Source organism: Rousettus aegyptiacus, unplaced genomic scaffold (genome assembly GCF_014176215.1).
Source record: "Rousettus aegyptiacus isolate mRouAeg1 unplaced genomic scaffold, mRouAeg1.p scaffold_m13_p_3, whole genome shotgun sequence".
Taxonomy (NCBI): domain Eukaryota; kingdom Metazoa; phylum Chordata; class Mammalia; order Chiroptera; family Pteropodidae; genus Rousettus; species Rousettus aegyptiacus.
Genome location: NW_023416306.1, coordinates 127,211,506 through 127,312,603, shown reverse-complemented (window position 1 = coordinate 127,312,603; position 101,098 = coordinate 127,211,506). Strand labels below are relative to the sequence as shown.

Sequence of the window (101,098 nt, the reverse complement as noted above, 5' to 3'; positions counted from 1 at the left end):
TCTATAAACCCAGGCAATAGTATGGAAAGTAGAAAACAAAAGCTGGCAGGACCCAAACTTTCTTAGGGAGACAGCGTGAGCTGGGGTGCTGTTTCAAAGTCTAGGTGCCCATTCTGTCTTCTCTTGGTCTCCTGAAGGGGCAAGATAAGTTCTGTGCCTGGGCAGGTCTCACAGCAACCAGTGTTTTTCCTCTGGACTTGGTTGACAAGCCACCTCCCCTCCTGACCTTGTGTATACCCCATGTCAAAAGAGGACTGGAGGCTTCAGAAAGTATGCATAGGACCCAGTGAGGAAAGCATCAACTCATTTGTTTGTCCATCCATCCATCCATCCATCCATCCATCCATCCATCCATCCATCCATCCAGCTAGCCAACCAGCCAGCCAGCCAGCCAGAAAAGACTCTGGATGCAAAGAAGCATGTGTGCCTGGCAATGCACCAGGCCTGGGAAGATTCACAGACTATTGGATCCTGGGCCTTCCCATCTGCAGCCATGGAAAGGGGTCAACCTCCACGAGATTCAGCTTCCTTCTTGACTACTACCCTTCTCTTCCCTTCCGCATCAATCAGGCTTGAGCCCTGGTCATTTTAATTTGAAGATGATCTTTATACCCATGGGCCTCTTCCACTTGGGGGTGCTAGTTGAAACCCGAGGGGTGGATGAGGCTGTCAAAGGACTGTATATCCAGAGAAGAGAATTTATCTCAGAGTGAAATCTTTGGAAATATATACATTTGAGGATGAAGGGCATAGGGGAAAATGGCCATGGAGGGCCAGGCACTGGTAGATGGGAGAGGGGTGTGAGGTAAAATGTGGGGGCCCAGCTGAGGCTGCTGGGAGCATGAGTTGCCTGGTGAGCACAGAAGTCAGTAGCTTTGTGATTCTAAGAAAGGAGGTGGGCCCAGAAGGCAGCCAGCCTCAGGCTACAAATAGGGCAGTGGGCAGCGGCCAGTGCCCAGCAAGTCTCAGGCCCAGGTAAGTCTCAGAAGCTCAGGCTCCTGGAGTCCTGGCAAGGAGATGGGGATCTGCTAAAAACAAGGCAGTTTTAGGCCTAAAAGTTTGGAACAGAATAAGAATTCAATTTCTCACATTAGGCAATCAGTCAGACCCAGCCTGACGAGAAGGAGCCAGGCCCACAGGTGGGGGTTGGGAAGCCACAGTTTGGCAGAGACTGGGAACTGGGCTCTGCTGACGTTTCCAGAGAAAGGTAAAAATGAGGAAGTGGGTCTGAGGTGAAACTGATTAACTGGCTTCCTGGTCTGGATTCATGGGAAGATTATGACCTCTGTCTCTGAGATCGTTTAAGGCCAACGCAGGATGGATCTTCCTTCATTCAGAGACCTGTGCACAGAGACTACAGCCCCATTAACCAATATTTTACAGTTGACAGTTGTCTGTATCTGTGATTCACCTGGTCCTCGCCACAACAAGTGCACTAGAAAAGGAAGGTCACATTTTCTTCATTTTGCAGGTGAGGAAACGCAGTCTCAGTTGACAAAGGGGACTTGCCCTAGGAAACAATTGTTGGCAAGGGGCCAAGAGAGGCATCAGGTCCAGCTCAGGCTGCAGTTCCCTGATCCGCTCTTGCCTTAATTTATTTATTTTTTATTATTTTTATTTTTCGTGGGCAAAGAATAGTGGCTGAGGGTAGAGTTCAGGTCTAAATCCTGTCCCCGCCCCTTTCTGACCTGTATTATCTTGGGCAAGCTGCTTAATCTCGCAGAGCCTCCTCTTCCTCAGTTATGAAGTGGGATGGTAGTGCCGACCTTTTCTGTTCTTGGCCACAACGCAACAGGAGTCCCTCAGGGCTCAGTTCTATTCTCTCTCCTCTTCTCAAAACCATTACCGCCCCCACCCCAACTCCTTATTCACACCTATCACTTTAAAAGTCCATACTTTTACAGTCCATGTAATATTTTCTTCCAGCTCGAAAGACTCTTATTAGCTCTAGATCTACATTTTCAACTTCCAATTCGACTTTTACACTTGGATCTCAGAGGCATCTCAAACTCAGCGTGTCTAAAATGGGATTTCATCCTCTTCCCCAATCCCCTTAGCCCAGCCCTTGGCAACTATCCTTCCACTCTCCCTGTGGTGCCATTTGTGTTTGATCCAGTAGCTCCTGGTCCATCTTGTGCCCACACGTGTAGGCCACAGTGGTCTTCATGCTTCCTACCTGGTGGTCTTGGCACCTTGGTGCCTGGAGAACTTAGTGTCATTTGCAGAGGTGGATGTTTCACTGTGTGATCTGTCCTTCAGAATTTGTATAAATGGCAGAGGTTATTAATCTTGGTACTTTTCTGTAGCCAACCTAATATATCACCATATAGAGGTGGTGACGTTTTTATTTTCCATGTGCTGAGTTCATGATACCACAGCATCCTCATCTGAAGGCGATTCGGTTTTAGTAAAAGTCTGTCATAATACCCTGTTTCTTTTTTCTTTATTCTCTGGCTCCTAGGCCAGAGCTCACATGGTGGCCCCAACTAGAACATGCCACCCTGAGTTACTAGATATAGAAATATTGACAAAGAAGGCAAAGGAAATGATTTTGACTAGAGAGATGTATGGTAAATGCAAGTTAACACCCTCTCCTCAATTAAAAGCCAGCTAGGAATAACAATCACAAAGGTGGAAAAGAAGGAGTTAATAGCCTTGGTCTTTAAAGAGTTCCTACTTAGATGAGAAAAAACACTACACACCAAAACAGGAAAGTGGGGAGGCAGCATGAACAGACAGTTCACAGATGAGGAAATAAAAGCTGCTTACAAATAAATGGGGAAACGTTCAGCTACCAGTAATCACAGAAATGCAAATCACAACAATAAAATACTATTTTCCCCCTGCTGGATCATGCAAGGGTAAGACTCTGACACTACCCAAGGCTGGTGAGAGTGTGGGAAAAAGCACTGTTGCACACTGTTCAAGAAAGCAATTTGGCAATAGATAGTAAAAAGCCTTAAAATATTCATGCTCTTTACCCAGTAATTTCTTTTCCAGGAATATTCTAGAGAAATAATCAGAAAGGCAGACAAAGATGTATGGGCACATATGTTAATCACGGTGTTATTTATTATTGCCAAAGCAACCTAAATGCCCAGTGCTGTGAAAATGTTGTATGAATTTTAATACACCCAAACAATGCAATACCAGACAGTTACTTAAAGATGATTCTAAGGCTTTTTAATGATATGGGGAAATGTTTCTTTATATAAATTTAAAACATTTAACATTGTATGTTTAGTATGTTCTCAAGTGTATAAACTGTAAGAAAAAAAGGCCATAAGATAATAAAAAAATATTAACAGATTATCTTTGGGTGATGTTTATTGTCTTCTTTATGTAATTTTAAGGTAAAATTTGCATACACTAAAATGCACCAGTCTTAACTGTACAATTTCGGCAATGAGTATATCACACGTCTCACACCCCATCACAATATAGAACATCTCTCTCTGGAAAGCTGCCTTGTGACATTTCCAGTCATCACCCGTCCTGCAAGAGGCAACCTCTATTTTCATTGTTTTCTCCTTAGATGTGTTTTTGCCTTTTCTAGAGCTTCATGTAAATGGACTCATAAAATTAATCTCTTCCGTGTCTGCCCTCTTATGTGTGGCTGTAAGAGGGGCGCCCTGGAGACCGTGCGCATAGCCACGTAGGCCACGCAGCTGAGGCTTGAACCACAGTTGACCTGAGTCTTGTCTCATGATCCTCCCGGAACCGGGAAACATGGGACACTTGTGAGGAGCTGCTACAAGGGCGCTTCTGAAGGGATAAGTGAGGGATAATATTGCTCTTTCCCCTGATGTTACAGATGAGGAAACAGAGGCCAAGAGACCGAGCTGGTCACTCCTGGTGATAGAGTGACAAAACCGGAACAAGAATCTAGGTGTCCTGACTTTCTGTGGAGTGCTTTTTTCCCCCACAAAGCTTTTCACTCAGCATTTCATCTTCTCTCGAACTCACAGTTCTTAGTGTAAGGTAGCAAATGCCTTTGTGCCCCTGTCATGTAGGGGGCTGCCTTAAAGCCATGGATGCCCACAGTCCCTGGGGGAAGGGCAGTCTTAGGGAGCTGGTCAAAGAGGAATGTTCCAAACACCTTCAGTTGATTCTCCTAATACTGTTGATGCTCAAACACAGTTACTCGTGGTCCTTGCATATCTAGTGCCAGATTTCAACCCGGTGGCTGGGATGGACTACTTCCACACTCAGCACTGCCCCTTATGCTTCGTTCAAGAACTTAAAAAATAAAACCAATGTACATGCCTGTAAAAAGAGTGCAAGCTCCTTTGAGGGCCTTGTCCTTCACGTTTGTATTCTGATTCCTCACCTGGGTTACATAGATGCTCAGTAAATAGATAACTATACCAACTGAGTTTATGGGAGAAGCTCCAACCTGCAGTGATGGCTGAATGGGAATGAGAAGAGTCAGAATTGATGAATCCTTTTCTTTCCCCTCTGCCAAATCTGCTCTTGGGTTTACTTTCAGAAGGACTTTCTCACTTCCCCTGCCCTGCCCCTCCTTCAGCTTCTGGACAGTGAGCCTTGCAGGGCCTTTCTTTATGGAAGAGTGTTAGTGACTTCACTTATACTCCCCAAAGGTTGTCCGATATTTTTCCCCAAGGCCTCTATTTAGGAATTTTAGCAGTTTTCTTTTCAATTTTATTTTAAGTCGTCATTCCAAGCCAGCACATAAAAAGCAGCAGTGGGAGAGGAGGTGAAGAAGTGAAATCCAACCAGATCTTTAATGCAAAAGACTAAGCACAATTTTCCTTACTGGGGCGCTAAGACAAACATGATCAAAACGGTGTCATTTGAAAGAGTTCATTAGTGCATCTGGAAATCCCCAAGGGAAGTTTCAGGGAATCTGAGGCTGCTGGGAAATGCATGATTCACAGTAAAGAGATCCACTGTTTTCTCACTGAAGGCCAATTCTTTAAAGCCATGACACAATCTCCAAGCTATACCCTAGTCTGACACTTTTCATGATATTAACAGGCCACTCTCTTGGGCCTCAGTGATGCATAATGAGTTTCCAACCTATGGGTTGAGTCTTTAAGGACTCTTCATGCTTGATCCGTGACTGCTCTTAGTATGTGACTGTACTGAACTCTCTCTTCTTTTATAGACTCAGAAGGCAGAGTTGGAATAAACAGTAGGGATCATCTGGACCCATCCATCTATAATATCATTTCAGATACTGCTTCCCCATGAGGTCTTTCCAAACTCAGCAGCCAAACTAATTAGCCTGAGCTCTGAGCTCCCATGCACCTTGTACGTGGCATTGGTTACGGCTTTTCCCAGAGTGTGTTATAATTATTTGTTTGCATGTCTCCTGGGTTATGAGGGCCAATAGCGTGTCTTACTCAGCCTTGCATTCTACCCTAGTTCCCAGCAGAGTTCCTGGCAAATAGTAATGGCTCAACCAATATTTGTTAAATGAGTAAAGAAGGCCCCACTTTCTTTAGGCAATGAAGCTGAGGATGCACAGAGAGATGAGATGCCTTAGGTAGGATAAAGATCTTTATCGCTACTTAAATCTTTCTGAAGTTAATATGAAAATAATTGAACTAATAGTAAAGTGTCTTGTTTTCATTTTCTGTATTTACTGTCTCTGACCAGATATACAGAGGTCAGATGCTTCCAGCTTGTCCTTGCATGTTGCCTGATTGTCTCATTTACTGTGATTTACTCTGGCTAATGATGGAAAGCTGCCTCCCCCTGCTCTTTGCTCCCAAAGGGACAGGAATTTCTTGCTCAAACCTCAGACTTGTTTGGCCTGCTCTTTGTATCATTGGAAAATGTAGTTGGCTGGGAAGTGTGAGATCATTTCTTGAGTTTTCTTTCTTTTTTTTTTTTTTTTCTATTACTTGTTTTAGTATCTGTTGTTCTCTGAACAACTCAAGGAGTCCACCTATAGACTTTGTAGATTTGGGGACCTTGAGTCCTGAGTTGTCTTTTCAAAAGTGGAGCAAAGGTCTCAATTTGCTGTTGCATTTCCAGTTAGTGTCAGCACTGTGGGCCACTATGCACTAGGGGGTTTCAGCCTTATGTAACTTATTCCCAGAAAGCTATCTGCCCCAAATTTTCTTTCTGACTTTGCCCACATGTACTAAGGTATTATGAAAAGGGGGATGAGCATTGATTGAAACTTCCAGGGATGATCTTCATGATATTTAACATTTCTAGCACAGGCAGGGCCAGTCAGAAACTTTTAACTCTGGGGGTCAGGGGGACCAGGAAGCCAGGGGAAGGAAGGAGAGCTATGGAGGAGGACAGGAGCTTGAGTTACCAGATACCAACTGATATAAAACAGTTCAAAATTTATACAACTGGGATGACTACATGTTGTGTCCTAGCAGAATGTCTGCCATAAGAGTAAGAAAGGACAGAGGCAATTAACATCTCCACCATTTACTCTCTGACAGTGGTTCCCAAACTGTCTGCATAATGGAATCCTTGAGGATCTTTTAAAAATGCCAAAGTTCAGGGTATAATCTCTGTGATGGGATCCCGTGTCTCTGAATCTCTCCAGGTGACTCCAAAGTGCATGCAAGTTGAGAACCCTGCTCTATGACATTAAATAAGCTATTTTGCCCTTTGGGCATCGGCTTCCTTCTTGGTAAAAAGTGGACAATATCCAGTTCATTGGCCTGTTGGGAAAGTCAAATGAATACACACAGTATACTCATGACAGGTAGGAGATGCTCACTAATTATTTTCCTTCTCCTTTCCTTCCAGAATTCCTTATATTCCTTTGTCACTTGTTCTGAAATGTCACCATTAGAATAAATGCTCAGCCACTATTTGAAATGAAAATAACCTTAGGTGGGGTTGGGGCCGTTAGTCATGTGAACCTTAATGTGGGTTATTTAAGATGATGCCTCTTAATGACCAGCTGAAGTGAGGTCAGCAAAGGAGGTGGGGTTTTTAATTGCAGGAATTAGATGAGCCTGAGAAGTCACGACGAGTGCTCTGCGTTTGTGATGTCACTGCGGAGTAGCAGCTGCTTCAGCTTGTTACTGAGAACATAACATGGAAATCAAGGCTGCCCCCATTCTTCTTCAAAGGCCAGTGGAAAGAAAGCATCTTTATAGGGTGGACTAAAGGACGTGCCTTCCGTCCATGTTCCATTTGGGCTTCAAAAAACCCTGACAAGTCTGTGACTGGGGCCTGGTGTCCTGGAACTGAAATCTCAGGCAGCATCTTGTGTGTTTGTGCCAAGTGTCCGTTTCCTCCCTGGAAGACATTCCATAACTTCCTCATGTTCTCAGATTTAAGAATTATGACTTTCACATCATCCTCGGTGGCGCTGAACCCCTGGGCATGCCCTTGCCAAATGGTTCTCTGGGAATCGTTCTGCCGAGTAGCTCTTCGGTACGATCCATAAACTTATCTTGAAGAGCAACTGAAGAAATAATCCTTGAAACTCTTCGCTTATAATAAGGCTGGTGTTGATTGTGGATAACATTTTACTGTGTGCATTCTAGAAAGAATTGTGAGAAAAACATCTTCCAAACCGCTAGATAGTTGTTTTAATGTTATGAACACTCTCTTCTGGTCTTTGGCTTCCAGAAAGCTTGGTACACCTACTTTGGATTTTAGCAAATATATCTCAGGTGCAGAGGATTTTTTGAACTTTAAACCTAATTATTAATCACAAATCATATATTTTACAAATTATTCTCTTTTTTTGGTCAATTCCATATTAACTCATAAGGAGTCTTTGATTTTAATTATATTATAGTCTATAAAACTTTAGCATGCATTATTGCATTTCTTCTGGTATCATTTGATTCTCATCAAAGCCATGGATGTTAATTAATATTATTTCTATTTTAAAGCTAAAGAAAGTAAAAGGACTTGGTTAGGATCACTCAATTAGTACAGCCACGCGTTTCAGATAACTGATTCCGGCTCACTGTTCTTTTAAGCACACCATGTAATCATTTATGGGTAAAAAAGAAAGACATTAAAAAACCCAAACGATTAATTTTTTAAAACTTTAAACAGCCTTGACATTTATTTTTTAAATGAAGATTTATTTTGCCTTGGTACACCATTATATTTCTACCATGTGTGAATAAATGAACTTCGGCATTAATGAATTCTGTTAGAACTTTGTGATAATTTTGATGCACTGCCAATTAGCCTACAAAGTGAAAGGCCCAAATAATGTCCAGACAGTTTCAATTTGCTTTATTTTTCTTTTTGGGGGATTTAAGATTGTTTGAACTAAACTCTCTTTTTTCTTTTTTCTTTCTTTCTTTATTTTTTGAAAATAGAAGTCGTGACTAATACAATATGACCACTGACCACTGGGACTTTTCACATGTCACTGCAATATTTGAGATAATTAATCTTTCGAGGAGATGAGAAGATGTCCATCTTCAGTTTCTGGAAGGAAGGCAAACTAAGAGCAAGACAGTTCCTCCCGAAAGTAATAGTATCATAGGATTTTAAAATTTCAAGATCTCAGTAAATTAGTAGAAAATGTTGCAAGCTGGAAGGGACCTTTCTCGTTACCTACTCCTACCTGCTGATCTCACAGAGCATGCAACTGAGGTTGTGAGCTGAAAGATGGTTTCTCTGAAGCTGCACAGCTGGTTAGCTGGCCTCAGAGCCATGCTTAGCACAAAAGGCTCCTAACTCCTCAGCATCGTCCCACTAGACCATTGGGCCTCCAGCTTCCTTCAAGTGTAAGGAGGATTTTTGAAAGTCAGAACCATTTCACAGACACTCATGTAACTCTTGTTTGGTAACAATTGGTTGAGAAAAGATATGATGAGAAAAACAACTGTGAATTCGTTAATAATTTAAAATTCTTTCATATGGTGCCATCTCCTTCCATAACTGGGAGAAAAGAGCCAGGAATGTGGAGGCGGAGGGGGGGCTGCTGATGAATTCTTACCACCTGATGATGCATTTTTACCACCGATGATGCATTCTTACCACTGGGGCTGGACTCTGTTGGTCTGGAAGTTTCCCTACCCAGTGGGGAGATATTTCCATTGAGGGACATGATAAAAAACCCTCTGAAACTAAGACTGTGATTTGAAAAATCCTGGGCTACAGGTCTTTGGTAAAGGAGCTTAATGTTGATTATCTAGGAAAGGCGCAGGGAACTATTGGGGGCAGGGAACTATAAAAGTTAACAGAAAACTGTGGCTATATTATAAAAGCAGGTACACCTACTACCCAGCCATTTCCTTACCTCTTTCTTGCTCATCTTGTCTGGAGGAAAGTAATCTTCCAAGCACCACGTTTGGTTTAAGCCAGTTATGACATTCCTCTCTCTTTTTGCTAGATATTTGATTTCACAGCCTCCAGTGTAGCTTGGAGTTGTTGTTTGATGACATTCTGGCCAAGAAGATGGAAGGAAGAAGAAGCCTTCTGGAAGCTCCCAGGCAAGCTTTGGTTTTGCTGATCAAAAGCCCAGATACAGCTGGTGTCCATCCCTCTCTTGTCTTCCTGCCAGAAGCCCACAGTGGCATCTTGTGATCACAAGACAAAGGATGAGAGCGAAATGGAGATATGACCCAGAGACTTGACATTGTAGCTAAACCAACACCAGAAATTGCTTTCTACTTCTTGCCATGTGAGAAAAAAGAATCTCTATTTATTTAAGCCACTGTTAGCTGGATTTTCTATTATTTGCAGCTGAAAGTTTTCTTGATAGCTAAAGTTAGAGTCACCCTGTTGGGCAAGAAACAAAGGGAACCTGGAGGAGGGGAAGAAGGAAGCTATAAATGTTAGGTACAGCCTTAGGGCCAATTGCAGGATTAAGGGCATAGTACCAACCTCTTTTTCAGGTTTATTTTTTTCTTTCTGCTAAAGTGTCTGAAAATTGCATAATTTTACCCAATTCTGCCCCCTTCATTTTTGTTTTCAAACAAGATAGCTGTGATTATTTTAGTTATTGCCAGCTTAAGAATGTCCTGTTTTCTTTCCGTCATATGTATCAGGTGTATTGTTCCGTTCACTGTTTGCCCCTTGTTTGCAAAATGATGAGAAATAACCCCTAAAAAGGGTTGCAGAAGAAACACAGAAGAGTGACTGTCATCAAGAGATCATAGGCTTGAAGCTGGAAAACAACTTTATGAGTGGCCATGTAATGTACCTGCAAGACACAAGTCTTTGGTTGTCTCCACACAGTATCTGCAAGACACAAGTCTTTGGTTGTCTCCTTGCTGGGAGCAGGTGTGTTGTGTGCAGCTGTATGCACTCCCATTCTGGATGGCTAGGGTGCATTGGGTTGGAGCTGTGGAGATATAAGGGTGGGTTGCAGGTGTGCAGTCATGGGCTTGCTGTGTTCCACATTCTCTTCTAATTGAAACTCCTTGGCCCACAGCCACCTGCTCTGAGATGAAGCCCTTAGCTTGTCTTTGCATAGGAGCAACCACTGACTGGACCATGGGGAGATCACCAGACTCTGGTACGATTAATCCCCACATTGGCCTTAATATGACTAATATGAAAAAAACAAAAAACAAAAAACAATGGCCCAAATGAATAGATTTTCTCTCTTGACAATCTGAACTGAATGTACAAAAAGAATGTGCCAGTTGGAATAGAAGATACTGTGAGGATGTAGCTGAGTCGCATTTATGTCTGGGTAGTAGTAGGTCCAGAACAGTCTTTTGTTCCTGGCTCCATGAGGCCATGATGGCTCTTGTTCCTGGATACGCATGTGTGATAGTTTTATTTGAACTTGGCTAGGCTATAGCACCCATATTTAATCAACCATGAATCTAGGTTTTGCTGTAAGGCATGTTGTAGATGTGTAGCTTGACATCTACAATCAGTTGACTTTAAGGGGTTTCCCATTGATAATGTGGGTGGTGGGCCTTGTCCAATCAGTTGAAGACCTTAAAAGCAAAAGCTGAGGTTTCCCAGAGAAGAAATTCTTCCTTAAGACTACAAAATCAACTCCTGCCTGATGTTCCAGCCTGTGGGCCTCTCCTCCAGATTTCAGACTCATGACTGCAGCATTGACTCCTGCCTCTACTTATTCTATTTCTCTGGAGAACCCTAACTGATATACCACAAGAGTATACCTCTTTCATCACTCTATGTCATTGCTACCAAAGAACCTTTCCCGTTGACTTTGTTTCTTAAAATCAAAAGACCCTAGGACAATAAACTCAATACTGCCTGGTACCTTTGTGACATGGTGGTTCATAATAGTGGGAGACATACTCATTCAGTCTACAGTAAATGCTCGATGCATGTATGGATTCTCAGAGTCTCGAAATACCTGCTGTCTCCAGGAGTTGAGAAACACAGGTTGACCTACTCTGCATTAGGTATAGGATTTCACTAGCTGCCTTTGCTGCACACACCAGAAGAGTAGGAAATGGGTACAATGTCCAGGGAAGCAGTCTTGTTCAGTAAAACTTGCTTGACCTTGTACTTATTAAGAAAATAGGCAGCCCAACTCATGATGGAGCAGGCAGAAGACTCTATGGTTCAATATGTAGGGTCCCTGTTCTGAATTCTCCTGTATACTCCTGCTGCCCGTGGGAGATGCTCCCACCATTAGAAACATACCTACCGCCCCTCCTGTCTAAACCTCAAACTCCACCCTTTACTGTACTCTGCCCTAGTTGGTGCTTGTCTGTGCTGCCTACATCAGTCCTTTATTGCATGTGGCTTATTCTCTAATTTTTATTGATGTCAGGCTGAGGGAACAGGGACAGGAAAGGGCATGGGATGCTATCTTGGGAAGAAATCAAGCACCAGGCACCAAGCCTTCTGATAGTGAGGTAGAGGTAGATGTCGGGATGGTGGGAGCAAGAGCCATCAGAAAAGGAGGGCCCGGGAAGTTGGATCTCTATTTTATTTCCCTCTTTGAGCTTTCAAGAGGCCAGAGCACAGTTTTATGTTCAATTACACTGACCATATTGATTATAATGTTTGGCATTTGGCCTCTTCCTCATAGCTCTTATTAATCTTCTTTTAAAATATTGTTTTATTAGTCATTTTAAGAAATGAATGCTTTGAGAAACTTACCATTTGTAGGGGAAGATAAGGCAGCCTGGAATTATGTAAAAGAGTCCAGGTTTTGGAGTTGGATACATTTATATTTGAATCCAGACTCTGCCACTGGCTGTGTGACATTGAACAAGTTACCTAACCTCTCTGAACATCTGTTTCTTCATTTATAATATTGTAATAATAGTTTTTAACCTGTAGGAACTGTATTAGGATTCATGAGACACATGGTATCTGAAAAATCTGCCATAGAACCTAGCACTCTATAATAATAGCCGACGTGTGGTGAGCTCCTAGGGTGCGCCAGGTAACACACTAGCACATTAGCTTACTTGATACAAACCCAGGTCCTCTCGGCCTTTACTCCCCTACCACTCTTCCCACAACCCCCCACCCAGAGGCCTTTCTAAGAAACCTGTTGATCTTCAAACTCACTGCTATGAAGCCAGCAGAACAAAACCCTAACCTTTCTCCAGAGAAACTGATGACCTGTCTGAGGCCTCACCTGAGCTTTACAGAGGCAGCCACAGGAAGCCCGGGGTGTCTGGGAGATAGAGCCGAGGGCTGGTGGGGGTGCCAAGTCACCTCTCAGGGCAGTCCCACCTGAAGTAAATGAGATCGAGTTATGAATCCCATAGCTGGTCAGGGGTCCTCAGAAAACTCATATTCTTCTGGCACATCTCTAACTGCACATCGAGTGACTTGTACCCCTGACTTCTGAGGGTTGGAGGTACTGTGAGCAGAGCCGTGAAGCCCTATGAAGTACATGGCAGAGAGCACCAAGGACGATATCTTGGCTCAGCCCTGTGGGGAAATATTTAACGTCTCCTGGAGAGGGACCCAGGGCAGTTAGGAGGGCTCAGGCCAGAAGCCTGCGAAGGACTGAATAGAAGGACTAAATCGATGATGCAAACCAGGGGCTAGAACCAGCCAGGGAGCGAAAATTGTTACCATGTGGGTCCAGAGAAGTCAGGTGCTTGGTTGCCAAGGAACATCTGTGTGGGAATTTTATATGCAGGCCCAACAAAGCCAAATTCCTTAAAAGCAGCTTCTTTCTGTCCAGATGGCTTCAGCAGCCTTGACAGAAGGGTATGTGTGTGTGTTTGCGTATGTGTGTGGAGGTGGGTGGCATTCTCAATCTGGTCCTCCCTTTCTTTTTTAGGACTTTGTCCCTTAGTGACTCTTCCCCAGTTAAACTGTACATCTTGCTTTTCTTAAGCACTTTACTAGTAAGGGGAGACCATGGGCTCTCATCAAGGGTCCTCCGTGCTGGAGACTATTTAGGATCACTTAGGTTGTAGCATCTTGTGGTGACTTTCACTCCCAAACATCCATGCATCTGGAGTGATGGATATATGAAATCCATAAATAATCCCCAAGCCTAAATTAAGCCAGAGTTGCCCTCTTCCCAGCCCTGGCCTGCTGATATGCAGTGCTGATCCAAAAGAGATTTGGCTTATTCAGTAACCACTCAGAAACCCAAGAGTCTTAAACATTAATACTAAAAGAGACTTTCATTTTATACAAGAAGAAACTGAGGCTCAGTTTTAGGAAGGTGAATTGCCAGAGGACATCCAGATGGTGACGAGTGAGATGGTAACACTTTTTTCTTGCCTGATGACTACTTTTCTGAGAAGTTGACACCTGGTAACGCATTCTGACACATGGACAACGGGAGAGAGGATGGCAGCCTGAGTAACCCATGGAGGGGTGGTTCTAATCAAGGGAGTTCACCAGAAATGCCTGGGGAGCTTTGACGAGCAGATAAAGATGTTAGGGTCCCACCCCAAACCAATAAAATTAGAATTTCTTCTTGGGAGTTGCCAGGTATTCTTTGAAAACCCTCCCTGGGTGCTTCTGATGGGCTGCTCAGGTATAAGAACCGTGGTATTAGAGGAATAATCTTCCCTAAACTACTGTATATGGAACATATGTCTCAGGCAGTTAGTTTTTCATCGATGGCTTATCTTCTAACAGAGATAGCCTAACAGTGAGGCTAAGAGCATATTGCTCTGGAGCCCAACCGCCTCCTCCCTTCTACCATGTTCTTTGGGCAAATTACTTGACTATTGTGCTCTTCAGTTTCCTCATCTGTAAAATAGGATAAATAATAATACCTATGTCAGAGGGTTATTGTGAAAATTGAGGCAATCCATATAATACGCTCAGTGTTTGGCAAATAATACTAAGTTTTACCCTGATGAACATAAGCTATCATTAGTAGTAATTTGACATAATAGTTTCAAACATGGGTGAGAATAGCCATCTGGGAGCCTCCTGGACAGGTAGAGAGGCATGCTATTTGTTTTTCTCAAACAGAAGTCCATTGGTTGTCCTCTTTGGAAATTCTTTTTTAGCTAGAAGAGGAAGGCATTCATGCAAATTGGTTCAGGTGCACAGGTGCAAAGTGATCTGTAAATTATCCTTGGCTAAAAATAAACCAGCTTGATCATTTCTGTTTCCAGCAGTAGCGTGGATTAGATAGCCAGAACAATTTACTCAACCAAAACAACTGAGATACCGGATAAAGTATATTTTAAAATCTTTAAAAATGCATCTCTGAGATAACATGGAAGTGAGAAATCTTCTCAGCTCCCAAACAAGCAGAAACTTAGTACTCTGAGAGGTAAACAAATACAAAAGCTTGCTTTTACCCTGGCTGTTTCTGCCAAATGCCAGAGCTTTGGCGAGCATATGAGGATGGGAGACAGCAATTTAAGTCCAGAGCTTGACCAAAGTGAGGTACTTCATAGAAGATTCTTGAATAAAGCTGGGATCCAAAATAACTACACATGTTTCATGATAAGAGAAAGAAAACTTGTCTGTAATCACTCTGGCCTGGCACACGCGAACTCTCACTTGCATTTGCACTTCAAGTTCATACCACATGTGTGGTCCTAAATATCTAAGTCTGAAAATTTTAAGTGTTCTCAGTTTAGTACTAGCTCACATGATGAGCTGACTAAACATGAATATATTCTAGAGGAGTCTTCCTGCAACCCAGTCCTCTCAGAGTTTCCACAGATAAATGTCCAAGGAAAATGAACAGCTTATAGTAAAAAAAAATCACAAAACACAGAAGGAAACAAAGCATAATTGAGAGAACCAGCAAACAAACAAACAAACAAATAAACAAAACACATAGTAGAAATAGATCAACAAGAGCTCCAGATACTGGATTTACTGAACGCCAAAAGTGCAATAAGTATACGAAATACATTTTAAGACATAAGAAAGCCTCAAAATTCGAGCAGAGAGGAAATAGACTTGAAAAGTACCAACCAACCATAACTTCTAAAAATGAACAATATAATAATTGAAATTAAAAAAACCTCAATGAATGGAGTAACCTGAATACAGTTAGAGAGAAATAATGAAGATGGATGCAACGGCATTATCGTGGACATAAATTTGAGAAGTAAGTTAAAAAAAAAAAAAAAATATATATATATATATATATAAAAGAGAGGACAAAATGAGACGTTTCAATCATATGGGGAGGTGATTTTATTCTAACAGATAATGGCTGAGAATTTTTCAGAACCCCAACTGACATTAATCTTCAATAAATCAGAAGGAGAATGAATAAACGGAAACACATTAGATTAGATTAGATTAGATTAGATTAGATTAGATTAGATTAATTGCAGAATAAAAAAAGGAGAGAGGATCTTAAAAGCAGCCAGAGAGGAAAGACGGACCTTCTACAAAAGAATGTCGATTAGTGTTACTGCTGACTTCTCGTCCATAAAACAGAAGCCAGAGGACAATGGAATAATGTCTTCAAGGTGCTGAGAAAAAATCATTGTTAACAAAAAATTTTATATCTAGCCACATGACTTTTCTAAAATGAAGGAAAAGTAAATATATTTCAAATAAAAGAAGTAAACAAACAAAATATGATTTGTCACCAGGCAATCTCCACTAAATAAAGTTCCACACAATGTACTTCAGGTAGGAGAAAAATGGTCCAACAGGGAAGATCTAAGATACAAAATGGAAAAGTGAGCAAATGTGTCATAAATATGTAGACAAATCTGACTAAACATTAACTTTAAATAAATTTTAATTCTATAATATAATAATAATATCATATTTTCAGAGAAAAAACATATTAGAAGTAAAATATCAGAAAACGTACACATTGTATTAGGTGGGGTGGCTAGTGGAATTGAATAAAAAAAATTGCCTTGAAATTTTCAGGAAGATATTAAAGATATTAATTTTAAAATTATTAAAAATATTTCTTAAAATTTTAGAGCAACCACAAAAAGAAAAGACATGGAGACTATAACTTCCAGATAAATAGAATTCAATGGAGGATATGAAATACAAAATACAAACAAACAAACAACTCACTTAATTTATAAGAAGTGAGGTGCGGAAGGACAGGAAAAGCAAGACAAATATAAAACACGTTATTAGGATGGAAAAAATAAATTGAAATATAGTAGTAATTACTATAAATATAATAGGACTAACTCCCCAGGTAAAAGACAAAAATCAATAGCCTGGATAAAGAAATATATTCTAGCATATATTGCTATTTACAAGAGACACAATTCAAACATATGATTGTAAAAATATTGAAAGTTAAAGGATGACAAGAGACACAACAAGCAAATACTAATCCAAAGAAAGCTGGAAAAATATATTAATATCAAGAAAAAAACAAACTTTAAGGCAAATAGCTTTATGAATGATAAAGAGATTTGCTACACAATGGTGCACTGTTTAATTTCCCCCAAATATATAATAATTCTAAACTTATAAGATTATATATATACATACATATCCATATACATACATATATACATATATATACTTATACACATACATATGTTTATATGTCTTCTCAAAATACAGAAAGCAAACAAATGACAGTACTATAAGGGAAGATAGACAAATCCATTGTGCTAATGAGAGATTTTAACACAATTCTCTCAGTAATTCAAAGGTTAAGCAGATAAAAATCAATAAGAAGATAAAAGATTTCAAAACATATAGATAAACTTGATAAAATGAGCATATAGAAAATATTGCACTGTGCAGTTGGAGATTACTATATATTTTTAAGCACAGGTGGTATTTTCTATGAATAATTTCAAATGTAATTAAGTTAGAAATCAATAATAAAAATATAATGAGAAAAAAACATGTTTGAAGATGAAAAACACACTTTAAACAACTCAGACCAAATGAAATATAATGAAAATTTAAAAATACATAGAAATTAATATGATGAAAATATTATGTTTTAAAGCTTCTGGAATGCAGCTAAAACAAACTAGGAATAAAAGAGATTTATTGATCTGAAAGTACCTCTTAAAAACCTACAACAAACATCATTATTAATAGTCAAACATTTAAGTTCAAGAGATAAGATAGAGATGTCTGCTTCTAATATTTATACTCAATGATGTAGTGAGTGTCACAGCTAGGATAGTAAAACTAGAAAAAGAAATGAAAAAGCATATGAATTGGGAAGGAAGAAACAAAACTTATTAATTGCAGATGTAGAAATTCCAAAACAATCTCTATATGAATTACTAGTTACTAAGAGTTAATAAGATGTCTGTGTATAAAACTAATATAAAAATATCAATTGTATTTCTATATACCAGAGGCAATTAGTTAAAAAATATAATTTTACAAGATACCATTTACATTAGTAACAAAAACTATGAAGTGCTTAGTAATAAAATTATAAAAGGTGTAAGTCTTTATAGATAAAGCTCTAAAACTTTACTGGAAGACTTTAAATTAGTCTTAAAACCATGCAGACATATACCATGTTTACCATATTTTTGAATGGGAAGATAATATTATAAAGATGTAAATTTCTCCCTTTCACTAAATTAGTGAAATTCCATCAGGGTTTTTTTTTTTTTTAATAGAACATGACAAGCAGATTTTTAAATTTATACATAAGATCAAAAGGCCAAATATTGTCAAAGCAATCTTGAGGAAGCAGCAGAAGATGGCTGTAGGACTCTCCCTACTTTAGATCAAAACTTCTTGTATATAAATCATTGCGACTATTTGCAATGATTTATCATTCAACTATGTTTGATTTAGGAACTTATTTTTATCAGAAAATACCTTTAAGAGAGTGATAACAAAATAGAGAGATTTGCAATATGTAACCACGAAGGACTTTCAGAATACATAACAATTTTAATGAAATAATAAGGACAAAACAAGTGAATCAGTAGAATAGTGGGCTGAAAACATGAACAGATATTTTACAGAAGAGAAATACACACATGACTTTTAATCATATGAAAAGATGCCCAATCTCATTATTAGCCAGGGAATTTAAAGTAAAACTACAAATTAGCAAAGACTAATTAGCAAAAATAATTGCAAAGTTGATCATTTATAGTGTTAATGAGGGTTCACGAGAAACTCTCTTATTAACTGCTAGTGAGACTGTAAGTTGGTACAACCATGTTGAAAAACAGGGTAGTAAATCTGAAAATGCATGCACTCTATGACCTGCAATTCCAGTCCTACCTGAAGAAGATCTTATACACATTTGTCAGGAGACACATTCAAGGGTATTCATAGCTATGGTGTTCTTACTGGCTCCAAACTGGAAACAACCCAAATGCCCATCAATGGTAGAATGAACACATAAATTGTGGTATATTCGTTTCAGTATATGAAGAAACATGACACAGCAGTGAAAATGAATGAACTATACACAGCTGCCCTCGGTGACCTGAAGGAATCTTAAAAACATAAAATTGAGCCAAGAAACAAGTCACAGATGAACTCATAACAGTATGATTGCACTGATATAAATGTCAGAAACAAAATTAATCCATATATTTTTTAGAGACACATTCACAGGTGCTAAGAAAAGGCAAGAGAGATCGATTCACACAAAAATCAGGCTAGTAAGTTTAGCTCTAGGGGGAAGAGGACAAAGTGGTCTGGACGAGGGACACAGGGATTTTAAGGCATGGTGAGATTCTATTTCCATTCCCGAATGGGGAATGCACCGGTGTTTATGTTGTTATAATTTCTAAACCATACATAAACTTTTCAGGCAAATAAAACTGAGACTGTCAGCTGAAAAAAAAAAATTGTGGGGAAAGCTAACAAAGAACCCCAGAATAAACAGCCTGCATTGTCTCGCACAAGGCAGTGCCACCTCGAGGGGTGTGTATTGTAGGTTAGTCCTCTCTGACACACTCTGGCTCCTGCCTGATCCTCGTCACCCTGGCAAGGAAAAGAAAGGTGACTTTTCTCTCCGTGTCTCTCTTTGTGTTAATGAGATTGCAAGTCTGGGTCAACTACTTTGTCCAAGGTCACAGAGCTACTGAAGGTTCCCAGTCTACCGTTCATTTCACCTATTACTATGCAGCATTTATTTTATCCTTCCCGGGAGGGCATCAGAGAAGAGAATATTAAAAGGCTACAGTAATTAGCCTCACATTGTAATACCCTTGACTCCAGGCTAACTCCCTCCGCAGAGAAGGGAAGCTTAATTCTGCCCTTCTCAAATGGGTCTGAGATTATGGCTGGAAATCAGGAGGGGATTTCCAGAAGATGTTCAAAAGTGTCTGGGGTTGATTTGGGTCACTGTTGTTCCCAGTGGTCTTTGAGTAGTTGGACCCCACAGAGGGCAAAGCATTCAGTCTCATCTGTGCAGAGGGTACGTTGTATGGCAACTGGATAGATTTCCAGGGTTGCGAAACTGCTTATTCTATCCTGAAAGTTTTACCTGTTCCTTGTCATCAGCCTCTGACCTACAGAGCAGAGATGCAGGGGAGCAGGTGAGGGTTGCAGGAGAGCAGCTGTGTTTCTGAAGGCTCCTTGGGTGGCCCTGACACTCTATTTTCCTATCTTTACAGCCATTTTTGGAAAACCAACTTGTTACCCTTTCTAAAAAGTATCCCTCTTCTGTTCAAACATGTATAAAGTGGTCAGAGATATAAAATGCAACCCCACCTGGGCCTCAGACCTTGCTGAGGGTCCCTGAGCTGCTTAATGACGAGGCTTCAGGACTGTAGATCCGTCGTCGCAGGGGGCATGGTGGTAGGGATTGCTTTTCCTTACTGCCATTCTGGCAATTTATATCCAAACGAAGAGTGTGCTCTTCTTCGGCCCGTTATCAAGATCCTAGTTGAGAACTCAATAGTAATTCAAAGACTGAGAAGGTAGGAAGAGAAAGTTGTACTGAACCTACATTGTATCTTGACAAAACTTTGTAGAAGTTTGCTCCAGCCCTGTTAGATTCTTGACCTCCGTCACCTGGCTAAGAGCTGTCGCCCTGGACATACTCTCAGTGTGGGCATAGCCCTGGGGTGACTGGACCTCTGGCAGCACTTGCTTTGCAAAGCCCGTAACCCTGTGCCTGTGAATGTTCGTCTTTGCTCGTCTTTACTTTCTGCTATTAGCCAAGGGAGGTGTCATTACAGCCCTTATAATAACAAGCAAATTAATTTTAAAGGCGCATATGGCCTTTGTAGGGAACCTCTCCCTGTTTAACCTCAAGAGACAGAGCAAAAACTACCCTTGAAAATAGTTAAGGGAGTAAATTTTGTGTGATATGTATTTCAACACAATAAAAAGAATTGAAAAAACAATGACAAAGGGAACTTTGTATGCATATAAAAATGCCTGATGCACTGACTTAATAAATACAACTATTTTTGGTAAGTGAAAATCATATGACTTGAAAATGCTTAAACATTCAGAGAGAGAGAGAGAGAGAGAGAGAGAATATTTGAAAAGACTCATTCGAAGGTCAAGACAGCACTGCAGTATCGTGGTGCAGGTTTTGGCCCCCAAAGGTTTGGAGCTAGACAGACCTGTTTCTCTTCCAATTCTGCTTATGACACCGCAGGTCTCTTCTCATTCCTCTGTCAGGTGGGGCCAGCAACCTGAACTCACAGCGCCCTTCTGTGGATTAACTGAGATAAGGCGTGTGGCACATGTCTGGCATTAGTAAGTACATGTGTAAGAATTCCTAGTTGATGCTCACAGTTACAGAAGTGTCTGGGTTTGGTCTGGCTATTCTCTGACCTCACAAGGCACCCTGTGGCATGCAGATTTTGGCAAATGAATCTAAATATATTATAGCGACGGTTAGTTTCATGTGCCAGTTTGGTTAGGCTACAGCCCCTAGTTACTCAAACACTAATCTAGATGTGGTGGCAAAGATATTCTGTAGATGTGATTAAAGTTCATAATTGTTTTACTTTAATAAGGAAGATTATCCAAGATAAGGTGGTGGGGAGGGGGCTGTTGCTGATTCAACCAGTTGAAAGGACTTACAGCTGTGCAGGGGCTTCCCAGAGGTAGAAGACATTCTGCCCATGGGCAGTAGCGAGGGCCTTGCCCGAGAGTTTCCAGACTGCCCTTCCTGGCAGCCTGCGCTGTGGATTTTATTTTATTTATTTTATTTATTTTTTAGGCAAGGCAACAGTTGGTTGACCTCACAGATTGCAAGGACCTTGTGAGCTTACAATCCTTTATTTTTTTATTTTTTATGCCTACAGTACGTGGTCTTCCTAGGTGGTCTTCCATCTAAGTACTAACTAGACCTGATCCTGCTTAGCTTCCGAGATCAGACGGGATCGGGCTTGTTCAGGATAGCATGGCCATAGACTGCCCTGTAGAGTTTAGATGTGCCTAACTATGGGTTGAATTGTGACTCCCCTTTCCTCCTACCCTCACCTTCAAAGGTGTTGGAGTCCACACTCCCAGAACTTGTATGGGTGACCTTTTTTTGGAAATAAAATCTTGCAGATGATCAAGTTAAAATGAAATTATTATGGTGGACCCTAATCCAATATGACTATGTCCTCATAGAAGGAGAAATTTGGACACAGAGAATAACACGTATAGAGGGAAGGTGATGTGCAGACTCAGGGAGGAAACAGTTACCTACGGGCGGAAAAACACCACGTGTGCATCCATCTCCACATCCTTCTGTGACTCTCTTTCTCTAACAGAACCCAGACTGAAGCCCCGTACCAGAAGAGGTGTCCCTGGATTTGATTCTGGAACAGAGAGAGAACATTAGTGGGAAAACCAGTAAAACCCAAATAAAACCTGGGGTTTAGTCAATAGTCATGTACCAATGTTGGTTTCTTAGTTTTGCCAAATATATCATGGCTATATAAGATATTAACGAAGCCGTGTGTTGGAAATTCTGTATTATCTTTGCAAATTTTATGTAAACTAAACGTTACTCAAAAATAAAATGTTTATTTTATAAAGGGAGTCTGAATCTTACGCTTAACAGCTGTGCGACCCCAGGAAAGTCATCTTTCAGTGCCTCGATCCTGCCTTTCATAAAATACAACCTTCCCACAGGGTTGTTGTAAGGATTAAGTGAGATAATACACACAAACTGCTCAGAACAGTGCCTGGCGCAAGGTAAGTGCTTAATGAGCGTTGGCTCTCATTATAATATTTCTGTTTTCTTTTATACACAACTTGTTCTCCATGGCTACTTACTAAGTGTGTGGGAATTCATCCCATAGATTGGGGTTCTCCTGAGTGAGGTGCAGCCGCAGTTGTACAAGACTCCCTATTGGAAGGCAAGGGGAAAAAGTGGAACTTGTGTTTATATGCTCATCCTTGTGTGTGTGCGCTGTAATACATATCTTAATCCAGTATATCAGAATATAATTTATAGATACATAGATCAGGTGGAGGGGTGCGCTCTACCTTTTCACCGACAGAGTTAAAAGATCAAAAAGAATGGGGACCAGTGCTGTGCTCCTGAGACAGGGCGTGCTCTTGCATTGTGTGACCTTCTTTGGTCTCAAAGACACAGCCATTTAGGCAAACTAATTTTGCATCAAGCCCTAATGCCTAAGCCATTTAAATCTGCATGAAAACACAATTTTAGTCCAGAAAGTTGAAAATGTTGAGGTCGATTCAATGTATATTTATTTCCTAGTGTTCCTTCAGCCTGGATTATTTCAATTTGTCCTATTACTGTACAAAATCTCTCCACTTACATTTGAGAATCTAAAATTTCCCTCCGGCTTCCACCAGACCTTATTTATTCTTCGCAATAGCCTCTTCAAGTTATTTCAGGCGTAATGACTTTATGAGTCTAAAGCTTTTTGGATCAAGATGGTGATACTTGTAGCAAGATAAAATGGGTTCTTTTGAGGCATGGAACAACATAACTGACATTCACTTTAAGCTTTGCATGAATTCATTTATTCACGATCATTCATTACCAATTATTCGTTCAAACACCGATTTAGTTTTTTAAAAAAGCCCCAGTTCCTAGAGACAGTCAGACTTCGATTTAGACACTGCTGGTTTTCAGACCTAGGTTCAAATCCTGCTATTAACCAAGGGTATGTCCTTGGAAATTTTCTTGTTTTGAACTCCTTTGAATCCATTTCTTTATTAGAAAGATAGAATGTTTACTTTGTAGGGTTGTGTAAGGAATGACAATATTTATATGAGACACTTTGCTCAGTGTGTGGGGGCATTGTAGGTGCTTAACGTGTAGACAATTTTCCTAATGTCGTTATTTTATTGCTATTGTGCCAACTACTAGGCTAGACCCAGGAAAACAAAGATGGCTAAGGTATGGTCCTTGCCTGTAAGGAAAACACACACACACACACACACACACACACACACACACACTCCACCTAAAATTATTATTGACATGTTGATGTATTTGGTAAAAATAAATAGCAGAGAGAGCCTTCACTGAAGAGCAACACTCTCCTGGCTTACCTCTCTCAAGCCTTACTCCCATTCTCCTGATGCAACGTTATTAGTTGTTTCTCTTTTTTATTCTTCTGTGGCTTATTCCATAATTCAAAATAATAAGCTTGTATCGCTGTTTCTTAATTTCACCACTTTACAACATTCTTTTGACTCCTTGTATAGTAATAATAAGACAGGGATTTAGATCACGTGGCCCTCCCTGTACTTCCCCCACCTCTTATTTTCCTAATTTTCATACTCACAGTATTTTCTAAAAATTCCTCAATTGCTGATATGTTTAACTTTAAATACTATGCTTAAACTTTCATTTCTTGTTTTACCACATTCAGTCAGTAGTTTACTCCCCCCTGTGAAAGATAAGGTTATCACTCTTTTTCTTTCATCTCTTACCTCCTATAAGAGGGAGCTACTTCTCTAAAGTGCAATTTGATGAGAAACAGATTTTCTGAATTTGCTAAACGTAGGATTTAGGCATTCCATATTGATGGAATTGCTTTGGGTTCCTCCTCAGCAATTTCATTCTTATGAAGGACGCAAGGCAACCTTTGAATTAATCTAGAGCCCCTTTTGTCAGCTACATCTTGCTTTCACATTGTCAACATTCATAAGATTCGCATTCAGTCCTGCAGTTGTAGTAAAGGTTTCCTTTGCTTTCTCTATGACTGATTGAAAAAGTTATAACCCCTCCCCAAAAGCATCTGTGGTATTACAATCAGTTAATTATCGCCCACTACACGGAGGGACAATATGCTAGGATGACATGTCCCTCAATGTCCAACATCAAGAGCTACAGACTACTCACAAGGGAGGAAGTATGATAATATCAAGGTCACATGCTTTTTCTTTTCTTTTACTCCATCATATTAAAGTCATTTCACAATTTGCTTTTCCTAGTGTTTGGATTACTACCTCCTTGTGTAGCATTCGGCCTTCCTGATATCTCTTGTCTTTTTCTTTCTCCTTTCCTCCTTTTCTCCCTTCTTTCTTTCCTTTCTGATAAAAAAAAAAAAGAAGAATATGCCTTTACCACAGCCTCACGTTTAGTAAGGCTTTCCAGACATTGCAGCTCTTGCAGAGCCTCTGTCTTTCTCCTGGTCTTATGTACTCCTACCTAAGTTTCAACCTGTTGTTCTCTTTGGTATAGCTGTTCTTCTGCGATTTCTCTATAACCTTCCTAGGTTGGCCCACTGTTTCCTGGATCCCATGTCTTCCTCTTTCTGGGGTTTTCTCATTAATTTTTGATGGAGTATATCCCTAAGTAACTTCTTAAGTAAGTCAAAGTAGTTTTTTGAGGCATCATTTATCTGAGAATGTCTTTATTTGAATTAATGACACTTGATTGATAGCTTGGCTGGGTATACGATTCTATCTTCAAACATCATTTCCTTCCAGTTTTTTCTGACACCCGGTATTATTTATGAGAAGTATCATGTTTCTTAACTTTTATAGGTATTATTCTGCCGCCCACCCAACATCATGGAGGTTTTTAATATTTCCTTATTCTCAATATTATGTGTCTAGTTGTGGATCATTTAGAAATTTTATTGTGTTATTTCACTCATATGTGAGATATAAAACTTAAAACAACAAATGGACATGACAAAGAAGCAGAGACTCGTGGACATGGACAATATTTAGTGGTTACCAGAGGGAGGAGGGGAGGTAGACAGGGGTAGAGAGGGTCAAATACGTGATGACAGAAGGAAATTCAACTTTGGGTGGTGGACGCACAATTCAATATACATATAATGTATTATTGAATTGTACACTTGAAACCTATATGATTTTATTAACCAATGCCACTCTAATAAATTTAATTTTAAAAAAAGAGATTATGTTGGGCAAAGTTATTCTCTGATGACTTATAACTTTCATTTTGGGGAAATTTTTTTCATTACTGTTAATAAATCCCTTCTCTCCATTTTTTTCACTTTTCCGTAACACCTATTAATTGGATCACAGCCATTATTTGTCTCATCTTTTCTGTCATATTTCTTACATAGTTGTGTTTTAACTTTTTTATTATAAAGGACTTACTTATAGTTTATTCTTAACCCTAAAATTAAATTTTAAACCTATTTTTTTAAATTTCAAATCTTCTTGCTTTTGATTCTTCCTAAAGAATAACATTATATATGTGTATATAAACACATATAAAATAACATAAGACAGAACCTTAAGTTTATATACATATTAGCTATGTTATATATAATTAATATATACTATATATAAAGTTTATATATATTTTATATATTTTTATATGTTGCTTTGGATACTAGATGGCTTTGTCTTATGTTATTGTTAGCTTTCTTGCTTGCTTATGATTTGATACTTTCTATTCTTTGAATATCTCTATTGCCTCAAATCAAGTTTTCTTTTAATTTTGTTAGTTTTTTATTTTGTTCGTGCTGTTGGTTTTCTTACAGTTGTTCCTGTTGATTCTTTAATCTTTCTGATGTGCTTCCAATACAATCCTTTTCTGCTTGAGTTTATGAGGCAGCTTTAGTTCTGGGCAAGGAAGAACTCTGATTATTATTCTCTCACGTTTATCCCACCTCATGGGGTGTTTATGATGAGGCGGAAAACCTGAATGGTTTGAAAATATCTGCAAGGCTGCTCTCAAACTTATTTCTAATACTAACACATAAAACCTTACATGTTGAGACTACATAGAAGAAAGCCTAGCCTGAATTACTCAGAGATATTTTAAAATACAATTTTATTATTTCCAACTTTTATGAGGAACTTTACCTGAGCTAAGAAAATATTGCAGGTAGAGCCCCGTTGGAAATCGAACAAAAAAGGCTATGTTCTATTTAAATGGTGACTCTATCATACCTGAGGACTCTTCTATAGCATTTCATGTGGGACAAATGTGAATGCTATGACATCTGCATTCATTACTGAATAGGCGTGCTTCTTCAGTACAGAGATAAAAACTTAAACACTAGCCCAAAACTCTAATCAGGATTAGATGTAGTGGAAATAAAAGTTGTCATGAACCTTATATTCCCAACAAGAAAGCATTTTTATTCTCACACATATATGACATAGATGGCTTGATAGTCAATGGAGGCATATTGAATGACAATAACACTCTTATTATGTCATTGCCAGATTCAAAAGGGAAATAACATCATATAAATCCATTTTACTTTAAAACCAGCAGAAAGACATACTGAATAAGATTTCGTTTTGGAATTGCTTTACCAGTGTTGACCCTTCACATAATTTCTTCAGAAAAAAACAATTTGGTCTGAGAACACTCACAAGTTTCTGAAACATTTACCCTAGTACCTGACTCTAAATTTATTATAAGTTCAGATGTTCTCACAGACTGTGGCATATCTTCGTTATTATGAGCAAACAATGTCTGTGTATTCAGGATCAACCTGAAATGGAAGCACGTGAGCTCTCTGAACATACACTCAGCAGTTCTTGGGGTCAGGGACATACAGGGACCTTTGGTCCAGTGCCTGCAGAACTTCAATAGATTTTCCTCTATGTTGGAGGAAGAGACCGAGGCTCGAGGCTCGCAGTCAGTAAGTCCCTGGCCGAAGGACTCACCTTTATCCCAATTGACTACAGAGGTCTCTAACGATTGCGTTAAGTCACCTGCCCTTGTCCCACAGCTGGCGAGTAGCACTGTGGGGATTCAAACTAGGTCTCTCCCACTGTAAAAGGCTCTAATGTCTACACCACACCTGCATCTGCACAGTGTACTTGGATGTGGCCGCAGATCTGGGCAACTGAGGGAAGGGAACGCTAATCGGGCAATGGGACCCTAAAGAGGTTTGAGGAAGATCTAGAGAGCAGTCCACTTTCCACTTTGCTCAAAGCCAGACCACATCGAGACTCTAGCTCATTGGTCAGTGTTGCAGAGCTGTACTTTCAGACGCTTTTAGGTGAATGATTAGACGGGATGTATCGATATTTTTCTGAACCATGTTGCCTCTCCAATCATTAACGTGGCCCTTTATCTTCTCTCTTGTCATCCAATCTTCTCTTTGAAGCCAGTTGTGAAAGAGATACAGTCCTGAGAATTACCTCTCAACCTTAGGTCTTTCTCAGAATGGTCAGAGTGGATCTATTTGAAAGGCACTCTGTATCCAGTCCATCCTTACCTGCCTACTCCCCTAACCCCCTCCTTTGACTCAGCTGCTTCCCTGATGAAACTCTTCACAATTCCCTGCTGACTGCAGACAAAGTCTGGTTTCTTGCTCTGGAACCCCAGAATACCTCATCTGCCCTTCCAGACATAGCTCCTGCTTCCTCCACAGGCTTCATTCATGGCTTTCTGTTTTTCTCTGTTGGAGCTTGTTCTAGCTGCCACCTGGACCACCCTGGCTCACAATCTCTGCATATCTAAATTCTACTTGTTTTAAAGTCCAGATTGAAAGATGGCACCTTCACCCAGCCTCCCTGGTCTGACAGCTGTGCTTCTCTCTAACATTACTAAGGCTGCCAGGCAGCCAGGCAGCCTCTGAGAGTTTCACATGGGAACCTGATTTCATCCTCACAACCTGTGTGGCAGGGACTGGTCTCAAGTGACAAAAATGAGGCTGTAAAAGGTTAACTTGCCTAAGGATCTCAAGCTGCAAGCACTGCAAGCAGGATGGGAACCCAGGTGTGCCTGAGCTCAGGGCTGGCTGTACACCATTTTGGAATGCTCCAAGGCCTTATTTATTTAAGTGGGATCTCTCCCACTGTGAAAGGCTCTAATATCTCAGTGAACGGGAGAATGTCCAATTCACATCTGTTTTCCTGGATAATTCTAATATAGACTGAGTGCTGAATACAAGTGTGTGGAAAAGGGAGTTCTTCTCTATAGATGGACAGCAGTGCTTGTGACTATGGTTCCCTCTGGCCCGTTGAGTGGTAGGATTTGCTCTCTCCCTCCTGCACAGGTGCCCAGAGTGCTTCCTGTCTCTCACCACTCCATCCTGTTCCGAGGACCTCCCTGCTTCCGCTGCTGTCTAGCTGCTCCAGGGGCAGAAGGTAGGAGCTCTGGGAGACCCTACAGCCCTCTTCTCACTTCTCTGCCTCCACCTAAACTGGTTTGAACTCCTTCCTACCTTTGTGCGGCTTTCCTTTCCTGGGATCTCCTGGGCTGGAATATTCATCTTCCCCTATTGCGGCACTGTGACTTTGTCATCCTAATTGAAATTAAACCCTGTCTTGGTGCCTTAACTGAGTACAACCAGCTCCTCTGATCACCGCTTCTCAGATGCCTCCAGCACTCAAAACGGTACTGTGTCCAGCCTCTGAATTATGGGCTGCCAGGTAATTGATCCATCTCTCCATTAACATATATTTATCAAGGTCTTATTATGTGTGGGGTCCGGATGAGGCTGCAATGAACAAAGAGTAATTGTCCCTGTCTGCATGGGCCCTTATGGTCAAGCATAATGTACTATAATTGGTTTGTGGGTGTCATCTTGTCTCCTCACCTAGACTGTTAATTCTTTGCTGAATTTTCTGGCCCTTTTGCGGCCTCCACACAGTTTAATACAGTACTGAGCACAACACAGGAACAGGAGCAATGGATAATGCATAGTGAGGTATAAAACACTTACTGTTTAAGAAGCATTTTTTCGCAGATACAATCACATTTTTAAATTGAATCATTAGTCTCATGGGGAAGGCAGGGCAAAACTGATGAATGTTGGTTCTGACTAGTTAAATGATCTTATAGTTCCTAAAATCCATATTCAGTAAATACTGTTTAGCATTTATTAAATGAGGAATGAGGATAGGGGAAACTGCCTTTGCAGTTTTTATTTTCATTCAGAGCAAGGGGTTTATACGCACAGAACCTTACATAACATTAGAAATGTTAATTTTTACAGAACATACATGTGTTTTAAAAGAATAATATGGAAGGGCTAAGAACGAAAAGAACCCTGTACCCATTCTTCCTTACCCCCTGTTCTACCTCGCAGAGACAATCAATTTTAACTTTCTGTTCTTGTTTCTTTTGCAAGTGAGAAAAATGTAAATGATTGTGGGTGGAGGGTAGATGGCAGTAGACTGTGAATATGGCCATAAATTCCTCCTAACCTGTTATGTTCACCCCTTTGCAACATGACCTGGCAGTTCCTTCCATTGAGAGGCAGAGTTTTTTCTCTGCCCCTTGAATCAGGGCTGGCCCTGGGACTTCTTTTGTTCAGTAGCATAGACAGAAGTGACATTTTGCAAATTCTAATACTAGGCCTTATTAAACATCGCTTCTGTCTTGGATTTTTTGGAAAGTTGTCCTGCAACTGTCATTGAAGGAAGCTGGTCTAATCCACAGAAGAGTGAGAAGCCATGTGGAAAAGAACTAATGTAGTCCAGTTAACAGCCAGCACAAGCAAGTGAGGCTACCTTGGAATGGCCGGCCTCGCCATCTCTCCAGGGGAATGCAGCCCATGACAAGCCCAAGAAAACCAACAGAGGAACTGCCCAGCAAACCCACGGAATTATGAGAAATAATAAATAGCCATCGTTTTAAGAAACTTAGTTTCTTTATCTAGTTTTGGCATTGTCCATTAATTTCCTGCTATGACAAAAGATGATTTAGTTCATTACTTCACCCCCTGCTGCCTGCCACACACCTTCATTTTGTAATTTTATCACTAGTTGTGATTCCTTCCTTCCTTCCTTCCTTCCTTCCTTCCTTCCTTCCTTCCTTCCTTCCTTCCTTTCTTTCTTTCTTTCTTTCTTTCGTTTTTTTTTTATTAGTAGTTTCAAGTATACAGCACATTGGTTAGACATTTATATAGTTTATAAAATGACCCCCCCAATTGCTCCTTCTCTCCTCTGGTTTTCCACCTAGCCCATAGGGTTCTCTTTTTACCACCTTTGCAACCTCAGAATAGTTAAGACTACATTTCTTGTTCTATGAATAATAATACCCACTGACTCCCCGCTTTTTTAAGATGAAAAAATTATCATTCTCTCCCTCTTCCCACCTGTATCATCCTCTTTCACCTCCCGGTTTCTTTAGGCTTTATCTTTCTTTTCTTTTAAAAAAGACTTGTAATTAAAGAATAATTATACCCCAAAAGTACAGAAATCATAAGGGTAAAGTTTGATAAATTTCCACCAAGTCGACACACCTTCGTAACCAGCACCAAGATCTAGAAATAGAACTAACTTATCGCCACCTGAAGTCCCCTCGTGCTCCTTCTGTCTTACTTTCTACTAAACATACCCATTATTCTGACTTCTAACACTAAAGATAAGTTCGACTTGTTTTGAATTTTATGTAAATGTAACAATTCCATATATCCTCTATTGCATCTGGCTTTTTTTGTTCAACATATGTGTTTGTGGTATTTACCCCTGTTGATGATGTACTAATATTTTATTTCTTCCTGTTTCTGTATAGTATTTTATTTTATGAAAATACCGTGCTTTATTTATCCAGTCTAATGTTGATGGGCACTTATGGTCTATCCATATTTGGACATTTGGAATAGTACTGCAGTAAGCATTAGTACACATATTTTTTGGATAAAGTTAAGTATATATTTCTATTGAGTCTATACCTAGATGTAGAATCACTAAGTCATAGGGTACATATATGTTCAACTGTACTCGATAGTGCCAAACAGATTTCCAAAGTAGTTGTACAAATTTGCACTCCTACCAGTGATGTAGTAGAGTTATCACTTGATATTTTGTCACAACCATTCAAGTGTGAGGGTATGATGTTTATTATTTGTATTTTCCTGATGGCTTGAATTTTTGGTGTCATTTAAAGTAACCTCATATTCTATTTGTGTATTCTGACATATAAAAAGATAAGTGTTTTATAAATGTTGACTTTGGATCCAAGGACCTTGCTAAATTGACTTAATATTTCTGAAATTACCTTTTGATGTTTTAAGATTTTTATGCACACAACCATATCATCTGTGAATAAAGCAGTCTTTCTTTCTTCCCAATCCTTGTGATTTCTTTTCTTGCCTTATTTCATTGGCTAGACTCTTTATCAGATTAAGGAAGTTTACCTCTGTTCCTAATTTTCTAAGAGTAATTATCATATGCTTTTATATACCTATTAAGGTGACCATATATTTCACCTCACATTTTTGTTGTCACTGTGGTGAATTACAAAAACTGATTCACAAATATTAAACTATCTTTGAATTGTTAGAATAATTCCTACTTGCCTGATGCTTCTTATATATTACTAGATTTGATTTGTTAGTATTTTGTTTAAAATTTATGCCTCATGAAGGAGATTGGCTTGTGGGAATCCTGAGAGCCTAGGTTTGTTTATTTCCATCCAGAGAAGCTGGACAGTTGTCTCCTCCAGCACCTAGGGGTACAACCAAGAATACTTCAGCCTTCCTTAAGGGTCCTAGCTTAAAGGATGAATCTCAGATTTAGCTCACTATCTTTGCCATGGACCAAAGCGTTCAGTCTTCAGATTGCAGAGCTGTTATCAACATGTGCCTCTAGGGCAATCTTGCTTTTTTTCCATCATTAAAATCTCTTCTGTTTTGTTTGTAATGGGCAACTTTATATATTTAGGATAAATAAGCCACGGAATAAAATCACTAAAACTAGAAATTGTGTCAGCCTATCTACAATTTTTCACATTTGACTATGTTTGTGCTTCAGCCAAATATCGGGTTAAAAAAATAAAAAAGCTACCCTGTTGAATACAATGTTTCATGGAAGGCTATACAACACACACACACACTCACACACACACACACACACACACCCTTCAACTTTTCTCTTTCCTCAGTTTATCCATATAAACTATAAGCATGCATTGCACTTTTTCTTATATGAATATAAATATTTAAGACAGCATTCCAAATACAAGTAAACATTCAGGTTACATGAATCTAAGTTGTAAATAAAACAAGGGCAGTCTTAAAGTATTGAGAAGAAGCTTAGAATTATAAATTTAAAAGAAACGAGTGAACATGTGCTATCCAGGAAACAAAGGAGTCCACATTGCATTCCATCAGAGACAACATTGTGAAAAAGCACCGCGAAAGGAGAGACGGATACTTCCAATCATCATTTGTACTAATTGGGACTGAGAAGCCTTTGTGAGGAGTTAGAGCTAATGACTCCAGTACCCAGAGCAGCAGGATGGCAGTCGTGTCTGGCCCTATCTGGAGCTGCACGAACAGCTTCATTATGAAAGGAGGAACCTGGGAAACAGAGAAGGGAGGGTTTCAATAAGCCTTAACCCTCCACCTCCGGAGTCACAAAATTTCAGCCTAAGCATGTTGTCCTTCCTTCTACCTCTTCTCCATGACTCAGAAGAAGGAACATTTCACCACAGCAAGTGTGCTTATATGTTTTGTCTGTGATTATTATCATATTTGTTCATTAGAAAACTAAAATGGCGGTAGCATATATATATATATATATGTACTTGTTTATTTTTATTATTATATTTCAGAAAGTTTTTTATGAGATTGCACAAGTTTGGAGTGTTTTCCCAAATTCTAGCTTTCCTATATGTCCTGTTCTTTTTATTAAGCAAAACTCCATAGCTTGATGGTTTTAGAAACACATATACTACATGAAGGATTAACTTACATTATACTGGTCACTGTCACCTCCCTGTGGGTCTGGCTCCGTTATCCTTTTTCTTTGTCTGCTTCTTCCCTCCCCTTTTCTCTCCCTCCCCTCTTCCTTTCTCTATTTTTTTTTTTTTTTTGACCTTTGGCTTTTAGAGATTCCCCTCACTTTCTTGTGATCTCAGCAATGCATTTAAAGTCACACGTGTTGTAATTTATGTCGGATTTAGTTTTTAGCAGCACAAACCTTCACAGTAGTCAACCTACTATGCTCCTAGAAGTGAACGTCTCAACCCACTTTTCATCTTCTTAAATGCATTGAAATCTTTCATCCATCCATGGTCCCTTCTGTTCTCTTCATTTGCCCCCTTTTTTTTTTATTCCATTAGTTTCATCCTAATGCAGTCTCTGGAGAAAGGGGAGATAAATGTGTGTGTGTGTTGTGCATTATTCTGAACTACAAACCGAAACAGTTTTTTCAAACTTAATATTTGAATATGCTCGACGGTTTTGACTGCACACCAAAAAGACAGATTAAAAATAAATTGAAATGTCAACCTAAGTTCCAAGAAAACAAAATTGCCATTTAGTTAATCAACTTTAAAATGATGAAGAAAATATTGAACACTCTCAGAAAGTAATTTCCAAAGATTTTCAAAGCTTTTTTCAAAGGTAAATCTAACTTATTGTATGTAGGGAGTCATTGTCTACATATTTATTGATTTAAAACATTTTATTTGTTTAAATAAATGATTTTATAAAGTAACACTTTACCTTGAAGTAATCTTTGGATTTTTGTAATATTAATAACTCTTATTAACTGAGGTGATGGACTATTCACATGGACATAGTTAAAAGGTCCTCTTAAAAATAAATTTAAAGGTTTATCTTTTCTGATTTTAATGTCTAACCGAATTAATGTCTAAGTCCCTGTTTTGAGCAATATGCTTTTCAGTTGATAATAATATCTATGCGTTCATTTGACAGGAACATTTAGAACTATCCTTTCAAAAATATCTGCAGAAATAGGATTTTCCACTAGCACTATTTACATAATTAATCCTGTAGAGAAATAGTGGTTCAAGGAATCTCTAGGAAGGATTTGAAAAACAAAACCTACTTTCTTTCTGCCTGTATGCCTCAGCAATAGAGAGTTGTCATTGTCCTATCTGCCCGGCATCCGGACTCCCTCCTTACAGCGGCCCGAATTACTTTCAGAGCTCTCTTAAATATGTCCAAAGATACAACAAATCAGTTCCATGATCTTCCTTTCAAAATCCAAAGGCTCTGTTCATCATATTCTTCAAGTCCAAACCCTGGTAGCACACAAGAAGTCCTAAGGCTTATGCTTAGCTAATAAGTCTCTGTCTGTCTGTCTCTGTCTGTCTGTCCATCTCTGTGTGTGTCTCTCTCTCTCTCACACGTATACACACACATGTGCACACATGCCTTTGAATTTGGACTGTAGTGTTACAAGAATGAGATAAGGATTGGAGTCATTTAGTCAATCAATGATCTGCCAAAGCCTTTGAGCTCTTCCTGCCATTGACATCTTTGAAGACATCTGTTTCTGCCTCTTCCCCTCTTGGTTTCTTAAGTCTCCTCTTCAGTTATGTGAATTTCCTTCCCATACATTCTCTTTCTGCCTAAACTACCTAGTTATTTTCTGTTGTTTGCTAAAAAAACCACCCTAATGTGATTCAGCTTATGACACAATATGAACAAGCAATGTCATAGTAAGTGATGTTAGCAACAGTGGTCAAACACGTTTAGCTCCACCGGCTGGAATTGTGCTATCAGGCAGACAGGAAGAGTATCTTCATGCCACCGCTGTTCAGGAGCACAAAAGAAATGATCAAATGCAGCAGAACTGAACACTACTCTACTTTGATTTTTTTCAAACTTGGAAAAAAAAAATCAGGTTCTGCATAAATAGCTCTTTCAGAAACAGAGGGAACGTCTTGATACAGCTGGTAATTCCCTTCGGCCAGTCTCAACAGAGCAGAGAGGCTGCACTCATTTGGTAAAATTGTTTCTACTTTCCCATATTTTCTGTTACTTCTTTAAATTTTAAAATTAATTATGAGACATTCCAACATAAAAAAAATAATGTAATAAAATCCACGTACCAATGCACCGCATAGGATTAGGCTCAGGAGCTTGTAACAGAAAAATTAAAATAAAAGTGGGTTTAGAAAGTTTGTTTTTCTGCCATAATGAGAAGTTGTCCAAAGCTGATATGGTGTCTTAGAGATGTCCGCAAGGAGCAGACTTCTGTCTTGCTTCTTCCCTACCTTTAGCACCCTCACTACCTGAAGCTTCCATCTTCACGACCTGGAGATGGCTGCTGCCATCGTCACCATTTTTAATTCAGGCAGGAAAAAGACAGAAAAGGGACTGCTCCATACACGGAACTTTGTTGTCTTTGTTTTACTGCCCTTCTCTGGGACTTTTGCCTATCTCTCTTTGGCTAGAGCTATATAATATGGCCATTCTGGGATAAAAGGGACTTTGGAAAAATGACATAACCAACTTCATTGAAATTGAGGTTCCATTAATAAGAAAGAAAAAGAATTAATATTGGGTAAGTAATCCACCAATATCTGCTGCACCTACTCCCGGGATCTAATGGACGTTAATATTTTGCAAATTTGCTTCAGATCTTTTGTTTTCTTTTAAAGTTATAAAACATTACGAATAAAACTAAAGTTCCACCTCCACCTCTTCACCTCCCTTCTACCCTAGCAGTAACCACTGTCCCTAAGTTGGTTCGTGTAACGCCCAGATAGATTTTTATACTTCTACCACATATAGAGCTTTGGTTTCTGATAACGTTGGGCTAGAGAATTCAAGCCCTTCCTAGTGATAAATCTGAATGCTATCTAAAATGTGTGTGTGTGTGTGTGTATTTCCTAAACTACATTTTAAAATCTAGTAGAAGTGCTATAGAAATGACAAAATCAAAAAGAACTATCAGGCCAGAATTTATGGAAACAGAGGACTAGGGAGGTAAGCTGACAACCAGCTGCCCTTGGCACTGAGGCAACCCCTGCAGTCGTGCCCTGCGGAGGGTTCAGGGCAGATCTACCTCTGGTTTACCTTCCTTCAAGGGTGTGGTCCAGCTTCATATGCAAGAGAGTTTCCTATTAGATTCCCAGTCTCAGAACGAGCCCTGGGCCATTACTTCCTTCTTTCTCATTCTAGGAGGTTATTAAAACTGAAGTCTAAGTTTGCCAAAATCAACAAAAGCCCGGGGGCAAAAGCAGTTTCAAAATGCAGGTGTCCTACTTGCACAGATGGGCTGCCCGTGAAGGAAATGACAAATTAACACCAGAAAAGCTAATAATACTCACAATTTCTCAAGCATGTTTTTCCTAACCTTATGAGTTCCTTTCTTCTCCATTCTTTGGATTTACTATCTGCTTTGTCTACTTTATTTTCTTAGCTAATAGATTTTTCTTTATTAGTATAGTTATTTAAAGTAATTAATTTCTTCTCTATAAATACTGGTTTATCTACATCCCAAAAGTTTTGAAATATTGTGTTTTATTGTGATGTATTTCTAAAACATTTCTAGTTTTTTTGACCTTTAAATTACATATAAATGTATATGTTCTTCTAAGTGTATATATGAAATATATGATACTTTCAGAAAAGTGGATAATCATAAAAAATAAATGCATAAATGTTCATAGAATGAACATATGCATATAAACACCATCCAAATCAAGAAATGAAGCAAAGATCTTACCTTCTTTGTCTTTTAATTGAATTGTTTAGTCCCTTTACATTTAAAGTAATTTCTTCTAAAGTATCAATTTTCTTTTAAGCATACTTATAATCTTTTCTTTTAGATTGTTTTATTATCAGAAATTATTGTAATTCTAAGCCTGATAATTGTTATGTTTGACAACACTTTCCATGGATTACTTCTTTTGTGAGTTTTAAATTTTTAGATAGTGAATTCATATTCAGTATGCTTTTTCTATGAGAATGCCGTGCAAACTAAGTTGAGGAAATATTCTTTCACAATGCTTTTGTGCTTACTCCTACTAGGTAATATAGGTAATACAAATTTGGTAATATAAATTTGAACCCTTAATAAAGTATAGACTAGGGATTTCGATTTCCAAGTTGTATTAGTCTGGGTTTAGTCAGGAGAGAGAAACCACACAATAATTTAAATAGGTTAGTTTAAGGAATAACTAAGCTATAATAAGAGAGTGACTAAAAAAGATATAAAAAAAAATACTGAAAGGAAGGATAAGCTTGGCACGGGGGCCCTCCCCTAAGATGAGGTTTAGACCTTGTTAGTGAAGATATAGTTAAGTTCACAGGAAGGCAGAGGAGCTTACTGCGGAGGCTCTGGAGATCTGTAGTGTTGGACAGGCAGGAAACAGTTCTCTGGGGTACAAGCTGTCATGTGGGTGCACACAGGGACTTGGAATGCCATTATGGGCATGAACAAATGGGATCTGTGTCAGGAGGACCATGAAAAGGTGGTTCCCAGCCCTGGGCTGGGGCACTGAGGTCATTGAGGGATTGTGAAGAACTGGATGTCCCCACAGAAACACACTGCTGGCCAAACATGCAGCAAGAGCAAGGAAAAGCCAAACCCAGCACACAGGAACCAGGAGGAGGAGCCCCTTCCTCTTGCGGTGTCCCTCTAACGCCCTCTGCTGACAAAACATTGTATCATGCTTACTGTAAAGGAGAAATGCTTGAAGGGTCCAACCCATCATCAAAGACCAGGTACTAAAAGGTGAACTTATCACTAAGAGGCAATAAATTAATAAATACTCCATAAGAATTGACATTTTTCCTTACCCAGAATGTGGGTGAAGACACACTTCCCTGATCTGTGCACTCATGAAGACATTATTTTTAGTCTACCTTTCTCTGAAAGTGCTGCCCTTTGAGAGTCCTGGCTTCCTGCAGGGCCCCCTTCCCACTCCCCACCTCAGGTGACTCAAGGCTCTTTTCCTGTTCCCACACATCACTGAAACCCAAACTCCTTGGAACCTGATATCAATTTTACCTCATTTAATTAAGTTGCTTGCTCAGTCAGTCCATCACTTACTACTTTCATTATAACTGCTTAGAATTTTCATTTCTGATCATGAACTCAGTTGTGCAGTAAAAACAAAGAGGAGTACATAATACCTTAGAGGGCAGGTTGCAGTCTAAATGACGCAGCAGCTTAACAATATCTATTGTTCTCTTATCAGTTTTCTTTTACAACTTTCTGGGCTGGGTAACTTCATGAGGGAAGGTTTTAAACACAAGTAAAATAACCCTCATTACAAATTGCATGATTCTGTTTTAGTCTATCGGCAGACTGTGGCTGCTAATTTCAGGCGATTCATGAACTAGACTATCCCAGGTGTGGTGGAGTGGCTCGCACAGTGGTTGTCCTATGTGATTTTCATGTGTGCATTTTTAAAACACTCCAGAGATGGATTCATGCTAGCAAGAAGGGATTTTAATTTCCAGCTGAGGCCTCCACACATTTTGGTGGGTGTGTAATCAATTTCCATTTCATTAGTTATGTAAGATGTCACTTATCTCATTCTTAATAACTAGAACCACATTTCTGATTTATTTCAACAGAGAATTAACACAATGTATAAGCTGTGCTATAAATTGGCCTTTTTCTTAGTCAAATTTTGGAGATGGGTGTGTTACTTTACTGGAGAAACTAATTCTCTGTAAATTTAAGGAGATCCTCCTCTGAGCTCCTGATACATTTTTTTTCATAGATCTAGATTATAACTCCTACCGACCGTTTGTAATTTTTGCTTACTCGTCTGGTATTTCCTCCATATTAGGAGACCTTTGATCATGGGGTTTTGTTATCTGTCCCAGGGCCTAGCACAGCTCCAAAAAGGAAGTGATGATTAAACATTTATTGAATAAACACATTTTTGCCTGAGATCATAAAGCTAGGAGTAACTCAATGTGACTTATTTGAGGAACCATTATACTCAAGTAGTTTCATTGGCATAAAAAGCATGTGAGGGAATTGTAGCTGTGTAGAATCCGGATCTCGGGTAAACATTCAGGACTTTCTCTCTGAAGGGAGACATAATCAGACATATATTTTAGAAGGATCACTCTGTTGGTTTTAGATGGACCATGCCATTATATGAATGACTCTCATTAAATACTGATGGAATGAGAATGGGTGAAAGAATAAATTAGTGAGGTGCACCATGGCTTTCTACAAGCAAGCTTTTCTTTGGTTTTACTAAGAGAAAATGCTTGTTTGGAAGCTGTTATGGATTGAATTGTGTCTCACCCTCCCCACCCCGCAAAAATTCATATATTGAAGTCTTAATGCCCAGAGCCTCAGAATGTGACTGTATTTAGAGATAGAGCCTTTAATTAAGTTAAAATAAGGGCATTAGGGTAGGCCCTGATCCAATCTGACTCATGTCCTTCTAAAAAAAGATCAGCATGCACAGAGAGACCCCAGGGTACACACACACACACACACACACACACACACACACACACACAGAGAAACAACCATGTGAAGAGAGAACAAGAAGACAGCCATCTGCAAGTCAAGGAGAGAGGCCTCAGAGGAAACCAACTTTAGCGTCATTTTGATTTTGAACTTCCAATATCCAGAAGTATGAGAAAATAACTTTCGTTGTTTAACCCATTCAGTCTGTGATATTTTGTTATAGAAGCTCTAGCAGACTAATAGAAAAGACTTTACAGGCCGGCCCAGTGTGGCTGTCCCTATCTACTTTTGTATATATTAAAGTTGTTGTGTGGGTGGAAGTGAAGAGCTTTTCTCTTTCCACGGATTGGAGAATTTAAGAGAATTGGAAAAAAAATGCATTAGGAAGAATTCACATTAGGCATAAAAACATTTCCTCAAGTGTACGAGATGAAGTATTATAATGTCTGCCCAAAGACTTCTCAGATTTAAGAAAAAGATTGATCATATTTCAGTAGACCCTGCCCGAAAGTAGAGGAATCCATTAAGTGGCACTATGAAATACTTTTCAATTTTCTGAGACTTAATTCCGTAAGCTACTTCTTCATCATTTATTAAGCATGTAAATGTGCCAGGCCCTGAATTCCGCATTGCGACGAATAACCAGGCCCTGCCCTTTAGTTTAATTAGAGTAACTCAATTAATTAACTAAAATTAATTAGACACTGACCTTGCCCTCTGCTAGGCAATAGTTCAGTGAAGAAGACAAACATGAAAACAGATAGTTAATAACACAATGAGGATTGTCCTAGAGATATTACCTGGGTGTATACCTGGACTATAGGAGGTGACATTTAACAAGGTCTTGAAGTGCGTGTAGGAGCTCAACAGTTTGATTTAGGCGCTAGGGGACAGAAGAACATTTTAGATCATGGGAAGAACCCTTGTGCCAAGGCATAGAGGCATTAAAGCATGGCATATTTGGGAATTAGTGAGGACCGAACTGGGACAAAACACTTGAGAGAGCACAGAGCCATGGCAGATGAGACTGGAAAAGTAGGCTGCCACCAGGTGGTGGGGGGCCTGGCATTCTGTATTCTTGGGCTTGACACTGATTTTGTAGGCAACAGAAATGTAGTGGGTAATACAAGATCATTGTAGCCACTGTGGGGAGATCCAGCTCTCATTGGGTCATCTTCGCTACTCCGTTAGCCACTGCTAATATGACCACAGAAGACACTGGGTTCTGGCTGCATTACCTACTGCCTTGCCTCTCTGCTTTCTGAGTTTGTCTTTCCAGTTTTTCTATAAGTCCAGAGAGCTACCCAATATCCTTTCAATGATCCTACTTGAGGAGTCAGATCTGGTCTCTGTCTTGGGCATAAGAGCGTAATTAGAATGAAGACTACTGTAAACCTTTTTTGTTAAAATATCTTTCATACTTTTTAAAAGTGTCTGCTTTATTAAAGTATAACTGACAAATAAAATTGTAAAATATTTAAAGTGTATATCATAGTAATTTGATATACACATACATTGTGAAAGAATTTCCCCCATCTAGTTAATAAACACATCCATCTCCTCACATATTTGACTTTTTTTTTAAGTGAAAATGTTTAAGTTCTACTCTCTTAGCAAATTTCAATTATATAATACAATGTTATCCACAATAATCACCAAGTTTTACATTAGATCCTCTAGTGTATTAATACCTGAGTAGTTCAACAATAAAAAAGATCTTTAAGTATCATTGGGAAATTAATCATTTCAGCTAAATCATAATGCATGTAACAACAATAAAAAATGAAGATATTCTTGCGACCGAAGAGCATATAATTCCTAAAAATTCGGAAAGATTACACCATATTGTCCATCTGCCTCCTGTTGGCCTAGCCCCATGCATCACCCAATACTGATTTGCTCAAAGGTGCCACTCAGACTCGATGTGCCTTCCCTCCGTCTCGCACTTCCTAGCATTAATTTTCTCGCTCTCCCCAACCTACTGGCCTGGCTCTCCACTCCTCAGGAGAAATCCTTCTGGATGGTTTGTCCATTAGTCTCCTTAGGACAGAGCACCATCCTTCACCTGCAATCATCTGTATTCTTAACCACTTCCTTGTCTTCCCTCCTCATGCAGCTTAGAGCCCAAAGCTCGTTCTCTCAGACTTTCTTGCGTGTGAATCTCAACATCCTTGCTTCCTGTCCCCTTTGCCCTCCCCACTTGGTCAACACGTATGGCTGAATAAGTGCAGTGTTGCTTCTCGACATACCTCTAGGCGGCTGAGTGGGGCTGATAAAAAAGCAACGACTCAACCACCGATCCTTGCTCCTGTTACATGATCTCCAGCCTCACTCATGTCTTCATCATGGCTAGGACAAGCCTCATCTTTCCTGGTTAACTGTCTCCTCTTCGCAAACCCCATCGACACTCCTCCTCAATCAAAGACACCATCGCATCTCTTCCCTGCCCTTTATTCTCAGCAGCTGACTTCACCTTCCACTTAGGCAACAACTGACGTTTATGGAGTATCTACTCACAACCAGGCCCTGATCTCGGCTCTGAGGACGCCGTGATGAAAAAAATAAAGTCATGCTTACGTTCTAGTAGAAAGAGATCGACAAGAAACAAATGACCACATAGAATGCCATTGGCTGTGATAATATAAAGGAAACTTAAGCAGGAGTAATTACAGTTTAATTATGAGGTGAGGGAAGAGTGATGGGGTACTATTTTATTTAAGGGGAATTGGGAAGACTATTAGTACAGGGAACAAGTTATGCGTTAACCTGAGGGAAGGAAACACAAACAAGCAGGTGTGTGTGAAAGGCAGGGAGGAGGCGGGTGCTGGAGCAGAATGAGAGGGAGAGCAATGGGAGACAAGATCAAGCAGGCAGGAGGGAGTAATACCATAGGGTCTAGACAGCCATTGTGAAGATGTAACTTTTTCTCTGAGTGATGTGGGAGCTATTGGAGGGCTTTAGGCAGGGAAGTGACAAGATCTATTGTAGGTTTTACAAGGATCAGTTTGGTTGCTGAGTGGAGAAGTGCTGAGATAAGAGTAGAAGCAGGACTTTCAAAGTTGCCTGAATTATGGGTCCCTTTGGGGACAGGGGTGGGTACATTTTTGGTTGCACAAAGAAGAGTTGCCATGGCTTTAGGTGGAAGCACAGGGGCTGTGGGAGCCATGAGGGGAAATGAAGGGAAGCAGGTGGATACTAAGAAGCCTATGAAAATCTATTAGGGTAGATAATTCTTGCTTGTTTTGCTACCCAGCATTGAATTCTCTCCCTACTTGGGAGAGGAGAGTCCTTCGCTGTGTGAGTGTTGTTGAAATGTGGGGCTCAGACTGTCTTTAAAGAAGTTCCTGACAGCTAGAGAATGGGCTGGGGACCTAGGCTTAGCCAACTGTATGTCCATGCCCAGAACCTTCAATCTCGACAGAATGACATAGAAGACATTCTATCAGCTGAGAAATTCTTCATGGTGGCTGCAGCAAGTTGAGAATCCTACTGGTGGCAATGGTACCAAAGGCAGAATCGTAAGCAGCATGAATAACATAGGGTTATGTTTGGGTGGGGGGTGGGGGTGCGGGTCAGGGGATCTTGGCTGGGCTTTCTTCCTTTTGCCCTGTGCAGGCCTGGTTTTCCTGGCCTTCGAAGTCAGTTCTGTTGCTTGAGACCAAGAACCCTGAAGATCCAATGATGGCAGAAGACCTTTTCATCTGAGAATTTTGCAGAGTATTACTTTCTAAAGAAACTTTGTTCTAATTCGAGCAACCCTCACTCTAGGCACAGGGTGAGAAGAGGTCACAGAAGCTATTCCTTGTGAAGTTGTACTTAGGGGAGCGGGAGAGTGGGTGAGAACAAAGACAGGTGGATGCAAAGATGAAATGAAACAAACTAAAATGCTTCATGAGATCAATTTGAATATCTTAGAGTAAAATCGACACTTTTTGTGACTTTTCCTTTAAAAATTGTTTTAACATTCTTTTGAAGAGAGCTGCTAATTAAATTTTAATTCTGTTCTTGAGAGTACTTAGTTGGGTGTTCTGATTATGTAGAAATTGTTTCCTATGGACTAGGGGAAGTTGAGCACACTCTTTGTGGGTTTTGCATTTCAAAAGCTCTCCTTAATTGGAGAAGTCTAATTTTATTATCAATTAGAAACTTCAGTTCCAAATTATCAGCGTGGATAAAACAGTGGCCTGGAGTCAAGAGTTTTAGCTGAGAAAACTCAGTTCTCTCTGTTGAGGAAGGAATAGGGGAGGAATAATCTCAAAAGCTTCTTGCTGCCCTAAAATTTTAATTCTACCTTAAACTATTAAAAACTTATTAAGACATTTTAAACATGCAGAAAGGTGAAGAAAATTGAGTAACAGACACGAATGTATCTGTCATGTAGCTTTAACTGATCTTAACATTTTGCAATATTTACTTCAGCTATTTTTTTTTAGTTCTGTTTTAATTACCATGCAATAAAATTCAATAAAATTGGCTTTTTTTCTCCTTCTTTTGGTATCCAGTCCTATAAGATTTTTATTTGCTTTTTTTTTTATTGTAGTAAAAGATACATAATGAAATTTACTATTTTAACTTTTTTTTTTAAATGTATACAGTGACATTTAGGACATTTACATTTTTCTGCAACCATCACTACCATCCATCTCCAGAACTTTTTCATCTTCCCAAACTGAAATTTCCATTTTAGCCTCCATCCAGCCCCTGGCAATTAACCAGTCTTCTATCTTTGTAAGTTTTAGTCCTATAAATTGTAATTCATTGCAGATCGACATTATTGCCGCCACAATCAGGATACAGAAGGGTTCCATTGCCCCATAAAACTCCCGTATGGCTCCCTGACCTAAACTGTTCTCATCACTAGTTTTATCTTTTCATAAGTGTCATAAAAGGTATCATAAACTATGCGACCTTTAGACATTGGCTTCTTAGGCACAGTATAATGCCTTTGAGGTTTACCCAGGTTTGTTCCTCCTTATTATTACTTGTCTACCTGTCTCTAAAGGTAACTGCAGTCCTTAAGTCAGTGTGCTTGATTTTCATGACGATTTTTATAGTTTCGGTGTATATGTATTTAGCCACAAAACAATATATACTTTTTGTTCCTTATAGTTTAAAATTTAAATAAATGATATTATAACATGCCATGTCATGCTGCAAGTTACTTTTATAATTCACCACCACGGTTTTGAGGGTTATCCATGTTGGTGCCATGTTAATGCTGGGTTATTAAATTTCTCCATTATATAATATTCTGTTATATAAATATATCACATACCTATGAATTTGCTCATTTGCCTATGGGTGGACATTCCCCCGACTCCCTGTGTCTCTATCTCATGTTGTTAGGTCCCCTCCCCAGGACCTCCAGTCCCAAAGCATACCTTTCTGATGGTTAGAAATGCCCATTCTGAGGTCATGATGGGGAAACCCTAGGTCTCAGCTCCGAGCTGGCTGTTTGCTAGGTCGAGTGCCTGGACAGAGTTTGTATCTGTATTTCCCACCCCTACATAAGCCCAAAGTTTCCATGAGGCGTCAATCTTAGATGTCTATTAAGTTCTCCAAGGGAGACTTTTAGCAGAGAGGAGGATGAAGGAGAAAGAAAAAATTTAAAAATTAAATCAAAATATTTGGGGCAATGGTATTTTTCAGAGTTCCCAGTCAATCTTAAGATGCACCCCTGATTTCGAAACCCAAAATGAAATCTCTGGACAGTTTTTTCTAGCTTCCTTTCAGCAGCTGGGGGCTGCCTCCAGTCCCCAGTTCCCATTCCCAGCAGTAAGCATCACTCTGCATTCCCCTCGCCCTAACCTCACACCCCAACCTCTTTTAATCCCTGTGGCCTTGCTGGGGCCAACGAAGCCCCTTTGCCAGCTCTCAGAACCTGGCTGAGGAGGCTTTGGCCTCAGTCCTCCTTCCTGATGGGGGTTTCTTTTCTGCTTCTGGTACATAGGGATGTTTAGCTAGTTTCTGAGCCTTGCTATGGCTTATAAATCTTCTCGGTTTGTATTTTATTTAATATTTCTGCCTGTTGGAGCAAACATGTTGCCTCCGGCATGAACTCCTAAAAAAAGTTTCTATCTCAGACTCTTGCAAAGCACACCTTACCTGCTGAAGAGCTGCTATTGTGACTTTTTTGAAAACAAAATTATCACTTCTTCTGATTACAAAAGTAAATAATTCCTGTGATAATATGTTAAAATGTTATGGAAATGTATGCCCTAGAAAGCAAGTTTCCCCTAATCACTCCCCTGCAGGTGATCACTGCAAAGAATTTTGAGTATATTTTTCTGTATTGTTACTATATACATACTAATTCTTATTTTACTATCTTTTTAATTTTTAAAATTTCTTTTCCAGTTACAGTTAACATTCATTATTATATTCATTTCAGGTGTACAATATAGCAATTAGACATTTATATACCTTATGTGGTAATCTTCTGATAAGTCTAATACCCATCTGACACCATACATAATTATTTTGATATTATTTACTTTATACCCTATGCTATACTTTACATCCTTGTAAATACTTTTATAACTGACAATTTATACTTTTTAATTTAAAAAAAAAACAAAAATGAAACTGCATAGGTGATCTGTGGGGCCAATTAATTTTTACACTTAGTGTATCATGGGAAATTTTCTGTACTTGGATACCTACTTCATTATTTTTAACAGATACATATTACTCTTTATCTGGTTGCACTAGTGATGGCCATTTGGGATGTTTCTGCTTTGGCCATCGCAGACAACGCCAAAATCAACGTTCTCATATGTCCATCTTTGTGCATTTCTATGAGGTCAAAAACTCCTTTATCTCCGTGGAATCCCCATTCATACTAAAACCCTGAGGAAGTGCATTCCTGCTGGAAGGAAGAACAGCGAGGAGTGTGGAGGAGGTTGGTGGCCACCCTCACTGGCAGAAGGCACTGGTGCTCCCTTAAGAGGCTCAGCCCTATGAAAATCAATGTCCTGTGTCTCTAAACTCTCGATACTGTGCACAGTAAGACAGTCTCTTTGCTCCACTTTTCCCCTCAACTGCTCAGGTGCCAAACACCAGCCTTTAAAAGGTTAACTCGGAAAGGTTTAGTGTTGTGTTTTCCACAGTGCAAGGCTGTGACCTGTTAGAGGGTCACAAATGAGCAATTAAAAAAGCAAACAAACAGAACAGTATAGAAAATATTAGAATGGATCACACAAAGTAAGTATAAATAAAGTAAGTGTATTATTTTTGAAATTTTATTTCAGGTACATGTGTGTGATGTGTGCGTGCATGTGTTGGGTAGTGTCATAAGTCAGATTCCCTAGAAGTAGAGCTCAAGAAGGGGATGTGTGAGATCTCTTTAGAGGGTGCTCTCAGGAAAAAAAGGCAGTGAAAGGAGGTGGGTGGAACAGGGGAGGAACCGAGCAGGGGTGTACTCTGAACCTTGATCCCATAAGGAGCTCTGAAGCTTGAATTGTACCAAAGCTGGTGCTGCCTGAGACAAGGGAGTAACTTTATGAACCCTGCTGTCAGTCAACAGGGTTCATTGGCTGCAGGCCGCTCTGAAGAAGAGAGGTGCATAACCTTCTGAAAAGGCAATTCCTGCTCAGCCAAGGGCAATTTCTGAAGAAGACAGCTGCCAATTTCAGCAGCTGGGGAGGGTGCACCAGTCTGCATGGGGGTTACCGACAGTGTCCATTACAGGCAGTGATATAAAACACACTTAGTGTGGGGCTCTGTAAAAAACAAAAACAAATACGAACACAAACAAACAAATAATATTTGAGAAACACTGGTTTAGAAGAATTTAGTTCATCAGCCTATAGGGGAAAAAAATTAAGGCTTTGTCATCACCTCTTCTTATTTCATTAGACAAATTACCACATACAATAGGAATTTTATCCCTATCAGAGAAAAAGAGTCACCACTGAAAAGAAATAAAATTCAGAGGGTGTTCCTAATGCTTTGAGCTTAAGCCTTAAGGCCCCAGAAGCTGTCTAAGGAGGCTTAGAGCTTTGTTTCCTGGCTTGGAGCATACCACCCTGGACATGTGGGGGAGGGGGGTGTCAGGAGAGGGGTGGGCTGTGCTTTCTGGCTTGGAGCATACCACCCTGGGAATGGGCTGTTAGGGAGTCCTTGAAACCACGAGATAAGTATGACACATGTTCCTGAAGCATGAATTAATTTAAGCTCAGTTAAATATTTTAAAACTTTTTTTTATGACCATGGATATAATATGGAACAAAATATAAAATTCACATTAGCTTTTAAGATGAAGAATAAAATTACAAAGAGATTTCATTTGGAATCACTACTTTGGACTATGCTCCCAGATTCCCAGAGGTTCTTATCCATTCGCTTCTGCAGTTAGACCCTCAAGGAGAAAATTGTGAAAAATAGTAGTTAGAGTAATTATTCTTCCCTTTTCAGGAGATTCCAATTAACATAGAAAGCTGAGTTCCTGAGTCCTCTCATAACCAAGCAGTTTCCTGGGAGCTGACATTCATTCAACCAACAGTCTTAGTCACCAACCCTAAACTACCAGAATCAGTAGTCAGTCAACAGGTTGTTATTAAGCATCAACTATATGCCAGTATTAGGGGCAGTAAAATGCTGAACGAGACAGACTATCCTGTCCTGATGGGCCATTCTGATGAGAAGATTCAGACAAAACCAAATAAATAATGCAGAAATCATTATAACATCTCACCACATCTTTCTGGCTTTCTGCTTTCACGCACATATTAGGAGTGCAGTGGTAGGGGTCCCTTGTGAGTGGGTGGGGACGTCAATTAGTTCTGGCCAATGAGTCATAGCTGGAAGTAATGTGTATCCCTTCTGGGCTGAGCAGTTAAGTGAGGTCCCCTGGAGCTCTCTTTGCCCTCTGGCATGATGACCTGTGAAGTACTCCACATGGTGGCTGCTCATCAGCCTGGTCCCTGAGCTGAGACTCCTAGACGACACAACAGACATGTGGAGTGAGAAAGCAGTAGACCTTGATTGTTTTAAGCTCCTGAGATTTACGGGGGTTTATTACTGCACCATTGTCTAGACTATCCTCACAGATAGAAAACCATAAAATGAAACACTATATTATAAACTGTACTAACCTCTGTGAATAAAACAAACAAGTTGTGAAGAGAACGTGACAGAGAATGGTCTACATGGTCAGGAAATGTTTCAGAGAAGATATGAAATTTAAGCTGAGACCTAATAGATTAAGGTAATGCATATTTCCATAATTGTCTTGCTTTATTGCTAAAGGGAGCAAAGTAACCCTAGAAGCATAAAGCCAGAACAGGCAAAAAAGTGGGATATTGACCTGCCCAAGGTCCCATAGCTAATTTGTGGCAGGGCTGGTGAGATAACGTCATCATGTGGACTTGGGCCCAGGCCTCCTACAGTAGGGCTAAGACTAAGGTAAGGCAAGTGATGTGTTTAGGGTGAACCTTGAAGGAGCCCACTCTCTGAGCCTACTGTTAGAGAGGAAAGTTTTCTTCTCTACCATACTAGGTTCTTCTGTCTGGTCTAAGAATTAAATCAGCATGAGGCAGATTAACAGGAGAAAACCGAATTTAATTTCATATATACAAGGGCTCTATAAGAAAATGAGACCCACAGACAGTCAAGTGACTGAGGCTTATATAACTTCCTGAGCAAAGGAGAAGAAAGTAGGGGTCTGGGACTTGAGAGGGACGGATACAGTTCATAGGGAAATGGGAAGAGCAAAGGTTTGCCATGCCATACAGTGACAAAGGGACACAGAGGAATGTGTACAGGTCTTGCTAACTTTCCTCTAGTCTACCACATCTGATTCACACTCTATTGTTCTCTGGGGACAGCTCTCTTCCTGGAATAGGCCCCCTATCTAACTTCTTTTAGGCAGTTACGGAAGAGGTTAAAAACACACACACACACACACACACACACACACACAAAACAAAAAACAAAAAAACCCCAACAACTTCCTGAATCTTTTGTTTCTTAAAAATCATCAGCCTGGTCTATGGCCATGCCACCCTGAAACATGCCTGATCAATCTCATCTAATCTTGGAAGCTAAGCAGGGTTGGGTCTGGTTAGTACTTGGATGGGAGACCACCTAGGAAGACCAGGTGCTGTAGGCATTTAAAAAATAATAACAATAATTCACATGCCGAGGAGGCACATTTTGGGGTGGTAGATTTTGCTTCTCTGAGAGGGAGTGCCCCACCTAAAGGCCATGTCCTTCAGGGCTTAACTTTTAAAGAGGCACTCCCTCCCAGGGTCACATAAGTGCAGGACGACACCTGGAGGTGAGCACCTCCTTAAGTATTGCACCCTGAGCACTTCCCTACATCATTATTTCAAGTAACAATAACATATAAGCACATAACATTCTGGTGACTGTGGCTGTGTTCTTTGCATTCTGGGTGTGTCTGCTGATCAAATCTGAAATAGCACTACACTCACTGGGACCACATAACAGAGAGCAGAGCACTCAGGCTGCCCCAGACTGGCTTTTTTTCCAGGGTTTGGTGAGTAACCAAAGAAAACAAGCAAGTGAGATTTGGGGATTTTTAGAAAGGGCTGCAGGCTGGCTTTGCGTTTAGTGCAAAAAAAGGGCTTTCTTCTGCCCTGAAAAGGATAACTTCAACTGCAGAGAAAGGATTTAATAAAATGCATTGTTGGTAAGATGTCAATGACCAGTAGCACCCTCTTTTCCTGAAAGTCAGTTTGGGGATGGAGAATAGGGAAGAGAAGCTAACAGCTAATAGCTCCTATGGGTAGGAGGGCCGCCCTTCAGTATTATGGGGTCGGTTTGATCAGAGGAAGGAACTATCTCTCAGAGGTTAAGGCATTTGCCAGTTTGACCACAAGTCTGTTTAAGTCTTAACCACTGGAGGACAAGGGGTACAGAGAGGGTAAATGTGGTGTCCAGAAGTACTCCCTGGAGGAAAAGATGGATAACAGAAAAGAGACAAAGCCACTTACTTTACAAGGTAGGCTTAACCCAGGGCACCCCTAATTTTGTGTAAAATTTCACAAACTTAACACCTCCTGGTTCATTATTATTAGGCATTTTCTAACTAGATTGTTGAACAAGTGGTGTATATTCAATAAAACCCCAAATTTGTACTGACCTTCAGGGACATGGCAAGTCTCCATTATGCCATGTATATATTTTTTTCAGTTTTGCCAAGGTATAATTACAGCTCGTGAAATTCACTTGTTGTTAGAGTAGAATTGGTGGTTTTTAGGAAATTTATACAACTTTGAAGCTATCATTTTCATCACCCCACAATGTCCCTGTAGTGCCTATTTACAGTCATTCCTCTCTCCTGTACCTAGCTCCAGGTAATCATTGCCTCCTTTCTGTATTTCTCATTTTACCTTTACTGTAGATTTCGTATAAATGGAATCACAGAGCATGTAGCCTTTTGTTTTGGTTTGCTCACATAGCATGTTTTTGAGATTCAACCATGTCATTGTTTGTATCAGTATGATTCTTTTATATTGCTGAATTCCTACTCCACTGTATGTATATGCCACATTTTGTTTATTCACTCACCGGTTTATGGACACCTGTATTGTTCCCAGTATTGTGATATTGTGAATAATACTGCTATGAACATTCACGTACAACTCTTTGTGTAGATGTATATTTTCATTTCTCTTGGGTATATACATAGAGGTGTAATTGCTGGGTTGTATGACAGGTGTATGTTTATCTTTTAAAGAACTGTCAATATTTATTTCCAAAGGGGCTGTGACCATTTTATACTCCCACCGGCCGTGTATGAATGTTCCAATTTCTCCGTGTCCTTGCAAGCCCTTGGTATCACCAGACTTCTTGTTTAGAGCCATTTCAGTGGAGGTGTGGTAATACTTATTGTGGTTTTAATTTGTAATTCCCTAATGTCTAATGATGAACATCTTTTCATGTGCTTATTAGCCATTCATGTATCTTCTTTGGTAAAACAGTTATTCAGATATTATCTTATTATTGAATTTTGAGTTCTCTACATATTTTGGATACAATCTTTATCAGTTATAGAATTTATAAATATTTTCTCTCAGCCTTTGGTTTTTATTTTAATTTTCTGAATAGTGTCTTTTAAAAACCAAAAGTTTATTTTTTTACTTTGAAGAAGTCTAATTTATAAATATTTTTCTTTTATGAATCACGTTTTTGGTGTCATATTTAAGAAGTCTTTGTACAATAAGATCATAAAGATTTTTTTCTGTTTTCTTCTTGAAGTTTTATAACTAGCTCTTACATTTAGTTCTATGTTATATCTTGAGTTAATTTTGAACAGCCACATTTTTTTGAACCCTCTTCTTGACACAGGAGGCAACCAAAGCAAAGGGCTTTAGTTCAAGTTCTAAAGCAAACTGGCGATAGAGCTGAGACAGATTGTCTTTGTCCCTTCCAGACAAAGCGTTGGCTCTGATGGAGCTTGTCTGAGTTCACACTTTTCAGCTTTAAGGCTGCATGATTGTTGCCTCTCACCTCTCTTGTTCAAAAGCCCTTTCGAATGTCAGAGCCAGGTGTTTTTCAATCAGCTCAAGTCCACGGTGTCTGTTCCTGGACTCAGTTGAAGCACAGTTGTTTAACATCATTGTTTATACACTTGGAGCCAGCTGAGCCCATCCCATCCACATTTCTTTCGCTAAATAGCTTCGGCTTCTTTTACTCCCAGGGGCTATGTCTGTCCCTTCCAGCCTTCGCACTGTTTTCCTACACTAACGTCCTCTATGCAGCACTTGCCACTTGGTTCAAGGTTCTGTATTGAACATTACAGCTTCGAAAGCAAGGGCAGGCTGGGAACATGTAGTTGGGTGGATTTCCCAGAGGATGCTGCAGGGAAAACAGCTGCTAACTTCCATTCCAATTTGTCAAGCGAGACATCTGGACTTGTTAGACCTCTCAATTTCCTGAAATTTTCTGGGCAGAGGGAAGGCCAGGACAGAAGGACCTGTGAGGTAAGGATGGGCCAAGAGAACCCAAGAATTAAACTTGCTGTTAAAACACTTACAGAGCTGACTGTTTATCTTTTTATAGTTTTGGTCCAACTGTAATACCCGTTTTTTTTTGTTGTTGTTGTTGTTTGGTTGGTTGGTTTTTTTGCACCTGGTTCTATGAGATCACATCAGTAGTTATCTGCCTCTTGACGATGCAGATTTTTAAATTCTATTCAAGTAGTAGTTTGACAGCCGTGAGCTGGGAGCATCATAGATATCCATTCTACAAGAGTGGAAAAAGGATATTTGGTGGAGGCATGCTACAGAATGTTCTGTGGCAGATAGGTGCATCTAACCAGGTAGGCATACACATGAGAGAATGGAAAGACCTTAAATATACAGAGTTGAGTACAAAAAAAAAAAAAGAGAATAAGATCTAGAGCATAACATGAATAACATTGATAAAAAATGCATACACCCACAAAACAACAATTCATATTTTACTAGTATATAAACTTGTATCGGGCCGTATATCAAACCACATAAAAGTAGATGTCTAGTGTGAGGGGGGAAATTAAAGTTGGGGTCTGTATTATTTTCCTGTGGCTGCTGTAACAAATTAACACAAACTGGACAGTTTAGCACAATATAAACTTATCATGTATTCTCTCGCGGTTCTGGAGGCCAGAAGTCCAAAACTGGTATCACTGTGCTGAAATCAACACCTTGATTTGGTTTGAAGAATTGAAACTAATTGTTGAATGGTGTCTTTCCAAAAGATATATTTCAGCCCCTCGCCCTCAGTACCTATGAATATGAACTTATTTGAAAATGGGTCTTTGCATATGTAATTAAATTAAGGATCCTAAGATGAGATCATCTTGGATTTAGGGTGGGCCCTAAATCCAATGACTGGTGTCCTTGTAAGAGATAGAACAGGGCAATTTGAGACACATAGACACAGAAGAAAAGGCCATGCAGAGATGAAGGCTGAGATTGGAAGACAGCCACAAAGCCAAGGAATGGCAGGATTGCCGACAGCCACCAGAAACTGGGAGAGGCATGGAATGCATTCTCCCTCAGAGCCTCCAGAAGAACCAACCCTGCCAGCACCTTGATTTTGAACTTCTGGCCTCCAAGACTGTGAGATAATAAATTTGCTGAAGACATTTGCTTTATGGTAAATTGCTATGGGAGCCCTAGGAAACAAATACAATAATCTTTAGCTAATTTTTCATTCCAAGTAACAAACTCTCAGGCCTATTAAGTTCATTTTACTCAGAGAGGCCCTTTGTTCACTGTTAGAGTTGCCTTTGTGACATTTGGAATGTTTAGAGGCCGTGTCTACACAGGAAAAATAAGTGGAAATTTGAGATACTCCTTTGGTTTCTACAGGAAAGACAACCTAACATTTACTGAGCTAGACTCTGTGTTAACTGTTTTACAGTCATTATTTTATATAATCCTCACAATATCTCTATAAAGGTGGGAATGTGATCATCTCTTTTTGTAGGCTCGAAAATTGCAGCAAAGAGAAGTTACGATTTGAACCTAGGTCTTTCAAAACACTAAGAATTTATGCCTGAAGATCCTGATTGGAAGTGAAATAATTGTTCAAATTGCTCCTTTCCATTGTCTATGTAGAAAAAGCTATAAAGCTCAAGGTTTCCTTTAGCCAGCTCATACAAATATATAGATACAATTGACATATAACATTGTGTAGTTTTAGGTGTACAATATAATGATTTCATATTTATATGTATTGTGAAAGGATCACCTCAACAAACCTAGTTAGCATGTATCATCACACATAGTTATACATTTTATTTTTCTTGTGATGAGGACTTTTAAGGTTTACTCTCTTAACAACGTTCAAACATGCGATACGGTGTTATTAACTTAGTCACCATGCTGTATGTTATTTCACAACTGGGGGTTTGTACCTTTGACTCCCTTCACCCATTTCGCCAACGCCCCCCCGCCTCTGGCACTCACCTGTATCTATGAGCTTGTTTTTATGTTTGTTTTGTTTAGTTTAAATTCCACATGTAAGCAAGACCATATGATATACCCAACTCTTAAAATTAAAAAGATGAATTGAATAAATCTAGAACATTCCTTCGCGTTCCTATCACAGCCAAAAGCTTTCTTCTAACAGAAGCTGCTAGAGTCAAATCATTAAAAAATGTTACGAGCGGCTCCATAGATATCACTGATACTCATTTGATTAAGAAAATATTATCTTTCCCCACAGCTGGGCTTTCGTTGGAGATGGGGTAAGATAACTAAATTGGTAGGTCAAAGGCTCAGAGAATTCATTAACAAGATAAATAGGAAAAAATGGAATTTTGAGAGACTCTTCAGGACTTAACTAGGGTTGGCAGGAAAATCATTCTTTCTGGTGTCTCCATACATTCTTGTTCCATTCAGAAAATGAAGACAACTTCATAAGCCTGCTGGGTAGTGGGTCACTCAGTGGATACCTCGAGCATCTTCCCTTTCACTTTGTTGCCAGTCGGCTTAACAAAGTTAAAGCTGAAGCCAGCATGGCTATAACCTCAATCCCAGCCTCACTACTGAGTTACCCGTTTGAGTGTAAAATAAGCTCACGTTTCTTTTATCTCTCACTATTGAGATTTTGTCTCTTTTTCCTCCTTGGATGCCCCATTCTGGTGATAAGCCTCAGGGTTTACTCATTCTATGCTAATAATCCTGGTTACAATCCCTTTGTGGAGGAAAAAACAAAAATTCCGATCCTTCTGTCTTATCCTCTGCTGCCACATGCTGCTCTTGTCCCGGCCTGAGCCAATGGCTGCTCTAGAGCTGGCCTTGGCTAGTCTTTTTGCAGGAGGGTTGAGAACTCAGAAACTGTGGGCTGGGCCATGCCCCCCCCACCCCCATTTTTGATGTCATCACCTTCATGCAGTGCCATGTGTGGAGGGGAGCATGCTGATGGAAGGGGGTAGAAAAAGGTGCGGAGCTCTGGGGTACCCCTTGCTTAGGCCTGTCTTCGGAGGTCTGCGTCCCTTACCCGCTAGTCTCAGGATTGCTCCCGACAGCCCCACCCCTGTCTCCCTGGGCCCCTAGAAATTCTTCTTCCATAGCCAGGGACTGCCCTTTGGCTGGATTCTCGGGCCCCAGTACTTTTCTCAGGGTACTGTCTGGCTGGAATACTCCGAAGTATAAGATGTGTGCTGCCATTAGGGCAGTGGTAGGAAAGAAAATCGGATGGGCAGGGTGCAGCTAGACTGTGGTAAACCTGGGATGCCTGGCCAAGGGCCTGCGAGGGTTTTCAGCTGGGAGGGAATCCCCTTCCCGAAATCCTCACTGCTTCTAGCCTCTGCAGCCCGTGTCTCAAAGGTGTTAATTTTCCAGTACTTTCCTGGGTTACTGAGGCAGGAAAGTGGTGATAGGTAAGTTAACATGTCCGCCACTCCTGACTCCTCCTGGGGAGCCTTCATTTAGCTCTCTTCCCCCCAATCACTTGTCCTCTCTATTTCCGATTCTGTGGGTGAGCTGGAGACTTGGGACCTCTCAACCCTTTAATTATGTTCGAGACTCTTTCCCCATTTACCGAATCAGCCGCTGACTACATTTCCTCACCTCTCTTTCGTTCTTCCTTCAGCCGCTGTTCCAAGCAAGGCTGTGTGAGTTAGTTAAGAGTTTGGAAGGCATGCTACGTGAAGGATTTCCTTTCCTTTCAAGTTTCGTGAGGGTAGGGTGTGGAGCAAAATGAGCTCCAGACTGGGGGTCTGAACACCAATGTTTGGGGTTGGACTCTGCTGTCTGACGTTGGCACGTCCCCTCACCAAGACTCAGTTTTCTCATCTGTAAAATAAAGGGGTTAATCAAGGTAACTCCCAGAGGTACATCCAGCTCTAGCGTTTGACGACTCTGGGTTTTGTAACCCAACTTACTCATTTTTTATTATTTTCTGAATACTTGACCTTCCGGCTGCAGTTCTCTCTCCTCTGTACATTGGCAGTATGGAACGGTATTTTAATCACCTGGGCATTGACATATTTTAGGCCATTTTTTAGTACAGTGAATCTTCAGACTGATATAGAGGAGCACAATTCTGATATAAATTCCATTTTTTAATGAGGTTCTTCCCTCCCTCCCTCTTCTCTGTCTCTGTCACTCATGTTTCTGCTTACACCTTCCTCGGGCATGTTTGTTTGCTTGAAGCTCAAGGGATTCAGAAATGCAGCACTTCTGAGGTTCTGGATATCTGGAAATAGGCTGTCACTCCGCTTGCTGATTCAGAGGGCACGAATTCCTCTCTTCGCCACATCTCGACAACTTCATTTCCCATTTCTTGAGTCTGCAATCTCTTGGGAACTGGCTCTACCACTAACTTGACCTTTGGCAAGTTATCGGGCTTCACTGTGCCTCAGTCTCCTCACATGTAACATGGGGGTCAGAACAGCATCTACCTCATATAGAGACTCCTTGCTTCAGAGTCATCTGAAGTGCTCGTCCAAAATCCAGGTTTCTGGGCCCCAACTCAAACATACTGAATCAGCTTCTCTGGAGTTGGGTTCTTGAATGTGTATTTTTGACAGCTCTCCCACGGAACACTTTGGTCCGGTTCAGTCTGAGAACCCGTGCCTTAAATGTGTGATGTCTCCCAGCTCACATGACATTTCAACCTGCATCTAACTCACTGAAACATCACCTTTACTCTGAGAGAGAAACAGAGCGGCCTCCTTTTCCTCTTATACACAGGAAACTGCTGTCCAAGGTCACGCGGTGTCCCTAAATCCCAACGCCCAACATCCTTTCCATTTTCTCTCCTGCTGCTGAACCTTCCTGCAGGAAAGGGTGCCAGTATGTCACTGTCACAGACCTTGGCTAACTTCTTTTCATTGCTTTGTGTTCAGCGGGAGAGTTTTCTTGCTTCTGTTTGGCAGATAGCCATATCCCTCTTTGTAAATGTTTTTATCTGCTGCTGCTTTTATCTTATCAGACCCACAGCCTGTCTTCATCTTTCTGCTTCTAAAAATAATGGCCACTTTGCTATATGTCCTAAGCATCATCTCAGTCATGACCAAAAATAACAAATGCATTTGTTTTCAGTGTGGGAAGAAATCTAACAGCATTTGTTTAGATCGAGCAAGAACTCTGAGCTTTCACCTTCTGCTCCTGCCATGCCCTTTAAGGGACTTGGCTGTACACTTTGAGAGATAAAAAAGGACCCATATCCCTTGATATTTTAGGGAGGAACAATTTTAAATGCCCTAGTAAACTGAATAAATAAGATAAGGTGGAAGAAAGTGAGGTGCTGCAGTCTAGACAAGTTGGAGCCATCTCTTGGGGACACAGCTGCCCATACCTATTGAAAGATAGAAGATATGCCAAGGTTACAGTTACACTATCTGCTAACAGTTAGCAGCGGTCCTCAGCCTTTTGGGCACCAGGGACTGATGCTCCTGTGAAAATCTAGTGCCTGATGATCAGGGGTGAAGCCGAGGAGGTGATGCTGGTGCTGGGGAGCAGCCGCAAATGCAGATGAAGCTTTGCTCACTGGCCCGTCGCTCGCTTCGCGCTGTGCAGCCTGGTTCCTAACAGGCACAGACTAGTACCAGTCCATGGCCCGCGGGTTGGGGACTTATGTCTGACTAGCCCAGAAAGAAAGTGAATTAAATCTTCTGAGAGGAGAAACAATGTCTCCCGCCCCGAGTTCGGGAGACACCCAGAGCTGAGCTTGGTCCCCAGCAGCTCAGTCTCCCATTGCTTCATTAAGGCCTTCCTTCTGCTTGACCCTGCGCCTACTGATCTAGTTTCTAATCTTTTGTTTCATTTGTCTTGCACTTACATTTATTTTTGATTAGAGAATTCTAAAGTGAGGCATTTCTGGAAAAATTTGTAATCATCTAGCAGATATCCACATGTTTGCCGGGGTAGAAGCCTGTGGGTGATGAGGAGAGGGTCCAGGGTTACGAGAGAATGCTGGTACCTGTCCTACTTCTCCATGGGTAGATTGCTTCATTTCTATGGCCTTCATTTTTCTGATTGGTTAAAATGGGGTTAGACCGAAAGTGGGTTTTAAGATCTTTTTAAAGTAGTGGACTGCTATTCTGCTTTCAAATGAAAATTTATTTGGATCTCCAATATAAAAAGTAGTGAAAGCTCTGAAGAGGGGACAGCTCTCCAAATCCCACACTTTCAGCCTTCTCTGGCCATTACTGTCCCCAAAGCTTCACTAGAGGATGCTGGGGCTCTGCAAACACAGAGAGAGGTCCACAGGGCCTGGTCTCTGCCTTCGCATTTGGAACAGGCATGCACAATGCCTGGCCTTGGGAGTGAGCGACCACTTCCTTTTCCTCTCCCCCTCTAAAGTAAATTAAATGGAAATACTCTCCCCACCTTTAGGTAAAAACACCAGCAGGCCCATATATTCCGGCAGTTAACAACGGTCACTTTAAGTCACAAAACACAGCATCAATTCAATTGTGTCCACTCTAAGAGCTTATCAAAAACTCTTAGATTATGATGTATGCAAATCTTTGCTCCTCTGTCCTCTCATTCCAGCTTGCTAGCCAATTTGTGACCCCTCTGGGGTCAGAGAGGAGGGAGAAACGTGTAGCAAATGAGGCGCTGACCGGTGCCAGGGGCTGGCCTCGTGCTTTCTGGGTCAGTAGATATGAAACACGGCTTTTCCAGTGAGACACTTTCCAGGGCTCGTCCGAGATTCTTAGGGCTGGGACGATCCCGCAGATCCGGGATCAGGCAGTGCCTCTCCTTTCTGGTGGTGGCTGGTGATGCTTCCTCCCTAGGAGGTGAGTCCACTTCCCGCTTCTTGGTGCTGAGCTTGCTCTGCCCCTCCTGCTAGTTTTATTGGTCAGGGCCAAGGACGATCCCATTATCCCTCAACTCCAACTCTGGGAGTTGGAGCCACCTTGATCCTCTGCGGCAGCTTTCTGAGGCATAAGCTAGGGGGCAGCCCTCTCAACTGCAGGGAGCATATGTCAAAGCTCCTGGAGGGGGCCATGGTGGTCCATCCTTCATGAGACTCAAGGTAGAGGAGGATGTGGTCACGCGTGGCACAGCTGCATCTCTTGAGGAAATTGCTTGACAATTCTCTTTGTTTCACACTGTGACGACTCTTTGTCTTTGATCTGGCTCAGGGCCCAGGAGCACATCAGTCAGGGTTCAGTCAGGGAGGCAGGTTCCTTGTAAGCATTATGGTCTGAAGACTGTATTCCAGCAATGAAACAATCGTGTAAGGCACTGGGATAGTAAAGGTTTGAAGAGAGAAGTCGAGAGTCAGAGAAAGGTCACGAGCAGCTCTGGCGCAGGCGAATGCTCAGAGCTCTCAGGAACAACTGGAAGTTAGGCTCTTCCAGCTGTTGGAGTAGGACTGCAAAGGGGCAGGTACAAAAGTCTGTGGAAAGTTGTCTGCTCATCATGGCTGCTGCCTCGGAGTTCACAGCAAAGTGTCTGCTGCGGGCCTGGAGTTGCTGCTGGTCGGCCAGGCCAGCAACTGGGAAGGAGAGCTGGATGTGATACAGGGAAAAGCAAAAACAAACTGGAACCCCCTGGTACCTCTGCATTTGTCTCTCACTTCCCTTAACCCATAGCAACCACCTGAGGGTAAGGGCTTCAGCTTCATTTCTGCCTTCCAATCTCACACAAATTACTACTTGATAAACTTCTGTAAAAGTGATTCTGGGAAACGTAGTACCCAGTGTAAATAGGATGACACTAGAACAATCTAGCACAGATTGTTATAGGGCTCTCTCTCTCTCTCTCTTTAATCTATACTTGCTTTTTACTCACATCTGTTATATCTCGGTGACTAGTAGAAACTTCCCTTTTTAACATCCTATTACCCATTCTGTGATTCCTCCCTTCCATTTGGCACATTTAAGTGAGTCCCTCAAGGAGGCAAAAAGCACAAGCCAACCATGTACCATTTGCAACTTGCTCTTGAGGGAACCAGCAAACAGCTGTTCTCTGGCCTTGGGCTACTTTTGAAAATGCAGTCAGTGGCAGAAGAAGGTCATGTGGGCAGGAAGCATATTTGTGACATACTCAAGCTGGTGAGTGGGACTTTAGTCATCAGTTTCAGATGCTGGAAAAGAAAACTCACTGAAATAACTCATTCTCAGGGGTTGTTGATTATCTTTTCCAAGTTACACAATTTAAGACTAAATTTAAAGTTATTAGCGTGCACCACTAGCCCCGCATGGAGCTGGGTAGCAGCTGTCAGGGATGTTACAGTCAATTAATTGTCATGTTTTCCCATAGTTTGGTGGAAAGCAGTGGAGGGGGAAATTGCTTTTAAAAATGAGCAGGCTGGAGTAAGGAGCTGACCTCCCTCTGAGCTTTGTTGGAGTTTCTGCAGGTGTGGCTCACCCCAGCCCCACGCTGTAGAGGTGATGATTCATTCTAACCACTGCTCACCAACAGTCTATCAGCTTTTGATCTGGGGAGAGAGGCTATGAAAGATGTGGTGAGTGGCCTCTCTGGAAATCTGTCAGAAGAGAGGAGACAGAAGGAGTGAAAGGAGAACAAGATGCTCGGGAATCTACAGGATAGAGAAATGTACAACCTGGTGTGGGCAGGTGCAGAGAAAATGACATTTTCTTCTTGGGAATAGAAATGTAGTTCTCTTGGCACTAGATCCCCAAGAATGCTCACACACCCAAATATATCCTCTTTGTTGTGAAATCTGTGTCCTCCACACTCTCTTCATCCAGCTAAGGAAGGCAATATCATGTAATAAAAATAATAGTATCAATAATAATAGCCAATACATATTGAGCAGTTATTATTTACGGGACTGCTGCAAGTACTTTGCATATATATTAGCTCATTGATTTTTCATGACAAGCCTGTAGACTGGGTACCGTAATTGTCCATTATCAAGGAGCAGAAATGAGAAAGATGTCCAGGTGGCAGCAAAGGTGAGCTGGCTTATGCAGGGATTAAAAGCATTAACTGTGAATTCAGACCGTAAAATGCTAGATGTTTGGATTTAGACAAGTTGATCAACATAAATGAGTTTTAGTTTTTCATCTATAAAATGAGGATAATAATAGTTCCTATATCTTAAAATTGTCAGGATTAAATATTATCGTAGCATTTATATATCTAGCATATGATTAGAGCTCAATAAGTGATCTACTATTATCATTGCTTCCTAAGAACCCTTGTCTTTTTCACCCCCGTGAACAACCCAAACCATTTCCTCCTCACAAACCCATACCATGTGTGTGCATGTGTGTGCATGTGTGGTGCGTGTGTGTGCATGTGTGGTGCGTGTGTGTGCGTGTGTGGCGCGTGTGTGTACACTCTTGTAACTGGGGTGGAAGGGGGATAGAGAAACGGGGGAGCCACTCAGAACTCGGCCCAGCATTGGGAACTAGGCGAATGGCTGCAGGTCCCTAGGGTGTCATCCGCCTGCCACTTTTTGTTTGTTGATTTATTTTGATTTGACACACCAGGGCAGATGGCTGGGGGGAAGGGCGTTGGTAAGAGTCAATATTTGGTGACATGTGAATAATGAATGCACTTGTGGAATTAATCAGCCTTATCATTTTGGGCTAGTTGCCATGGCTATGGAAAGTCATGAGTCTTGTGTAAATCAGAGTAAAGGGACCAGAGCATGTCTCTGCTCTTTATTTTTCTCAGTCCAGGGCTCCTCAAAGCCTCCCTGTCCTCCAAGTCCAGACCATGGTCTCAGGCACCTAAGGTACAGCAAAGGCGAGAGGCTTTTCTATGTCCATGTCCCTGGATGGTGAGATGGACTTTCTGCCTCTCCCACAGGGATCTTGTGCCTTTTTAGGGCAATGGTTCAAAGACCAGCAAACGGGTTAGGAGAATGTGTTAAAAAGAAAAAAAAGCCTTACTAATACATGTTTATAAAAACATATTAATACCTAAACATAGGAAGGACATAATTTCAGAACAGAGGATAGTTCTTTAAATAGAAGGTATTTAGTTTAATGAAAACTCTCCACCTCCTAATTTTTCTCATCTCATTAATGAGTAGTGACAGCTTCCTAACACACTAGCCACATGAGTCACTTTATGTAGACGGAGGCAGGAAGACAGAACACTTGAAATAGAACTTCATTTTGAATTCTAGTAGGCGTGATTACTGGAGACACGGGTCGGAGCAATTAGTTACTCAGTGCCTCAGTATTCCCGATTATAAAATGGGCGTATCAATTTCCACCCAGCTTACTTCATGGGGGTGGTTCTGAGGATTAACTAGATAACATAGGTGGAAGCAAATGGTAATGTCTTATCATATTTGAGAGGTCCCTCACAGCACAGGGCAGCAACTGTGTATCTTTCTTTGGCACTGCTGGTATCTGCTGTATAGAAAATGCTCCATACAAGTCTAGAGAATGAATAACATGGCAAGTCAAAGGAGAAATTGCAACAGCAGGGAATCCAAACCAGGCAGGACAGGAGGGCACTACCATGTCCAGGGGCTTGGCTTATATCTTTTTCCCCTTTCCAAGTTGGCTGCTGCATATTCTACTTATTCATAAAGACTAGATTTAACACTTAATAGTCTTAAATCTCCAACAAGCTCCACTTGTTATTTCTGGAATCCAGTTAATTTCTTTTCCCTGGAGAAGACCTTTTCAAGCAGTGACTGTTATTAGTATTTGTGACACATCCGGTTAGGGTATTGACTTTGGAGCTGTACTGCCTGGGTTCAAATACTGCCTACTCCACTTACGAGCTATGAGGTCTTTGGCAAGTTATTTAACCTCTCTGTGTCTTATGTTTCTCATTTGTCAAAGGGGAATATAACAAAACCTTCCTCATGAGTTCTTTATGAGGATTAGTACATGCCAAGTACTTAGCATCATGCCAGGCACATTGTAGGAACTCAGTAAATGTTAGTCTGCTATTATTCATACTCAGAGTTTGCAGTGAGACCCCCTCAAAGAACAGAGAGATAAATTATCCAACTAGATCTCAGTAGCTATGGGCAGGATCTGAGAGAGATGGCTTGGCTCCCAATCCCCTGAGATTTGACCAATCTGATTGAATATTTTAATGCATTTAAAGACAGATGGTGTCGATCAATCACAAGGGCATAGTCATCATGAAAACTAAGAAAGGAGAGGCCATGAGACAAAAGTGAGCAATATCCATCTGAGCTCTATCTTGTTTGGTGGTGGTGCCAGAGTATTAACCATCAATCTTTTAAGGGTTCCCAACCTACTATTAAGTCAGTCCCTACAGTGAAGATGGCTGCCCCATGCAATCGTAACAGTTGCCAACTTTCAGCTGCCTAACTCCTCTCTGACCTGATTCAGAACCACAAAACACCTTTCCACAGCTAGTGGGCTTCCCTTGCAGATCCATCTGCAGGAGAATGGCTTTATGCATCAGACATGTGACTGTGGTCGGTTGCTCTCTCTGTATGGATGGACCATGGTCAAGTCATTAAATGAATAACTGCCATATCGAGAAGCCTCTTCAAGGGCAGCTGTCACCCCTTTTCTTACTTTGAACTTCTGTAGGCAGAAGTTTTCTCTGTAAGCCGACCGACACATAGACAAATGAACAATTCCTGAGTCCAGGAAAGGGCCAGTGTCCAAGGTGCTACATGCATTGCCAACAGGAGAATTAAACTCTTTGAACAGGATCAGACCTACTTGGAACCAAAGTCCCTGGGGGGAAGGAGTCTTCCTTCTATCAACTAACTCTGCTGTTGAGACTGAAAATGCCACCGAAGACTAAAAGTTTTTTGTAAGAGTTGATTTGGGAGGCAAAGCAGGCCACATCAAGCCTCCGTTTGTCCTGGAACAATAGTTACTAAGGCAATAGCTTTGACCTCCACTGTGTCACCAAACACAAGAATACCTTAGCGACAGGAATTGGAGCTAGATTACCTTAGAGTGGCTTTCAAAATGCCCTGGATCCTGCAGTCAGAACTGGGTCTCCGCAGCTGAGCAGGAGCCACAGGGGAGTCAGGGGACTTTTTCTCTTCCCCACACACGCCAGGCCTCTCGTCCTCCAGGCTGTCACTCGCGCTGCCATTCTAGCACAGTGCGATGACACGAAATGCCTTTCTTCCCGATCTCTAGCAAATGCCCATCCTCCGAAATTCAACCCAAACTACAGAGCTGACGGAGCTCGGGGGACTGGTTCAGCGGTTTCAACCCTTGCGCCATCCAAACCTCTTTTATCAGTTCACTTCCTGGGCCCTGTGTTTTGAAAGATTTCTGTTTCCCAGACAGACCGCATTTACCAAGTAATGATAATAAGATAATTAACCAAAGACTTACATAACGGTCAAACTGAACTTTTGATTGGTAAATAACCATGCTGAGTTTATCTACTTTCAGCCTAAAGCAAAGAAACTCTTTTTTTTTTTTTTTTTTTTTTCCAGTTTAGCAATCTGGGACAGCCTGAACTCTGGTAACTGTAACCTCGAGCAAGCTTTCTGGCAGAAAACAGCCAGAGGAAGCCCAGTGAAGTCCTTTTTTTCTAGGCTCTTTAGAAGTCTGGGGCCTTCTATTCGGAACATCAATCTAATTCCAAACCTCACTTTTCAAATGAATCCGTTTATTTGTTATGTTGGCACACATGGACAAGGAGCTGACAACTATTGCATCTCTACCATGTACAGGACATTGTACTAAGCCCTCTCACAGATGTGATCTCATTGAGAATTCACATCACGCTTGCGAGATGGGCGGTGCTGTAATATCATCACCAGTTTGGATGAGGAAACTGAGGTAAGGGTAAGTACCTTTTGCAAGGGCATCTATCTAGTAAGTGACAGAGTTAGGACACTGACCCAGGGTTTTCTGGTTTTAATAGCTTTTTTTTTGTGATATCATTCACATAAAACTTACCCACTCGGTGTGCACAATCCAACAGTTTTTAGTATATTCAGAGTTTGCAAACATTGCCACAGTTCACATTAGAAAATTTTCCTTTTTCATTAGAAACCTTGTAACTATTGGCAGTCATTCCTCATTTCCCCCAACTCCTCCTTCCAGTCCTATACAACCACCAATCCACTTTCTGTCTCTATGGATGAACTTGATGTTCTAGATGTTATATATCAATTGACTCAGATTTTTTAATCTAAAATCCATATACATCAAACTCTAGCCCAGGAATCAAGTCAGATTACAAAGCCTTTTCATAATTTTATAGATTGGTTTTTTAACTTTGAAAGTACATGGAACCCACAAAGGTTACATCTTTCGTGTTTGAAGCATGCAAGAATGCAAATATCCTGTATTATTGAGGAGAAATGGCATGCAATTACTTAGCTGCCGTATACTTGAATGTGAATGGCCATGCTTCCCATTCCCTCATATCTCTTTGCCAGGCAAACGCCCAGCACTTTGAGAGAGGACTCCTCTCTGTTCTTGCCCTCTGTAAGCCTTCTCATCATTTGATTTTGAGCTGGGTCACCAAAGCTGCCTTCAGGGTACCTGGTGTATCTCCCTCTTTGGGTTGAGTGGGTCCTGGCCTGGGTGATGTGATGTCCCCTTCCTACCCGAGAGACCCTTCTGTGTTTCCTGGCTTTCCTGTTCTCTTCTCCTTGACCTTTTTCTTACCTGCAAAGTACTGTTGGCAACATGATTTATTCTGTTTCCACAGACAGTGGAGATGTTTAACACCATGTTTTCTGCATAGAATTCCCCTCTGGTCAGCTGCTTTGTCTCTCGGGTTCAGGTTCTGTTTTCCCGGGTGATTAATTGTTCCTGCTAGCTTCATCATTTAGTATCTCAGGGGTCTGTTCTGAAAGTGTAGTGTTTGGCTGGTGCCTTGGGTATAAGTGAAAACTGCCCACAGTTTGAAGTCAAGACAGATTATAACAGATGTAAATAGGTCTCCTCGAAACAACATACCATGAGAGTCACCATCTCTTTGCTCATTTATTCATTCATTCATTTTCTCATTGGCCTTCCCAGAGCATCCTCAGCTTACCAGGAGCTGTGGGTGTGTGGACACAGCCTCATTCCCCATATAGTGCTCCCTCACAGTGCTCCCTCCACGAGCCTTGCTTCTCGTTTAGGAACATGTGCACGGGGTACCAGAGGTGGGTCTGAGCCGGGGTTCATGAAGCTTTTAGATAATCATGGGGTCTCCCTCTGGAGTATGAGATTTACTTAATATGTCAGCAGGGAATTTTTTTTATTAAATCAAGGACTGATCCATTATGGGGAAGAATTAAAAATAAGCATGGTTTTTAAAGATAAAGTATGAGATTTCAAAGACATTTGTGGGCTTATGGGGAACTTCTTTGACTCGTCCTCCTCCCCTACCACACACACACACACACACGTGCGCGCGCGCACGCGCACACACACACACACACACACACACACACACACACACACACACCCAACACAGTAGACACACACCAGAGCAGCTTCAGGGAGATACTGACAACCTCTTTTCCAGGCATAAGGTTCTCCAGGACCAGAGAGATGAAGGAATCTCTTGATTCTGCTTCTCTTATTAGTCAGCTTGGAAAATTTATGGGCAAGTCTTCAGTACAGCCTTTTGAACAGAGTTTTTTTCATCAGGTCTCTCTGACAAGCAGCCAGCAGCAATTTCCCACCGAAGGACCCAGGTCGCCCACTGAACCCCAAACCTCCACTGGAAGCCAGAGAGACAAATCCTCTTCAATGAGCCCGAAATATAAAAGTTATTTTGTTACACAGTGACAGGTTCTCTTTCCTAGATGGGTGAGGAGAAAGGAGATGTTAGGATGAGCAGATACGCCCCTGGTGCCCTGGGGATGACCTATTGATAATGTGGCTGGCACTTGTTTATTGATCAATGAATGTCTATACTCGATTAGTATTTAAATATTTAAAATCATATCTAAGACCAAGTATTCTTTATTCTTAACAACTTACCCTACTACATGAACTTAAATGACTGCCTGCTTCTCAGGAATGTTTCTAGGCCCTCTCAGACTATCTTGTCGGATTCTAGGCAGGGATGGGATCACTTCTCTCACCACTGCTGATGGATCAACCAGCAGCACCATAGTTCAGAACATGAACTCAGCTATGAAATCTGGGTATGTCCCTAAACTCTCTACGCCAACTTCTTCACCTGGAAAATGTGGTCACTAAGTTTGTACTTCATAGGGTTGTTATAAAATGGTTCAAAATATGTAAGGCACCGAGTGACATACCTAACGCATTGGGAAGTCTCAGTGAATATTTCCTATTAGTTCGATAAATGCATATTGAATATATACATGACTGAAAACTTGTCATCACCAAGGAATACCTTTATTATTTTGTCCCCAAATGCCCCAGTTTAGGAATCAATCCCATAATACAAGAATGAGCTCATTAGAAGAATGAGTTACCCATCTTTAAAAAATAAATTTAGTTTTAGCAAAGGTCTGAGAATCCTGTGATTTCTCATTCTCCTTTAGGATTTTCAAGGTTCATTGCTATTCCTTTTATTTGGATATTGTGTGTACTTCCTGCTTCTTGAAATGTGTGTATACCATATTTGCTTAATTTCTTGTCTTTGTGAAAAACTTACAGATTATCAGTTCTTCAAAGGACTGACTTCCCTGGATCCTTGTGCATCTCGCTGGGACACAATTGCAAGGTTCTATCAAGCCTAATCTACTTAGTGACATGAGGGCTCTGGGATCACATAAATCTAGTAAGATATTCTCCCTAACTTTGGAAGATTTATTTAACCTACTGTTTATATCTTTCCTGTTAGTAATTAAAGTGCACACCATTATTTCTTGTTTGGATTCAAGACCCACTTGGCAAATGGATTGGTTCACACAGTTTGGCGCAGCATACTTTGGGAGAAAGAAAAAAAAGGTTCATTGCCTAAAAGAGTAAAATCCCCCTTTCTCCTAAATAAAGAGATCTGTGCCTTGTTGGGCTTTTATTTTATCTTTGTCATTTGGGCCTATTTTTCCTAATAGCAGCCTCTGTCTTTGTCTGTTTCCAGCTATTCTCTGTGGCTCCTAAGAGGTTAGGGGATTTAAAATCAAACTCCTTCCTTTGTATTAAGAGGTCACCTGAGCCATTATTATATCTGGATTTGAATATCTCTCTTATAAAAAGGTTCATAAAAGTAGCTTGATCAAGACCGACTAGTTCAATGGTTTTGGAACCCTCTGCTTTTCATTTAAGCTTTCTTTTAGCTTAATTCAGACCTGGACCATTGATTTTTTTTTTTTTTTTTTAGGTTTCAGGTGTCGAATTTCTTTTTAAAATGAATGGAACCCAATATAGCTTTTCAGGGAATTATTTTCCCTAATCATAGAATATATGACATCATTTCCTTTGTGATTGTTTTTATACATCTCTGCCAACTAAAGCTTATAATCAGGATACAAATCACAGAACATTGGAAACGGAAGGAGATTAAAGATCATCTAGACTCAATCTCTCACTTTGCAGATACGGAAGCTGTGAGAAGTGGAGTCATTTGGTCTCATGAAGTTACAACAGATTATATTTCCTATAATTGATTAAAGCCATACATCTGACTCACTTGTGTAATAAATTGGGGAAAAGAGTGAAGAGGAAGAGAAAGTTCTAGATACCATAGTCTACGACAGAAAGTCAAGTGGGACATTATGTGGACAGTGTCTGTCATAATGGGAAGACGGAGGTGACCAGACAGTCAAAACCAAAGATAGACTGCAAACAGAAGGTACAGGTGAAAAGTTAAAGGGTGGGAATTCGTGAAGAGCTGATCAAGTGCCAAGAAGCAGAATTGTGGGGTGTGGGGGGGACTTGGGGGATCCATGAGTCTGTGTTCTTAATTACATAAACCATTCTCATGAGCCTGCCTCATTTAAAATAAATTATATTTTTAAAAAGTCTAAATAATTATATACATAATTAAGAAATCAAATAGCGCTTAAGAAACTTAAATACAAAGAGTAGTTATTGGCACAACCGTATAGTAGCTGCCATTCTTTTGCCAAACAGAAGTGCTTTGAACTTTCAGCTGGTTTTTCTGGAGTGACCTTCACATGTTTAAATAATATGCGTTTATTGCCATTTTTAAATTTATAAATGTTGTCAAAGATAGATTGAATATCTCCACCTTTCCTTCCTCAACCTCTCCCTCTAATTTTATCATAATTTAAATTATATAAATAATTAGTGTCTACATCATTATGATAATGTAAATCTTATTCACTTTAGAAGCTACTAGAATACTGTGATTCCATATTTTTTCTTATACGGCCTTTTGTCATTACTTGAATTAACAATTGCCTAATTGCATCTCCTTTCCAGATGCTCCGTCATCTCATCTATCATCTCACCCTTTCTATTTGGGTCACTCTTTTCCTGGATGCGCCTTCTTCATTTCCTGCTCCATTGTGAATTGGCGGCTCTCTAGTCTTGCCATGTGATTAACAACCCGGGATCGTCTCTTAACAGCTTTTGTGGATTGGAATTACTGTTTCTGGGATGCCATATCTTCTTGGTTTACTTCTTTGTCTTGCTGACACATAGCCTTCAGTCACTTTCTAACAAAAGAAAGTCAGCTTTCTGAATTTAAACATGGCTGTCCCATAGGTATAGAAAACAAGCTGATAGTTGCCAAAGGGGAGGAAGTGAAGGTTGGGAATAAAAAATGTGTGAGGTGAAGCAAAGCAGTTCTTAGAGAAAACTTTATACCTAAAATGCCAACATAAGTCAAAAGAAGAGTTGATCAAATTTAACAAAGTATAAAAATGTTGTATATCATGACAAAGTTGAGTTTATCTTAATAATGTGAGGTTTTAACAATAGAAAATTAGATTTGTTTAAACATTACTGGGTGAACGGAGGGAAATCATGCGATAATCTTAATAGATACAAAAAATGTTTTCCAATTATTATAAACATTTAGTAACCTGAAGATAGAAAGAAATTATTTAATTTAATAAAAAGTATTTGCAAAAAAAAAAAAAAAAAGGAAGGGGACTAGAAAAAGCATCATTTATAATGGCGGAACATTAAAAGCTTTCTCTTTGAGATAAAAGAAAAAAAAAGAATTCAGAGAGGAAGACCTGTTGAAGTGTGGCAGGATCCGGGCCTCTGTTTTTTTCTTTTTCACCAAGTTTCCTAGGTGATTCTCATTCATACCAAAAGGAAAAAGAAAAAGAAAGAACAAAAAAGGTGGAGGATGGTTGGAACCAGAACAAACAGCTCTGACCGGAAAGCCTACAAACCAAAGTCCAGTTCTGCCTGTTTGATTTGGCCCATGGGTCTAGAGCAGGGGGATCTCACTCCACCAGCTTGGGCTTGCAGGTGTCTAAGTAACGGCCTGAGAAGATTGAGGGAGTGCATGAAAAGGGAGAGATAAAAATAGCCGTTTAAAAACTAGATAAAATAAAATAAAATAAAATAAAATAAAATAAAATAAAATAAAATAAAATAAAATAAAATAAAAGTGTCTGAAACCATCTTTATTCTGTTTTCATACTTGATTGACAATTTGGGTGTAAAATTCTAGATTGAAAATTTATCTTCTTTACTGTTTTGAAGTCGTTGCTCTATTGTTACCTGACTGTTGAAAAGACTATTACATTCTGGTTCTCATTCTTTTGTGATCTGTTCCCCTGGGAGCTTATAGAATCAGCTTTTTATTCTCGATGGTCCACATTTTCACACTTTTGGAGGTCTTTTTCATTTGTTTCCTGATCATTCAGTGGGCTTTTTAATAGTTTAGTATGCTGTATCCATGGCCCAGATTTAAAAACTCTCGCCCCCACTTACCAACTATGGCACTGGTTAAGTTACTAACTTTCTCTGTGCTAGTTTTTTTGTCTGTAAACTCATGAGAAACCTCATGACATTGCTGTGAGGATTAAAATAAATAACTAAATGTAGCATTCAGAGTCGTGTCTGGCACAGGGTGGCAGCTCAATACAAGTTTTCGCTGTATTGACATCGTCGCTGTCGGCATCGAGCTCCATAGACCCAGCATAGTTAAATATGCCACGTCCGATCATGCATCTTCCCCAGCCCTCTGGCTGCCATTTACTGAGGGTCCTCCAGGAAGATCACCTGGCACCAACCAATATTCTTCAAGGCCGTGGAGGGGAAGTTTCAATTACTGTTGAGTTAGTTGTCTCTGTCACCATCTACTTGGCCGGCCAGGCCCTCATGGCACTGCTCCAACCCTTCCTGTCACTCATAGGCATGATTCAACAGGATACTGACTCCTACTTCATGCCACCTGTCTTTCACCTCCTGCCCTAGGGATTCCTTATTGACACTGAGACATAAGACTCTGTGGGTCCAGTCTGCACCCACATGTGCCTGCTGGGGCCCCAAGCGGGGCCTGAGCCCCTGCTGGCAGACATGCAAGCATGTGGGTGTGACTGCGACCTTTGCCACTCGCCTGGATGCCGTCCTGCTGTTGCTGGAATGGGGTATGGCTTTCTCGGTGGCCTCTGGAAGGGCCAGATGGAGCAATCAAGAAGTGCAGGAGAGCGAGGGTTAAACTCTAATGAGTAAGTTTAAGCCCTGGAAATGGGAGCCAGGAGATCAATTTTCTTACTTCCTCCTAGTTTGGATTATGAGTTTGAAAAGCACTCAGCTGCATTCATTAGAATCCAAGTCCAGCCTGAGAGCACCCTTTCTTCCATTTGTTCTCCCTCCTTTCCTGCCTCCCTCCCTCTGGGCCTCATTCCTGCTTCCCTGGGATTACATTCCCTCCCAGTGAAGGGTCAGTAAGTAAACTTGTGCCTTTGGCTCAGTTTCTTAGAGAATCCACACTAAGACACATTGAGTTTAAGAGCTTGGGCTCTGGAGCTGGACTCTGGGTTTAAATCCTGGTCCTGGCCCTGGTGGCTTCAGGGCATTGGGCAAGCTACCTAACCTCCCTTGTGCTTCAGTCTCCTCATCTGTCAAATGGGGATAATCGCAGTTGCTACCTCAAGGTTATTGGGAATAGTAAATGATTTAATACTTACAATACATATAGTAAACCCCTAATAAATGTTAGCTATTATTATTTAGTTCTGTGACATTTTCAAGATCATTTTTTTGATAGTTTCCTTCCCTCTGTTTTCTTGCTACTCTGTTTTCTGAAAAGTCCATTATGTGAAAAGTCCATTATATTGGTCTTCCCGAATTGATTCTCTATGTCTTTAATATTTTGTCATATTTTCCATATTTTTGTCTTTCTATTCTACTTTATGAGAGGTATCTTCTTTATATTCTAAGCCTCGATAAAGTTTGTGTTTTAGTATCATGCTTAAAATTTCCAAAATTATTTTGTTCTGCAGTTTCCTTTTAATCATATTCTGTTCTTTTGAGGGAGGAAGAATATGTCACGCCTTCTCAAATATTTGAGGATACTAATTAGAAGTTAATTTTTTTTTGTATATCTGACATTACCTATTCATCTAGTTTCTTTTCCTTCCTTCCTTCCTTCCTTCCTTCCTTCCTTCCTTCCTTCCTTCCTTCCTTCCTTCCTTCCTTCCTTCCTTCCTTTTTTCCCCTCTTGCTTAATCTTGTCTTCTTCAGGGGAGAGGGTCTTTTGGGAAAGGGTGGGAAATTTCCCCCAACGGTTGATAATACTTGGATATCTATTTATGTTTAAGATTATGGCACCAATAAACAGATTAAAAACAATGTGAGTTATGTTTGCGTACTGGGGCAGAGGGGGTGGGGATGGTGGTAACATGTGGGAAGTCCCTCCTCTGAGGCCATTCCCTCGCTCTAGGGAGGAAACTTCCTCTTCCCTGCCTGGGGCTGGGGTGGGGCCTCTTCTGTGTCCAGAGCAGATCAAGGTTCCCAGGACTCAGTCACTGCATTTGCAGACTTTCAATTACTCCTACTACTTTCAGCCCGGATAACTTCTATTTTTTGTCATATCCGGAGTTTCAAAGACTGATATTTCTACCTTTCAGTTTCTGCAGAGAGCATCCCTCCAGTCTCCTCGCCAGCCACTGGTGAGGGGATGGGGGTTTCCACCCTTCAGTGAAAAACCCTGCTTCCTTTTTTTCTGGCATGCCTGGCCTCTCTGAACTTAGGCACGTACCAGCTCCTTGGCCTGTCCAAAGAGAGCTGTTACCTCTTCTCCACCCACCAGCTCTTCTTCCAGAAATTGGCTGCTGTTTCCTGTATTTCCTCCTGTTCTTTCATCCATGAAGAAGGAACAAACTTTCCTCTAACCTCAAAGTTCTTCTTGCTGGCCTAATAATCAAATAAACATGACACAGATTAGCAAGAGAAAATGACCAAATTTAATTCCTACATATGTATGGGAACCCTGCATGCATGAGAGAGTCAGAGACCCCACATACAGGTGAGGTTCGGAGACAGAAAGGGTGATTGAGGTATACGAGACATCCTGAGCTAAGGATAAGATGAAGTGCCTTGGAGGCTTCAAAAAGTCATTGCAGATAAGAAGAGCAGATGTTTAGTAAAGTTTGCTCTGCCATATAGATCTCAAAAAGAAATTATTGCTGATAATCTCTTATAATGGTCAAGGCCCCTAACTCAAGGTGGGGGAGGGCCTGGAGCTAAAATTGCCTTTAGCTCAAAGTAATCTGCAGACCTTTCTCTTGAGCCTGAAGCTAAAATTGCCTTTAGCTCAAAGTAATCTGCAGACTTCTGAGGCACAACTTGTGGTGGCTCATTCTGGACCCCACACGTCCTTCCAATTTTATAACTCCCCTCTACCCACCCTCACTCTCCTTTGCTTTCATTGGAGTGGGTCTTTAATCGGTAGAATTTTGCAGGCCTCTTTCGAAAGGCTGGACTTCTGCCAAATAAACGAGAACATTATATGCCCCATCATGGCCAATGAAATAGTTTTCAGTGCTGGACTGTTCACTCCAACAGAAACGAGGCAAGCTGGAGAACACCGAAGCTTTCGCAGGGGTGCGTGGGAGCTTCTGCTGTGGCATCCAGCATTTTTTCTCCACACACCTGGACTCTCTCACTGAGTGTCTCCTCCTCTCTCAGGGGGGTGCCAACTTCCTGTTCCTTTGCCTTGGTGACAACACTTCTCTCCCCGTCTCACGGTCCTTTCCTTTTTGTTCCCAGGTGTAGGGTTACCAGATTCAGCAAACAAAAATACAGGACGTCCGGTTAAATTTGAACTCAAATATACAACAGATAGATCTTTTAAGTATGTCCTCTACAATATTTGGGACGTTCTTATACCAAAACCTTTTTGTTGTTTATCTGATATTTAAATGTAACTGGGTGTCTTACATTTTATCTGGCAACTCTATTCAGGTGGCCTTTCTTTCATTCAATGCAGATCAAGGTAGGCCTCAGCCAGTGGTACAAAAGGGCTTTGTCTGCACACTATTTCTTTTCTTAAAGGGACCTACAGCTATTTACATAACATATGGCCAGCTCACACTGTGCAATGTAAATTAAAGCCTGCTTATTCATCGTCAAGTTAGGAACTGAACCATATTTCTCAGCTGCCTTCCGTTCCCCAGCTTCACAGTCAATAAATAAATGTGTTGTTCTGATCCGTTTGTGCCACTGAGCCATCTTTGTTCATCGTACCCACTCCGGGCCTCGGGGCAAGTCACCTTACCCCTACCATCCTGCCGTGACTTGGTCTCCACGTCAGTGTCCCCTGTTCACCCTTTAGAGGGCTTGCAGGTAATTCTTACCAAATTTCTGTCTTTAAGAACATTATCATACCCTGGTGGTTTCTTTATTAATAGGCGCTGGCAGATGACAGGTGTACGAAGCAAGATTTGTTAGTACTTCGTGCCCGAGAACACGAACTTGACAAAGAACACTTGTCCTGAAGAAGAGCTCAATTAGGATTAAACGAATTCCATGAAAGAATACAGAAAATGAATGTAAAGAATATAAACTGCTCAGGGAAGCAATTCACAGAATAACATTAACATTTTAATCTAATCTCCGCGGAATTGTCCTTTTTCAGGTCATTTCCTTAAAGATATTCTTTTCAAGTTATAAGCCTATTCTTGTTATTTCACTCCCAACTCACTGTCAAGAACTCTCCTGGCTATGTTCCCGAGGAGATTCAAGGGGGTCAGCTATTAACAGAGCTGGACTAAATATATCTCTTCTCAGAGCCTCCGGCCTTTGCTCCAGAGTCTGCATCCTCTGTCAGCTGGGGCTGATTCCTTTCTGCTTGCCTTCCACCCACAGGGTAGCTTCATTAGAGGCTGGGAAGGTTAGCCTTAGAGGTGACGATGGACTGATAGCCTTCTTCAAGGCCTAGTCTATTTTCCTGATGTAGTTGGCCCATCCGCCCTTGACTGTATATTCTGCCTCCATGTAAAAATAAAGCATACCCATAATCCAAGAGCAAAGGCTCACTTTTAAAGGAAGGTTTCTATGTGTGGGATTTGTGGGGTTCAGCAAATGGCAGGAAACTTTGCCTCTCCCCTTCCCCCTAATGGCAAGAAGTAAAGGTCTTGGAGCAGAGAGTCTGAAATAGGGAGTTATATTTTTATTTTGGTGTTCTTGGGACTAAGGGGTCTTTTGGTGCTAAAACCAGGATGGTCTTGGCAAACCAGGACAGTTGGTCACCCTCTGTTGCCTTCCCCACCAGCGCCCTATAAATTCCCTTAACCATTCTTTCTAGCCCAAAACTGAGCTTTGGAAGTTTTTGCCAAACAAACACAACCCAGAGATTTGGGGAGATTATACATTAAAACAACACGAGGAGTAGCTGATAATTTCCTTTGAAGGCATCTGTAAAGAAAAGGAACCTTAAGAGATTGAAGGGAATGATATAGCAATACTTTTCATTTGTAACACCTCTATTTAAAGTATTTATTTATAGTTTATTTGAATTTTCCTATTTCAGTTAATGTTTTTAATAAATAAGGAATAAAAATTTCTCTGGTTGTAAATCTGTAGTCTGAACCCAGAATCAGTCTAATTTTAATAAATCCTCCACCCACCCTTTCAAACCTTACAACCCATGGCACTCTGCCGCCACCTGGTGGCAGTGTACATGAATTAAGTCCAGACCATCCACCCCGCACCCCCATTTTTTGGTGGGCGTTCTGAGAGCCTCCCTTTCAGTACTGAATCTTAAAGACTAAATTATAAAGGTACCAATTTGTCTCATATGATACTATCATTCTCATTAGAAATGCAGGGTGACTCTGGAGCAAAGACTTAAGTCTTTTTGTTTTATACCTCATCCTGCGAAGTGCCATGAGCCCATAAACTTTATAAAATAATTGATTACCTTAATCTCTTAGAGAATTTAAGAGTACGGTAGGCAAACACCATGAAGTGCATAACTTGTGAAAATGTCATAAACGTGTTGATCTTATTATATTGTAATAATCCAATAAAACTTGTAAGAAATTTATTAACCAGACATGGTTCATTGTATCCGTGATCACACTGAGCCACAGTTATTAGTTCTCATCAGATTTCATTGCAATTGCTTTTGCACAAGTAAATCTTTTGCTAAAGTTCATGAATTATTTTATCATCAATGTACTTCATGGGAGCAAAAGGTTCAAACTTCACTTATGTATTTTGCTCCTTCTTTGGGAAGCTCATTTCATTTGCCTAGGGCTGGCTTTCCAGGTCCCTGAAACTGAGATAATAATTACATATGTCATTACGTTGGTGGTCAATGCTGTGTGCAAGGGGTGTGTTCTGTTATCCAGAAGTCTGTCTCAGGGGCATTATTATCACTTGCAAATTGAAGAGAAGCTTTCCAGATCTTATTTCCTAGCCTCTGGCTGCCCTCTGCCCTCGGTTTATATCCCAGGACCGAGTTTCCCTGGAATATACCCAGGAATTCCAAACCCCTCTCAGCCTGCTGGTTCTCATCCCTGCCTGACCTTTCCCAAGCCTCTCACCCTCACTCCCCACACCGGATGAAAGTTGCCAGAAGCAAAGGGGCACCAGGCCTAGCCTGGGTGTGGGGTTCTGTGAGGTGGGAGGGTTTTGGTGAGTGTGGTTGGGGTCCAGAGCCTGTTGCCTGGGTGCGTTGCCACGGGGGCATAGGTAGAGTGAAGGAAAATGGCAGGAGTGGGGCGGGGGGTGCGGAGAAGAGGGGTTGGCTTGTTCTTGTAGGGCTTATCCAACTGCTACAGGACCATGTGGCATGCATTTCCAGAAAACCACTTCGACGCCACACTTCATCTTACTAACCTAATTTTATTTTTGTCTTCATCTTGATTTCTTCTTAAAATGGAAGGGAAAAAAACCTGCTTCAAATCTTCTTTTGGCATGAAGTTGAGGTTTCCAACATTTTAGCAGTTTTCTTTCCTTTCCTTTTCTTTTTTTAATAAGCATTCAAATTCACTGTTATTTTCAGGCTCTAATTGCCTCCCCCAACTCTCTTCTGTGTAAACTAACAACTCAGGGTTTACCCCCTTGGCTCCTAATGTCATTCCCACCCCTGACAATGCAGTTTTTGACAAGCACCGGCATTGCTGGAAGGCTGCCTCTCAGGTCGTGAAAGCTCTATTCCTGTTCCAGAATTGGAGCAGTTGCTGGGCTTCTTCCAGAAGAGGAAGAGGAAGAAGAAGAGGAGAAGGAGAAGGAGAAGAAGGAGCATTTTATCTGCAGATACTCCTCCGGCTGAGGCCTTTGCTGCTGTCTGGGTTTCAAGAGCACATCCATGTTAGATTTGAAACCTTCCAGAAAAAAAATGCCAGTCTGCCCCCTCTGAACCCGTTGAGCACCTGCAACACCACATAAAACATGTTCGGAGACCAGTTCATCCATTTGTGGGGTGTACTGTGCCAAAACCTTGCTTTAACATATGTGGCATTGGTTAAGGGAGGCCCACTGGAGGCACCGCCAGGTGGACGTCCAAACTCTCCAGGCTGCATCTGGGAACTAATTCAGAGGGGCCAAAGCACCTGGTCCCTGTCTCCAGCGTGGCTGGTAGAAACATTTCTGAGGCATGGTTTGCCTTTAGAAAATATTTCACAGGAACCTAATACATGTAAAAAGCCGCTCTCTGTTTGGAAACCACAACTAGTGATACTGTCTACTATCTCATGTAACAACTTTCATATAAAACCCAAATGAAAATCTTTTGCACGAGATTATTACCGGAAACATTTATCTCTATAGATAAAATTCTGGTGTGAAAAGAAAAATTAAAACTACGTAATCCATCACATTTTCCTCCCAGTTTTGGGTGCCAGGTACTTTAAAGTTCAATTCATTGTCCGAATGTCCTCATCTGCTCAAGTCAGGTGCCTGACATATATTTTCTTTCAGTTATCTTTTTTTTTCCAACTGGATAATCTGTCTGTTTGTTCATCCATTCATCCTTCTGTGTGTGTGTGTGTGTGTGTGTGTGTGTATAGATATACACACACATACATATATTATATATATATACATATAATATATATATATATATATATATATATATATATATATATATATACTTTTTACTGAGTTTTAATCTGTAAAAGGGCACAAGTCCTTGGCAGAAGCAGGTATGCAGGCATAAACTAAACTTGAAACTAATTCTTCAGATTGTAGGAGAAATGGTTGTTTCAAAATTGCAATAATTTCTTCACATAATTACATTCAGACATTTTTTCAAAGATTGCATGCTGAAGCACAGAGACCCAGAAATGCAGAATGGGACCAATTTCTGCTTTTTTTTTGGCAGGACAGTTGCACTAGGCGGGTGGGGCAGCACAGTGCAGAGGGCCCAGCAGCTGTGGGTGGGTCCAGGGGGCGGGGCTGCCAGCAGCTGCATCCTAAGGGACTGTTTCGCTAGCAAGACCTTGGCTGTCTTCCTGCTGCCTCAGGTTTAGCCCACATTTCCGGCCTGCCTGGCTCTTTTGCTTTCTGACCAATTCTGTGAGCTCCTTGGTATGTTTTGCGTGTTGATTCCCTCTTTGCTTAAGTTAATCCTGCTGAATTTTTATTGCTTGCAACCAAGAACTCTGACCTGTCTAGCCAGCAAATTAATTAGTTCAGTGATTCACATACTCAATCAGCATTCCCTACTTCACCCATGTGACATAGGTATCGTATTTCTTCATTTTATGGATGCAGAAATTAAAGTTCATGGAATTTAAGTTTTGGAAATTAATATTATAATCTAGAGTTTGGTATTTAAAGTGGTGTTTTCTATTTCTTCATGATCCCCCTGTAGGCAGCTGTGTCAACATTTCATCTCAAATCTTGGAGGATTTTGAAGTCTCATCACTTCAAGGAAGACCTGGGTGTGATGGCCAGAAGACTCCTCATCTGCAAGAACTCATAGGCCTCGGTATCAGGAGAATTTTGGTGGGAACTTTTTTGAAGAGCACCACTGAGAAACTAAATAAGGTAGAGGTGGCAGGAAGGGAGCAATTGACCTAAGAAGGTTGGCTCTCTTAAACCCTAAGTCATGTCTGTCATTTCAGCAAAACTATTCTACTTGGAATCCCCAAAGAGGAAGGATTTGCAAATTAATTCCACTGAAACAAAGGTCTTTGGCATTTAAGGCTTTCTTCCTCCGGTATTTAAGGCTTTCTTCCATTCCTGACAAAAGAAAGAGAAAGCAGTATCAGTAGTTGGTAGATGACAAAATCTCCACTTCCCAAAGCCAATTGGTGGTTTGTGATTATTTGATAAAATTGACCATGTGGACAACCAATTTAAGGTGATTCTGCTAACTCGAAGGTCACTATTCTATAAGGCACAAGTAATAGAAACCCGTCTAGCTTACTGAAGCCTTCTTGGTCATTATTTAGCAAAGGAAGTCTTCATGCTCCCCACCGTATTGCAGAGGTCTGTAGGGCTGAGAGGTTAGATAGGTCAAATCATTACATTCCCTTCTGTGGGTAATTCTTCTGGAGGAGAGACCGTGGTTATTTCGGAATCACACGTGTTGCTGATGAGTAAAGGGCGGAATGGGGAGAAGGAAGTGTTCTCCAACTACAGGCTGCATTTTAAAAAACTGTGGAACATGGTAGAAATTCTTAATTCAACACCCCCTCCTGCCCATTGTTCAGTTTTTCAATCTGTTCTTGTAGTGGGTTATTTTCTAATTCTACTTTTTTTTTTTTTTTTTTTTTTTGCACTACAGTTATTGCCACTTACCATTATCGTCAACTTTTGGGGAGGTAATTTAGCTTGTTGCACTGACAATTTATTTCTGTCATTTTTCAGTTTACAGTCTGGAAAAGGTAAAGGTAGATCTGGCCTCAGACACTATGATATGTAGGGACTCAAACACCGTCAGATCTCTCTCCTAATCATTACATGTTGGCTTTATTTCTTCCTAATACAGATAAACTTTCTCCACTCAACAGGAGATGTTGGTTCCATGTTCTTATCCTCAGAGCTTTGCTATCGGAGAAGAGAAGCACTCTCTCCCTTGGTCCTAATTTTCACATTCTCTGGAGGGGATTCTAATTGGGTCAGATCAGGTCACGTGTTCATCTGTGGGCCAATCTTTACGGCACAAATATCCACGTGCAAAAAAGTAGCCACTGTGATTTGGATCTACATATTATACTGTAGAAAGGGATGAGGGAAATAAATCGTTTCCCAAAAGAACAAATATTTATTGAGCACCTACTATGTACCTGATAGCACATTTAGAAGTGGGAGTCAGAGCTAGAATTGTTTAAGGATTATAAACTTTTTTCAAAGATTTTTTAAAAATCTTGCAGAAAGCTTTGGACTTCCAGAGTATGGAATGAAGCTTTGAGCCAATCTTATCCAGATTGCAAAGCATTGAGATTTCGTAGCTGATATCTGGGTTACATTTTGTTTTGAATAAAACAAAAATAAAGTATTATCTTTGATGGCAAGTAACTCTGAAGATAGAGACTTTTTTGCCCCAAAGGTTTTGACTAGTGGCATCAGTGTTCTTAATAGTCAAGTCAATTAGTAAGGAATTAAAAGGCAATGTGATACAGTGCAAAGCAGTAGCTTCTGTGTCTAGCTTTGATTCTACTCTAACTGGATGACTCTGGGTGTCTCAGGTTGAGTTCCCCAGGAGGCAGACCCTGAGACAGTGCTCATATGTAGGAGGTTTACTGAGGCATGCCCTTGGGGTCAACACCAGGGAAGGGAGGAAGCAGGACTGGGCAGAGGGAGAAGTTGGGTTCAGCCTACCCCATGGGGGTTCTGGAGCCAAAGTGGCCCTTCAGAGTTATCCTAAGTTGGGACACGGAGACTGGACTTTATACCCCTGCATCAGTCTGTGTTTGGTCGGAGGCTTACGTCTGAGAGGAATAGCGTCTTTATTGAAGTAGCTCTTTCTAGCCCAGGGCAATCCGCGTGGGGAGCATCAGCAGCCAGCTCAGCGGCTGGCATTTCTAGTAAGTGGGATTTGTTATTATTATTTTTTAGTTATTGGGGTGACATGGGATTCCTTCTTTAGTCCTGAAAGAGAATCTGGACAGCACAGCCCAGCATCCACTACACAGGGTAGGTCATTTCACCCCTCCGAGCTTCAGTTTCCACAACTACGAAGTAAAAGAAATTGGCACACTTGGTCTCTAAGTCTATTCCCAACTTTAAAGTCTTCTGTTACAGTGTTAGGTACTTATCGGTTCTTGTTTCCCAAAGTCTCATTTTGTAAATACCTGGTGATACATGAAAAAGAACGAGGAAGGTCTTTATGAATGGATTTGGAGTAACTTTTGGGATATATTTTTGAGTGAAGGAAGCAAAGTACAAAAATCTGTATAGAAGGTGATCCTTTTCTCAGAAAGAAGGGAAAATGTGTGCGTGTTTGTGTGTGTGCTACAAGAAGAAATTAATAAAACCTACAAGAAGGAGTAGTGGAACTGAGGTGCTGGGAATGGATATGGGGGCATATGAATATCTTATATACTTGGAAAGTTAACTTAAATTAAAAGAGATGGAAAGAAAAAAACTATAAAATGGAAATACATTGTAAAATAAATGAATCTAGCTATATTATATTGACAAAACAATCACATGGAGAAAATAATTGATTCAAGTAAATTTTGATTTCAGGACACTGGCTGACCACCCATGAGTGGGACATACTTTAAGAACAACAACAAAAAATTTTAATGACATTTAAAGCTTTATTATGTTTACCTGTTATTACTGTTAGTATTATAAATTTGATACTATATATAAATATTGTAGGATAAAGCACATAAGCAGATATAGTAATATTTTTAGGAATTGAGAAGACTTTACTGTAAGAGAAAATAAATAAAAATAGAAAATAAAAGAACTTACGAAACATTTCATATTAAATACGAATATATGAATTCTTTTTTAGATTGATATTTCTGCCATTTATTTTTTCAAATATTATTTAAAATATTAAATAATGCAATTTCAGATATGAAAAAAAATTACTACAATAAAACAATTCAGGTGTATTTCTATCATGCTCCCCTCCTTATTTGGACAGTAAATTGTCCACTCGAGAGAAAGGATGGACTGTCCCCCTGCTTCTTCCCTCTCTAAGCAAAGCGTATGCCCACTCACTCACCCAGGCCTTGTGACTGGGTGTTTAACATATATTAGGGGTTATGTTTTCTAAAAAATTGCAGTGACACTTGCAAGTCAACCACAGTTCAAATCACATATTTACACATTGATCGATTCTTTATGATAGACAGGCTAAAATGAAATACGGAAAATAATTTCCAGTTGCTGTTAAAAAAAAAGAAAACAAGTACAAGGGTAGAAAAAGTCGGTGTACACATATATTCTTTATGTACACAACTTCATTCAGGTATTCTAATTTCCAAGATCTAGACATAATAAAATTTAAGTGACAATGGCCCCTAAAATTTATTCAAAGTTACTATAAAATAATAAACAAAGTAAAAAATCTGATATCGTTTTAAACTCTGCCTCTTGCTTGAAAGCTCGGAGGAACTCGTGCTATAATCAATTGTTAACTAAAAGCAATCGTACATGTATTTAATATTTTACCACAATTTCTACCTCTAAATTTAATTCAGTAATTCAAACCATTTTATCTATGTCCATTGTGAACTGCAGAGTCTCTATTGCCAGACTTTCTAGATACATTTATTAATTAACCTAAAACTGTGGTCACATTGAGTAATGTCATTATCTTAAATTATGTTTAAATTATCCAAAAATATCCAAAGCAATTTTCCTGAAGAGAAAAATGTTATTTATATGCAAAGTTTTATTACATGCGTCCTTGTAGATTATAGTTTGGGAGCATAAAGAAATGTGTCCTTAAAAAAAGTTATTTGGATGGCAGAAAGAGAATCTGAGTCAGCAGCATACCATGATGTTAGAATTTAGTTAAGTGTTTGAGATCTTTTAAAAGTAGCATTACTAATCCTTCCAGAAGTACGATAAAGAAATCTAAAACAATAGAAACTAACAGGTAATGTTTAGCTCCACATTTTGGACACCCGATCGAATTCACCTCTAAAAGTGTAGATTAAAAAATTATATATTCCTTTTTGTGATGTTTAATTTCAAAAGCACCGAGGCAAATTAAAGAGAGACCCACCTCTCATTTAATACCTACAGCTGTGGCAAAGATTTGCACAGTATCATATAAAAAGTCAAGCAAATAAAATTACATAATAAGCAAACTCAAATCATAGTACTTTAAAAAATATAATCATTGGTAATCTTCAGAGAAGACATTGCCTCATTAACATTCTGGTCTAGATGATGATACTCCACTCTTTTGGAATGAAGACCATCATGCCATTTCCTGCTTTGAACCAGAAGGAAAAATCTTCCTTTCGTTGTGATATGTAAACAACAGCAATGCAAAAAGCAAAAATAATAAGATGAAAAATGAAATGGCTATATTCTTCTGCTATATTTGAGGATGGGGTCTTAAAAGATCTCACTGACTGTTGGATTTCCAGGTAGCCCCTGTTTCCTTCCAAGGCCTAACTGGACTCGTCGTTTCCGGGGTTGGTGGTCCAGTCGTAGTCTGGTTCTCCCTAATCTCCATTGTCCAGAGTGTCTTTGGCGGTGGATGGAGAACTGTTCAGCGTGAGGAAGTCTTCCTCCTCCATGTTAGGGTCTTCATTGTTATCAGCTTCCTCTCTGGACAGAGAAATCGTAGGCGACAGATGACGGGCCACGGATTCCCCTCCACTTTTCTTTGTACTAGCTGTGGGAGGGAGAGTGATGCTGATCTGGGAAATAGATGGTTCGGTTTGGTTTTCGAGGGTTAAAACAGCACTCATATTTGGAGTAGAAACATCTGGCTTGAGTATAGTTTGGCTCGGTGAAACAGTGGGAGATTGATCACTGGACATGGTGGCGGACGCAAGCAGGAACACCAGGGGCGGGGGGGGGGGGGGGCGGCGCGCCAAACCGCCGGGAACCTGGATGCCCAGCCGCGGCAGCAGCTTCGCTTCCACAGCCCCACCCATCCTCCCTTGGGCGAGAGCGGCCATAACAGAATATATGAATTCTTGAATATATATATAGCTTTGCCCACGTGAAAGGACTTACAAGTAATGACGTTTGGGTGCAATGAGCACTCTTATTGCCCAGATCTTGATGTGAATACCATCATCCATTAAAAAGAAACAAGACTCCTTAGGGACTGGTTGAACCCAGGTCTGGCGAAGGAAAATATAAAACAAATCAGAAATATTTTATAGTGTTAGACAGCAATAAAAAACTCAAAAAAAAAAAAAAAGAAAGAAAAAAGAAAAGCCCACCAATGTTTTCTTATAAAAGCATATAGGATCCATTTTAAAGAGGCTCCCTCTAGCCAAATTTGGGACCCTTTGGACAACCAAAATAAATGAGTATAACATTAAATAATAAAAGGAAATTCATGAGACCATATAGTAATATGAGGGAGAGGGAGAAAGAATGGGAGAAAAGAGAGAAAAGGCGAAGGAGAGAGAATTTTAGGGACAGAGAGGAAAAGTTGGAGAGAAGAAACAGAGAGAGAAATTGGAGGGGGAGAGAGAGAGAGAGAAGAAAGAGGATAAAAGGATAAGCTCATGGTCACAGGAGAATGCTAGCTAATACAGAGTGAGACAGTACCTGCAACCTCAACATAATGATGGAGTCAGGTAAGGATCTTCAGTGGTTACTAAAATAGCTGGGGGAGAGGTTTTTGTAAACAGTTTATTCATTTGGTGTCAAAGTAGTACTTCACAGATTACTAGGGACAAAGGAAGAGAAAATGTATCTTTGCTCAGTAGAAGTCTGGCCATCACCACTTTAACCATCTCAAACTTACCATCACAAATACTGGGACAGTCTGACATTATGTGGTTCTTGGCGTAATGCCATGTGAAGAACACAAAATTGCCTGTGAAATGTTCTTGCCAGAGATGTTAAACCTGAATTCAATCAAGTTGCCAGACTACACTTCAATGTACAGGAAATATAAGAGCATGTTAAATTTCATGAGGGAAACAGAGTATGTGAAATGTTCTATAAAATAACTGGTCTCCTCAAAAAGTTAATGTAAATCAAGTTTTCAAAAAAGAAAAAAAGAGAAAGATGAGCACTACCCAATATTTTAAAACTTTCAAGGCCAAAAGTGTAAACACCTAAGTGCAAGAATTTGGTACAATGTAGAAATATGAATATGATTGGATATTAGATTGTATGGAATTATAATCAATTTCTTAGGAGTGATTATGATTTGTAGTTATAGAGAAGAGCATCCTTTTTCTTAGATGCATGGTGATGTATTTAGTGACAAAATGTCATACATGTCTGCAATTTAAGTGATTGCATAAAAAAATATATATATTTTTTCTCCTGTATTTCCTTTGTGGATAAATATATAGGTTAATAGAAAGATAGATAATAAATGATAGATAGATAGCAAGAGACAGATAAAGCAAATGTGGCAAAATGTTAACAATTGGTGAATCTGGGTGTTAATTCAATTCCTTTATCTTTTACACAGACTTGAACTTTTCAAAATAAAAGGTTAAGGGAAAATGCCTGGCTATAGAACATAAAACCAGACAGAGTCTGGATTTTTATCTCCTAAATCTTTTGTTTTGTAAATTGTAAAATTAAAACCCAAAGAGATTAAATAGCTTGCCTGAGGCTACAATGCTAGCAAAACAAGAGAGCTCAGCTTTTGGTGTTATTTCTACTAGTCTTTGCTGTCTCTTTTGAAAATTAACCTTACTTTTTTGGATATAAGATGCTTTTTCCTTTTTTTTTTTTTTTTTTCTTCCGTAAAATGCTTTTTAATCTCTTCTGGGATTGCAATGGCTTTCCATATCAAAATGACTGGGCTCAGGAGGCAGAGCACACATGAGGCCTTGACATTCATCCCCTGTCTCCTCAGGGCTGTGATTTCTCCTACTGATTTGACCTATGCCTCCGGACTGAGGATGCCTTGGCTCTCCGAACAGCCCCTCTCAGTTCTAATCTTCAACAATCAGGACTTCACTGTCTCGTTTCTTTAACTTGGTTCCTCTCTCGTTCACCTTGCCATGGCATTTTCCTTAATATTCTTTAGGCCGGTTTTAAAAAAAGCTTCCCTGTACTATTGAAACAAATCATAACACAAGCAAATTAGCATAATCATATCTTGGCCAGGCTAACTGGCAACCTCAGTTTGAAACAAAAGAATCTTCTCAAGGCAGTGACATCCCCCAATCTCCGAAGGCGTAGCTTGAAACACACCAACCCATAAATTAAACCGCCAGGCCGAGTTTGCCCAAGAACATTTTGGAAGGTAGAGAAACAATAAAAAATAAAAATGTTGCCCAATCAGCCTGTCTTTCCCAAAAGGAAGGGTGACAGTGGTGGAGACGTTCTTTGGCAATCAAACAGACCACAGTGCTTAAGCCTACTGGGTAGAGAAGTTAAAGCAACTCAAGGATTTTTAAGAAGTTAAGATTGAACTATTCTGCTAGTTCCTTCCCAACCTAACCGCTTGACCTCATTTTTTTTTTTTTAACTTTGCATTTTATTTTTCCTATTCTGCTGTGCCTAAAATTTATTTTTCTTCTTTGACTGGAACTAAATGATTTTTATTCTTAACATGTATTAGAAGTTTGGTATAAAAAATTCTAAATACTCAACCCCTCTCCCCTGAACCTAGTTGTTGCTTACAATGAACCTCTTTTCAATGAATATTTAATAAAGGTAGCTGTTAAGTAAAAATGAATGTTGTATATAAAATTGTGAAATGTTATTTTCTACCTTGTAAAGAAAAAATATATCCGTTTGGAATGTATAATGTATAGTCAAGCTGGAAGACTGCGACAACTTAAATGGCATCAGACACAGAGAGGGCAGAAAATCTAAAGTCATCAAGGAAACTTGGAGGGTATCCTATCCTACATATTGCAAAATAATCTCCGGAGGTTCAATGTGTTTGCTGAGTAACACAAGGTCCTTGGGAAAACAATCCTGTGGGTTCATATTATTGGCACATCCCCTCCAAAGGAGAGGCATAATTTCTTTTGAATTTACTGGGCTGAGTTTCCCAGTTCTAAAATGTTGTGTGTCTGCATATGGTGCTCTAAAATTAGCTTTAAAAGCAGGCATAACAAGCTGCTGGCCTCGATTTTATTTGGTCTGTGCAGTATTTTTAAAAATCAGAAATTTGTACATAAATCCCCAGATTTTCAACTTCTCTTGACATATTGGAAGATCTGGCAACACTGGGCTTTGAACTTTGTAGTTTGCCACAGTCCCCAGAGATCCTTGTTATCATATATACAGACAGGTTTATTTAAATGGCTGGCTCCTAGAAGCATCTAAATTTGAAATCTATGTTATCCAGCTTCAATTCATTTAGATAAAACAATTTCTTTTGACAAAGATAGGTATTTACATCTATATTACATTAGTTTATTTACTCCTCTCAACAACCCTTTGATATAATTTTAATTATTACAATCACTTTAAAGATATGATTCTGAATCTTGGAGAGGCTATGTAACTTGCCCATGGTCATGTTACTGGAGAGTGGGGGTCCTCTCCCAACCTGTTGTCCAGGTTCTTGATGTCTCAAAAAAAAAAAATTGAGCAAGACACCGAAATACAGTAGAAAATAAAAGTTTTATTAGAAAGGAAAGTACACTTCCAGAAGTGGAAGCAGGCCTGAGCAAGAGAAGCGTGGCTCAAAAGGCCTGGTAACAAAGCCTTCAGGGTTTTTAAACCTTTTTGCTGTGTGTGGTTACTTTTCTCAGAGGAGGGGCTTCCTTGATTGACAACTAAGATGGACAGGACTCAGCGATTCATCATTTTGCTTTCCATGCATGTTTGTTCCCAGAATTCAGTCTGTTATCATGATATTAATGAAATTCCGGGCATAGGCATCATATTAAAATGATAATATAATGAGGTTTAGGTGAGTTGAAGGTTGTTGGGGTCTTCATTGCACAGGTGCGAGCGACTGGCTTAACCTGGTACCTAAATCTCTGCCTACTGGTCTCTTTGTGTGAGTTTAAAAAAATCTCTTCTGGCTTGCTTAATTGTGGGCGGAGTAGGGCAGGCCCCTTCTAGGATAGGATGACCTCAGTGTCTTTCAGGCAGACCCCAAACCCCCTAAACTAACTTTCCTGCCTAACTCTTTTCTAAGAGCCATGAACTCCCTGATTAGTATGGATGTTGAGGGACAGGAGGTCTCTTCTTCCGTATCTGCTTCCTGTTGAGAATGGCCGTAGTCCCTGCCTACAGGGGTTTCATGGAGCTCTTTACCTTTCTGCCTCAGTCAGAGCAGGCTCTTGGGTTTCCTGCTGAAGTGCCACCTCAGTCCCTAGACAAGGAAAAGAAGACACAAACTTGTTATTTAAATCGTACATCTATTAATTTCTATTATTGATTAACCTGTTAAGTGAGTGAAGAAAAATAGGCTTGGTTAATGTTTCTTAAAGAATAAAAACTAGACCTTTGGCTTAAAGTCCCCTCCCTTCTCCCGACTCTTAGGGCCCTGTCCAATTTAACGCCATTTCTGTTTAAAAATGGGCTGATGACCCTGATCGATAGCCAGAGGATTTGGCCAGGGAGAGGGCCTTTTTCCAAAGAAAGGAGGGAAGAAAACTTAACTAGATTTACTAAAAAGATTAACTCTGCAAGAGATGTCCCATTTCATTTCCTGCTAAAAGATTAAGAATTGTATAAGTGATGTCTTGTCTCAGTCACACTGTTAGTAAGGAGTGTAAGGAGCAGAGTCAAGATTTAAAACCAACATCTCCGCTGTCATACTGAGGAAAAGAGAATGAAGTCACAGTTTTCTACAGCTAATGTCCTTGAAGAGCAAGAAAGCAACATGGTAGCATCAAAAGGCAATAGGTCAAAGACCCAAGAATTAGGATTGAGAATACAGGTTTGTTTTTCTGAGGATCTTACCACTTACTAACTGGTAACCTTGAGAAATCCCCTTTTCTCTGTTGGCCTCAGTTTCACAATTTACAAAATGAGGGGGCTAGAGAGGGGAGGTGAGCTGTGAATGAGACCTCTGAAGGCCTCTGACCTTCTATATTGCTTTGCGTTTTGGTGCCTTATCTGAGAAAGGACTTATTTCTTTGCTTTGGCTCCCTCTGCTGGTCACGGAGAAAGAGAACACATTTGTTACCTAAACCATTTCAGATTTAATTCAATGATTTATCAACAACTTGCCTTACATGAGGTCATGGTGGATTCCTGGTTACCTGGTGATGAGACTTAGACTAGAAATGATTATGAGTTACTTTCTGATCACCATTGAGCAGAACAAAATAAGTGAAGGTCTAAAGTAACTCAAGATTTTATTGTATATATGGAAATCATAGGCTCAGAAAATGCTATAAAAATAATGATCATGAAAATAATGAGAGCTAATATTAAGTACAGATAATAGCCCAGGCACTATGTAAAGTACTTTATTTTCATTTCCATTTTATCCTTAAAGTAACCGTATCACAGTTGCTGTTTATTATCTCCACTTTGCACTGAGAAGGAGGTTAGAAGCTAATTCCTTTTTTTTTCCAGATGAAGGAATCGAGGCTCAGGGACATTAAGTGACTTACTCTAAGTCACATAGTGGCTGACTGTTGGCAACGCTAAGACTAGAAGCTAGTTCAGAAATCTTTCTATTCCTTTATTCAGCTTTTCTAATTTAAAATCTGGCTGAGGAGATAGGACTAATATACCAAGGAATAATTAACAGAAGGAGGCATGTAATTAGAAGCTGAGATTTCAAGAGTTGAAAGCTGCCTCAGGGGCTATCAAGTATGACTTCCCCTTCAGACAGAAACTTCTCTGCATACCCCTAGACAATTGAGTACTTAGCAGTTGAGATGAATACTTCTAGTCCCAATTTTGTTCCCTGGAGCTAAATAGGATATATCCATGCCCTCTTCTCCACATAGTCCTCAAAGAATTTGAAAATAACTCCTGTGAACTTATAAAACATCCTGTCTGTGCTAAAATCCCTAAATTTGTTTATCTTCCACATTATATAAGAATATTAGAATATGATCCATTGTAAACCTGGTTGCCCTCCTCTGATATACTCCGAAGATGGCCCCCAATGAATGACATCTTTTCTGGTATTCATGTTCTTATGTAGTTCCTGTCATACTGAATTTTGGCTGTCCTTTTACCTACATAGAATAGGCCGAAGTGACTGTGCCAGTTTTGGTCCTAAGCCTTCAAAAAGGCTAAAAATTTTACCTTTGTGCACTCAGAAGCTAGCCACCATGTAAGAAGTTTGGCTAACCTGCTGGAGAGGAAACCCCTAGAAGATGAGAATTATCAAGGAAAAAAAAAGCCATAAAAATCTTTGATTTATGTCCATAACATCATTTAGAAAGACATTGGCAAGGAATAGCCAAACAGTCACTCTGTGACAAATGCCAGGGGTTTATAGTTGACTGCACATTCAACCTGATGATATGACTATTAAATGCAAATTAAATCTAGGACAGTTAACAGTGTCAGGATAAACAGAGGCACTATTCCATCCATCTAGGAAGGAATGCCACATGCAGAAGAATGAAGGTATCAGCTCTGTACGTGATGGAGCCATCTTGGATGGCCTGTCCCTGGCTCCTCCAGAGTATCCCAACCCCAGCTGCCAGCTGACTGCAGCTGCAAGAGAGATTCCACACAAAATGAGCAGAAGAACCCTCAGCTGAGCCCAATCAACACAATGAATCATGAGAGATAAGAATAAAAAATTTAAAACCACGAAGTTTGAGTAGTTAGTTATATAGCAATAAATAACCGGAAACAGCCCACTCAAAACATAGTCCCAGAACCAAAATTGATCGTTTTATGCTGAGGATGAAAGGAATAGTGCCTCTGTTTATCCTGACGCTGTTAACTCTGTCCTGAGTTTAATCTGCATTTAGCAGTCATAGAATCAGGTTGAATACGCAGCCAACTATAAACCTCTGGTATTTGTCACAGAATCATTGTTTGGCTGCTTCTCTCTAATATCTCCCTAAATGGTGGTATGGACCTGAATAAGTTATTTTAATATTTTTTTCTTGATGATTTTTATATTGTCTGCTATGACATTGAGATAGGACATCACTGATACAATTCTTAATCTTTTAGCAGGAAATGAAATGGGACATCTCTTGCAGAGTTAATCTTTTTAGTAAATCTAGTTAAGTTTTCTTCCCTCCTTTCTTTGGAAAAAGGCCCTCTCCCTGGCCAAATCCTCTGGCTATCGATCAGGGTCATCAGCCCATTTTTAAACAGAAATGGCGTTAAATTGGACAGGGCCCTAAGAGTCGGGAGAAGGGAGGGGACTTTAAGCCAAAGGTCTAGTTTTTATTCTTTAAGAAACATTAACCAAGCCTATTTTTCTTCACTCACTTAACAGGTTAATCAATAATAGAAATTAATAGATGTACGATTTAAATAACAAGTTTGTGTCTTCTTTTCCTTGTCTAGGGACTGAGGTGGCACTTCAGCAGGAAACCCAAGAGCCTGCTCTGACTGAGGCAGAAAGGTAAAGAGCTCCATGAAACCCCTGTAGGCAGGGACTACGGCCATTCTCAACAGGAAGCAGATACGGAAGAAGAGACCTCCTGTCCCTCAACATCCATACTAATCAGGGAGTTCATGGCTCTTAGAAAAGAGTTAGGCAGGAAAGTTAGTTTAGGGGGTTTGGGGTCTGCCTGAAAGACACTGAGGTCATCCTATCCTAGAAGGGGCCTGCCCTACTCCGCCCACAATTAAGCAAGCCAGAAGAGATTTTTTTAAACTCACACAAAGAGACCAGTAGGCAGAGATTTAGGTACCAGGTTAAGCCAGTCGCTCGCACCTGTGCAATGAAGACCCCAACAACCTTCAACTCACCTAAACCTCATTATATTATCATTTTAATATGATGCCTATGCCCGGAATTTCATTAATATCATGATAACAGACTGAATTCTGGGAACAAACATGCATGGAAAGCAAAATGATGAATCACTGAGTCCTGTCCATCTTAATTGTCAATCAAGGAAGCACCTCCTCTGAGAAAAGTAACCACACACAGCAAAAAGATTTAAAAACCCTGAAGGCTTTGTTACCAGGCCTTTTGAGCCATGCTTCTCTTGCTCAGACCTGCTTCCACTTCTGGAAGTGCACTTTCCTTTCTAATAAAACTTTTATTTTCTACTGTATTTCGGTGTCTTGCTCAATTTTTTGTTGGAGACATCAAGAACCTGGACACCAGATCGGGAGAGTATCCCCACTTTCTGGTAAGAACATCATTCCGGCTTAATGAGATTTTTAGAGAATGTTTGAGTTCAATCATTTAAGGTATTAATTATCCCTTGTGTTCTCTGTAATTTGGCAAACACATCATACTTATTTTACCCACATCATTGATAAAATTTGCTGAATAGGACCAGGCAAATTCGGTCTTTTTATAGAACACTGAAGATCTCCATCACAATAGATTTAGATACATTAATTGAACAACACTTTAGAAAGTGGTCATTCTGGCTAAATAATCTATTCAAGTCTGTCATCCAGTGTAATCGTTATCCTTCACGTCCCCTGCAATTTAACAATAAGCCACACATGTTTTATTCAAATCATTGATACAATTGTTGAATGGGTCTGGGCAAATTCAGAGTCCTCTGGAGGGCACTAAAGATCTGTGAAACAGGTTTGGTCCAATGATTGAGCAACATTTTTAGGAAATGATCATTCCAACTGCAAGTCTGCTTAATATGCTGTACACAAACGTGCTTTTCTTCTTCTGATTCACAATGACACTGCAGAGAATTCGCTTTGCTGAAGTCAAGGAGTATTTGGTCTCTAGATTTTCTCCAAACTTTCTAGGTAAAATTTTCCAATAAATGGCTTACATTTAGTGTGACACAGCTGGTTGCCAATCAGCTCCTGTAGTCCGGTGAACGTAACTTTATTTCCTACACAATCATGAATAACTTGTTTTATAATTTAAAGAGCACAGGCTTGGCAGTCAAAAACACCTAGGTTGAAATTCTGTATTTTTATCGTGAACTAAGGCAAGTTATTCAATTTCTCTGAACTTCAGTTTCCTTATCTGTCAAATGAGAATAATACTTCACGAGTTTGATGTGACAATTAAAATGAGATAATGTATAGAAAGCACATAACACCAGGCTTGGCATGTGGTAACTCAATATGCTGGATTTCATCATCGTTATTGTTTTATTTTTGTAATAATAACTTGTTAGTCCGTAGTTTCTAAATTTGACCTTTTTCTTTTCACTTTTCTGCAAATTTGAATAACACACGCCTATCCCTAGTCTTATGGCACCGTGCTGAAGAAAATAGCAAAAATAAAAATAGTGCTGCCTTCTATCTGCCATCTGTTAACATTAACCATCTGCCCAAAGCTGTGGGCCTATCTCATTCTTTGTTCTTCATGCTCAAAACATTGATTAAAATGTGTCCCCCTCCCCCAAGCCTAACTGGCACCTTTTGTGGCCCTAGCATGTTTTGCATGGCTCAACTCATGGAGACTTTGACTGCCATCAGACAGACCCACTGGGGTCATTCTTTTTCTTTTTGCCATATTTTGCATTGATCTGTCACCACTAGGAGTGGGTTGGGTGAGATCTAGACATTATTTAGCTTTGCCAGGATGGAGTAGGAAACCAGTCAGCATTAAGAAGTCATGGATCTAGGATTAGGGAGCAGGACTTGGAGAAGCAGAAAAGCCCCCTAGTCATGGAAGAACTAGGGAGTAAGGAAGGAAAATGGAATAACATATAGTAGCAAGGATCTGGGTCATAGAACCAGGCATAAGCCTAACATAATGAGATACCAGAAAGTACCAAACCCAGGGTTTCTCATATCCTTCTCCAAAAGTGGTGGTACCGGATCTTGGGTCTGAGTTGAATCTATAAGTACTAATAGATTCTACTACTGGAATCTAATGGGGTTACTGTGCTGCCCCAGCAGAGAGCCAAGCAAAGTAGTAAGATATTCTCTAAGAGAATTTCCAAGATTCCTGATTCTTGCTCATCCCACCCATTTCTTCCAGTTGGTCCTGAATTAAATCCTGGAGGTTCTCTTATTGATTTCTGATTATTGTAAGGCCAGTCAGAAACCTATTAGAGATAACCTTTCTTTCAGGGAGATGACAACATATGATGACAGCTGAGTGGGATCCAGGTTACTGGTGACTCTAACTACTCGAAATGTCAACTTAAGGCTAGAACAGATCTGATAAGAATGGAGAGAGGCGGTGCTGGGTTACATTTCACAAGGCAGTCATCTTTAATCCACTTCAATGACCCAAGGGAATGATACTGGTTATAAGTCTCTAGCTGTCTGTAGCCACAAGGCGCCCCCTTAAATGTCACTCAAAAGCCATCTAAGACTTTTCAACATTTTAAATTTTTTAAAACTGAAAAATATCTTTTAAAGATTTTTTTCTGAAAGGGATGGAGAAATATAGCTTCCCTCGCCACCCATGACATTCTTTGGAGACATTCTCTGTTGAAATCTTGGTGTGTATCAGAGTTGGCTTCTCTCTGCCCGCCTCTCCTTCCCACCCCACTTCCTTTTTGTTTTCCCCCTTCTCTTTCGCAATTTGAACTTCAAGGACAGAGTCATTCATACTTCTCAGTTATGACACGTTCCCAACATTTGCATGTCCTTGACTTTGCTTCAATCTATTTTATTTTATTTTATTATTTTGCTCCATCGTGGATTTTTACTCTCGGTTTCCCTTCTTACCACTGGCAGCCATTCTAAGATGTTATATTCTTGCATTTATATACATCATTGAAGAATATATTGTTGATAGTATGTATCCATCATATTTCATTTACCAGTTTAGATTGTTTCTAATGCCGTGCTATCAAAAAAACAACATAATAAACATTTCCATGCATAAGCCATGATGGGTTTGATTATCAGAAGAATACGGACAGGAGTAAGATTCCTGAGTCTTAGGGATTCACACTCTTAGTATCACTAGGTGCTTCCACGGCGTTCTTCAAATGGTCATAACATTCTTTTTTATTGAGAAATGATTATTGAACCACAAAAGCCACTCTTTTAAAGATGTATAATTCAGTGGTTTTAGATTATTCACAGAGTTGTGCATCTAATTCCAGAACATTTTCAGTACTTTCTAAAGAAACGTGGTTATTGTTAGCAGTCACTCCCCACTTCCTCTCTCCCCTGCCCCTGTGAAATAGGGGTGGAAAATCTGCTTTCTGTCTCTATAGATTTTCCTATTCTGGACATTTCCTATAAATGGAATCATACTATATGTGGCCTTTTGTGTCTGGTTTCTCTCACTTAACAAATTGTTTTCAAGGTTCATCCATGTAGTAGCATATATCATTCCTTTTTGTTGCTGAATAATATTCTATTATATGGGGATACCAGGTTTATTCATCCATTCATTAGATAATGAACATTTAGGCTGTTTTTTTTTGAGGGGTGGTGGTGGATATTATAAATAATGCTGCTATGACCATTTATGTACAAGTTTTTGTGTGGACATAGGTAACACTGCTTATTAGGACTTCCTTCCAAAGCAGGTGCACCATTTTATATGCCTACCAGCAATATATAAGGAATCTAATCTGCGGATCCTCACCAACACTTGTTATTGTCCATCTTTTTTATTGCAGGCATCTAAGTAGGTGAGAAGTAGTATTTCAATGTGGTTTTGATTTGCATCTTCTGATGACTAATTATTTTGAACATATTTCTATGTACTTATTGGCCACTTACATATCTTCTTTGGAAGAACATCTTTTAAATCATTTACTCTTTTAAAAATTGGATTATTTGTCCTTTTATTGTTCAATTGTGACAGTTCTTTTTAAATTGACACAAGTTCCTTGTAAATATATGACTGCAAATTTTTTCACCCACATTTAGACTGTCTTATGTTAATTTTCATGAAGTCCAATTTATTTTTTCTTTTATTGATTATGCTTTTAGTGTAAACCGTTGTCTAATCCACACTAATAAAGATTTACACCTAGATTTTAAGAATTGTAGTTTTAGCTCTTTGATTCATTATAAATTAATTTTTGTACATGCTGTAAGATATAGATCCAAATTCCTTCGTATGCCAGCAGAAATCCAGTTGTACCAACACCATTTGTTGAAAAAGACCATTCTTTCCCCCATTGAATTGTCTCGTCACCCTTGTTAAAAATCAATTGTGGTAGATGGGGTCAAAAGGAGTCAAATATGTGGTGACACTAAAGAATAAAATTAAATCATCATCTCAAAAAATAAAAATAAAAAGTTATGACATAAAAAAATCAAATGGCTATAAATGTGAAGGTTACTTTTGGGCTCTCAATTCAATTCCATTGTTACATGTCTATCCTTACCCATAATGTCTTAATTATGCAGCTTTGTACTAAATTGTAAAATCGAAATGCAACACTCTTCTAACCTTGTTTTTTTTTCAATATTGTTTTGGGGTGTCATCATTTGTATTGGTTTTCTATGGCTTCTCTAACAAAATAGCATCAATTTAGTGGCTTAAAACAACAAATTGGTATTAACTTACAGTTCTGTAGGTGAGAAATCCCACATGGATTTACCAAAACCAAGGTACTGTAATTCACGAACTAAGTTTGGTCTTGTGTAGGTTCTTTGCACATGAATACATTAAAAAAAAATTGTCAAAGCTAAGTCAGTCACATGAATTGGATTATTTAAGGATCAGTGAATTTACACTCCTAGACTTTTTTTTGTTACAAGGCAGACACGCAGCTGAATATGTAAATGTGAAATAATAAAATTAGATGGCATTTGTGAAGAAGGAAGTAAATTCCCAGTACTGCGTTCAATGTTTCACAGGCATTTTCTTAATATTTTCAATACCCCGTAGAAAGCACATGCCAGTATCAGTCACATTTCATGGATGATGAAGAGACTGAAATTTATAGGGTCTCACAACTATTCCACAGTGAATCAGAGTTCAGTCTGGCTGACATGGAGCACTAGCCACACAACCTCCAACCTGTGATTGCACAGACTTCCTTCAGAGTCTTGATCCAATGGTCATTGGTTCAGCAACAGAACATCTATTTCCTGCCCTTAACCCCATGCTAAGAACAGGCTCCTGCATGATCAGTGTATGGTGTGCTCTTCTTAATCCATGGAGGTCATCTTTTTTTTTTTTTTTTTGCTATAACTATAACATCTTAGATCAGAATCTTATTCGTAGAATATCACCAAATGTAATTAGCCACCTGAAGGCCATCAAAACCCCCTTTTAATAGAGGCGATTTCCTTTGCAAAAGGTGGGAAGTATTGTGCCACTTTTTATTAGCCTTTATTTCCGAAAGTCTGAAGTCTTTGGGTAAAAAGTAGATAGATAGATAGATAGATAGATAGATAGATAGATAGATAGATAGATAGATAGACATTAAGTATCAAACAAAGTCATAGTAGCTCAGAAATTTTTAGTTTTCACTTACCTTAATCAGTCGCAGTATCTCGCTCAAGGCTGCACAGATGTTAAAGATTTGGATTTCTTTTCACAGGGCATTTTAGCATTTAAAATGCAAGCATTTTGTGGAGTGTGCATTTTTTGATGTAACAACAGTTACTAAAGATCTTTTCTACAATTGCAAGTAAATTTGAGACTTCCTCCCTGCCTAAACATGTCACTCTTGGCAGATGGCCACTTTTAGTAATAGTAGGCAAATACATTTTCTTTTTGGTATAAAAATAAGAATATTTTACAACAATCTTACAGAAGACTCAGATACAAAGGCACAAAACATAGGTAAACTAGTGCTACAAAATCCTATGTTCTACTGAAGAATTGGACATGAGGGTAAAACACCTTCAGAGCCTCATCAGATACTGGATGTGAACGTGCTTTGTAAACTGGGACATTGCACAATTATGCATTAATATATTATGGAGTCTCTGGAGCTTATGGTGCCCAGATCCCAAAACCCCCTTGCTTTCTTCTCAGGAGGTCCAGCAGCCCCTTTCCTGCTGGGCACTCAAGTGGGAGGAAGGGGCCAGGATGCGGAGGGGCCCCGAGGCTGTGGGCCCTGCCTCGGGAGTACTCACAACCTCCGGTTATCTGAAAGCTCTCCTCTGTCTCCATCCCTAGTTCTAGGCTCAGTTTTCTCTGGGCCCTATTTCCTGAGACCACACAGGCATGAGTTGAGGGCCATGAGGAGGAAAAAGCTGCAGTGTGACTGGGCTCGGGGCCACCAGGGAATGCTCTAGAGGGAGAACCAGGAGGCAGTGCCAGCTTACTCATTTGGCACAAGGCCTCGAGCCTACCACACTTAGTAGCCTACAGAAGTGTTTTAATATCTTCTAACATATGGAAATATATATATATATCATATGGAAAGTATATATATATACACACATATATATATGTAAATATATATACATACATAATCTAATTTATCACCAGTACAGTAATAAAATATAATTTATAAAAATTTTTGTGTGTGTGAGGGCAAGGGCCAAAGAAGGCAAAAGTGCCTTGGGCCCACAAAAGACATAATGCCACCCTAGAGGGAGATAGAGTCAAATTGTGCTTGGGCAGCATTTCCATCCACACTGTTCCCTAGGTTCCCTCAGCTAAATCAGTTCATTTATTCATGTTCAGTGTATATGGGGGGGACTCCTTTCATTAATCCAGAGACAGCTTCTCTTGAATAAGAGCTATTCCATTTCCAGCAACAAGAAAGAGGTTGCAGCTTGGTGGATCTGTCTGTCTGTCTATCTCTAATCTATCTACTTACCTACCCACCTATTTTTTATAAAGAGTCAACACAGTAATCCTGATCAGGACTACCACCGTTTCTATGTGCTTGATTAGTAAACATGTTAACTCAGAGAACCTAAATTCCCAGTTTTGGAATTGATATACCTCTTTGTGGGTGATGCTTGGTGGGTCAAGTATTCTGTTTAACCAATCTAATGCATTTTATTACAAAGTCTGGAAAATTGTCTAAGATTGAAACTTTTATAAGAATGTTCATCGACAACTTGTCCCAAGTCCTTTATTGATGGTTTTTGAACTATAAAACTGTTGTTCAGAAGATTCCCAACACACACACACACACACACACACACACACACACACACACACACACACACATACACTTTCCCTTCAGAGATCTCTCAGGGGGCTGTGTCGGGGGAGTCGTAAGACGATATCACAAGCAGAATGAAACTCCCACCCCTTCCCCGTCCTTTCTCTATAGCGGCTCTAGTTTACGTGTGGGTTACCACATAAGTTTTTTTATTTGAACAATAGGTCCTGTGGGTAAATAAAACTTATAAATCATTCTGTATAACTGAAAGTCGTGATTATTTTTCCCTGATATTTTTGAGTACCGACATACTTTAAATGAGACAAGTATATGTGTAAAAGCGATTTAAAAGAAATAATTTAAATCTTAAGGATCGGATTTAAAAATGTGACACTTTTATTCCACTTACCCTGTTCAAAAGCTGAATATTAACTCTGGCTCTTACTGGTTTGAAAATTCCTACAACCTTTGATCGGCTCTGAACTCTCAACTGGTTGGGGAATCAAATTCTATTTTGGCATCAAAATAAATGCTTCTATTAAGTTTTGGGATTGATTAGGAAGGGGAAGGGTGTTGCAAGTCTAGCTCCTAAAAGATCTGTTTAATAAATGTTAGTTGACTCTATTGACTTTTGATATGGATCCTTTAACCGTGTAGACGTTCTATTGGGTAAGAATCTGAAACAAGCAAACTCACTTGTAAGAGGGAACTTGAGTGTGAGCACCTGGAACAAGATTTTTCCTGTTTAAAAAAACCTTCCTGGGGTTGATTTCCATAACTATATATTTCCTCTTCATAATTCTAGTCATTAATCACAAAGTAGTGTTTAAAAACACCTGCATGGATCATAGATTGCACAAGCTAACCTGAAACTCAAATTTTGGGTTGACTCAACCTCTAATAATTATAATTCACCTCCAGGAGCTGTTCTTACTTGTTTGGCATCTGTTTTTTGGCAGAACTTGAATCAGGGCATAGGATTTCAACGTCTTCTTACTCCTCTCACCTCTTCTTGAATCCAGAGTCTCCCAACCTCGGCACTATAGGTATTTTGAGCTGAATAATTATTATGGGGGAGGGGTGTGTCTTTCACATTGTTGGATATTTAGCAGCATCCCCGACCTCTACCTGCCAAATG

The 101,098-nt window shown here is 40.1% G+C and overlaps 2 long non-coding RNA genes and 3 pseudogenes across 3 annotated transcripts; 2 read left to right on the top strand and 3 right to left on the bottom strand.

Annotated features, from left to right (window-relative positions):
• Positions 1-3,332: 3,332 nt before the first annotated feature.
• On the bottom strand, positions 3,333-64,865 carry LOC107518613. Of its 2 annotated transcripts, XR_001598914.2 has the most exons (5): positions 64,517-64,865; positions 21,899-22,010; positions 20,817-20,918; positions 12,500-12,597; positions 3,333-10,261 (listed from the first exon to the last, which is right to left on the bottom strand). It is a non-coding gene; the product is annotated as an uncharacterized LOC107518613 (long non-coding RNA). The 2 variants fall into 2 exon arrangements; XR_004949976.1 differs by lacking the exons at positions 20,817-20,918; positions 21,899-22,010; positions 64,517-64,865 and adding an exon at positions 15,696-16,084.
• Positions 21,498-21,616, bottom strand: LOC118601436 (annotated as a pseudogene).
• LOC118601435 lies at positions 49,708-49,831 on the top strand (annotated as a pseudogene).
• A 186-nt stretch (positions 64,866-65,051) lies between the features above and the next one.
• LOC107518606 lies at positions 65,052-69,327 on the top strand. Its single transcript, XR_001598912.2, has 3 exons — positions 65,052-65,365; positions 68,162-68,285; positions 68,829-69,327. It is a non-coding gene; the product is annotated as an uncharacterized LOC107518606 (long non-coding RNA).
• Positions 69,328-84,067: 14,740 nt separating this feature from the next.
• Positions 84,068-84,936, bottom strand: LOC118600448 (annotated as a pseudogene).
• Between the last annotated feature and the right edge of the window lie 16,162 nt (positions 84,937-101,098).